General features: G+C 37.6%; 2 protein-coding genes and 1 pseudogene across 2 annotated transcripts; 1 reads left to right on the top strand and 2 right to left on the bottom strand.

The window, feature by feature from the left end:
• The first annotated feature begins 20808 nt into the window (after positions 1-20808).
• Positions 20809-96411, top strand: Dytn (dystrotelin). Its single transcript, XM_047543888.1, has 12 exons — positions 20809-20896; positions 26601-26675; positions 36652-36853; positions 38234-38319; positions 39279-39379; positions 56890-56961; positions 57173-57336; positions 59406-59517; positions 61327-61475; positions 77699-77858; positions 80440-80917; positions 96308-96411. The coding sequence occupies exons 1-12, from the start codon at positions 20809-20811 to the stop codon at positions 96409-96411; spliced, it is 1791 nt and encodes a 596-aa protein (XP_047399844.1).
• LOC124981308 (cyclin-dependent kinase 1-like) lies at positions 51754-52650 on the bottom strand (annotated as a pseudogene).
• A 2886-nt stretch (positions 96412-99297) lies between the features above and the next one.
• On the bottom strand, positions 99298-103835 carry Fam237a (family with sequence similarity 237 member A). Its single transcript, XM_047543252.1, has 2 exons — positions 103424-103835; positions 99298-99431 (listed from the first exon to the last, which is right to left on the bottom strand). Exons 1-2 carry the CDS (start codon positions 103833-103835, stop codon positions 99298-99300), a joined length of 546 nt encoding a protein of 181 aa, XP_047399208.1.
• Between the last annotated feature and the right edge of the window lie 1909 nt (positions 103836-105744).

Here is a 105744-nt window from a genome sequence, read left to right as displayed (position 1 = left end):
TCATGGGGAACAACTATCACTGGCATAGATGGAAATGTGGAAAGACAGAAAAAGCCTGACACCTGGGCCTAACTTCAAAGAGGCTCTGACCCAATCCAGGTTAAATTCTAGAATGTCCATTATATGAATAAGTCTATGGCTTAAGCCCCTATTAGTTGTAGTACTACTGACCATATATGTGTGCATATGTGTGTATGTGTGTGCACGTGCATGTCTGTGTGTGTGTTTATGTGTCTGTGTGTGTATGTGTCTGTGTATTTTATATGGCTATAACACTTAGAGCTAACATCTATACAACTTGGTAGAAAAGCATTTTTTAATTATTTATTTTATGGGGAATTAATAAATATATTTAGAAAATTTTAAAAGTTGACTTCTATTCATCCAGGTTCAAAACCTTCATTAACTCATATTTTTAATATTAACTCATATTTTTAATATTCTCCCCAATTCTTGCCAGTATTTTCTACTGACAACAACCTACTTCACTTCTAGACCAGTAGAACTGAATGAATCAGAATCACCTGTTAAAACAGATGTCTTGAGTTTATGATATCTAGGGTTTGTGATTCAGTAAGATTGGGGGGCCTGGGAATTTGCATTTTTAACATGATACCAAGAGATGATGATGATGTTGATCTGGGGATCATACTTTGGCAACTACTGCCCTAGACTGTGGGCAGTCACCTCCTAAATCAATCACCCCCTAATTCATTTTATCCTTAATTATACCCCAGATACTGTAGTCTGGATTTCACTTTCTGACCACAGAATTCTTCTCCAAACATACCAGTAAATTGTTTGAGGATTTTAATGCCACCTGTACTAGTCCACCCACAGTTTTATAAGCTTCAGATTTGTTTCTTCGTTGCCTTTGTATGTAACATTTGTCCTACTTAGAGAATATGATTTAGATATTACATGTCCTGTAAACGCTCATGTGTGAGACAGTGCATTAAGGTTTAGAGGTGAAATGATTGGGTTATGTCAGCCTTAACTCAATCAGGGAATTGATCCCCTGGTAGGGATTAACTGAATGGTAACTGAAGGCAGGTAGGATGTGGCTGGAAGAGGTGAGTCATCGGGGGCTTATATTTTATCCTTGGGGTTTATATTTTATCCTTGGCAAGTGGAGCATCTGCTTCCTGGCACCATGTTCCCAGCTGCTTTCCTCCACCACACTCTTCCACCGTGATGTTCTGCCTCACCTGAGGCCCTGAGGAATGGAGTCAGCCATCTGTGGACTGAGACCTCTAAATTGTGTGAGCCCCCAAATAAAATTTTCCTCCTCTAAAATTGTTCTTATCAAGTCTTTTGGTCACAGCAGTGTAAAAGCTAACTAAAACAGAATGCCACAAATCTCACTGGAGTCTCTTTAAGTCTGACACTGTGGAGTGGTCTTTTCTCACTTGGTCAAGTCATTACTTCTTTCTTTTTATTTCACGGAAATGAGACATATACAACTCCAAGAGACAAAAGTAGAATAAATAACTTTCCCCTTCCTCTACTCCCTATTATAAGTATGAAACTTCTGTTTGCCCCTTTGCTGGCCTTAAAGTGAGCATCTTTAACTCCAAAATGATCCTGGTTCAGAGATGAATGCTTATTCAGTCTGCAGAGGACAGAGAAAGGTTACCCAAGCTTGCAACTGAGCTTCTGGAAGCAAACAGGTAACCCTCCCAACAGTGAGCAGCTGCTCTGCCCTCAGACTAATTTTCTCTGGGCAGAAATTATGAGCTCATAGAGATCACTAATCATAAATCTTTCACTTCACTGGTACAAAGAAGCATGTTTGTATATAAATGAGCCATAATTAAGGATTTTGCAGAGTGTGCACTGTATCCTCCTTATAGGCTTGCTGCCTATCTCTGGGGAAGAGGCCACAAATCCAAGTGCATCATGCTCAAGAACAACAGATGTAAGCATCACACTCAAACTCAAGTTTCATGTACACACAAAATTACCTCCATGTTTGCAAAATTATATGACAAACTCTCAGTCTTTGCTATGGTTTGAATATGGTTTTTTGTGTTGTAAGATTGGTCCTCAATGTAGCCATGTTAAGAGGTGGTAAGACCTTTAGGAGGTGGAGCCTAGTGGGAGGTCAGTTGCGGGTGCTGCCCCAGAAGGCACTGAGATAGTTCTCATGGGATCCTGTTAGTTTTCTAAAGAGCAAGACTGGCTTCTCCTCCCACTCTGGCTTCCTGTCTCGCCATGTGCTTTCTCCCTCCTGCACTGGGTCACACTGTGATGCCATCTGTCATAATATGATGCATCAAGGAAAGCCCTTGCTAGAGCTGGCACCATGCTATTTGGACTTTCACCCTCCAAAACGATGAGCTAAATAAACCTCTTTTATTTTTTAAATTATTTATTCATTTTTTAATTTTTTTGATTCATTGTACACAAATGGAGTACATCATTTTGTTTCTATGGTTGTACACATTGTAGATTCATACCATTCATGTAATGTACATAGGGTAATGATGTCTGTCTCATTCCACGATTTTTCATACCCCCTCCTTCTAATTTCCTTCTGCATAAAGTTCCTCCATTCTTTTCTCACTCCCACCCATCCCCACCCCCATGATATATCATTCTCCACTTATCAGGGAAAACATTTGACCTTTGGTTTTTTGGGATTGGCTTATTTCACTTAGCATGATATTCTCTGATTCCATCCATTTATTTGCAAATGCCATAATATTATTATTCTTTATGGCTGAATAATATTCCATTGTGTCTATATACCACAGTTTCTTTATCCATTCATCTGTTGAAGGACGTATAGGTTGGTTCCACAATCTAGCTATTGTGAATTGAGCTGCTATAAACATTGATGTGGCTGCGTTACTGTAGTATGCTGATTTTAAGTCCTTTGGGTATAAACCGAGGAGTGGGATAACTTGGTCAAAAGATGGGTCCATTCCAAGTTTTCTGAGGATTCTCCCCACTGCTTTCCAGAGTGGCTGCACCAATTTGCCACTCCAACAGCAATGTAAAAGTGTGCCTTTTCCCCCACATCCACACCAACATCTATTATTGTTTGTGTTCTTGCTAATAGCCATTCTAATTGGAGTAAGATGAAATCTTAGAGTTGTTTTAATTAGCATTTCTCTAATTACTAGAGATGTTGAACACTTTTTCATATATTTATTAATCGCCTATATTTCTTCTTCTGTAAAGTGTCTGTCCAGTTCCTTGACCCATTTATTGATTGGGTTCTTTGTATTTTTCGTGTAATGTTTTGTAAGTTCTTCATAAATTTTGGAGATAAGTACTCTATCTGAAGTGCATGCGGAAAAGATTTTCTCCCACTCTGTAGGCTCCCTTTTCACATTATTGATTGTATCCTTTGCTAAGAAAAAGTTTTTAGTTTGAGTTTATCCCATTTATTGAATCTTGCTTTGATTTCTTGTGCTTTGGGAGTCTTGTTAAGGAAGTCTTATCCTAAGCCAACGTGATGAAGATTCAGGCCTACTTTGTCTTCTATTAGGTGCAGGGTCTCTGGTCTAATTCCTCAGTCCTTGATCTATTTTGAGTTGAGTTTTGTGCAGGGTGAGAGATAGAGGTTTAATTTCATTTTACTGCATATGGATTTCCAGATTTGCCATCACCATTTGTTGATCAGACTATCTTTCCTCCATGGTATGTTTTTAGTCACCTCTCATATGAGGTGACTGCATTTATGTGGGTTCATCTCTGTGTCTTCTATTCTGTATTGATTCACCTGTCTATTTTGGTGCCAATACTATGCTGTTTTTGTTACCATTGCTCTGTAGTGTAGTTTAAGTTCTGGTATTGTGATACCTCCTGCTTCACTTTTTCTGCTCAAGATTGTTTTGGGTATTTGAGGTCTCTATTATTTTTAAAGTACCCATCTTCAAGTATTTTGTTGCACTAATAGAAAATGGACTAGTACGATTGTCATGCTTTCTTGACCTATGTGCAGCATTTGACATGGAGATTAGTAAGTTTTTAAAAACAGCAGAGAATCTGGCCAGAATGAGTACCAGAGACATATGTGATGGGTTTGGAGAAAGAGGCAGATCATGGAAAGTTTTTTTTTTTTTATTAAGCCTGGGTTACTAATTTGGATTTTGAAGTTATTAGTAAGTACCTATGATGAAAAGATTAGAGCTAAGTAAGAGGAGATAAAAGCTTCCACAAGGGATTCCAAGTGAGTGATGGATCAGGGAGGTCCAGATCAGGGAGGCCCAGATCAGGGAGGCCCAGATCAGGGAGGTGACCATGGGAAATAGGAAGATGGGAAGAATTTGAGAAATATTTTGTAGGAAGTATTTATGGGAGTTGAAGACAGAATGAATGTAGTGAGTAGAGGAAATAAATACAAAAGAGAAGTAAAAGATTACCTGGTTTCAGGGTGAACAACTGGGTCAACAGTGGTGCCTTTTCCAGAAATGTGGACAAAGGGAACATGTATGAGGATGGGGTAGAAAATTTTGAGCTTGTCAAATTTAACATCTAAATTGAGGTGCCAAGTTATCAGTGAATGTACAGTTCAGAGAAGTGGCCAAGACTAGAATTATCAATTCATGATTCAGCTGCTTATAGGTGATTAAGAGACTTACACAATATATAACATACATAGGAAGTACGGGGAGGAAGGGAGCCAAAAACATATTCTGGAGATGCTCTAGTCTATAAAGATCTGATTTAGAAGAAGAAGCCAATGAAAGAAACTCAGAAGAAATAGCCTTCAGGTTGGGGGTAAGAGATTTAGCTTAAAGATTGTGCAAATAAACAAATATATCTATGATTTTGGAAGCCAGGATAATCAATATTGGAAAAGGGTAAAACAGACTAGGGAAAGGAAAAGAAGAAATCTTGGTTTTGGATTGTTGGATTGGAATTTAAGGCATCAGAGTTAATTTATAAAAGGGCCTAGGAAACAGTGGTATCTTCATAACAGTGAACACACTTAGTACACAGATTTGGGATGCAAAACACATCCCCCACTTTAAAAAATTGAAGTGGGGAGTGAATAAATCATTGATTCTAGGAAAGGCAAAATATATAAGCCTGGAATATTTTGTTAAGCCAGAAAATAAGAAAATGCTAAAAAGAAAAAAATGATGGGATGTGGCATACCTAAGACCACAAACAACAGCTTGAAAGGATAACACCTTAACCAAATGCACAAAGCTACCATCATGCAGTATTGAGATAACCTGATATCATGTGTCTCCTGATATGAGGCACTGAGAAGGATAAAACATTCTATAGGATGTCTCTACACTCTCTTATATACAAATTGAAAATTATTATGGGGAAAGAACATACAACTCAATTTGAGACACTCCTTACAAAATAATTGACCCATACTATTAAAAAATGTCAGTGTTTTAATAAACAAAGACTAAGATATTGTTCCAAATTATAGGGAACTGAAGAAATACAAAAGCTGAAAGCAATGTGTAATGCTGGTTTGGATCCTGGATCAGGAAAAAAATTGCTTTAAAAAACATTATTTGCAAGATTTGAATAATATCCATTGGAAAATAGTAAGTTAAAATGTTAAATATCCTGATTTTAAAAATTATACTGTGGCTATATAAGGGAATCTACTTGTCTTTCAGAAGCATTTAAGAATAAAGGGCAGAATGTCTGTAACTTACTCTCAAATGGTTAAGAAAAAAAAATCACAACGTGTGCGTGTGAATGTGCATGTGTGTATTTATACAATAACAGTTTGTGAATTTGGATGAAGACTATATGGAACTTCTTTGTAATGTTCCTCCAACTGTTATGTATTTTAAAGTTACCAAACCAAAAGTTTAGTAAGAAAAAGCTAAGACAAAGAAAGAAAAATATACTTTGAATTTAGCAATATAGAGGTCATTGATGATTTTGATACATAATTTAATTTTAATGAAATCATGTCCTCTGACATCTTTCTAACTAAATATTTTATAATATTTATCCAATTATGAGTTAAATTCTTCAATTATATTTTCTAACTGGATTGTTGGTGTATTTTTAATGTTTTTTGTTCCACAAACTTTGAATAATACCATGAAATAAGAAACAGAAGATATAAAAACAACAGAAAACAAAACTATGATTATTTATAAGTTATACACTAGGTAATTCCCCAAAATATATTTGGCATAGTTTAGAATAAATAAGTCTTCCGTAGAACAAAGAAAATAGTGATGATAATAATAATAACACCATTTTGCCAAGGAAGTAAAAGCCTTATACACTGAAAATACAAAGATTTGATGAAAGAAATTAAAAAGACACAAATAAATAGAACAATTTGGTGTTCATGAATTGGAAGAATTAATATTGTTAAAATGTCCATACTACCCAAAGTCATTTACAGATTCAGTATAATCCCAATCAAAATTCTAATAACATTTTTCCCAGAAATAGAAAAAAAAATCCTAAATTTGTATGAAACCACGTAAGACTATGCATATCCAAGGCAATCTTGAACAAGTGAATGAAGCAGAGGTGACTCACTGCCTGACTTTAAAGTAAACTATAGCACTACAGGAATTGAAACAGCCTGTGCTGCCATAAAGTCACACGCACAGACCCATGGAGCAAAAGAGAGAACCCAGAAGGAAATCCCCATACTCAAGGCCAATTGGCTTTTGACCAAGCTGCCAAGAACACACCATAGGGAAAGTACAGTCTCTTGGGTGCTGGGACAACTTGGTAGCCATATACAGAGCAATGAAGTTAGACCCTATTGCTCACCATAGATAAAAACCAACTCGAAATTGATTAGAAATATAAGACCTGAAATTAAAACTACTAGGAGAAAACACAGGGGAAATGTTCCTTGGAATTGGTTTGGGTAACGACTTTGTTAACATGACTTCAAAAGCAAAGACAACAAAAGCAAAAATAGACAAACAGGGTTCTATCAGTCTCAGAGGAAAAGAGTCAACGGAGTGCAGAGACAACCACAGAATGAGAGAAAAATATCTGTAAACCATACATCCGATAAGGAGTTTATTTCTAAAATATGTAGGAGCTCAAATGATTGAATAGTAAGCAAACAACCTGATTTAAAAATGGGCAGATGGACTAGGCATGATGGTACATGCCTATAATTCCAGAGACTGAGGAAACAGGAGGATTGCAAATTCAAGGCCAGCCTGGAAAATCTGGTGAGAACCTGTCTCAAAATAAAAATTTAAAAGGTGTAACTTAGGGATAGAACACTAGAACACTCCTGGGTTAAATCTCCATCTCCAGTAACACACACACACACACACACACACACACACACACACACACACACAAATAGGCAAATGAACTCAACAGACATGTCTTAAAAGATGACATATAAATGGTCAACAAGTTTATGAAAAAAATGCTCAATATCACCAATTATTAGGTAAATGCAAGTTAAAACCACACTCAATTACTATCTCACACCTTCTAGAATGGCTATTAACAAAAAGAAAGCAAAACTTTGTGAAAAGGAACTTTTTCACACTGTGAGCCTGTAAATTTAAAAACAGTATGGAAGTTTCTCAAAGTTTTAAAAATAAACTAGCATATGAGCAGCATTCCACTACTGGGTGTATTTCCAAAGAAAATGAAATCAGTTTCTTGAAGAGATATCTATAGATAGAGATATTATAGCCTTATCCACAATAATCAAGTGTTAATCAATGGATGGATGTAAGAAACAAATATAGTACATGTACACAATATTTGGTCTCAAAAGAAGGAAATCCTGTCATTTGGAATACATGGATGAACATAAAGAATGTTGTATTAACTAAAATAAACCAAGCACAGAAAGAAAAATTCTGCATGATCTCATTTATATGTGGAACTGAAAAAAAATTGAACTTGGTAGCAAAGAGTAGAATGGGTAGTTACCAGGGACTGGGATGGGGGAGTGGTTGGGAAGATATTGATCAAAGTGTACATAATTTTAGCTATTAGGAGGAATAAAATTAAGGAATATATTTATAACTCATTTAAATCATGTGGTGATTATCAGCTGATAGCAATGTGTTGTATTTTTGAACATCACCAAGAGTAGATTTTGTGTTCTCACCACAAAAAATGAGGTTGTGAGATAATACATATGTTAATTAGCTCAACTGAGCCACAATGTGTACATATCTTACATCATGTTGTTCCAAAGTATATGTAATTTTCCAATAAAAATTAACTGATTAATTTTAAAATATAATTCTCACACCAAATTCCTTTACAAATGTCAACTGAAATTATCATTCAATTTCTCTTATTGGACCTATGGATACATTACATTATGCTATCAGTTCTCATCCTTGTTTTTGTTCCAAATCCAACTCAGTTGGTCTTTTAATATATGGTTTCTAGATTCTTTATTTAGGATTTTCTTATGTGTATTATAAATAACACTGGCCCACATTTTTTATGAAAGTATTATGGACCAGAGAGAGATTATGATTGCTTTATTTCAGCATTGTGTCGTGCTGGCTTCATAAAATCAATCTGATAGCCTCAAATGTCTTCCAACAATTTTTATAGTGTAAGAATCTGTGTCTTTTACAGCTAAAAGACTTGACACAGAGAACTATCTGGTCTCAGAGCATTGTATTTTTAATTCATTTATGATATCTTCCTTGGTATTGGTTTTCTATTTTTTTCTTAAGTCAATTTTAGCTATCTAAATTTTCCTCTGAAATTGTTCATCACATATGTAAATATGTACATAAAATTTATTCTGTCATTTGCAAAAGGGGCTACCTACATATTTTTAGATATAATATATCAAGGCTACACTTTCTCTCTCAGAAGTTACAATCTTAACATCTTCACAGTGTAAAGATCCATCAGAAAGTGAACAAAATGCTGGAAACCTCAAACAATAGTACCCATGCACAATAAGGACAGTGACCCAGTTTCTGACTGGTGTGGAATTTGTATGTCTAAACCAGAGCAAGTTGATTGCATAGGAAGATTGAACCCTGTTCCTATCTGCTTCCTGAAGGTGGAGCTGTTTCAGAAGGTAAAGACTCAATTACCAGTGAACAGAAGCCAGGATGATGTCAGGAAAAATGTCAGTTACTTAGGAGGCAAAATTATAATAATATTTTATTTATAATCCTGAGGAGGAGAGGGAAGGTCAAGAGTGGGGATGGGAGGGGAAGTCTTAATGTGACTATATTAGAACTTGAACCAGAGGATGCAACAGTAACAACAAGGTTGGTGCTACCGGGGAGGCCAAAGGGGCAAAGGGAAATTAGAAAAATAAAGACTCACAAACACAGATTTTGAAGATTAAGCTGGGATCAGGTGGAAATCTTCTCTCTGATAGAGCTCCTGATCTGAAGAGTTACGCCAGCAATCTTTATTTATATATGTCTCATTATCAGGTTAAAGACTATGCAACCATTATTCTTTGTATTCAGGAATGTTACAGAAACTAGGACATCTATGAAATTTTTCCACAGTTGCAATCCATAGTTGCAAAGTGCAATGCTAGGAGCTTTGTGTAGCTCTCAAGAAAGTCCATTGTTTAAAAGTTACTATAAAGTGGGCAGGAACCAGAGAAGCAGAGCTAGTGAAACATGTGGTTGTCTAGCATAAGAATTCCTTTATTCCCAGGAGTTATGTGCCTGAGATCAAGATCAGAGCTGATAGGACTCTTGCATAGAGCCTCCTCATGCAGGGCATTGCCACAGCAGCTAAGAATCCTGTGCAGGCGGGCCAAGATGGCGGACTAGAGGGCGGCTGCATTTCACGCTGCTCCAGGACGCAAGATTCAAAAGAGGAGATAGTGAGAGACTTGGGACCAACTCAAAGCTGCCAGGTGAGTCTCTCCTGTTGGGGAGGCGTCCCGGATGGGGTGGTAGCCCCGGAACGCAGGGAATTTGTGAAGTGGAGTTGCTCGGCGAGACGCCCCTCCCCCCGCTGGAGCGGTAAACACGGACAACTGGGATCATCGTAGAGGAGGCGGCTCAGCATAGCGCTTGGACTCGAGCAGCCGCTGGGGCTCCGGGTGGCTGCCTGGGGAGGAGCTGCGTGGTGAGCTGTTTGGACCCAGAGTGACCGCTTCCGAACACCGGGGGGTTGCCCGGAGGAGGAGGAGAGGCCCGGCGGGTCGCTTGGGTCTAGGAGTGACTGCATCAGAGCCATGGGCGGTTGCCAGAGGAGGAGCTGCGTGGTGAGCTGTTTGAACTCAGAGTGGGCGCTCCTGAGCGCCGGGGGACTGCCCGGAGGAAGAGGAGGAGCGCGGCGGGACGCTTGGTCTGGGAGTGACTGCATCAGAACCACAGGCGGTTGCCAGAGGAGGAGCTGCGTGGTGAACTGTTTGAACTCAGAGCGAGCGCTCCTGAGTGCCGGGAGGTTGCCCGGAGGAGGAGGAGGAGCGCGGCGTGTTGCTTGACCTGGGAGTGACTGCATCAGAGCTGCGGGCGGTTGCCAAAGGAGGAGCTGCGTGACGAGCTGTTTGAACTCGGAGCAGCTGCTCCAGAACACTGGTGGCCTGCCTGGAGGAGGAGAGCGGTGGGACGCTTAGCCTGGGAGTGACTGCATCAGAACCACAGGCGGTTGCCAGAGGAGGAGGCGAGTGGTGAGCTGATTGGACTAAAAGCAACCGCTCCTGAACACCGGTGGCCTGCCTGGAGGAGGAGCGTGGTGAGTCACCTGGTCTTGGAGCCACCGTTCCTGAACACCTGGGGGGCTACCCCAAGGAGGAGGAGGAGGAACAGGGCGGGTCACTTGGACTTGGAGTGACTGCCTAGGGCTACGGGTGGTTGGCAGGAGGAGGAGTCCCGAAGTGAGTTGTTTGGATTCCTAGTGACTGCGTGGGAAACCGGGCGGCTGTCCGGAGGAGGAGGTGTGTGGCGGGTCTCTGTGTCTCGGAGCTATTGTACGGGGCTCCAGGTGGTGGCTCAGGGGAGGGGCTGCATAGCCAGGCGATTGGTGCAGAGCAGGGTCCCAGGAGCTAGGTGGCTTCTTGCTGGAAGAGCCGCACAGAGACACGCCTAGGTGCGGAGCGAAGTTTCCAGGGCGGCGGGCAGATTCTCTGGGAGAGGCAGCCTAAGGAGACTCGCCTGCGAAGGGTGAGGCTCCCAGGCCCAGGACGTAGGTCCGGGCCCCTGGGATCGTTGCAGAAGAAGACAGCCCAGCCCAGGTGGTAGTTGTAGATTGAGGGGAACCTCTAGGAGGGCAACTGACTAGCGAGACGTCCCCACCGAGTGACTCTTCCCAGCCGGGGAGGTTTTCCCACAGGGACAGTAAAGCCAGAGACATAGGCACAAACAGGCCTTGCCTCAGCCCACAGTCTACTTCCCCATTGGATGACCATTGGTCAACAAGTGGAGGCACCTCTGCCCACTAGCAGGGAATATACGCCACCTGAGGGTTACCACACCTAGAGAGGCAGCTTCTTCGTGGAGCTCTGCATTATCAACCTCCTCCAAGACTTCAGGCTACTGAAGGATAAGAGGGGATATACTAGCAATCTTCAGGGACATTATAAGTTGATAGAGGAAATCTGCAATATCTTAATGACCCACTGATCCCTGAACAATATGAGAAAACAAGGGAAGAAAATGCCCCAAACAAATCTAGATGTTACATCAATAAAATCCAAAGACAGCATGGCAGAAGAAATGACAGAAAGGGAGTTCAGAATGTACATAATTAAAATGATTAGGGAAGCAAACGATGAGATGAAAGAGCAAATGCAGGCATTGAACGATCGCACCAATCGACAGTTAACAGAGCAAATTCAGGAAGCAAAAGATCATTTCAATAAAGAGTTAGAGATATTGAAAAAAAACCAAACAGAAATCCTTGAAATGAAGGAAACAATAAACCAAATTAAGAACTCCATAGAAAGCATAACCAATAGGATAGAACAGCTGGAAGACAGAACTTCAGATATTGAAGACAAAATATTTAACCTCGAAAACAAAGTTGAACAAACAGAGAAGATGGTGAGAAATCATGAACAGAATCTCCAAGAACTATGGGATATCATGAAAAGGCCAAATTTGAGAATTATTGGGATTGAGGAAGGCTTAGAGAAACAAACCAAAGGAATGAACAATCTATTTGAAGAAATAATATCAGAAAATTTCCCAAATCTGAAGAATGAAATGGAAAATCAAGTCCAAGAGGCTTATAAGACTCCAAATACACAAAATTACAACAGACCCACACCAAGGCACATTATAATGCAAATACCTAACATACAAAATAAAGACAGAAGTTTAAAGGCTGTGAGAGAAAAGAACCAAATTACATTCAGGGGGAAGCCAATACGGATATCAGCAGATTTTTCAATCCAGACCCTAAAAGCTAGAAGGGCCTGGAACAACATTTTTCAAGCTCTGAAAGAAAATGGATGCCAACCAAGAATCTTATACCCAGCAAAACTTACCTTCAAATTTGACGATGAAATAAAATCATTCCATGATAAACAAAAGCTAAAAGAATTTACAAAAAGAAAGCCAGCATTACAGAACATTCTCAGCAAAATATTTCATGAGGAAGAGATAAAAAAACAAAGAAGCAAATCAGCAAAGGGAGGAATTATCCTAAAGGAACTGTCAAATAAAGGAGGAACCAAGATGTGTCAAAAATTTTAAATATGAACCAAATGACCGGGAATACAAATCATATCTCAATAATAACCCTGAATGTTAATGGCCTGAATTCATCAATCAAAAGACATAGACTGGCAGATTGGATTAAAAAGAAAGATCCAACAATATGTTGCCTGCAAGAGACTCACCTCATAGAAAGAGATACCCATAGACTAAAGGTGAAAGGATGGGGAAAAACATACCATGCACATGGACCCAGCAAAAAAGCTGGAGTATCCATCCTCATTTCAGATAATGTGGACTTCAAGCCAATGTTAGTCAGAAGGGATAAAGAAGGACATTTCATACTGCTTAAGGGAAGCATAAATCAGCAAGATATAACAATCGTAAACATCTATGCCCCAAACAGTGGCTCATCCATGTATGTTAAACAAATCCTTCTCAATTTTAGAAACCAAATAGACCATAACACAATAATACTAGGTGATTTTAACACGCCTCTCTCACCACTGGACAGATCTTCCAAACAAAAATTGAACAAAGAAACCATAGATCTCAATAACACAATCAATAATTTAGACTTAACAGACATTTACAGAATATACCATCCAACCAAGAGCGAATACACTTTCTTCTCAGCAGCACATGGATCCTTCTCTAAAATAGACCATATATTATGCCACAAAGCTAATGTCAGCAAATACAAGAAGATAGAGACACTACCTTGTATTCTATCAGATCATAATGGATTGAAATTAAAAATAAATGGAAGAGTAAAAAAACAGAAACTACTCCAACACCTAGAGATTAAACAATATGCTACTATATGATGAATGGATAACAGAAGATATTAGGAAGGAAATTAAAAAATTCTTAGAGGTAAACGAGAACAAAGAAACATCATATCAAAATCTCTGGGACACTATGAAAGCCGTACTTAGAGGAAGATTTATTTCATGGAGCGCATTTAATAAAAGAAGTAAAACTCAACAAATAAACGACCTAACACTACAGTTCAAAGCCCTAGAAAAAGAAGAACAGACCAACACCAAAAGTAGTAGAAGACAGGAAATAGTTAAACTGAGAGCTGAAATCAACGAAATTGAAACGAAAGAAACAATACAAAAAATTGACAAAATAAATAGTTGGTTCTTTGAAAAAATAAACAAAATTGATAAACCTTTAGCCACACTAACAAAGAGAAGACGAGAGAAAACCCAAATCACTAAAATTCGGAATGAACAAAAAAATATCACAACAGACACGACTGAAATACAAAACATAATTAGAAGCTATTTTGAAAATCTATACTCCAACAAAATAGAAAATTTCGAAGACATCAACAGGTTTCTAGAGACATATGAATTGCCTAAACTGAATGAGGAGGACATACACAATTTAAATAGACCAACTTCAAGTAATGAAATAGAAGAAGTCATCAAAAGCCTTCCAACAAAGAAAAGTCCAGGACCAGATGGGTTCTCAGCCGAGTTCTACAAAACTTTTAAAGAAGAGCTCATTCCAATACTTCTCAAAGTATTCAAGAAAATAGAAGAGGAGGGAACTCTCCCAAACTCATTCTATGAAGCCAATATTACCCTGATTCCTAAACCAGACAGAGACACATCGAGGAAAGAAAATTTCAGACCAATATCCTTAATGAACATCGATGCAAAAATTCTAAACAAAATTTTAGCAAATCGCATACAAAAACATATTAAAAAGATAGTGCACCATGATCAAGTGGGTTTCATCCCAGGGATGCAAGGTTGGTTCAACATCAGAAAATCAATAAATGTCATTCACCATATCAATAGACTTAAAGTCAAGAATCACATGATTATTTCGATAGATGCAGAAAAAGCATTTGATAAAATACAGCACCCCTTCATGCTCAAAACACTAGAAAAAATAGGGATAGTGGGAACATTCCTTAACATTGTAAAGGCCATCTACGCTAAACCCATGGCTAATATCATTCTAAATGGTGAAAAACTGAAAGCATTCCCTCTAAAAACTGGAACAAGGCAGGGATGCCCTCTTTCACCACTTCTATTCAATATCGTCCTTGAAACTCTAGCCAGAGCAATTAGACAGACCAAAGAAATTAAAGGGATACGAATAGGAAAAGAAGAACTCAAACTATCCCTATTTGCTGATGATATGATGGTATACTTAAAGGAACCAGAAAATTCCACCAGAAAACTTTTAGATCTCATAAATGAATTCAGTAAAGTAGCAGGATATAAGATCAATGCACATAAATCTAAGGCATTTTTATACATAAGTGATGAATCTTCAGAAAGAGAAATTAGGAAAACTACCCCATTCACAATAGCTTCGAAAAAAATAAAGTATTTGGGAATCAATCTCACAAAAGAGGTGAAAGACCTCTACAATGAGAACTACAGAACACTAAAGAAAGAAATTCAAGAAAGCCTTAGAAGATGGAAAGATCTCCCATGTTCTTGGATAGGAAGAATTAATATTGTCAAAATGGCCATACTACCAAAAGTGCTATACAGATTCAATGCAATTCCAATTAAAATCCCAATGATGTACCTTACAGAAATAGAGCAAGCAATTATGAAATTCATCTGGAAGAATAAAAAACCCAGAATAGCTAAAGCAATCCTTGGCAGAAAGAGTGAAGCAGGGGGTATCGCAATACCAGATCTTCAACTCTACTACAAAGCAATAGTAACAAAAACGGCATGGTATTGGTACCAAAATAGAAAGGTGGATCAATGGTACAGAATAGAGGACACCGACACAAACCCAAATAAATACAATTTTCTCATACTAGACAAAGGGGCCAAAAATATGCAATGGAGAAAAGATAGCCTCTTCAACAAATGGTGCTGGGAGAATTGGAAATCCATATGCAACAGAATGAAACTAAACCCATATCTCTCACCATGCACCAAACTAAACTCAAAATGGATTAAGGATCTCGGAATCAGACCAGAGACCTTGCATCTTATAGAAGAAAAAGTAGGTCCAGAGCTTTAACATGTCGGCTTAGGACCAGACTTCCTCAACAGGACTCCCATAGCACAAGAAATAAAAGCAAGAATTAATAACTGGGATAGATTCAAACTAAAAAGCTTTCTCTCAGCAAAGGAAACTATCAGCAATGCAAAGAAAGAGCCTACAGAGTGGGAGAAAATCTTTGCCAATCATACATCAGATAGAGCGCTAATCTCCAGAATCTATAAAGAACTCAAAAAACTCTACACCAAGAATGTAAATAATCCAATTGACAAATGGGCTAAGGAAATGAATAGACACTTCACAGAAGAAGATATACAAGCAATCAACAAACATATGGAAAAATGTTCAACATCTCTAGTAATAAGAGAAATGCAAATCAAAACCACCCTAAGATTCCATCTCACCCCAATTAGAATGGCAATTATCAAGAATACAAGCAACAACAGGTGTTGGCGAGGATGTGGGGAGAAAGGTACACTCTTACATTGCTGGTGGGGCTGCAAATTAGTGCAGCCACTCTGGAAAGCAGTGTGGAGATTCCTTAGAAAACTTGGAATGGAACCACCATTTGACCCAGCTATCCCACTCCTTGGCCTATACCCAAAGGACTTAAAATCAGCATATTACAGAGATACAGCCACATCAATGTTCATAGCTGCTCAGTTCACAATAGCCAGATTGTGGAACCAACCTAGATGTCCTTCAATTGATGAATGGATAAAGAAACTGTGGTATATATATACAATGGAATATTACTCAGCCATAAAGAACGATAAAATTATGGCATTTGCAGGCAAATAGATGAAACTGGAGAATATCATGCTAAGTGAGATAAGCCAATCTCAAAAAACCAAAGGAAGAATGATATCGCTAATAAGTGGATGATGACACATAATGGGGGGTGGGAAGGGTTAGTGTTGGGGTTGCAGTTGGGTTTAGGGAGGGGGGCAGGAATGGAGGAAGGAAGGACTGTATAGATGGAGGGGAAGGGTGGGAGGGGAGGGGGGGAAGGGAAAAAATGGCAGAATGAATCAAACAACATTACCCTATGTAGATTTATGATTACACAAATGGTATGCCTTTACGCCATGTACAGACAGAGAAACAACATGTATCCCATTTGTTTACAATTTTATAATAAAAAAAAAAAAAAGAATCCTGTGCCCTTCCACAGAAACATTCCCAGGCATCAGGCATGCCATAGCCATGAGGTCATCAGAGACCCCCAACCTCAATCACTGCTCTCCCATCCTCTGCACACAAGCTTCCAGTTAACAGAAGTAACTGAAACTCAAAGTCTTGAGATCTTTTCTCTAAATCTATCTAAAATCCAGCTGAGCTAAAAACTCAGGGCTATCAATTGTCTATTTGCCTAAATTTCAGTGTATCCTAGTTCATTCACTACTTAAATGCTTAGAACAGTTGTCTATTTAATTATGCTATTTTGATTGGAACTTTAGACAACTTTTTTTTTTTTTTTTTTTTTTTTTTTTTTTTTACGAGATTCTACCCCTGAGCTATATCCCCAACCCCCTAGTACAAGATTCTTGGTTCACAGAATCAGTCATTTGAGCTCTGCTCAAATCTGCCAAATCCAATCATGGCAGCATTCAGAAAAATCTTTCAAACCTCAGATCTATGATATGTCTTGATGCAGGTACAATGTAATCCAAAACTTCTTAACGTTACTTCAACTTTGAGTCTGCACCATTCAACCAGATGTAGATTTTGTGGGAGATAGATTTGCTCTTGTCCTAGATTTTTGTCTTATCTGTTCACAGGAGATCAGTATGATTTACATAAATGATCAGTTGTTTTTCCCCTCCACTTGATCCCATTCCTGCCCCATTACTTATCAGTATTCATTTTTTAAAATGTCCCAAGTTTCTGTTTTTAACAGGACAACAGTGTAATGCTAATATTTTTCAAAAAGAAAAGTTAAAGTTGTTCTTCTACTTTGTACTCATTCTTCAAGCTGATTTTCATTATGGTACATTCTAGATTTGTGTCCATTTTGATTCGTTTTAAGTGTATCAGTTGGGACCTGACACTGGTTTTTCAGGTATTGTGCATAGAGTACAATACTTCTACTGGGGATTCAAACAATTTTGAAAGATACATCAAAATTGATTCCCTATCTCCTCAGCAGCCTGAAAATGTTAATGGTAAAGTTCTGCTATGTTAAGTTCATGTGATACTGCTTTTCAAAAACTCTAAGAGAGTTAGAAAATGTTGATTTTTAAATGTGAACTGTTTGAAAAATAAGACTTTTTGGGTTACACTCAAAACTTAAAAGGAAATATGCATTCAATCACAAATATAATTGTCCTTTTGAGGGACTGTGGTTGTGGCTCAGTGGTAGAGCACTTGCCTGGCATGTGCGAGGCACTGGGTTCGATTCTCAGCGTCACATATAAATAAAAAAGTAAAATAAAGATCCACTATATTTAAAAAATTATCTTTTTGAAGACTTGTCTATTTAGTACCTTTTATAACTGTGTAAACATACCTCTGTATTTATGAAAGAATTAATAAAGTTAGATTCCATTTGTTTGTAACCCTTCTCTGGGTTTGTTTGTAAGGTGGCTGTTACCTGAAATATAGATATGGTAACCCCCACTCTCAACAGCACCCAGAACATGTTTTACTTTCCTCCCCTACACACAAAATAAAACAGAGAAGGCCCTTGGAAACAGAGATGTACAGGTGACCTTGAATTATTCAAGCTCTCTATTACTAATGAATGCACTTGAGAGAGCCTTTAGAAATGCTGCAACCTCAAATATCACTATTTGGCATGTGACAGTGGGGCAGTCAGAACAAGAAATCAACTCCGTGTGGGAAGACCACATCTGAATCTGCTATGGCTCAGCTTTTCCCTCTTCCAGAACTGCTGAGTCATTTATGCAGAAAGTTTGTCTGAAATGCTTCCCCAGGGAAACTAAGAAAGGTAAGGACCTGGCAGAGCCATCTCCAGCTGTACTGACTGGACTGGAGGTGGACCTTTCTATATCACCTGGGGACCTCAGGGAGTAACCATGGGCCATTCCTACTCCAAGGAGAGAGCTGGCCTGATTTCCTTTGCTGCAATTTTTCAAAACAAATTATACTTAAATATATCTAAAAACTGCCTGTATTTTGGCAAGTCCCGCATAACCACTATTGCCATCATATATTTTTTTTAAAAAACTAATGTAATCAGTTTTTGCTTTAATTTTTCTCTATGTAAATAATATTTATATGCCCAAATGATTTGTTCATTCATTCTTTGATTTATTGGAGAGAAAATAGTGTTTAAATTTAATTATTTTGTAACTTTTAAAACCGATTTTCAAATGCCCATGTTAACAAGTTGTCATTTTCTTAGAACTGCCTGAGGCTTTTTTTGTAGAATAACTCATTGTTCAAAGAATATAGTTTGAACAATGTTACAACATGAAACTACTAACAAGGAAGCTAACTGACTGTTAAAATATTGACTGAATTCTATGTAGAAATGCATAAATGTATATATATGGATAGATGTGCAATAAATAGTATTGGTTAGAAATTTTATATATAAATTAGCATAATGTGACTTGAAATGTAAATAACTGAGAGTTTCAAATTTTATCCTTAAAATTTAAGCAAATTTACACTATCTTGAAATGAGAATACAGTCTATTTTCTAAATGGTAATGCTTCAAAAGTTCTAGTATTGACATTATTAGTCTCAGGAGCTGTTTTTAGTTTTCTGAAAAGTGTGGCAAATATAAGGAGCCTCTACCTCACGTTCCTCCTTTTCATCCCCCACAAGAGATTTCCCAGTCCCTCTTCATGCCTGTGCTCCCTGTTCCATGGGTAAAATGATTCCTTTTGTTGGCTTTTTGTTCTTCCCTGCCCATTCCTCCATTTAAAAACCTTTTGCATAAAATATCGGTTCATTTCCAGTTACAAGGACCCTCTTGCCATCTGTTATCCGGGAAATTCATGAAATGGACACTGATAAACTAGGTGAGTATTATTGTCAAGTTTCTGAACATAGTTTATAAATTAAAAACTTAGGGATAGATGTATCTTCAGACCTCTGATAGTAGAAGAGTAGGCATATGGCAAATTCCTGGCTAATAAAGAAGTTATTAGGTAAGTAAAGTGAGTTTCTCTCTCTTCTAAATAGAAATTCATAATATATTGGAGAGTATTTGGTCTGTTGTGTCTGAAGCACCAACACTAATTTGACAAAAGATTTCATATACACATAATTTTATTTTAAATTGCTATTTGAATACACAAAAGTATCTTATTTTATTTATCTTCATAGTATGCTATTTAAATGACATCACTTTAGATAGTTTTATGGGAAGAGTAAGTTCACGGTACAACGTGGGTGCAAAGTTGGGGCAAAGGTCCCTCAGCTGTCACTATCTGAATATTTGATAAATGAGAAACTAATTCCACTTTCTCCCTACATCTCTGTATTGCAAGTTAAGCCCATGACTAGTCTGTGCCATTTTTATTGCTAAAACTATTTGCAACCATATTCTCCTAGCTAATATAGATTGTTCACCTTAGTTGTTTGTTATCAAATTCTGTATAATCTCAATATATTTATTGAAAACATTATGAATGATTCAAAGTATTTTTGGGTTTCCCAAATTTGAACCCTCATATCAATTAGTTCGACACAAGCAGCAGGCAATCCATTCAAAGCTCAATTTTTCTCTTTCTAAAACAATGTTTCTCAAATCATCTGGAGGGGTTGTTAAAAAGCTGTAGACCTCCTATAAAGTTTGATTCAGTAGGACCAGGAAGGTTCATTTCTAACAAATGCTGCTTGCCTGGGACCACACTTGGAGGGTCACTGGCCTAAACTATTTCTGGATACTCAGATTAGATGATGGACAGTGGAGGGAGATCTTACTCCATTCATCTGTGAGAAATGAACATAATGATCTAGCTAAGCAAGTGAGGACTGTTGGAAGCAAAGATGTTACCCCAATTGCTTCCATGAAGCACACATGTAGTTGATGTTACGTCTTCAAGCATCTAAAACTACTTTGTTCCTAGCTCAGGGACTGATATATCCAGCAATTTCTTCCTTTCTTGACTTTTCTCACATTGTCAGGAAAAAAAAAGGGGGGGGAGCTTAAAAATGAAACCTAGAGGAAGCCGGGCTGCCAGCAGCTCACTTGGGATACACATTCATTTTCCACGTCGCACTGTGTCACAGCTTGCCATGCTATGCTGCATAACTTCATCAGATGACACTGCAAAGCATCACTTGACAGGAGTGATGGGCCAGATGGCAGGCAGCTACGGAGCTGCTCCTCCACCAAAAGCTGCCTCTGGGAACCTGCAGAAACCCTGGTTTGCTGATTCCTGTGTCCACTTAGTGCATCTGAGAGAAACCGGGGCACAAAACTGGCCAATTTCCAGAGGAGCAAATAATGCTGGGCCTCACATCTTGTCAATTATTTCCACACTCTTATGCACATTTATAGAGAGGTTTCTGACCTCTCCCATTTGCTAACATTAGATTCTTCTCTGAAAACTAAGCATTTTTAAAACAAGGAGATACTGAATAGCAAAAGATGTACAGTGAACTGTGGGTTCTTTGATAGGTTCACACTTGGGGGAAAAAAAAGAGCAGAAATGGAGGGTCCTTGAACAGGATCTGTTGTTTAACAGGAATATGTGTGCACAGCCTACATTCACCTTATGTAGCTGTCTTTGACTCATGATGTCAATTGCTGAATCATTGCACAGTTAGCTTTGCCTTATTATCCACAGAGGATTTGTCCCAGGATCCCCTACAGATATGCAAATCTGCAGATGTTCAATGCCCCTATGTAAAGTGTTCATGATATTTGCATGTATTCTTCTGTATACTGAAAATCATCTCTAGGGCTCTCGGAATACATAATAAAATATAACTGCTACGTAAATAGTTGTCGAATAGTTGTTTAAGGACCAATGACAAGGAAAAAAATCTAAGTTCAGTACAGATGTAATTTTTTTCTGATATTTTTGATCCTCAACTGATTGAATGCATGGATATAGAAACTCGGGATACAGAGAGCTGACAGTCAGTTCAGGGAGTAGCCTGTGGTATGCTGAATCTCCTTAAAGTAGAGTCTGGCCTGATTCAGCACTATGACACCGCCCCACCTTCAGTGGTTTGGTATAGTGTGTGGAGCTCAATATCCATATGTGTAACAGTGAGAACTTACTCCCACACTTACTTGATTTTTCAAACCAAATCAAGTCATTACATTTCACTATGAACTTTAGACCAAGTTTGGGAAGGAACCCAAGAATGGACACAGAAGACCTTGCCACCCCTAGTCTCTGGTCTCCCTAATCATGTAATGCTGTCATTCCTTCCACTAGAATACCTATGATAAGAGCAGCCCTAGAAACATCCCCTGATCCCCCAATCCCAATTTCTATCCAGCCTCTCTCCCAACTCCAGGAAAACTACAAATCAATTCTTTGATGGGACTGTCTCTCCTTTCATACTTATGCCTGAGTCAAGTAGATTTCAAGAATGAATCCTTAAATTCAAAACAACCGTTAGATCTCCCCAAGGAGAAAAAAGAGCTTAGACCTTGAAACACAGAGAAGTGGATATGGAAACATTATCTCTTCAATCTTTAAATTCTCCCATTGCTGAATTAATAAGAAAAAATTCATATGGCCGTAACCATGAATGATCTTGTCACATATGTTTGAATCAATGAAATCCACTGAGCAGTCCTCATTTCACTTTTGCTTTGGGCCTACTTAGCAAAGGCTAAAGGACAGCTGTGTTTCTAATCACAAAACTTCCCCAACACACCAGCCACTTACTCCCAGTTGCCTGAGTTTTATGGCAGTCAACTGATGGTTAAATTTGAAAGTAGTCCTGGCTCCTTCTCCCTGACCCATGCATGCATTCTAGCATCTCTCCTGCCTTTGAAAACCTATTTTCATTTTATATGGTGTTTAATTATGACTCTCTTATCATCTCTTCAGATTAAAGATCTTGAAAAATTTGCCAATTATAGGCTTTCTCTTCATCTTACATTCATTGCTCAATCCACTGCAATTTGATGTTCCCCGCCCCCACACCGACTCCACCAAAGCTGCTCTTGCAAAGATTTCCAAAGATCAAGTAAATCATTAAAAACAGAGGCCACTTTTCAGCTCACAATTGAGGTTCTTGTAGCTTGCAGGTAGTGAAGCTTTGGCTTATCTCTACTTTCTGAAACTTATCTTCCTTGGCATTTCATCTGTTGCTCTCCTCGTTTCTTTGTCTTTCCTTTCTCAGTCCTCTTAGGTTTCTCTTTCCTCCTCTGCTACTTAGATGATTATGTTCCTCAGGGTGTCGTTACTTAGCCCAATTTTCTCTTAACTAAATATGTTCTACCTAGACAATCTGATTAAAGGACATGGTATTGCCCACATCCAACATCAACGACTCCTAAATCTCTAGCTTAGCCCAACTTGCAGCCCTGACCCCAGCTGCAGAAGCAAAAACTGAAGGCCTCTTCAGAACCTTGAACAGCTTCCCCTCCCAATATTCTCAAAAACTGAGCTGTCCGTAGGTAGCCACTGGCCACGTGCGGCTTATTGAGCAATCAAAATGTAGCTAGTCTGAATTGAGATGGGCTACAAATATAAAAGAGACATAGAATTTCAAGGGCTTAATAATTCATTTAACAATTTCATCATTTTAATTAATTCATTAATAATTTTATATAGATTACATGTCAACTAATACATTTTACAACTCTTTTAAAATTAGGGGAGGAAAACCCCAAGAATTCTAGGTGTCAGCACTGATATGTCATTACTCCAAAGCAAGCAAATAAAATGTAGAGCATCAGAATCATCACTACCCTCTCCACTCTGTTGCAAGCGAGGCCAGGACTCCTTGACAGACCCTGGCCAAATAGCCCTCTCCTATCAGTGGTTGGATTTGGCACAGAGTAATGGATTGAATTTTATCTGCTATTCCTACTTGGGAATTCCAATCTATTCACACACAAACTCACAGAGTAGAAAGATTGGAAAGGAAAACAATGATATCAGGTTTTGCAGAAGATTTAACTGTCTTTGTAGATAATCCCTAAGGATCATTTGCAAGTTAACTCCAAGACAACTGTACTGAAATCAAGAAATTCCCTTTATACTAATAGTTTACAAACTTCAGTTTACATGGGATTTAGTTTACATCATGTCCTCAAGGGCCTGTTAAAGCAATGTGCTTGGTCTCACCTCTACAGGACAGGTTTGACACTTGCTGGAGTCTTGTTGAGAATTTGCATTTCTAACAAGTTCCCAGGCTAATAATACTGATGCTGTTTGCCCAGAAATACACTTTTAGGACCAGTGCTGTATGCCAACAATAATCAAATAGAACAGGTAATTTTAAGTCCCTGAAAGCTAAACAATCAATGTGTAAGACCTTTTAAAGCTTTCCTGAATAACATTAAAAATATGATCAAATGATGAATTCTACTTTATAGTTTTTAATTTTGCTAGATATGAAGACTGATTATTTCAGTCTTAGACAACAAAAAAAGCACACCTCTGTTATGAGACAACAAAAAGCTCTGTTGTGAGACTTTACATATCTCTTAAACTAAATAAAAATCAAATTTTGGAAGATTGAAGATATAAGCTGTGGGAAAGTAAGGGAAACCATTTAGTAAGTATATTACCTTCATTCTCTTATTTAAATCATACATTTGAGGAATGTATTATATTCCCTATTTATCTGATAAAGAAACTGGAGATCAAAAAGTAAATTAATTTCCCCCAAAAGAAAAGGAAGCAATAGAATAGGTGAGCTGGCTTCAGAGCTCTCTCCTCTTCTTCACATGGTGAAATGAAAAAATATATTATCAGTGATGGAAAGTGCTCATAACTACTAGCCATCACTGCAGTGATGGTGATATGAACTTGAAATAAGATCCACTAATAATTCTTTTTTTATTATAAAAAATAACATGCTTTTTATAGACCACCTGGATAATAGCAAACAGTAGAAAATAACTAAAAACACTAATAATTCAAGAATTCAGAGATGCCAACTGTTAACTAAAGTTAAAGTCTTCACAGGTGAGAATTTTTATCTGTTTCATTAACCACTATATTTCAAGGACCTAAACTCAAGCCATAGAAGAGCTCAATAAATACTTGCTAAATACCTGAGTATGTAGACAGTTTTTGGTCATTTTTACTTTTGCATAAAAAATGTGTGTACATATAAGATTGGAATATAGTGACAAAGTTGAGTTTATATTCTACATACTTCTTTATTATTATTAGAGCATTATAGTTATACATAGTGGTTGGGTTCATTTTGGCAAAATCACACATTTAAGGAATTTGATTTCAATTCCCATTCCTCCAACTTCCTCCTCTCTTCTCACCCCCATTCTCATTCCTCTACTCCATTTGTCTTCCTTTTATTCCTTTATTTATTTGTTCTTGATTCGTCCTTTCTATATATATATAGGTAAAAATCCCCTTTTGGAACCCTTTTATATGCATAGAACATGATACTGTTAGTTTCATTTCATATTTCCTTCCTTTCCCATCCTTCTTCCCCCCTTCTCATTCTCTACCTTCCACCCCACTGATCTCCCCTGTATATTTATGGTATCTGACCACCCCCATCTCCTTCTTTCTCTTATTTTACTTTACCTTCCACATATGAGAGAAAACATTTGACCCTTGATTTTCTAAGTCTGGCTTATTTCACTTAGCATTTAGTTCTCCATTTCCATCCATTTACCAGCAAATGCTATTCTATCATTCTTCTTTCTAAGTACATCTCCATTGTGTATGTATACCATGTTTTCTTGATCCTTTCATCTATTGACAGGCATCTGGCTTGGTTACATAATTTGACTATTGTGAATTGTGCTGCTGTAAACATTAAAGTAAACATTAAACTGTAAACATTAAATTAGTATGCTAATTTTAGTTCTGTTGGTTCAATACCAAGGAGTGGTATAGCTTGGTCTTATGGTGGTTCCCTTCCTAGTGTTTTGAGGAATCTCATACTGCTTCCCTCAGTGGTTGCACTATTTTGCATTCCTATCAACAATATATCAGTGTACCTTTTTCCCTACATTCTAATCAGTATTTATTATTATTTTGTTCTTCATAATTGCCATTCAGAGTGGAGCAAGATGAAATCTTAGTGTAGTTTTGATTTGCATTTTCCTGAATGCTAGAGATGTTGAACATTTTTTATATATTTGTTGGCCATTTGTGTTTATTCTTGAGAAATGTCTGCTTAGTTCTTTTCCCCATTTATTGATTGAGTTATTTGGTTTTATGGCCTTGAGTTTTTTGAGTTCTTTATATATTCTAGATATTAATCCCCTATCAGAGGAACAACTGGTAAAGATGTTTTCCCATTCTGTAGGCTCTCTCTTCACACTCTTGTTTCCTTTGCTGTGTAGAAGCTGTTTAATTCGATGACATCCACTTACTGATTCTTCACTTTATTTCTTGAACTTTAGGGATCTTGTCGAAAAAGTTCGTATCTGTACTAATATAATGGAGTGTTGCTTCTATGTTTTCTTTTAGGAGTTGCAAAATTTCTGGGCTGATTTCTAAGTCCTTGATCCATTTTGGTTTGACTTTTGAGCAGGATGAGAGACAGGGATCTAATTTCATTCTTCTACATATGGCTATTGAGTTTTCCCAGCAACATTTGTTAAAAAGGTTGTTTTCTCCAACATATATTTTTGGTCCCTTTGACAAGTATCAGATGGCTATAAGTACAGTTTTTCTGTCTTGTTTCACAAGGCCTTTCCCTTCTTATACAAAAAGTGAGCCAACTCCCCACTTTTTGGTGGACTCTTCTTTTTGTGGATTTGCAGAGTACTCTTTAGGGTCACTTGTAGCCATAGAAAACTATGAGTCCATTATTATTTGTTTCCAGGTAGAAAAGAGAGCTCTTTGTTTTAATTTTTTCACCTGCAAAATAAAGTATGCTTACATGAACTCTAGCATTCCCTTCTGGGACATGGTATTTATACAGTAACATTCCTTTATCCATGAAATTTCATGCTTTCTTTACAGATACTCTTAATAATATTGAGAATTCCATGTATAGAACAGTCTTCAAATTACAATCAGTTCAAACTTTGTGCCAGTGTAAGTACAAGCTCTTTTGTAACACTTGGAATAATCTGATCCTGATGATGTGTGATATAATGATAAGTGGAGAATGATATATAATGGGGGTAGGGTGTGGGGAGTGAGAGAAAAATGGGGGAACTTTAGATTATGTAGAAGGAAATGAGAGGGAAGGGGGTATGAAAAATGGTGGAATGAGACAGACATCATGACCCCGTGTACATGTATGATTACACGAATGGAATGAATCTACATTGTGTATAACCATAGAAATGAAATGATGTACCCCATTTGTGTACAATGAATCAAAATGCAGTCTGTAAAAAATTAAAAGCTAAATTAAAATAATTTTTTAAAAATTCATAGAGAAAGTAGAACTTACCCAATGAAAGTAACTGCTGATCTCTTGAAGGGCTGGACCTGTGCATTAGCCCATTTGCAACACAGAAGATGACGGGGCAAGGGGAGAACATTGTGTGCATTCAACCCACATATAGCTTCACTAGCAATAGAAAAGAATTGTGGATTAGGAGTTTAGTTTTGTTTTTTTTAATTTTTCCTATGTGGTTTCTGAAAACATTTTTGGTGTCAACACGATATCAACACAAAATCAAATTACAAAAAATTAATTTAGAATCTGTACTTACATGTTTAAATATAAAAATTTAAAATTACTTCTATCAGATAATTGCATTTTTAAGTTTTGTGTTTTATCTATATCTGAACATGCAAAACCAAAGGTTCAAATGCATGATCAATAGGCCATAGATTTTAAGATTTTCTAGAGAATTCCCTGAGAACTCTTTGAGTTACATTTATAACTGATTAAATGTTATGATTTTCTTTTCTTATACCATTATCTAGGTAAAATATCTTAAAAATATTTATTCTGTAAAATTTTTCCAAAATGAAATAAATTGGGTCCTAGCTATGTAAAACAACAGGCATTTAGTATATGGAATATGATTAGTTTCCCACATTTTTCATTGCATTACAATAATCACTTTATGAAAAATTATTTTGACACTTATGTCAGACTTAAAAGAAGTTGTATTATATAGATGACACTTCTATTGAAGGTTATAATTTTTCTACACTTTCCATCTAGCTAATAAGTTATATAGAGGGGCCAAGATGGCGGACTAGGGGGCGGCTGCATTTCACGTTGCTCCAGGACGCAAGATTCAAAAGAGGAGATAGTGAGAGACTTGGGACCAACTCAAAGCCGCCGGGTGAGTCTCTCCTGTTGGGGAGGCGTCCCGGATGGGGCGGTAGCCCCGGAACGCAGGGAATTTGTGAAGTGGAGTTGCTCGGCGAGACGCCCCTCCCCCTGCTGGAACGGTAAACACGGACAACTGGGATCATCGTAGAGGAGGCGGCTCAGCACAGCAACCACTCGGACTCGGAGCAACCACTGGGGCTCCGGGCGGCTGCCTGAGGAAGAGCTGCGTGGCAAGCTGTTTAGACCCAGAACGACCGCTTCTGAACACTGGGGGGTTGCCCGGAGGAAGAGGAGAAGCCCGGCGGGTCGCTTGGTCTAGGAGTGACTGCATCAGAACCACAGGCGGTTGCCAGAGGAGGAGCTCAGTGGTGAGCTGTTTGAACTCAGAGCCAGTGCTCCTGAACACCGGGGGATTGCCCGGAAGAAGAGGAGGAGCGCGGCGGGACGCTTGGTCTAGGAGTGACTGCATCAGAGCCACAGGCAGTTGCCAGAGGAGGAGCTGCGTGGTGAGCTGTTTGAACTCAGAGCGAGCGCTCCTGAACATTAGTGGCCTACCTGGAGGAGGAGAGCGGTGGGATGCTTGGTCTAGGAGTGACTGCATCAGAGCCACAGGTGGTTGCCAGAGGAGGAGGCGAGTGGTGAGTTGATTGGACTAAAAGCGATCGCTTCTGAACACCGGTGGCCTGCCTGGAGGAGGAGCGTGGTGGGTCACTTGGTCTCGGAGCCACCGCTCCTGAACACCCGGGGGGCTACCCCAAGGAGGAGGAGGAGGAACAGGGCGGGTCACTTGGACTTGGAGTGACTGCCTAGGGCTACGGGTGGTTGGCGGGAGGAGGAGACCCGAAGTGAGTTGTTTGGACTCCTAGTGACTGCATCGGAAACCGGGCAGCTGTCCAGAGGAGGAGGTGTGTGGCGGGTCTCTGGGTCTGGGAGCTATTGTACGGGGCTCCAGGTGGTGGCTCAGAGGAGGGACTGCATAGCCAGGCGATTGGTGCAGAGCAGGGTCCCAGGAGCTAGGTGGCTTCTTGCTGGAAGAGCCGCACAGAGACACGCCTAGGGGCGGAGCGAAGTTTCCAGGACTGCGGGCAGATTCTCTGGGAGAGGCAGCCTAAGGAGACTCGCCTGCAAAGGGTGAGGCTCCCAGGCCCAGGACGTAGGTCCGGGCCCCTGGGATCGTTGCAGAGGAAGACAGCCCATCCCAGGCGGTAGTTGTAGATTGAGGGGAACCTCTAGGAGGGCAACTGACCAGCGAGACATCCCCACTGAGTGAGTCTTCCCGGCCGGGGGAGGTTTTCCCACAGGGACGGTAAAACCAGAGACACAGGCACAAACAGGCCTTGCCTCAGCCCGCAGTCTAGTTCCCCATTGGATGACCATTGGTCAACAAGTGGAGGCACCTCTGCCCACTAGCAGGGAATATACGCCACCTGAGGGTCACCACCCCTAGAGAGGCAGCTTCTTCGTGGAGCTCTGCATTATCAACCTCCTCCAAGACTTCAGGCTACTGAAGGATAAGAGGGGATATACTAGCAATCTTCAGGGACATTATAAGTTGATAGAGGAAATCTGCAATATCTTAATGACCCACTGATCCCTGAACAATATGAGAAAACAAGGGAAGAAAATGCCCCAAACAAATCTAGATGTTACATCAATAAAATCCAAAGACAGCATGGCAGAAGAAATGACAGAAAGGGAGTTCAGAATGTACATAATTAAAATGATTAGGGAAGCAAACGATGAGATGAAAGAGCAAATGCAGGCATTGAACGATCGCACCAATCGACAGTTAACAGAGCAAATTCAGGAAGCAAAAGATCATTTCAATAAAGAGTTAGAGATATTGAAAAAAAACCAAACAGAAATCCTTGAAATGAAGGAAACAATAAACCAAATTAAGAACTCCATAGAAAGCATAACCAATAGGATAGAACAGCTGGAAGACAGAACTTCAGATATTGAAGACAAAATATTTAACCTCGAAAACAAAGTTGAACAAACAGAGAAGATGGTGAGAAATCATGAACAGAATCTCCAAGAACTATGGGATATCATGAAAAGGCCAAATTTGAGAATTATTGGGATTGAGGAAGGCTTAGAGAAACAAACCAAAGGAATGAACAATCTATTTGAAGAAATAATATCAGAAAATTTCCCAAATCTGAAGAATGAAATGGAAAATCAAGTCCAAGAGGCTTATAGGACTCCAAATACACAAAATTACAACAGACCCACACCAAGGCACATTATAATGAAAATACCTAACATACAAAATAAAGACAGAATTTTAAAGGCTGTGAGAGAAAAGAACCAAATTACATTCAGGGGGAAGCCAATACGGATATCAGCAGATTTTTCAATCCAGACCCTAAAAGCTAGAAGGGCCTGGAACAACATTTTTCAAGCTCTGAAAGAAAATGGATGCCAACCAAGAATCTTATACCCAGCAAAACTTACCTTCAAATTTGACGATGAAATAAGATCATTCCGTGATAAACAAAAGCTAAAAGAATTTACAAAAAGAAAGCCAGCATTACAGAACATTCTCAGCAAAATATTTCATGAGGAAGAGATAAAAAACAAAGAAGCAAATCAGCAAAGGGAGGAATTATCCTAAAGGAACTGTCAAATAAAGGAGGAACCAAGATGTGTCAAAAATTTTAAATATGAACCAAATGACCGGGAATACAAATCATATCTCAATAATAACCCTGAATGTTAATGACCTGAATTCATCAATCAAAAGACATAGACTGGCAGATTGGATTAAAAAGAAAGATCCAACAATATGTTGCCTGCAAGAGACTCACCTCATAGAAAGAGATACCCATAGACTAAAGGTGAAAGGATGGGGAAAAACATACCATGCACATGGACCCAGCAAAAAAGCTGGAGTATCCATCCTCATTTCAGATAATGTGGACTTCAAGCCAATGTTAGTTAGAAGGGATAAAGAAGGACATTTCATACTGCTTAAGGGAAGCATAAATCAGCAAGATATAACAATCATAAACATCTATGCCCCAAACAGTGGCTCATCCATGTATGTTAAACAAATCCTTCTCAATTTTAGAAACCAAATAGACCATAACACAATAATACTAGGTGATTTTAACATGCCTCTTTCACCACTGGACAGATCTTCCAAACAAAAATTGAACAAAGAAACCATAGATCTCAATAACACAATCAATAATTTAGACTTAACAGACATTTACAGAATATACCATCCAACCAAGAGCGAATACACTTTCTTCTCAGCAGCACATGGATCCTTCTCTAAAATAGACCATATATTATGCCACAAAGCTAATGTCAGCAAATACAAGAAGATAGAGACACTACCTTGTATTCTATCAGATCATAATGGATTGAAATTAAAAATAAATGGAAGAGTAAAAAAACAGAAACTACTCCAACACCTGGAGATTAAACAATATGCTACTATATGATGAATGGATAACAGAAGATATTAGGAAGGAAATTAAAAAATTCTTAGAGGTAAACGAGAACAAAGAAACATCATATCAAAATCTCTGGGACACTATGAAAGCAGTACTTAGAGGAAGATTTATTTCATGGAGCGCATTTAATAAAAGAAGTAACACTCAACAAATAAACGACCTAACACTACAGCTCAAAGCCCTAGAAAAAGAAGAACAGACCAACACCAAAAGTAGTAGAAGACAGGAAATAGTTAAACTGAGAGCTGAAATCAACGAAATTGAAACGAAAGAAACAATACAAAAAATTGACAAAATAAATAGTTGGTTCTTTGAAAAAATAAACAAAATTGATAAACCTTTAGCCACACTAACAAAGAGAAGACGAGAGAAAACCCAAATCACTAAAATTCGGAATGAACAAAAAAATATCACAACAGACACGACTGAAATACAAAACATAATTAGAAGCTATTTTGAAAATCTATACTCCAACAAAATAGAAAATTTCGAAGACATCAACAGGTTTCTAGAGACATATGAATTGCCTAAACTGAACCAGGAGGACATACACAATTTAAATAGACCAATTTCAAGTAATGAAATAGAAGAAGTCATCAATAGCCTACCAACAAAGAAAAGTCCAGGACCAGATGGGTTCTCAGCCAAGTTCTACAAAACTTTTAAAGAAGAGCTCATTCCAATACTTCTCAAAGTATTCCAGAAAATAGAAGAGGAGGGAACTCTCCCAAACTCATTCTATGAAGCCAATATTACCCTGATTCCTAAACCAGACAGAGACTCATCGAGGAAAGAAAATTTCAGACCAATATCCTTAATGAACATTGACACAAAAATTCTCAACAAAATTTTAGCAAATCACATACAAAAACATATTAAAAAGATAGTGCACCATGATCAAGTGGGTTTCATCCCAGGGATGCAAGGTTGGTTCAACATCAGAAAATCAATAAATGTCATTCACCATATCAATAGACTTAAAGTCAAGAATCACATGATTATTTCGATAGATGCAGAAAAAGCATTTGATAAAATACAGCACCCCTTCATGCTCAAAACACTAGAAAAAATAGGGATAGTGGGAACATTCCTTAACATTGTAAAGGCCATCTATGCTAAACCCATGGCTAATATCATTCTAAATGGTGAAAAACTGAAAGCATTCCCTCTAAAAACTGGAACAAGGCAGGGATGCCCTCTTTCACCACTTCTATTCAATATCGTCCTTGAAACTCTAGCCAGAGCAATTAGACAGACCAAAGAAATTAAAGGGATACGAATAGGAAAAGAAGAACTCAAACTATCCCTATTTGCTGATGATATGATGGTATACTTAGAGGAACCAGGAAATTCCACCAGAAAACTTTTAGATCTCATAAGTGAATTCAGTAAAGTAGCGGGATATAAGATCAATGCACATAAATCTAAGGCATTTTTATATATAAGCGATGAATCTTCAGAAAGAGAAATTAGGAAAACTACCCCATTCACAATAGCTTCGAAAAAAATAAAGTATTTGGGAATCAATCTCACAAAAGAGGTGAAAGACCTCTACAATGAGAACTACAGAACACTAAAGAAAGAAATTCAAGAAAGCCTTAGAAGATGGAAAGATCTCCCATGTTCTTGGATAGGAAGAATTAATATTGTCAAAATGGCCATACTACCAAAAGTGCTATACAGATTCAATGCAATTCCAATTAAAATCCCAATGATGTACCTTACAGAAATAGAGCAAGCAATTATGAAATTCATCTGGAAGAATAAAAAACCCAGAATAGCTAAAGCAATCCTTGGCAGAAAGAGTGAAGCAGGGGGTATCGCAATACCAGATCTTCAACTCTACTACAAAGCAATAGTAACAAAAACGGCATGGTATTGGTACCAAAATAGAAAGGTGGATCAATGGTACAGAATAGAGGACACGGACACAAACCCAAATAAATACAATTTTCTCATACTAGACAAAGGGGCCAAAAATATGCAATGGAGAAAAGATAGCCTCTTCAACAAATGGTGCTGGGAGAATTGGAAATCCATATGCAACAGAATGAAACTAAACCCATATCTCTCACCATGCACCAAACTAAACTCAAAATGGATTAAGGATCTCGGAATCAGACCAGAGACCTTGCATCTTATAGAAGAAAAAGTAGGTCCAGAGCTTCAACATGTCGGCTTAGGACCAGACTTCCTCAACAGGACTCCCATAGCACAAGAAATAAAAGCAAGAATTAATAACTGGGATAGATTCAAACTAAAAAGCTTTCTCTCAGCAAAGGAAACTATCAGCAATGCGAAGAAAGAGCCTACAGAGTGGGAGAAAATCTTTGCCAATCATACTTCAGATAGAGCGCTAATCTCCAGAATCTATAAAGAACTCAAAAAACTCTACACCAAGAATGTAAATAATCCAATTGACAAATGGGCTAAAGAAATGAACAGAAACTTCACAGAAGAAGATCTACAAGCAATCAACAAACATATGGAAAAATGTTCAACATCTCTAGTAATAAGAGAAATGCAAATCAAAACCACCCTAAGATTCCATCTCACCCCAATTAGAATGGCAATTATCAAGAATACAAGCAACAACAGGTGTTGGCGAGGATGTGGGGAGAAAGGTACACTCTTACATTGCTGGTGGGGCTGCAAATTAGTGCAGCCACTCTGGAAAGCAGTGTGGAGATTCCTTAGAAAACTTGGAATGGAAACACCATTTGACCCAGCTATCCCACTCCTTGGCCTATACCCAAAGGACTTAAAATCAGCATATTACAGAGAAACAGCCACATCAATGTTCATAGCTGCTCAGTTCACAATAGCCAGATTGTGGAACCAACCTAGATGTCCTTCAATTGATGAATGGATAAAGAAACTGTGGTATATATATACAATGGAATATTACTCAGCCATAAAGAATGATAAAATTATGGCATTTGCAGGCAAATGGATGAAACTGGAGAATATCATGCTAAGTGAGATAAGCCAATCTCAAAAAACCAAAGGAAGAATGATATTGCTAATAAGTGGATGATGACACATAATGGGGGGTGGGAAGGGTTAGTGTTGGGGTTAGAGTTGGGTTTAGGGAGGGGGGCAGGAATGGAGGAAGGAAGGACTGTATAGATGGAGGGGAGGGGTGGGAGGGGTGGGGGGGAAGGGAAAAAATGGCAGAATGAATCAAACAAAATTACCCTATATAAATTTATGTTTACACAAATGGTATGCCTTTACGCCATGTACAGACAGAGAAACAACATGTATCCCTTTTGTTTACAATAAAAAAAAATAAGTTATATAGACCAATGGTTTTCAAATTATGCTTCATGAAGCATACATGATGTGAGGTAGGGTACAACAGGGTTAGCAAGGTGGGCAGGAGAGGTGCAGGCAGGGTGGGCATACTTAACAGCCATGCCCTCAACAAGAACACCCTGTTCATCTCTCTTTTCCATAATGTGCTTCTGTTTCCAGAGAAGGGATTTGGGGCTTTGCAAAAAAAATTTTTTTGATCATTGTTTTGTACATGCTCTTTTGAAACTATTATTTATTATAGGAATAAACAAAAGGCATAATGTGCTTATTAAAAATTTATCCCCAATTATGCCATTTTCCTGGAGATTTTCTCCCATTAAAGAAAAAGAAAGTTAGTAGTGAAAGTTCACATTAAGTCTCCATCATTAGTACCCAGAAATAGAGAGTGTAAATGAAGGATGTACTTTTTTAAACTTTTTTTTGTTATTCCTGGCTTCAGAAACAGTGAATGTAGATAATACTCATGAGAAATATTAGCAATACATAAAATCAGTGGTTGAAAAAATTCGACCTAGAAATGATTTTCAAACAAACATTTGAAAACAAAATGACCCAAACCTGAGATAAAACACGAACTCCAAGTAGCAGGATCTGGAGACTATCGCTGTGTAAATCTCATGGTGAGATTAATGGACAGTACCATTATCTGGTTTGCTGTAGTACAGAACTCTCAGCAAAAGACAAAACACCCCATGTTGAGGATCCCAGGTCCAGGTGATAGGGTTTGTGATTGAATAATGATGGAAGAGTTTACAGCCTCTGCCACCTGCAGTCAGGTTTTTATTTAAGTCACATTTTGGAAACATGTTCCTTAACTCTCCCTTAAAAAGCAGTATCAGAAATCGAATAAGAATTTTTATTATACTTGCTAGATTTCTTATCTGTGAGAATGATTTACGAAGTAGAGAGAAACATGGAGTTTTATCCTTTCACAGGCTGGAGTGTTTTAAATACCAACCATTCTTGATGCTCTTGACATCCCCATTCCTTGGATGGCACAGGGGGTGTTTATCAATTTTGCCTGTCATCCTCTGTCTGCAAGAAAATAAGAGTAACTTCTATTTCATTCTTCTTTCTTTTCATTGCTTTGTAAAATTTTCAGAAGATGGTGTGTGTGTGTGTGTGTGTGTGTATGAGAAATCATTATTTTTTGTAAGCAGTTCTAGTTTTATTAAGTGCCTTCTCTAGATACTAATATTGATGGAACCAAGATCAAAAAGGTGATTTTGCTGAGGCAAGTGTGGAACCTAAAGAATCTGATAATTCAACAACTGCTTTTACAAAGATCACTGTTTTGTTTTGTTTTGTTACTATGGCAATTGCATCTTAACCCAAGATAGTCCTTCTGAAGCTAGGTTACTGACAGGAAAAGCTCTATTTGAAAAAGAAAGGTAAGCTTTTCCAGTCCACCGAAAGCAAATTATGAAAATATTTTCTGTTGGGTGCAGTGGTGCACGCCTGTAATCCCAACAACCTAGGAGGCTGAGACAGCAGGATCACAAATTCTAGGCCCATCTCATGACAGCCTGTCTCAAAATAAAATTTAAAAAAGGGCTGGGGATGCAGCCCAGTGGTAGAGACCCGTGGGTTCAATCCCCAGTGCCGCACACACAAAAACACACACACTTTCCCCAACTTATCACTATAGCATCTTAAAACTTCCTTGGAAGGCTTATTTCTCAAATTTTTTACTTCTCCTTTTAACTTTGTTCTATAAAATGGCATCCTAGAAAATATCCTGGCAATAATGTTTTAACTATGCTTCACCAACAGATGCACTTTTCCAAAAATCACTTTGACTGTCAGAATAGAAATGCCCGAATTACACACAAAACATGTTCGAATAGTGGTCATATTTAATTCCTTTAAGGAAAATAGCAGCCAAAAAAAAAAAAAAAGTCTTGCTTAAACACTAGAAGACATTTGCTTTATATGAAGTCATTTGTTATCATCAGAAAAGAAGGTTCAGTTCTTCATTTGATTCCTACAGTAGACTTGATCGACAGCTCCCTGATTGAGCAGGTTTTTCTACATGGAAGTTTCTGGGAAGCCAGGGAGAGCTCCCTTTCTGTCCATCAGCTTCTTCAGGCACTTCAAGAGCTGTTTCAGAGAACTAAGGAAGGAAAATCAGGACAGGTGAATCCCAGAGCTTCTGAACTCATTCTGAGCCTTCTCCAGACGATGTATGACAGGTGAGGATGTGAATGTCACACCAAGACTTCAAGAGCAATGTTTAGTTGCCACTAGTCATTGACCATTGGGTGTTCTGTGATGTTTGCTTGAGGTTTGGTATAAAATGAGTCTTATTTATTGGTCTGTTTTCCACAAATTTATTACTCATTTAGGAAGAGAACAGAGAAGGAAATGCTTATCCTGGTCACTAGTATAAATGATCCATGGATAACAAGGAGGGAAAAAAATCCACACTACTCTTCAGAGATATGCATACTTTTTGCAAGGGGTATTATACATCTTTATATATAAAGAGTTACATTTTGCTCTTGACTCCCTCAAAGTATGTTTCCATGCTCATTACTTTGTAATTCGTTAGTAGTTAAGTTGTTGAATTGAATGCAGTTGAATAACAAGTACATGAATGACTAACCTATAGACCAATTTAGACCATGTCCAAGAGTTATTACCTGTGCTTTGCTAATCTGTGTGTTAGTGTGTGTGTGTGTGTGTGTGTGTGTGTGTGTGTGTGTTATGTTTTGCTGAGTTGTAGCTTTTGCATTCTTCTGTCCCTCCTAGGTTGATTTACTTATGTAATATTGATTCCATAGACCTCTTCCTTTAGAATGAACATTTTTAAAAAATCAGTGAATACAAAACATTTAGAAAGTACAGAAAAAGACTATAGAGAAGAACTATTACCCAGAAGCTGACCTCACAGAGGCAAGCACAGTTTGAACTACTGGACAAATTCAAATTTTTTTTTATAAGTTTAGCCTCCTTAAACATCAAATTCCGTAGTATCATTTCAACTACTATGCTTGTTTATAACAGTTGTCCTGCCTTTGATAAATTGTTTTGCAGATAAATTTAGCCAGTGGGTTAAAGATGATTAGGCTCTAAGCTAGGGTCAGTGAACTGGTGAATTTTATTGTTTTGTTTTTGTTCTTTTTGTTTTTTGGCGGGGGATTGTTTTTTTGGTTGGTTGGTTGGTTGGTTGGTTGGTTGGGTTTTGTTTTGTTTTATTTTTTTCTTTTTTTTGCATTTTTGCTCCTTTGGGTCCTCGTCTGGTTTCCATGCAGCTGCATCTGAGGAAGTAAGACCACCTGCTCCATGAGGACAAGATATAACCCATCATCCTCAGTCCACAGAACAGTGCTCAGCACAGAGGCATCCAATAAATATTTGTTGATTGAATGAATGAATGAATGAATGCTGAAACATTTTCAATCAATGCTCTGTTCTGTCAAATTCTAGATATAGGAAAAGAGGCCATAAAAACTAGAACTTATACCACCATGTAAGAAATGTCCACTAATGGTTATATTTTTTTAATAAACCACTTCACCTCTATTAACCCTGCCCTTCCCATTCTTGTCTCTGTGATATGTTCCATGCAGCACAGGAACAGGTTTCCTCAAGATTCTGCCTGTGGCTGCTGCCCTAATTGCTCTCTCCGGGGACAGCCCTCTTACAAAATATAGAGGTAACCTATAGGAGTTTTGTGTATTCTTAACCCCCACCACCCATCCCCAGTGCATTATCTTCTCCACCCACTCGTATATCCCTGTCACAAAGACTCTTTCTTCAGCATGTTCTCAGCATGACTGGCTTGTTTTGATTTAAGAAAAATATTTAAGAGTAGGAGAAATTGGGACTCTTTTTTAATGATCAATGCTTTCTAATTACGCATTGCTTCTTTGCCTTTCACGTTTGGTTGTTTAGGGATTATTCAGACACCACTAACTATTGTTCTTTAAAGACTGGGATCATCTTCACATCACCATTTACCAACCTCATGATCTCCTCATAGAAAAGCTGAACTACCAAGGACTCGAAATGTGAATGGATTTTCACTAGTATGCCAATGATCTAGACTGGAGGCCCTCAAAAGAGCAAGCAAATTGTCAAGAATATAACTCCACCTTCCTTTCTCACCACACTCACAGAAAATCTTAGTTTAGAGCACACACTGTTCAAGAATACAAGTATTCAACTTTGTTTTAGTCAGCTTTTTCGACCCTGTGACTGAAAGACCTGACCAGAACAATTTTCGAGGAGGAAAAAATTATTTGAGGGCTCACGGTTTCGGAGGTCTCAGTCCCTAGGCAGATGGCTCCATTCCTCAGGGCTGAAGATCATGGCGAAGAGTGTGGCAGAAGGAAGTGGCTCACATCACTGTCAGGAAGCAGAGGGAAAGTTCACTCCCCAAATACAAATATGTGCCCCAAAGTATGCCCCCAATTCCCAACTCCTCCGGCCACACCCTAGCACTTCAGTTACTACTCAGTTAACCCTATCAGGAGATTAATTCACTGATTGGGTTGAGACTCTCACAACCCAATCATTTCTCCTCTGAACCGTCTTGCATTGTCTCACAATGGGGGACACCTCACATCCAAAGGGTAACAACTTAAAGATTTTTTCCCCTGATTACCTGTCCAGCTCTTTTTCAGCTATATGCAGAAAATAACAAGGGAAATTATGATTCTGGGGCACGCATGACTCGAAAGACTTTGAGAAACCTACTAAAAGATCTACAGCAGGTAAGCCCCTAATACTTAATTCTAACTTTGTTTCAGTTATATTAGCCACATGTATTATCAAAGAATCTGGTTTTTATTGTGTCAATTCTATATTTGCTTTCCATGCAATCTTGTCCCTGTAAAGCCTGTGCTATTATTTGAGTACAAGCCCCATTAACTTGAATCTGATCTATTGCATTTGCATGCTAACTGGTTTCTCCAACTGAAGCCTCCCCGTCTCTATCTCTTCCTCTGAACTGAACCATGGCCTTTCCAAAATGTAAATGTCACCTGGTTTAGTCAGTTTTCCATTACAATAACAAGATACTTGAGATAACCAACTTAAAAAAAGAAAAGTTTTATTTTGACACACCGTTTCAGAGTTTCAGTCCACGGTCAGTTGGCCCCTTGTGTTTTGGCCGTGGCAATGGCAGGCTCTGTGTTAGAGGATTCTCTTCATGATATGGTGGTCAGGAAGCACAGAGAGAGAAAGAGACCAGGGTCCCACAACTCCCTTCAATGGTATACCCGCAGAGACTTAAAACCTCCCACTGGGTCCCACCTCTTTAAGCTTCCATCACCTCCAATAGCACCAAGCTGGGATCTAAGCCTTTAACACGTGGGCCTTTGAAGAACACACAAAAAAAACCAAACTATAACACACTCCCTAGAATTCCTTACTGGCCACTCATGTCTATTTGATAAAGCCTAGACTGCTTAGCATCACAAGCAAAGCTTTTGTGATTTCAGCCAATCCTCCTCTTTTTAAAAATAGGTGAAATCATGATTCCTATACAAATATAAAGGAAAAATGTCAAAAAATCTACTTTATTTATTAATTAAAATAAGGCACCTTTAGCCAGGAGTGGTGGTGCACACCTATAATCCCAGCAGCTCAGGAGGCTGGGCAGTAGGATCACAAGTTCAAAGCCAGCCTCAGCAACAGCAAGGCGCTAAGCAACTCAGTGAGACCATATCTCTAAATAAAATGCAAAATAGCATTGGGGATGTGGCTCAGTGGTTGAGTGTCCCTAAGTTCAATCTCTGGTATGCCCCCCAAAAATAAGGCACCTTTAAAATGTCACAACTAGCTGAAGGTGGAGGGGAGCAAAGCAAAGAACAAACTGCAAGATTAGGAATATTAAAATGAATTTGCAGATGGATAGGACACTGATTTGGGGCAGGGGATTGTCCCTCAACCAGGACAGAATTTATTTACAGGTCCATAGACGAGAATTGGCATTAGTTTTCTACAAGTTAACTCCAGTCTCCACAGTGTTGTTAAACTCCAAGTCAGAGTGACACATTATCTCTGTAGGTTCAAATAAGTCCCTAAGCACCTTGAAGAGGTAACTGGTGGCCTCTTTTGCATATTCCAAAGCGTTTGGTTTTCTTTACACCTCTTCTACCCTTTTAACTCCTTATTGTCCCTGACACATGCACCTTCTCCAAGCTTGACATCTACACTTCCATCCCCTCTAGCTCCATCGCCTGTCCTACTAGTTAACAAACTGCTCATCTTTCAGATGATCAAATAGTAGTCACCTCCTCACTCAGAGTTTAACTCCCTGTGCGTGACTTTATTACAGCAGTTGGCAAATTTTACAGGATTCTTTCCCACTAGACTCGAGTGCCTTGTTTCTTGAGGATAAGAATTATATGTTCTTCACGCCAACATCCCCAGTGCCTCCAACAGGGCTTGATTGCCAAAAGGTCTTCCACAAATGCTTAATGAAGGCGTAGATAAAATATAACACTGAATACCCAAGTTAAGATTCCCATAATTACCAGTGTTTTAAGAAAGTGCAAATTTGATATTGTTTTTATCCTTATCAGGAAGAGATTTAAATTGCTTAAAGCAAATAGGTTGTTTTCTATGTTAAACTGATGTGAAATAGAATAACCAAGCAAGAACCTGGTTTACAAACATATTAAGCAAACTCCAGATTGTCTTGTGTGTAAGTGATTGTTGTCCCACGTGCTTTCACTTGTTTAAAGGATTTCGGATTCTGTAAAATCCCATACTTTGTGTTCTGTCTTGTGAAACCACAGTACCTCTTTGTCATTTTTCTCAATGGTCTGAACCAGATATTCTCAAGATCATTCAAATAGTAATCAGCTCCAGACTCCATAAAATCCTTATGATCATGATGGAGATGGGGTGGGATAGGAAGGAATATTATCAAAAGCACAGGAGATACGGTTTGGAAAGACAGGAGGTATGGTTTGGAGAAAACTACCATCTTTGCTTTGATTTTTTAAAATTTTTATTGGGGTTTTTGGAACTACTGAGGATGGCAAGCACTCTACCACTGAACTACATCCCCTGCCCTTCTATTTTATTTTGGGGCAGGGTCTCACTAAGTTGCCCAGGCTGGCCTTGAATTTGTGATCCTCCTACCTCAGCCTCCCGAGTAACTGGAATTACAGGTGTGTGTCACCACGCCTGACTTTTGACCAACATCTACCCATGCTTCCTCCCCACTAACCATGCCAGCCTCTGGTAAATGCCACTCTGCCCTCTACTTCTATGAGATCAACTTCCGTGGGCCCCACATACAAGTGAGATCATGCAGTATTTGTCTTCTGTGCCTGACTTATTTCACTTAACAAAATGCACAGCAGCTTCATCCTGTTGCAAACAACAGGATTTCCTTCCTTTTAAAGGCTAAATGGTACTCCATTGTGTATGTATACCACACATTCCTTATCCACTCATCCTTAACTTCTTCCATATCTTGGCTATTGTGAATAAGGCCATAGTAAACTCAGGAGTGCAGATATCTCCTCAACAGATTGGTTTAATTTCTTTTGAATATATGCTCCATGTGGGATTGCTGGATCATATGGCAGTTCTATTTTTAATATTGCAAGAAACATCTATGCAGTTTCCATAGTGGTTATACTGGTTTACATTCCCAACAGTGTGCAAAAGCTTCCCTTTTCTCTACATCCTCACCAACACTTAATAACTTTCCCTATTTCCATAAAAGTCATTTTAACAAGTGTGAGATGATATCCCTTTGTGGTTTTAATTTGCATTTTCCTGATGATTTAGTGATAGTGAACACTTTTATAGACCTGTCAATCATTTGTATATCATCTTTTTAAAAATGTCTATTCTTGTCTTTTGTCCACTTTTTAATCAGATTGTTTCCTTGCTTTTGAGTTGTTTGAGTTCCTTATATATTTTGCATATTAGCCACTTATCAGATATGTAACGTGCAAATATTTTCTCCCATTCTGTAGGTGTCTTCCCACTCTGCTGATTGTTTCCTTTTCTGTGCAGCTTTTTAGTTTCATGTAATCCCATTTGTGTCTTTTTGCTTTTGTTACCTGTGCTTTCAAGGTCAAATCCAAAATATCATTACCCAGTCCAAGGTCAAGGAGCTTTCTCTCTGTTTTCTTTTTGGAATCTTAGTTTAAGGTCCTACATTTAAGTTTTAATCCTTTAATCCATCTTGAATTGATTTTTGTATGGTGAGAAATAAGGATTTTTTTAAAATTTATTTTTATTGTAAACAAATGGTATGCATCTTGTTTCTCTGTACATGAAGCAGAGGCATACCATTTGTGTAATCATACATTTACATAAGGTAATAGTTTTTGACTCATTCTGTTATTTTCCCCTCCCCCACCCCTCCCGCCATTCTTTTCCCTCTATTCCTCCATTCTTGCCCCCCTCTTAACCCCAATTATGTGTCATCATCCACTTATCAGCGAGATCATTCATCCTTTGGTTTTTTGAGATTGGCCTATCTCACTTAGTATGATATTCTCCAATTTCATCCATTTGCCTTCAAATGACATAATTTTATTATTCTTTATGATTGAGTAATATTCCATTGTATATATATACCACAGTTTCTTTATCCATTCATCAATTGAGGGGTATCTAGTTTGGTTTCACAATCTGACTATTGTGAATTGAGCAGCTATGAACATTGATGTGGCTATATCTCTGTAGTATTCTGATTTTAAGTCCTTTGGGTATAGGCCGAGGAGTGGGATAGCTGGGTCAAATGGTGGTTCCATTCCAAGCTTTCTAAGGAATCTCCATACTGTTTTCCAGAGTGGCTGCACTAATTTGCAACCCCACCAGCAATGTATGAGTGTACCTTTCTCCCCACATCCTCGCCAACACCTGTTGTTGCTTGTATTCTTTTTTTTTTTTTTTTTCAGGATTAGAGAGCATTTTTATTTTTTCGGTATTGAGATTTGAACCTGGAGCACAGAACTCCATCCCCTGCTCCCAGCTGTTCTCATTTTTATTTTGAAACAGGATCTCACTAAGTTGCTGAGGCTGGCCTTGAATTTGCAATCCTCCAGCCTTAGTCTCTCAAGGTGCTGGGATTATTTTTTTTTTATTATTGTATACAAATGGGATACATGTTGTTTCTCTATTTGTACATAGAGTCAAGGCATACCATTTGTGTAATCATACGCTTACATACAGCAATGATGTTTGATTATTTTTTTTCCCTTCCCCCCCACCCCTCCCACCCCTCTTTTCCCTCTATACAGTCCTTCTTTCCTTCATTCTTACCGCTCTCCTTATCCCTAACCCTAAACCTAACCCTAAACCTAATGCTAACCCCTCCCACCCCCCATTATATGTCCTCATCCGCTTATCAGCGAGATCATTCGTCCTTTAGTATTTTGAGATTGGCTTATCTCACTTAGCATGATATTCTCCAATTTCATCCATTTGCCTACAAATGCCATAATTTTATCATTCTTCATTGTGGAGTAATATTCCATTGTATATATATGCCACAGTTTCTTTATCCATTCATCAACTGAAGGGCATCTAGGTTGGTTCCACAATCTGGCTATGGTGAATTGAGCAGCAATGAACATTGATGTGGCTGTATCTCTGTAGTATGCTGATTTTAAGTCGTTTGGGTATAGGCCAAGGAGTGGGAGAGCTGGGTCAAATGGTGTTTCCATTCCAAGCTTTCTGAGGAATCTCCACACTGCTTTCCAGAGTGGCTGTACTAATTTGCAACCCCACCAGCAATGTATGAGTGTTCCTTTTTCACCACATCCTCGCCAACACCTATTGTTGCTTGTATTCTTGATAATCGCCATTCTAATTGGGGTGAGATGAAATCTTAGGGTAGTTTTGATTTGCATTTCCCTTATTACTAGGGATGTTGAACATTTTTTCATATATCTGTTGATTGCTTGTAGATCTTCTTCTGTGAAGTGTCTGTTCATTTCCTTAGCCCATTTGTTGGTCCAATTATTTGTATTCTTGGTGTAGAGTTTTTTGAGTTCTTTATAGATTCTGGAAATTAGTGCTCTATCTGAAGTATGAGTGGCAAAGATTTTCTTCCACTCTGTAGGCTCTCTCTTCACATTGCTGATAGTTTACTTTGCTGAGAGAAAGCTTTTTAGTTTGAATCTATCCCAGTTATTGATTCTTGATTTTATTTCTTGTGCTATGGGAGTCCTGTTAAGGAAGTCTGGTCCTAAGTCGACATGCTGAAGACTTGGACTTACTTTTTCTTCTATAAGATGAAGGGTCTCTGGTCTGATTCCAAGGTCCCTGATCCATTTTGAGTTGATTTTTGTGTAGGGTGAGAGATAGGGGTTTAGTTTCATTCTGTTGCATATGGATTTCCAGTTTTCCCAGCACCATTTGTTGAAGAGGCTATCTTTTCTCCATTGCATATTTTTGGCATCTTTGTCCAGTATGAAAAAATTGTATTTATTTGGGTTTGTGTCCATGTCCTCTATTCTGTACCATTGATCTACCTGTCTATTTTGGTATCAATGCCATGCCATTTTTGTTACTATTGCTTTGTAGTAGAGTTGAAGTTCTGGTATTGCGATACCCCCTGCTTCACTCTTCCTGCTAAGGATTGCTTTAGCTATTCTGGGTTTCTTATTCTTCCAGATGAATTTCATGATTGCTTTCTCAATTTCTGTGAAGTACATCATTGGGATTTTAACTGGAATTGCATTGAATCTGTATAGCACTTTTGGTAGTATGGCCATTTTGAAAATATTAATTCTTCCTATCCAAGAACATGGGAGATCATTCCATCTTCTAAGGCTTTCTTTAATTTCTTTCTTTAGTGTTCTATAGTTCTCATTGTAGAGGTCTTTCATTTCTTTTGTTAGATTGATTCCCAAGTATTTTATTTTTTTCAATGCTATTGTGAATGGGGTAGTTTTCCTAACTTCTCTTTCTGAGGATTTGTTACTTATGAATAAAAATGCATTAGATTTATGAGCATTGATCTTATATCCTGCTACTTGACTGAATTCACTTATGAGTTCTAAAAGTTTTCTGGTGGAATTTCCCAGTTCCTCTAAATATATAATCATGTCATCAGCAAATAGGGATAGTCTGAGTTCTTCTTTTCCTATTCGTATCACATTAATTTCCTTGGTCTGTCTAATTGCTCTGGCTAGAGTTTCAAGAACAATGTTGAATAGAAGTGGTGAAAGAGGGCATCCCTGCCTTGTTCCAGTTTTTAGGGGGAATGCTTTCAGTTTTTCACCATTTAGAATGATATTGGCCATGGGCTTAGCATAGATGGCCTTTACAATGTTAAGGAATGTTCCCACTATTCCTATTTTTTCTAGTGTTTTGAGCATGAAGGGGTGCTATATTTTATCAAATGCCTTTTCTACATCTATCGAAATAATCATATGATTCTTGACTTTAAGTCTGTTGATATGGTGAATGACATTTATTGATTTCCTGATGTTGAACCAACCTTGCATCCCTGGGATGAAACCCACTTGATCGTGGTGCACTATCTTTTTAATATATTTTTGTATGTGATTTGCTAAGATTTTGTTTAGAATTTTTGCATCAATGTTCATTAAGGATATTGGCCTGAATTTTTCTTTCCTTGATGTGTCTCTGTCTGGTTTAGGTATCAGGGTGATATTGGCTTCATAGAATGAGTTTGGAAGAGTTCCCTCCTCTTCTATTTCATGTAATACTTTGAGAAGTATTGGAATCAGCTCTTCTTTAAAGGTTTTGTAGAACTCGCCTGAGAACCCATCTGGTCCTGGACTTTTCTTTGTTGGTAGGCTTTTGATGACTTCTTCTATTTCATTACTTGAAATTGATCTATTTAAGTTGTGTATGTCCTCCTGGTTCAGTTTAGGTAATTCATATGTCTCTAGAATCCTGATGATGTCTTCAAGACTTTCTATTTTGTTGGAGTATAGATTTTCAAAATAGCTTCTAATTATGTTTTCTTTTTCACTTGTGTCTGTTGTGATATTTCCTTATTCATTCTGGATTTTAGTAATTTGAGTTTTCTGCCTCTTTCTCTTTGTTAGTGTGGCTAAGGGTTTATCAATTTTGTTTATTTTTTCAAAGAACCAACTATTTATTTTGTCAATTTTTCCTATTGTTTCTTTTATTTCAATTTCATTGATTTCAGCTCTGATTTTAACTATTTCCTGTCTTCTACTACTTTTGGTGTTGCTCTGTTCTTCTTTTACTACAGCTTTGAGCTATAGTGTTAGGTTGTTTATTTGTTGATTTTTTCTTCTTTTATTGAACGTGCTCCATGAAATAAATCTTCCTCTAAGTACGGCTTTCATAGCATCCCAGAGATTTTGATATGATGTATCTTTGTTCTTGTTTACCTCTAAGAATTTATTTATTTCCCTCCTGATGTCTTCTGTTATCCATTCAACATATAATAGCATATTATTTAATCTCCAGGTGTTGGAGTAGTTTCCATTTTTTATTCTGTCATTTATTTCTAATTTCAATCCATTATGATCTGATAGAATACAAGGTAGTATCTCTATCTTCTTATATTTGCTAACATTAGCTTTGTGGCATAGAATATGGTCTATTTGAGGAAGGATCCATGTGCTGCTGAGAAGAAAGTGTATTCGCTCTTGGTTGGATGGTATATTCTATATATGTCCGTTAAGTCTAAATTATTGATTGTGTTATTGAGATCTATGGTTTCTTTGTTCAATTTTTGTTTGGAGAATCTGTCCAGTGGTGAGAGAGGTATGTTACCATCACTTAGTATTATTGTGTTGTGGTCTATTTGATTTCTGGAATTGAGAAGGATTTGTTTGACGTACATGGATGAGCCACTGTTTGGGGCATAGATGTTTATGATTGTTATATCTTGCTGATTTATGCTTCCCTTAAGTAGTATGAAATGTCCTTCTTTGTCCCTTCTGACTAACTTTGGCTTGAAGTCCACATTATCTGATATGAGGATGGATACTCTGGCTTTTTTGCTGAGTCCATGTGCATGGTATGTTTTTTCCCGTCATTTCACCTTTAGCCTGTGGGTATCTCTTTCTATGAGGTGAGTCTCTTGCAGGCAACATATTGTTGGATCTTTCTTTTTAATCCAATCTGCCAGTCTATGTCTTTTGATTGATGAGTTCAGGCCATTAACATTCAGGGTTTTATTGAGATATGATTTGTATTCCCAGTCATTTGACTCATTTTTGTTTTTTGACACAACTTGGTTTCTCCTTTATTTGGTTGTTCCTTTAGGGTAGTTCTTCCCTTTTCTGATTTACATCATTGTACGTCATCTCTTCCTCATGGAATATTTTGCTGAGAATATTCTGTAGTGCTGGCTTTCTTTTTGTAAATTCTTTTAGCTTTTGTTTATCATGGAAAGATTTTATTTCGTTGTCAAATCTGAGGGTAAGTTTTGTTGGGTATAAGATTCTTGGTTGGCATTCGTTTTCTTTCAGGGCTTGGCAAATGTTGTTCCAGGCCCTTCTAGCTTTTAGGGTCTGGGTTGAAAAATCTGCTGATATCCATATTGGTTTCCCCCTGAATGTAATTTGGTTCTTTTCTCTCACAGCCTTTAAAATTATGTCTTTATTTTGTATGTTAGGTATTTTCATTATAATGTACCTTGGTGTGGGTCTATTGTAATTTTGTATATTTGGAGTCCTATAAGCCTCTTGTACTTGATTTTCCATTTCATTCTTCTGATTTGGGAAATTTTCTGATATTATTTCATTGAATAGATTGTTCATTTCTTTGGTTTGTTTCTCTAAGCCTTCTTCAATCCCAATAATTCTTAAATTTGGCCTTTTCATGATATCCCATAATTCTTGTAGATTCTGTTCATGATTTCTTACCATCTTCTCGTTTGGTCAACTTTGTTTTCAAGATTAAATATTTTGTCTTCAATATCTGAGGTTCTGTCTTCCAGCTGTTCTATCCTATTGGTTATGCTTTCTATGGAGTTCTTAATTTGGTTTATTGTTTCCTTCATTTCAAGGATTTCTGTTTGGTTTTTTTTTTTTTTTTTCAGTATCTCTAACTCTTTATTGAAATGATCTTTTGTTTCCCATATTTGCTCTTTTAACTGTTGAGTGGTGCGATCATTCAAAGCCTCCCTTTGCTCTTTCATCTCAACCTTTGCTTCTCTGATTATTTTAATTATGTACATTCTGAACTCCCTTTCTGACATTTCTTCTGCCATGCTGTCATTGGATTTTATTGATGTAGCATCTAGGTTTGTTTGGGACATTTTCTTCCCTTGTTTTCTCATATTGGTCAGGTGTCTACCCCTCTAGTAGTGAAACTCTATTGACTTATAGTGTCCCTGTAGATATCCAATAACTCACCTCCTAGCCTTCAGTAGCCTGAAGTCTTGGAGGAACTTGATAATGCAGTGATACACAAGGTATCACCTCTAGGAGTGGTGGCCTTCAGGTGGGGTATATTTCCTGCTGGGAAGAGGCACCTCCACTTGTTGGCCGATGGTTAGTCAAAAGGGGGGCTCAACTGTGGGCTGGGGCATGGCTGGTCTGGGCCTGTGTCTCTGGTTCAACCACCCCGGTGGGCCTGTGTCTCTGGTAAGTCTTTCCTTACCACCTGGCAGGAAAGACTCACCCCGTGGTGACGTCTCACTGGGCAACTCTCCTCTGAGAAGTTCCCTTCAGTCCAGAACTACCACCTGAACTGGGCAGCCCTCCCCTGCGACGTTCCCAGGGGTCTGGACCTACCTCCTGGGCCAGGGAACCTCATCCTGGGATTGAGACTCTTGATGGGCAGCCCTCCTCTGTGATGTTCCCTGGGGCCCAGAACTACCACCTCGTCTGGGATCCTAGCCCTCTCTCTCTGAGCGGCCCTCCTGTATGACATTCCCTGGGAACTGGACCTACTGCCCAAGCCTGTGACCCTCGCTCTGCACCGAAGCCTTTCACTGGGCAGTCCCAGTTGTCTGGATTCACGGCTCCAGCAGGGGAGTCTCACTGGGCAACTCTACTCCACAAAGTTCCCTGCATTCCAGGACTAGTGACCCGTCCAGAGAGTCCCACCCAGTGGGAGAGACTCACCCAACTGCTCTGAGTTGGTCCCGAGTCTCTCAATACCTCCTCTTCTTGAATCCTAAGTCCTGTCAAAAGGCCTCCAGTCTCCTGTAGGTGTCTCAGGAAGGGAGCCACCCTTCTAATGATGGTGGCCACGCTCTCAGGAATGATTCAGAATGCCTGCACCAGCCTCCAAAGAAGCTGGGGATCCCGGTGATGGTGTGCTGAGTCAGCACAGAGGCAAGTGCAGTGGCCCTCAGCAGTAGGAGGGCAGGCGGGCAGGCTCAGCGATGGCATCCAACCTCGGCTTGGGGAACAGGCGGGCCGGCTAACTCCATCCAATGGTGTCCAACCTCGGCTTGGAACAAGAAATAAGGATTTAATTTCATTCTTTGACATGTCAACATTCAGTTTTTCCAATACCATTTGTTGAAGAGAACTTCCTTTCTCCATTTTGCGTTCTTGACAGTTGTCAAAAGTAAGTTGACTCTAAATGCATGAATTTATTTATTGACCCTCTATTTTGTTCCATTGGTTTCTGTGTCTGTTTTTCTGCCAGCAAAATTCCGTTTGGGTTAGTATAGGTATGTAGTACATATTTCAGGTGGTATAATGCCTCCTGCTTTGTTGTTTTTACTTAAGATTACTTTGGCTATATGTGCTCTGTGTGTGTGTACATGTGTGTATGTTCTCTATTTCTGTGAAGAATGCTTTTTGGCATTTTAATTGGGACTACATGAAGTATACAGATCTTCTTTGGTAGTATGGACATTTTAGCAATATTAATTTCTTTCAATCCATGAACACTGGATATCTTTCCATTTATTTGTTTCTTCAGTCTCTTTCATCAATGTTTCATAGTTTTCAGCACATAACTCTCTTATATGTTGTTTGTTTCTTTTCTTCTGTGGCTTCCAGGACCCATTCTTTATCTTTTGTTTTTGATGATTTCACTACAATGTAGTCATCCCTCACTATCCACAGGGAATTGATTTAAGTACCCACCACAGACACCAAAATCCATGGATGCTCAAGTCCCTAATATAGAATGGAATGGTATTTTCATACAATCTACACATCTCCTTCTGCATACTTTAAATCCTCTCTATAATACATATTATACCTAATAAATTGAAAAAATTACCATTCAGATAGTTGTTATACTGTATTACTTAAAGAAAAATGGCAAGAAAAAGTCTTTAATGTTCAGTACAGATGTAATATTTTTTCAAATATTTTTGCTCCATGGTGGCTGAATCCATGGATGTGCAGATATGGAAGACTGTATGTCATGGGGTAATCTATTTTGTATGGCATCTTATTGGAGAACTTTGATCTTTCTATACTTGGGTATTTATATCTTTTTTCAGGTTTGGAAAGTTTTCTGTTATTATTTATTTCTTTAAAGAAGCTTTCTATCCTTTTGTCTCTCTCTCTCTGTCCCTCTTAAATGTCCATGACTTGTGCTTTTGCTCTTTTGTCCCTTTCTTCATTCCTTTTCCTTCTTTTCTTTTTTTCTCCTCTGACAGTACATTTTCAAACAACCTGTTTGAGTTCCCACATTCTTTCTTCTGCCTGACCAGTTCTGTCATTCATGCTATTATATTTTCTTTCTTTCTTTTTTGTTTTCATAGTACTTTTCTGCTCCAAGATTTCTGATTGACTTTTGTATTATTTAACTTTATGTTAAATTTCTCTGACAAATTTTTTGTTACTTCATTTTTTTTTTCTGAGCTGTCTTAAAACAATTTTCTGTATTCTCTCTCAAGTAATTTTCATATATCTCCATGTCTTCAGAGTCAATCATTGGCATCTTAATTTATCTGTTTGATGGTGTTATATGTACTTGGTTACTCTTTTATTTTTTATATCTTATAGTTTTATTATAGTAACAAATAGTTGTTACAGTGAGATCTATGTATATACAGAATTATTACATTTAAATTTATACAGAAAAATATTTACAACTTTAAGTTATACTTTTGAAAGTAGAAGATGAAGTACAGTTCAAGTTTTATAACACTGAGAAGAAAACTACATAAGACAAAAATAGAGTCAACAGTACATCTATCTATCCTCCACGTAACATATGGACACTTTTTGTCAAAAAGCTACATCTTTTTAATCTGATTGTCCAAATCACTAAAATATGGATGGTTCAGTGCCATTTTGCCAGAAATTTGTTTGGTGGGATCATAGACTAACATTTTTAAGAGCAAATCCAAGTGATTTTCATCCAAGTTTTTTACATGGGATGCCAGGTTTCCTGGTTTCCACTTGGGAAATGTATTCTTATAATCCTGTAAAGATTCCACTTCTGACCACACTTCATGGTTGGAAGTGGCCAAAGCTCTGAAAATCCAGTAGTGTTGATCAATTTTTGAATCTCCACAAAAAGAGTGGTTTCTTAGTTGCCAACTCTGCAAACATGGTGCCTATATTCCAATGTCAACTGGCGTGGAGTAACAAACTGATCCCAGCAATACTGCTAGAGATCTATACCAGAATGTTACTGCCTCCTGCATATATACCCTGATAGGTATTCCAAAAGCTCTGACAAGGCCAAAATCAACTAGTTTAATTGTTCCTTTATTATCAATCAATAGACTTGTGGTTTTAAGTCTCTGTGAAGAACTCTTCTAGAGTCACAAAACACAACCCCCTGAAGGATTTGGTACAAATAACTCTAAACAATTGAAGAATTCATGAACTGACCAGGAGGGATAGAATCCAAGAATTTCTAGAGATCCATGGAAAGGAATTCGAAGAAGAGATACAACCTGGAATCCTGCATAAGCACATCTTGAAGACTGACTGACTATATGCAAATGACAAAATTCTTTTCATAGAGAAATTTCCCAAATTGCAGTACTAGGAACCCCTTCCTCCTCACTTTCTAGTCTGATTTTCTTCATGGCTCCCACTTGACCTGTAGTTCTGTGTATACCCTTATATCCAACTCCACTAGTGCCTTCCCCAGTTTTCTCTATTTTGGTATAGTCTTCCATTGTCATTCAATAGGTGACTGGATGGATCCTGCATATTGCCCCATGGTGGCAGCAGTGGCAGCTACCATGTCTGTGACTCCACACTCAACTTCCAAGTGCCCTGTACTTGGTTACTCTTGATCCTTGTGGTCGTGTTTTGATCCCTGCATATTGAAGGAGTAGATGGTTATTTCACTCTTTTCAGTATACCTTTGTCTGTGAATGTTGTTCAACCATAAATCTTTCTAGAAATTCTAGGCTACTTATTTGTTGTGGCCCCTATGCCCATGCCTACTGTAGCCATTGCAGTGCTAGGGGTTGCTCTGAGCCCAGGCCCACTGCAACCAGTTCCACACCACACTGGAATCCAAGACCCCAACTGCCAAGGCCTACCTGTCACTGGAATATTCAAAGCCTGAGGGCACTATAGTTGGTCAGCAGTGATATAGGCTAGAACTTGAGTCCATCTCACAGGGAGTGTATTAGCCAGGGTTCTCTAGAGAAACATAATCAACAGGAAGTATGATTATAAAAGGGGAATTTATTAGATTGGCTTACACAACCAGAAGCTGGATAGTCCACAATGGCCATCTGCAGGCTAGAGAGCTGGAGGAACCAGTAGCTGTGCAGTTCGAGAGGCTGCTTTTGGAACTGCCTGATGAATCACTGGCAGAGTCCCCTTTGGAAGAGTGAAGGAGCAAGAGTCAGATCCTCAGGCAATTGCAAGAGCAATCAAGAATCCATTCAAGAAAAATCAAGCTTGCATCTGATGCTGCTTCCTTGTTCTTCTAACTTTTATTCCATTCAAGCCACCATCCTATTGGATGGTGCTGCCCACGCTTAGGAAGAGTATCCACTTCAGTTCGCTATCCCACATGCCAATCATTCCTAGACACACCTTCACTGACACACCCAGAAGCCTTTTAATCTTTGGCATCTCTTAGTTTACAATTCAAGTTAACCATTACAGGGAATATTGGCTCCCATTCACACCAAGATAGGTCTAAAAGCTCAGTCCACACATATCAGCTGAGTCAGGGACCACAGGATATGCCTAGATCTGGGTTTTACTGGATTGGTGTCCATTGCAAATTACTACACTTACTTCCTCTTTCTCCCCAGTGAATGGTACCTCTCTCAGCACTACTGGGAGAGGGCTAACAGGTAATATAGAACTATCTTTCATATTCTTTTCAATAGGTCTTTTATTATTATTATACTATAACCAGGTACTATAACCTCTCATTTGCTTTCCTTAGCTCTTGGGAAAAAAATGATGCATGGATAGTTAATCAAATTGATGTTTTTATAGGGGGAAAATCATTGAATAGTCCTATTTCACCATCGTGCTCCACTTTCCTCTTCCTTCCCCCAAAATGTTCAGATTTCTTAAATAATATGATTTTTTAAAAATTTTATATGGTTAAAATATTAGGTACAGATCTTTCAAGGTTTTATGGTGGTTGTAACATCAAACAGATCCCACTACCAGTTTTCTGCCCTCTGAGGCATGTGTCAGGGAGCCACCATAGGAAATGCTCTTCCCCCACAACCCCACATCTCAGAACTCAAGCAGATGGAGAGCCATGGAGGACAGGGTAATCTCTTAATCCATTTATGCAATCAGACTGGTAAGACTAACTTGTTTAGAAAGTGAGTGTGATGAAAGGAGATGGGCTAGGGGGCATTTTCCTTCTCCTCTGGATATACTTGTGTCTTCCTCCTGACTACTGCCAATGTCTCCAGACTAGCACCAGGTCCAGTGGGGCCAAAAAATTTGTCCTATTCCAAATATAACAGTTATGGTTTGAGTAGTAGGTGTCCCCCAAAAGCTCATGTGTAGAAAACACAGGAAAGTTTGGAGGTGAAATAACTGGGTTTTGAGTCTTAACCTAATCAGTGCATTATTCCTCCGATAGAAATTAACGGGATGGTAACTGTAGGCAGGTAGGTTGTGGTTGGAAGTGGGTCCCTGGGGGTGTGCTTTGTGGGTACCATTTTGTTCTTGTTGAGCAAAGAGCTCTCTCTGTCTCTCTGCTTCCTGGTGCCACGTCTCCAGTCACTTTCCTCCACCACCCTCTTCCGCCATGAAGTTCTGCCTTGCCTCAGGCCCCACAGGATGGAGCCACCTGTCTTATGGACCAAAACCTCTGAAACTGTGAACACCAAATAAACTTTTCCTCCTTAAAATTGTCCTTGTCAGATCTTATGGTCACAGTGGCAAAAAAGCTGACTAAAACAGTAATTCAGGTCAAAGATTTGTAGAAATGGCAGCTCCTGCAACAGTCCTTCCTGCCTCCCCATCACACCCCCACCCCAAGCATTAGGATGCTCCTGAGGAAGCTGTTAGGAAGGGGGAGATTTGCATAGCAAATTATCATTCCATCGACTTGCATTATGGACTCAAAGATGGATTTCCATAGAAAATTCCAGACCCTGCTATGTGATTCAAATCCTCCCCTAAGATCCCAATTATCCTTTCAAGTACCATTCTATTTGTGCCAGCATGTCATCTAGCTACATTAAATTCTTCCGTAGAACACCTGCAAGAAATTAGTCAAATGAGCAATTAATACACAAAATCTTTGTGCACACACTTAAAGGCAAAAACGTAAGTTGAAACCCACCACAGAAGTGAATTTTCTTTTCACTAGTCTTAAGATCATGGAACTGGCAAGTAGATCTCATGTTATCCACCTCTCTTATTTTGTAAATGAAAAGAAACTCTTTGTCAGAGCTCAAGGACACCACAGGGTGAATGGTGAATCAGCAACACTGTCTAAAAGTGGTCCAGTTAGTTTATCAGTACTCAGAAGCCAAAAAATGAGTAATGAGTTGTTTTTTCAGACAAGGCCAAATAACATAGGGTGTAGTTACTTACATTTGACTGGTGACAGGGTTATTATCAATTTAAAGTACAAGCCATCTTGTCACTATTACGCAAATGTTTGTTGACTTCTGCCTGGCTAATTGTCAGCAAAGACGTTCTAAGTGCCACTTTCCTGATTAGAAGAATGTTTATTCCAGTTGATGGACTCAGCTGGGGGCCATTTGAGATTACTTCTGAGCTTGCAGGCAATGCCTGCCACAGCCCACACTGTAGAAGACATCAGATGAGAAACTAGGACCAAATGGGAATAAGTGGAGGGGATAGGTACACAAATCTGTGCATATAGATAGTCACAGAGGTTCTTAGTCCCTTAAACTCCTTGTAGGGAAGGTGGTTATAATATGGACACCACGGAACATGGAGTCTTTGGAATATCTGTGAAGTCTGATGTTACAAAGCTTTTTGAAAACTCCTCAACAAAGAGTAAAGACTTCTGGAGTGAGATCCCAATTCTGCAGCTAAATTGCTTTTTTTGTTTTTGTTTTTGTTTTTTAAAACTTTTTTTTTAGATGTTGATGGACTTTTATTTTATTCATTTATTTCTATGTGGCGCTGAGAATCGAACCCAGTGCCTCACATGTGCTAGGCAAGTGCTCTACCACTAAGCCACAACCCAGCCCCTGTTTTTGTTTTTGGTACCGGGGATTAAACCCAGGGGCACTCAACCACTGAGCCACAGTCCCAGTCATTTTTATTTATTTATTTTTTAATTTTGACACAGGGTCTCGCTAAATTGCGTAGGGCCTCGCTAAGCTGCTGAAACGGGTCTTGAACTTGCTACCCTTCCTGTCCACCTGCCAAGCCACTGGGATTATAGATATGTGCCACTGTGCCCAGTTAACTTGCTTTTTTGAGCTTAAACAAAATGTCAAATCTTAATCATCCCTTTATTTAATTATTTTTAAAACTATTTAATTGACAAAGAAAAATAAACTGGGTGTGTAGTTCCAGCTACTCAGTGGCTGAAATGGGAGGATGGCTTGAGTTCAAGACCAGCCAGGTAACACAGTGAGACCCTGTCCTTAATTAAAAAAAAAAAAAAAAAAAAGCAACCACCAAACCACCATACTCCTCTTTGGGATCATATGAAGTAGAACAGAATCCATCCCTTTATCACCCCAATTGCTAGACTCTTTCTTCTTTCATTTTCCCCCCTCCTCTTCTTCTTACTAGTTCATTCATTGTTTCAACTCAGACATTGCACAAAACCCACAAATTTATTTGGTTTGCTTGGATTGAGACAGTTCATCCAGTCTCAGACACCCCACACTTGTGAGTTGGTGACTGTGATACCATCATTCAGGCATGCTGATTCAGGTGACACAGATGTCTGCATTTTCTCACAGCTGACATGAGGTTGCCTCTTACAGATCCCGACCATTGTAGGGGAGAGTCACACTCTGTGTCCTGTGGAAAGTGCTGTCCGCAGCTGTTTCAAAGGGGTGAGTACCACAGTAAGGTCAGAGTTGGGCAGATAGGCTCAAAGAATTTGCTGACCCATTTCAATTAGACTTCACAGGGCCCCCAGACAACCCTGTTCGAGAGGTACATCTGCCTCTAGGATTTTGTATGATATACTTGTTTGGCAGAACTAACAGAAATGGAGCCAGAAAAGAATACAAAGTCATACCCATGAATATTATTGTTTCTCAGGTGTTGAGCCAAGGAATCAAGGAGGAGAAATTCTTATCTTGGATTCAGTCTGAGCCTCTCATCCTCCTGTGGCTCCCCATCTGCCACCGCTTGTCAGCCACTGAAATGGTCACTCACCCTGTTCGGTGCAGTGTCTGCAGGACCTTCCCAATCGTTGGACTGAGGTACAGTCATCATTGGTATTTCATGGATGGTCATTCTCCAAATGGGTCCAGAGTCAGAGCTGCTTCTCTCCAGATGCTTTCTGAGGTCATCCTTGCATATCTGGAACTTAGTTGACCCTTCCCGGTCGCTAATTCCCTGTCTGAAGCATCCTGGTTCAAAATAAATTCATCTCCTAATATTCAATGGAATATTAAATTTTTCCACTGACTCACTTTGATCAGTCAATACTCTATTCCCCTAAAAAGGAAAAAAAAAAAAAAAACTGTCTTTTGTTCCAAAAAAAATTTGAATACTTAATAGTTTTTATTTGTTAAGTGTTAAGCAAATGCTCAGCTGAGAAGTTCACATGGATCATTTCATTTAAAGCATGTGACATGCCTTACAGAATGGTATTTGTATCTCTGGTTTGCAGCAAAGTTTAACAACTTGCTTAAGTTCTCATGTTAGCAAGAGACAGAGGCTGGCAATCCGGACCCAGAGTCCCTGCTTTGCATCCATGGTGCTATGCTGCCTCCCTGTGCAGAGAACACGATATGGAGCCAGAAGGGACAGTCTGCATTTGTGAGAGCAATTCAGGGCAGACCTTCCCTCCCCCTAGTGACAAAAGCTGATATGAAAGCTAAGTGTTGGGGTGAGAGATGGAGAGCTTTCCACACCTTCCAAGATGACAGTCAAAATCCCATCTGAAAGAAAGGGGGGATGTAGGCCTCCCATAAATTAAATAAAGGAAGTAAAATTAGAGATACTCGGACAGGTTTGGGAGGCAGAGAAGGAAACTACCAAGTTTAGACCAAGGATGGGTGGCCCCACTACTCATAGTGAGTGGACAGGGGTATGGAGACATGGTAGGACTGGAGCTCTGGGACACCCACATAGTTTTAAAACAAGTCACAGCAGGGGAGTCCAACAGGGGAGGGCCAAGAGGACTTAGGGCTTGACTTTCACTCACCTTGTTCCTGTATTTCCTGACCTTAACTAACCTAGATCTTAAACATGTTCCCTACAGTTATTAAATAAGTCTTTGCTATCTGCTAAAAACATGGACGTTATGTTTTCATTTTGCTTAGGAAATGAATTGCATTTGCAGGTAATTTGAAGGACACAGTGAATCTTCTCTCATCTTTGCAAATAACTGATCTTGTAACTTGAAAGTCATGTTTTATATAATAATGTAACTGCTACATGTCCTCTACTAGGCCAGATAGAGAATTAACTTTGCAATAATAAAAAAACACAACTTTTACATTGAATTTTTTTAAAAAATCATGGTATATAACATAAATCACATATTGTTATTTCTATTTTACAGATGGCACAAATTGAGAGTTCAAGTGATTTTCTCAGGTCACCCCCCAAAATAGCAAAACAGAAGTCAAGAATTCCCATACTTTAACTTTTAGACTATGTCCTCACCTGTTAAGAATGAGATTAAGCTTTCTCCTATAAATGCTTCTGTCGAGCTATCTTTCCTCCTAGATATGCAAGGCAAAATGAAATAAAGGCTGGTGAATCAAATGATGTCTGGAGCTTCTTTTAGCTCTAACCTTCTGAGCCTATTAAAAATTGTTTGGATCTATTACAATCCTAACCTTAAACTTGCGTTATTGGCTCTCAGAAAATTCAAGCAATAGCTTTGGGTTTAGAGAAATTAATAAAGTCATCTGAGGGTAGCAGCATTCACAGACTAAAGGTAGAAGGATGAGCACAATGACTTGGCCTTCTACAAGCCAGGGCTTGTCCCTAACCTGTGTAGACCTAAGGGGTTATTTTAAGGGTTATAGCTCGTGGTACCCTGCATACGAAAGGCATTTGGCACTTTTGCACAGTGGGAAGGGTAACTCAAACCTTTATACCATAGTTTGCTGGATAGAACCACGTTAATATAATGCTTTTAAAATATTATCAAAATATTTATTTGATTAAATAAACACATCAGAGTCATGTAATATCTCTTATATTCACTGGAGAGTTCAGACATCTCCTGTAAGCTTTCATTCTCCACCTGAATATTATTTCTTTGTTCTTGTACTGGTAATGATATAAACTGCGTTTTCGTTTTAACTGGCAGATACCGTTGTCTGAAGTGTCTCAACTTTGACATCTGCCAGGTGTGTTTTTTATCTGGTCTTCACAGCAAGTCCCACCAGAAGTCGCATCCTGTAATTGAACACTGTGTTCAGGTAACTTCTAATGCAAAATACTAAAGTATTCATTGATTAAGTCCTGATGAACTATAGCCTTTAAAACCCATGCAGTGGTGCATGTCTGTGATCCCAGTGACTACAATGGCTGAGACAGGAGCATCGCTAGTTCAAGGTCAGCCTCAGCAACTTAGGAATCCCTAACAACCACCCCCCAAAAAAATTCTTCCAGTAAAATCGCAGATTCTGCTTCTGCCATACATTATAATATTTAAGACTAAGAAAGTGGCCCTCTCAACCTTAAATACCTCTCAATATAAATATGCTTTCTTTATATTGCAGGGTTTTTTTTTTTTCCAGTACTGGGGATTAAACTCAGTGATACTCTGCCACCGAGCTACATCCCATTCCTTTCCATTTTTTTATTTTGAGACAGGGACTCACTAAGTTGCTGAGGCTAGCCTTGAATTTGTGATCCTCCTGCCTTAGCCTTTCAAGTCACTGGTATTACAGGAATGTGCTACCATGCCTGGTTACATCACAGATTTTAATAAAAGCTCTTGGGGACAAGAAAAAGCTGAACAGAGTCCAATCTGACCATTTATCCCATCCAGCCTACTAGAAATGTCTGTGAAATTTACAGGGGGAAGGTTTTGGAAATTGGCAAGGATGAAAAAGAAAAAAGCTTTCATTCAGTAACAGTGATACAACAAAAATTCTAGTTGCTATTATACTTTTGCAGAAGCTCTATTTTTGGCACGTCTTTTCCAGAGGCCTAAAATTCAAGTATTTTTTAAGGAAAAAAATGAGATGATTATCTCGGATTTTACTGAAAGAGTTGTATTTGAGATTTTGTTTTGTCTTAAAACAATCAATTATTAGTACCCAGTGAATTTAGTTCTAAGAAGACAGAGAAATAGAACAGTGGGTTTTAAGCAAAAAGCATTCTAACTTTCCCCAGAAAGAACATTTTCTTTTCATCATTAATTTCCCATGTATCAATTTCTTCCTGCAGATGGCGCCACCGCCCCCACCATACCACAATAGCGAAGAACGTTTGATTGACTTTGCTGAGGATAGGTTTCCCTTATTCTCTCTTTAACGTGAAAAGTCAACAAAAGTCAAGTGCCTTCATCTTGCCAAATGATTCCTGCGAGGCCTTGCCTTGCTAAACTCTACTCCCTCAGATGTACAGGTCCAGTGTCTCTGATCTATGGGTCCATTCCTGAAGCCTAGGGCTGGACGATACTACAGTGACACCGTGTGGTCACTTTGTTATTACACTTCAAGTTTCAAGCGCGGAAGACCGTTTAATGCACCCTCTCATTCCTTCTTTGTTTCTTTTTGGTAGAAGTTCTTAAGGTGAGCTGTAGGGATAGACTTCAGATGGTTCACGAATCCACTAAAATTGTCCACAGATTAAATCCATGAGCATTTTTCTGATCAATTCATGAGTCATCATCCGGTTCTCAAAGGAATCCACAACTCCAGATATTAGCAACCATAGACTCACTCCTCCATTCCTTATTTTAGTTTTGCATTTCCAAATTACTCCATTCCTCTAAGAGGAGTTGTTGAGAGAGGTGTGGATAATCTATTTGGAGTCTTATGCTATGTGCCCATTTATACAGAGAAAACATAAGGAAATTTGAGGAGTAAGGAAATAAGATGATTTTCCCAAGGGTATGAAAGTAAAAGAAATACTTAAGACCCTTAAGTATCCCACTACTGCAAAAACTTTCATCACAGCCAGTCCACCAAAACAAAACAAAAACAAAACAAAAAAAAGGAAAGAAGACCGTGTTTAGACTGATCTGATGCCCTTTTTAATGTTGGCCATTTCAGCAGATGTCAGCAACAGAGAATACAAAACTCCTCCTCAGGATGCTCAGAAATCATCGGCTCCAAGAGTGCTGTGGGAGAAAAGAAGCTATGAGGTGGTGGTGGCAACAGGATCACGCGAATCAAAAGGACATGGCTGATCACGCACAGGCCACGTGAGTGTCCATGAGTGACAGGCCACAGAATGGCAGCCCGGAGGACCTGGGTATTGGTTGCACAGCCAGCCTGGGGTCTTGAGGAAGCTTTTCTAATACTGAAGATTCTAAAGAAGGCAGGTGGTAGAGGGGAGAGAGGAATTAAAATACCCTTTCCCCCTGAGAAATGGCCTTTAGTTTTAGAGTAGAACCAAGAGGCTGCAATGCCTTTTAATGGCCATATAATTTAAGGCATCAGAAAGACACATAGGATCTTGGACCATTTGAATGACTTTGTTTTAGATTCCTAGCTTTTATTGGTTTGTTTTTGAAAGCCTAATTTGGAGTTGATGCTTTCTTTAAAAAAAAAAAAAAAAAGGAAAGAAGACCTTTAAGTATCCCACTACCCACAGATAAATGCTATTCACATTTTAGTGTTACCAACAAAACAGGGATTATTCTATGAATACAATTTTCATTCTCATTTTCACCTACCTCAAATGGAGAGCACATCCCATGCCATTAGTTTCCAGAACACTATTTGCATAGCTTTACTCTCGTTCATGTAAGGAGATACCATAATTTATAAGTAATTGCTTACCATTGAACCTTTTGATTATTTCTAAATCCTGCCCTCCAGTAATTCTGTAGTGGACATCCCTGTTCACGCAACTTTCTGCACATTTTTATTATATTATTAAGAGAAACTCACCGATCTCCCCAATCTACTTCTAGTGTCACAGGCCGGGTGAGCCTTTTCCAGCCTTGATCAGAATCTGTCTTTCCTCTACACAAGCTTTCTGATGCTTTCCCTTCATCCAAGAAAGCAAAGTTCTCCCAGTGGCCTTTTGCCTGGCTCTAGCAGCCCCATTCCGCACCAGCTTTGAGCCTTGTCCTCCCTTGCTGGGAGGCACTCCAGCCACATGCCTCTCCTGCCGTTCCTTGAACATGCCAGGCAGGCTGCCACCCAGGCATCAGTACCCCAAGACCACCTCCTGCATGGCTTGGCTCCACACCTCTAAAACTCCACCAAAAGTCTTTGCTCAAATATCATCTCATCTTCAATGCCTTTTCTGGATGACCTTTGGTCATTTCAGCCCCTGTCCCCGCCCTGTCACTGGGCGTCCATGCTCCCTTGCTTTACTCTTCAGAGCACTTCCCTGAGTGACATACTGTGTATTTTACTAATTTTATTTATTTATTTATTGCTATGTCCCCCACTCTAATGTAAACTCTTTGAGGGAGGAATCTTTGATCATTTTCAGTTGTATTTGCCAAAACCTATAACAATGTCTGAATATGATAAATACTCAGTAATGCTTATTGAATGAAGGAGTGAATGATAAAATGGATAGATGCATAATGGAGGGTTGGTGGATGGATAGCTGAGGTGGGTCACGGGCCCCTTTAGAATGGACCATGAAAGGGAGTTGGACAGAGTGAGGGAACATAATGTGGGAAAGAAGTGAAGTCTGATGGAGCCCAGAACAGAGACAAAGAAGGCTTGTCCTCAGCCAGCTATCTGTGTGGGCTTAGCCAAGTCACTTTATTTCTCTGTGACCCATTTACTTCACTTAATAACGGAAACAACCTGACATTCATATTTTGAGAATAGTATTTGTGAGGCTAAGATAAAGAAAGGGAATTGCAAGGGATAGGCAACTCTAAAGGTTATTTAAATTTCAATGTGTTCCTCCTCTGTCTTCCCCAAGTACAATAGGGCCATTCTCCCAAATTAATATTATGTAATAGTTTTCAGGTTAGCCTGGATATTGATGAGTTCAGAAGTTCTGCTCAGTGGCTGATCTAGGGAAAGTGAATGTGGAATATTACTATGTCACAATGTGATAATAGGCAAAACACATCTTTGACGGCTATCAAATTGGTGCTTTATCAGTGACCATCTTCTAAGAGATCAATGGTTATTGCTGAGTGATGACATTGAACTTATTTCATGATTCAGCGGTTTGCATGGTAAAAACTTCCTTTCTCTTGATGTGGATTTACTTACTTTACATACAATTGTTCATACGGAGAAAAGAATACTTTTATTTACAAAAACATAATTGAAAGCTAGGTGCCAAATATCACCACCGTTATTAAATATTTAGGGAAGTTCTTGCAAATGCAATACAGAAGAAAATTGAAAAGAACAGACAAAATTACTTCCATTTGCAGTTAATATGATTGTGAATTCCCAAGAAGCCCCAAGAAACCTCTAGCAAAAACTACTAGAATTAATAGGCTTTGAGTGATGGTGGAATATAAAATAGATATGCACAAAATTCATTGCTCTTCATTATACTAGCAATAACCAGCTGGATATTTTATAAAACTCCCACTTGTAATAACTGTAAAAATTATTTTTAAAAGAAACTAGGGGAAAAGTTTAACAAAAAGAAATTGCTCATATAAAAAAATTATACTACTTTGTTGAGTACAGAAAACAAGACCAGAAAAAAAGGAGAAACATACCAAATACCTAAAAGAGAATACATTAGCATAAGAATGCTCATGCTCCAAAAATTAATATAGTCAATCCTCATTATTCATATATTTAGTATTTATAATTTTACTTATTTGCAAAAATTTATTAGTAACCCAAAATTAATATTCAAGGTGCTATTACAGTATTTATAGACATGTCCAGAAAGGCCAAAAACTTGAATTGCCTAACATACATTTTCACAGAGGTTGAACTAGGGTTGTACTCCTTTCTTGCTTCAGCTCTTACACTGTATTGTAGTTTGGATCTGGAATGTTCCCCCAAAAGACTCATGTGTCAAAAGCATGGTCTCCAATGCAGAAAGTTTCGGAAGTGGGGCTTTCAGGCAATCATTGGATCATGGGTGCTCTAACCTCATCATCCAGTGGATTCACCCACTGATAGCTGATGGCCTACTGGGATGTCGAACCTAGTTGGAGGAAGTAGTTCACTGGGGGCATATCCTGGAAGGGTTTGTATCCTCCCCAGTCCTTCCCCTCCCCTCTGCTTCTCAGTTGCCAAGCCCTTCCACCATGTTTCTGCCTTGGAGCTAGCTGACCCTGGACTGAACTTCTGAAATCATGAGCCAAAAAAAAAACTTTCTTCCTCTAAGTTGTTCTTGTCGGGTATTTTGGTCATAGCAACAAAAAGCTGACTAACATGTGCCATAAACAGGTGTCTTTACATAGTCTATTTGGGGCTATGTTTTTCACATTTTTGTACTTTTTGTAGATGATTTGAGTGTTGCAAAGGGCCCCCAAGTGTGGTGCTGAAGTGCTTGTTCAGTGTTCCTAAGCACGAGAAGGCTATGCTACGCCTAAATGAGAACATATTGTTATATGAGCTTCATTTAGGCGTGAGATACAGGGTTATCAACCGTGAATTCAATGCCAGTGAATGAACAATATATATTTTAAAAGATGTCTATAAACAAAAACCCACATAAACCAAGGTTATGTATTGATTGATGGATGAAAATGTGCCCAAAGGCTTCCAGGAAAATAACCCTGTATCTGCCCTAGGAACAATGATTCAGCATTTGTTAATCCAGTGTTCAAGGTGACTTTATAAAACATAACTATTGTGAATAATAACAATTGACATATTTCAATTAAATACATTTCCAAATAAAATCACAAACCATTTTATGTAAAGGAATTTTGAAAACATGATAGAAGAATAAATGTACAAGAATAGTCAAACTTATAAAATTGAAGAATAGTGAGAAAGATTGTTCTTTAATAGATATTCAAACTTGCTATGGAACTTCTATGACCAAATGATGCAGTATAAAAAAAGAATGGAAGTGTATATTTGGGTAGAGGACATAAAATCTAATAATAGATGTGTCATATATGGAAACCCAATGTGATAAAGGTGCTTTTTCAATACAATAGAGAACACATAATTCTGAAATACATCTGATAATTCATAATCCATCTGAAAGAAAAACAACTGACATTTAGTTTGCCTCATATGATAAATTCCAAATTTAGTAATATTTAAATAATTTTTTTAAATATTAGAAAAATAGGAAACCTGTGACTAGAGAACAGCTTCCTAGGAAAGACAGAAAAATAGAAATCATGAAGGACTAGACAGGCAGCATGTATGACAAGCATAGAAACTTAAATATTTTCCTGCAGTAAAAATGTCCTAAATGAAATGGAAAGATGAGCCTTAGACATGGAAAATTTTTTTCAATAATAAGACAAGTTATGTTACTCAGAAGTTAAGTTATGCAAATTGTTAAGAAAATCTCAAGAAGAAAATGAGGAAGAAAAGGAGGACAAAGGGGAGGAGCAAAACACACCAATTATGTAAGTGGGCAATTACAGAAGAGGAATTTCCAGATGGCCATTAAACACCCATGAAGATCTTCAGCCCCACTAGTGGTTAGGAATGTGACAATCAGGGGAACAGTGAGATACCATCACATATCAGGATGGCAAAGATTCAATGGCAGCCTCTTTTGCTGGTGAAGATAGAAAAAAATAGACACCCTCGAAATTTGGTAGAAGTATACGTTGCTATCGACTTTTCAGAAAATAATCTGAAAAGTATTCATTTACTTACTCAATAAAATTTTACTTATTCTTTAAATAGTCAATAAATATCCAACACTGTTCTGGGCACTTTGGGATATATTTGTGAACAAAGATCTTCACTTTCATGGTGTGTGCATCTTAGTGAAGGATTGAGACAAAGCAAAATAGGTAGGTAAGGGAAGGATACAGTGCATTAGAAATTTTAAGTGCTAAAGTAAAAGGGGAAAAATTAAACAAGAGAGATGGAGACTTGAAGGGAGAGTTGGTGGCAAATTTCAATAGGGTGGTCACAGAGGGCTTTGGTGAGAGGTGACATTTGAGGGACACCTTGAAGCAGGCAGAGGAGTGAGTCACGGAGATGTCTGAGGAAAGCATGCTGCGAGTTGGGACAGCAGGGGCAAAGTGGGAGCCTGCCTGGCAGGTCCAGAGAACAGTGAGGAGGTGGTGTGACCGGATGCAAGGAAGTTCAAGGGTAATAAGAAAAGAGGGAAGGAGCTGGGCAGATATTAAAGGGCCTGGCAGGTCAGTGTAAGGGCTTGAACTTTTCCTTCAAGGAAACTTTGACGGGTTTTGAGTAGAGAATCTAACTTAAGTTTTTAAACTGCCAATCTGGTTGTTCTGTTGAGGATAGACTCAGGAGTTAGAAGCAAAGCTATATAAATATTTTCCTAATTTTTCTCATCCTGTTTCTATTTGGAATCATTGCCTTAAAATTTTGATGACTTTATTTTAGCTTTGCCTTCTTTCAGATAGGCAGTGAGTTAGGCACTCTTTTTCCTACTGAATTAAAATTCCACCTTTGTCACATATTAGGTTCCCTTATTGTTTTAGTCAGCTTTTTCACTGCTGTGACAAAAAGACCAGAAAAGAACAATTGTAGAGCAGGAAAAGTTTATTTGAAGGCTCACAGTTTCAGAGGTCTCAGTCCATAGACAGCAAGTTCCATTCCTCAGGGCTTGAGTCCCAGGTGAGCTGAAAATCATGGCAGAAGAATGTGGCAGAGGGAATTGGCTCTCATGATGAACAGGAAGCAGAGAGATTCCGTTTGCCAGATATAATATATACCCCAAAGACACACCCCCAAGAACCCACCCCCTCTAGCCACACCCTACCCTCCTTCACTTACCACTCAGTTAATCCCTTTCAGGGGATTAATCCACTGATTGGGTTAAGGTTCTCATAACTCAGTCATTTCTCCTCTAACCCTTCTTGCATTATCTCACAGATGAGCTTTTGGGGGACACCTCACATCCAAACCATAATACTTATGTACTTGGATCAATCAATCAGGTCTATGCATCTATCCTTGTATTTATAGTAAACAATATGGTCATGGTGGTTCTGGAGAATCAGAAGGATAAGTGTGCAACCACCTGAGGAGGAGGCACAGGTGCATCATGTTTGTGGAGAGAAATGGGTTCAGTTCTCAGCCCAGGAAGACTGAGGTAGCTCTTAGACACTCACGTGGAGGTCAGGACTAAGCAGTTAGCTATCCATGTCTAGAATTTGGGGAAAATGTGTGTGCTGGAGCTACAGTTTGAGAGCTGTTGGCATGTATGTGGGTTTTAGAACCACAACATTATATGAGATCATCTAAGAGAAAAAAGAGGATGATCAGGGACTGAACCCGCTGACACTCCATGTTACAAAGTTGGAGAGAGGAAGAAGAACCCACAAGGAAGACCGAGGAAGAGCAATGAATGGAGTGGGAGGAGAAGCCAGGATGAAGGAATGTTGGAAGATGAGCAAAGTGCTCGCAGAAGAGGGCAGCATAGTCCCAGGTGGAAATCTACTGCTAAATCAAGTAAGAACGGATGTTTGGACTGAACAATGAGGAGCTCATCAATGACCTCAAAAGGAGTGTTGTAGGACAGTGGTAGCCAAAAAAGTCAGACCGATGGCCGTGAATGAGAGAATGGGAACTGGAGAATTGAAGACAGCAAGTAAGAAAATTCCAGGACTCCTTACTCTAGAGAGAGAAAAAAATGAATAAATAAATACACAAATAGTGCAGCTAGAAGATGACTAAGGTTAATATGTACAATCAGAGAAGTGAGAATTTACACTCCATTTATATATGACATATCAAAATGTATAAATGCATTTTACTGTCATGAACAACTAATTAGAACAATTTTAAAAATTAAAAATAAATAAATAAAAGCTAATTTGATCTTTAAAAAAATTTATTTTTTGTGCTGGGGGAAATAATAGCACGTTTGCGTATTTAAAGAAATGAGGGCTGGAGATGTTGTTACTCAGTGGTAGAGTGCTTGCCTAGCATGCATGAGGGCCTGGGTTCAATCTCCAGCACTGTAATAAAATAAAATTAAATTAAATGAGTGAACAAGGAGGAAAAATAATGAAGTTCTGTTAAGAGAGGTGAATTATCTCCAGTGGAGCTGAATGTAGTGGCACATGCCTGAAATCCCAGCTACTTAGGAGGCTGTGGCAGGAGGATCACAAATTCAAGGCCAGCCTGGGCAGTTTAGTGAGACTATGCCTCAAAGAGAGAGAGGGAATTTTCTCGGGTAGGGAATAGAGTGTTACAAAGAAGTTACAGGTTACCCTGTGTTTCTACCGCAAATGCCTGTCTCTTAAAGACATAACTAAGTGTACCACAGAATAATTGCTTCTTGCCCTATATTCTCATCAGATCTTGTTGAAATTATCATAGCATGTCAAAAGTAATTGAATATTTATCTGTTCATCAGAAGGGAACTCTCTGTAAGCAAAGAGTTCTCTGCTTTTTTGTTGTTTCCTTTCTTTTTTAAAAACCTACAATAACTCAAGATGGTAAGATGCTTTAAAAATAATTTTTGAATAAAGGAAGAAAACTAAGTAGAATTGTATAAAGTTGAGTATGCCTGACCTTCAACGGGCCTATTCTGTGTTCTTTCAGATATGACATGATAAACATAAACCTGTACTTAGAACCCATAGTATCCGACCTGGACAAGATGACCTATGAGATTTTCTGCCATCGTCCCTGGATTTCTTTGCATTCGCACATCTAGATTGTCATGGAGAAGGGAGAATGTGATTTCCATTCCTATTATTGGTTAATTGGCTCTCTGTTGACTAAATTGTCTGGAAAAGAGCACAGAGAAAACAGTTGGGCTACTTTATTGTTATTGGGGGTACTGGCTTCAACATCTGATTTAATATTTTAAAAAGGTTTTCTTCAACGTCATATCTGATCATTAAAAGTTGCTACAACTTCCTGTATGTTACTTTCTAACATACTCTCTGTTCCGTACGATAGCTGTAAAGTACCAGCGTATGTAAGGCCAACTGGACAACCAGAAGCAGCCTCCAGACGTGTGCGTCAGAGAGTCTCTCAGCCTCAAGGAGCAGATGTTGACAGCCCACATCACCAGGTGACCCCACAGCAAGGGGAATCGTCAATAATGCACAATTGGTCTGGACCATTTCATAGGAGTGTATTGAGGGTTGGTGAATCCATTCCATAGTTTAGGGAATATTTTCAAGATGTTAATGTGATCATTGAAAAATCTAGGAACATGTATTTTAAATAGCATTTTATCTCCAATCATAAAGGGCTACATATTTATTTTAGAAAATTTGGAAAAGTCAGAAAAGAAAAAAATGAACAATATAAACAACCCATGAATAATCACCACTCATACTTCAATATACTTCCTTCCCTGTGATATTTTTAAATTAGTTTAGATCATACTACAAAATTTATTGACCAAGTAGTCTATATTGTGAGCATTTTCCATTGTCATTAAAATTCTTCAAAAACATCTTAATGGTATTTAAGTGGACATAACATTTTTCATTTAAGTCTTCCTCTGTTGTTAGGTTATTTCCAATTTTGGCTGTAATTTAAAATTTGCTATTAAAATCTTTACACACTATTCTTTGTGTACAGTTCCCTGTTTATTTCCTTGGAATACATTTCTGAAGTTTAATCACCAGAAAGAAAGAAAAATGGAAACATTTTTAAGGCTCTTCGTGTCTATTGCAAAATTGCCTTTTTGAAAGCAATATCAAATCACATTCCCAATGGATACAGGCAGCTAGCTCACTTGATACTGGCTAATATTGGTTATTACTATGTTTTGAATTTTGTTCATTTTATGAGCAGAATATATTTGCCTTACTTTGTATTTCTCTGATTGAGTGGAATGAGACTTTTCCCCAAATAGTTTAGAAAGCAATTGTGTTTTCTTTTCTTTCAGTGCCCTCTTGCCCATTTTTACTGATGCATCAATTTGATTTATCAATATATTTAAACTTTTTGCATTTTAAGTTTCACTGAGGCAAATCATTCTTCCTAGTTATTTCCTTTTAGACTTATTCATAATGTGACTTGCTATATGGGTGTTTTCAATTTTTATGAAAATGCTATCAATCTTTTCCTTTGTAATTTCTTAGTTTTATGCTTGGAAAAATTTTCCCACTAAGAAACCAAAGGACTCCTTAGCAGTATTTTATTTTAACATGTTTCATCTTGACATTTAACTTTTAAATCTATCTAGGCTTTGTTTTAATATATGATAAGAGACAAAGATAGTTTCCTACTCCTGCTTTTTACTTAAATAAATTCTTTCCTTTTTAATTTCTGTATCATGCTTTCTTTAATATATACTAAAATTTTCACCATTTCATGATGTGTTTTACTGCTTTCTATTCAGCTCAATTGCTTTTCATTTTATTTGAATTATTATAACTTTATGATATCTATTAGCATATTACAGACAAGTCTTCCCTTTTTATTTTATTTTTAACCCAGTTTATCGAGATATGATTGACACATAAACAGCTACTTATAGTTAATGTATACAGCATGACGAGTGGGGGATAAGCATACACCCATGAAACCATCACCACCACCACCATACTTGCCATAAAAATATCCATTGCCTCTCAAAGTTTTCTCTTTTTCCAATTATTATTATTGTTATTATTTGGGTGTACATATGTGTGTGTTTGTGTTAAGCATACTTAACATAAGATCTATCCTCTGAGAAGGTTGTAAGTATTCAACAGAGTATTGTTGACTATAGCTGCTAGACCATATACTAGATTTCCAGGACTCATTATTCTTGCTTAAGTAACACTATATATCCTTTGACCATTATCTCCCTTTTTTTCTCTCTCTTTCCACATTTTTAATTCATGCATTATAATTATACATAATGATGAGATTTGTTGTTGCATATTCATACATGCACACAGTATAATTTGGCCAAGATTACTCCCCAGCACTTCCCCGCTCCCTTCCCTTCTCCCACTCCTTGACCCCTTTCCTCTACAGATCTCCCTTTGATTTTCATGAGAATCCCCTGCCCCACCCCACCCCTACACTTTCTTTTCCTTTTTCCTCTCTAGCTTCCACATATGAGAGAAAACATATGACCCCTGTCCCTTCTGAGTTTGACTTCTGAATGGATCTCAAGATCCATTCATTTTCCTGCAAATGACAAAATTTCATTTTTTTTAATGGCTGGATAAAACTCCACTGTGTGTGTGTGCGCATGTGTGTGTGTGTTCATGTGTGTGTGTGTGTGCATGTTTGTGTGTGCATGTGTGTGTATCCATTCATTTGCTGGCAGGCCCCTAGACTGGTTCCAAAGTTTGGCTCTTATGAATTGCATCACCTCCCTCTTATTTTTATTTTTTATATTAACTATTGTAAAATAATATTTCTTCTAGAGCAATTTTGAAAGCATTGTAATCTTTACAGTGTGATCTTATAGGTCTTCATAGGATGATCTTCTGAATACTTTTCAATCACCAAAGATAAATTAGTACCCATCTTGCAGCTGTACTAGGTAGAAGTCAATAAAGTGGAGAGTAAGGCCTGTGGCCACCAGTGGCAAGTGGCCTGTGCAGCTACCTCTATGTAATGTCCTGTCAGTCCCTGTGCACTTCAATCATCAGCTCATGGAGTCCAAATCACTCAAAAATACCCTTGTAGGATATGGAGCACGTTTGCTGGAGGGTTCAGCATTGAGCCCGGCACACGAGTGAGGACAAAGAGCTGCTCTACTTCCTGCTCTGAATACAGAGGAGGACAAGCCTTGCCGCAGTGCAGATTGGTCCGCATGTTAACCAGTGTTTGTTCTGTGGGAAACTGCAAAGAGGTTTTGCTGTTTCCATTTCTTTTACACTCTCTTCTTTTTCATTTTTTAAAATTGCTATATCCCATCTTATGTCTCTAGTACTTTACTTTTATTAAAAAGACATTTTAATTATACGAATAAGACATGAATCCGCTTGCCTTAGAAGAAGTCAAAATAGTATACATAAGCCTAAAAAATCCTTTTCGTCTACAAATCCTAATCCAGGTCCAGTCCTCAATTCCCCAGAGGCAATCTGTTTGGGGTGTACATTTGCATGTCTTTTCTTCTGCATTTTCAAATGTGTGCGAGTGTGTGTGTGTGTGTGTGTGTGTGTGTGTGTGTATGCACGTGCACACATGCATGAACAGGTATGCACTTACCCACAGAGGAAAATGAGCAATATCTATTGAGCTGAAACCCTAGAAACCTTGAATGTGTACACAAGAAAACATATTCAGTTTTACTCACAGAATCTTTGCTTTTAATTTTTTGAAAAACTGGAAACAGCCCAATATCTTTTAATGGAGAATGACTCAGTAATCATGGTATCTATTCTATTGATATTCCATAATAGGTCCACATGTACAAACCTGAAATGCTTCCCAATTACACAAACATATGTGCCACATGATAATATTGATGTAATTTAAAAAGTCACAGGATGTTTCATCTTAATAATATAAAGCTCACTGATTCAAAGTCTATGCTAAGCATGTGGAAGCTGTTTGAGTATTTAAATGGAGAGGTGGATAGGCAGAGGTCACTCAGAGGGGCCACAAAGGGCACATACCAATCAGGAAGTGTGACTTTAAGTCTGTGTATAGCTCAGTGTTTTCTGCCCTTTCATTTCCTCTTCATGGAACAGTGCTCCTACGGTGGTCAAATCACCATGTATCACTTGCAGGGAGAAGAGGGGACTGTGGAGTATTATAGCCACAGCTGCTGATAAACGTAAAGTAATGAGATCCAATCTCTCATCCAGACATGTGAGAGCCAGGGGCTGGAACACTGTGCCCCAGGAGCCTGGCCCAGGCTTGGTCAGGTCAGGACAAGTCCCTGGGTGGCAGTTCAGAGAACAGTGTGATGTGAGAGAGGTTTGATGGGAAAATCCAGAGAGCCCAGCCAACCATTATTAATTCAACAGACTTGTGAATTCAAAGAGAAGCAACAACTCTGAAGTACACATCCAAGTAGGAAGCAATGGAAAATAGGAAGATTTAAGTAGAAGGTAGAAAGAAGTGAGAGATTTCTTAATCCAAGGGAAAGAAAGTGGACCCAATTGCTTTTTGTAGATGCCTTTGGGGTAGGAGATGTTCAGGATGGCAACTTAACTTGGGCAAAGAACTACTATAACTTATTCTTCAAACCTAAAATTTTTCTCTGTTTTAATTTCTTTTGCATCAATTAAACTGTGCAACTCTACTTTCTGCATCATTGTTTATGGATATAAGTGAAAAACATCAGCTGCCTTTTAAAATAGACTATGGTTTTATTAAAAACATCATTATCATATTCTTACAATGGATTTTTAAATATGTGATCAAATTCCAACTGAAACTCATTTTCCCTATTTCTTGCCTTCTCTAGACCTTAGTCAGCATTAAGAATGAACTGTGGAGGATTCGTGAATCCATTAATGCTCTCCACAGGGAAAGAAGGTAGGAACTGCATGTGCGTGCACACACACTGGCAGCAGAAATAAATCAGGAGCCTTTCCTTTAGCTTTGGAGAAGTTTTCTATAAGGATCTTACCTTTGCTCTTTTCTTTTTAATTTGGAAGGAATTCGGTAAGTGTGAATCCTGACTCCAGCTTGAAGGTAAAAGTGTAATTGACATTGCTTGAGTAGTTATGCATAATAAAAATCATCTGGGCAGTACATTTTAACTCTGGATTACCCAAGTTTCCTCCTGAAAGATGGCTAAGCACATTCAGTGAGGTATTGATTCTTGCAAACATTTTGTTTATGTGTTGCCCATTTCTAAAGAAATCAGTACGATTTCTCCAACAGCCTCTAACTTCCTCCAGGGTTTATTATGTTGATGTGTCTCAAGGAGCAAATCATTCCTGGAGCTTGTCACTAGTTGTCCTTCCTGTAGAATACAGAATTCCTGGCTCCTCGTGCAGTGCACATTCAATAAATTAATGACACTCTCTGTGTATATATGACAAGATATGCTTCATAATCTAAATGTATGAAAGATAGGAAATAGTTTTAAAATTCTGTGATTTGCTAATGTAAATGAGCTTAATAAACACTTTCAAAGTAATTTAAGTATTAAAAATAATTTTGTTCTGCTTCATTGAATGAGAAAAATATGAAAAATAAAAATTTTAAAAATTATCAAAAAGCAATTTTGAAACTTTAAATGTATAAGTAAAAAAGGAATCTTTGAAATTTAGTTCTTTAAAACTTAATTCTTAATTATTTAAACCTAGTTCTTTTAAACTAATTTATTCCCTTTCATACAATCCATGTCAACTACGTAGACCATGAATATCCTAATAAAGTATTTAACACTACAAAGTTTACCAAAGCATGGGGCTGATTAACAAATGAAATACAAAATGAAGGTTCCATCTTTTTTCTTGTCGACACCATCATTTTTGTTACTGATTTAGATAAAATCGGGTAGGGGTCATACCTCTCAAATGTGTGTATGACATGGTACTAAAAGGCACAGAGAGTAAGCTGGATAACAGCTTGGGATGAATAAGATTTAACAGGCTGGAACAGTGGAACAATTAATAAAGACCAAATGTTAAGGGATTAAAGAGAAATCCTCCAGTTGTGGGTTCACAAGAAATAGTGTAAAAAAGATTAGAGATATATAGTTGACTGCAAGTTCAGTAACAGCCAGCATTAGGTCACTGGTTGTCTAAAAAACAACCCGGTCTCAGACTACATTAACAGGCAGAGCATCACTCAATTGTTGGTTACTGATTCGCTAGTATATACTGTGCTAGGGACTTGTCAAGGGAAGTCATCTTACTACTCTGTCACGATTAGCTTGCTGTGGGAACATCTGGGATTCTTTTGAAGGCCTAGTAGGTGGGAGATTTAGCTGTTCAGCTCCAAAAAGCAGAAACACATATAAAGATCTAAGGCAGATTTCAGGTCATTTGATTGGGATTATTTCAGATAATCAGAACTATTTGTTAATAATAATATTTAACTGGAAAGTAATGGACTCCCAGCTGCTGCAAATATTTGAATCAGATGAATTGTGTTTACCAGAAACACTCCAAGAAAATCTCTCCTTAAATTAAAAAGAAAATAAAAGCAGAGTAAGGAAGAACTGCATTTCTGATAGGGCTCTGCCTACTTTCCCATGGATTTCAGGGAATGCAACACATATCTCCTAGCATGGTGCATTTGCCAGAGAGCAGGCAGGGCTCTCAGTGTGGACAACATGGGAGAAAGACAGGCTGTTGTTGTTAGAGATCAAAACAAGCACAACACCTTAGGTACAGAGAGCACTGTCTACAGAGGCCTCCTGAGATGGTTTCTCTGTTGTCAGTTATATAAACCCTGAGCTGACGCCTTCCTGAAAACCCCATCCTATGTACAAACTCAACACTCCAGTTACAGTCAGGGATTTTAGAGTAGGACTCTTGTCTCGCCTAAGTGACTGTCTGGAAGGGTAAGGGCTATTTTTCAGAGACATCTGCTGGGAGTAGGAGCCCAAAACATACCAAGGCCTCTCCAAGCATCATGGAGACTAGGAAATTGAAAGGTTCTAACTTGAGAAATGGTGCATTTCACACCAGATAGCCAATTTCTCCCAAATTCTACACATTTGCCAGTGGCACTGATTAAAGAATAAGACTACATGCAGATAATTTTAATTATATAACTACTACGGGACAGGAACTATTTTAGCTCAGACCCTGGGGACATGGTAGTCAACATAATATGAAAAACATTGCCAGAATCAAGAGACAAAAATCATTTAAAGAGGTAATTGAGTAATATATATCCAAAATAATAAGTAAAACAAGTAGTATGTCATAGAGCATGCTCTCCAGAAACTTGAAGGGTAGAGGCTCTACTAAAATCTGAGGATTTTTCAAGCTCTGAAAGCAATTCGACATGGAGATAAAGAAGGGAAGGAGATGCGCAGGGCAGAGGTGAGGCTGGGGTTGGGGTTTGTGATTTCCACTGGACGTCACAGAAGGTCTCATTGAAAATAGAGCATGTCTGCTAAGATTTGAAGTGGGTGAAGGAGAGAAGCAGGTAGGAACCCAGAGAGGAAAAGGGGGTCCAGGCAAAGGGATCAGAAAGCTCAATCTCAGAAGGAGAAGATGCCCTGGTGTGTTCAAGATAGCCAGGAGCCCTGTGTGCTGAAGGGCAGTGAGTGAGCAGGGAAAAGCAGATAGAGGAAAGAGGGAAGGAGGGGCTTGACCATATTGTGGAACTTGCTCACCTTTGTAAAATGACTTCAGTTTACTCTAAACAAAAGGGGAGTCGTCGAAAGATTTTTTGTTTCTTTTTCATACCAGGGATTGAACCCAGAGGCACTTAACCACTGAACCACATCCTCAGGCCTTTTTATTTTTTTATTTTGAGACAGCATCTGCTAAGTTGCTTAGGGTTTCACTAAGTCACTGGGACTGACCTCTAAGATGCAATCCTCCTGCCTCAGCCTCCTGAATCCCTGGGATTACAGGTCAGTGCCACCATGTCCCGCTTATCAAAGGGATTTGATGTCAGAGAAGTTACATGATCTGCCTTTGTTTAAAAGAATAACCCTGACTGCTTGGTTCATTCTTTAAAAGAAAAAAATTTTGTAGTTGTATATGGACAGAATGCCTTTATTTATTTTGTTTATTTTTGTGTGATGCAAAGGATCAAACCCAGTGCCTCACACGTGCTACGCAAGTGTTCTGCCCCTGAGCTACGGCCCCAGCTCCTTGATTCATTCTTAAACCAATGAACAGTTAGAGAGGAAGAGAAGCCAAAACAGAGCCACAACTCATGGACCGGATAACTGGTCATTCCCTGTAGGTTAGTCAGATTTTAGAGCCATGTTCGGCATACTGTCTTTCTGAATGGAGTGTTTCTAGACAAAACAAAAATGAATAAAGTAAATATTCATATTTAAGCAGCTGGTGAAGGTATGCTGTCAAAAGTAATCCAAGCCAGGCGTGGTGGTGCATGCCTATAATACCAACAACTCAGAAAACTGAGGCAGGAAGATCACAAGTTCAAAACCAGCCTCAACAATTTGGAGAGGTCTTAAGCAACGTAGTGAGACCCTGTCTTAACATAAAAATTTTAAAAGGGCTGGGAATGTAGCTCAGTGGTAAAGTGGTCCTGGGTTCAATTCACAGTACCAAAAAAAAAAAAAAAAAGTAACCTGAGACATGACAGGTGAATTTTCCAAGATACTCCAATGCCAGTGAGGCTCTCGGTGGAATTGCTACATCATGGACACAGAGGGCAGCTCTGCACAGTGCACAAGGCACACAGCAGGGTAGTCCAGGGAAGGCAGCAGTCAAGGCACTGGCTGGTCCGCAGGAGGACCTGGAGTGCGTACATGGCTCCAGTTCTGGTAGGATGCTGGCCTTGCCTTTCCAGACCATTCAAACCTTCCCAACTGCTCTTCCCATTGCAGAGTCCTTAAACAGCAGTTCAGCCAATACAAAGAAAAACTGCAAGCACTGCACACCTCCCAGCAAGAAAAAAGCAGCAGATTCGAAACAAAGATTCATGAACTGACAACCCAACAGGAGAGTCTATGGACCAGGCTACAGCAGATGGAGCAGGACCTACAGGTAGAGAACGTGGGAGATGCTGGCCACCTGACCACCTGGAAGTCTAACTGAGTTCCTCCCACCAAGGAAGGGCTGCAACTCGCAGCTTCACACCACACTTTGCTCAGCCTCTTCTCTTGCTGTCTTCTCCCCATCCCCTAACCTCCTCCCACTTCCATCCTCCATTCTGTATCCTTCCCCATCTCGAAGGCAGCTGCATTGAAAGAGGGTAGGATCAGTGCCATGTGTAAACAATAGAGCTGGGCAAGGCAGTTCTTTACAGCATTGGTTCTTTTTATATTTTGTATTTGTTCTTTTTAGTTAGACATGACAGTAGAATGTATTTTGACATATTATACATCCATAGAGTATAACATCCCATTTTTGTGGTTATACATGATGTGGAGTTACACTGGTTGTATATTCATATATGAACATAGGCAAGATATGTCTGATTCATTCTACTGCCTTTCCAATTCCTATCCTCCCTCCCTTCCCTTCATTCTCCTTTGTCTAATCCAGTAAACTTATATTCTTTCCCCCCTTCTTGTGTGTTAGCATCCATATATCAGAAAGAACATTCAGCCTTTGATTCTTTGGGATTGGCTTATTTCACTTAGCATGATAGTCCCCAGTTCCATCGGTTTACCAGCAAATGCTATTATTTCATTCTCCTTTATGGCTGAGTAATATTCCACTGTGTATATGTACCACATTTTCTTTGTCCATTTATCTGTTGAAAGGCACTTAGGTTTGTTCCTTGATTTAGATGTTGTGAATTAAGCTGCTATAAACATGATGTGGCTGTGTCACAATGATATACTGATTTTAAGTCCTTTGGGTATAAACTGAGGAGTGGGAAACCTGGGTGGTGGCTTAAATCTTTTGGTTTCAGGATCCCTCAAACATCCTTAAAATTCTTTGAGGACGACAAGAAGCTTTTGTTTCTGTGGGTTATATCTGTTGCTATTTACCATAATCAAATTTAAAACATACCAGTGGTATTAAAATACAATCATTAACTAATTAAAATATAAAAATAATAAACTCATTATGTATACAACATTTTTAAACAGTAACTAAATTTTTTACAGTCTGGCAGAGTGGCATTATTTCATAATTTTCACAAATTTCTTCAACCTCTTAATGGAAGATAACTGAACCATCAGAACTGCTTTAGCAGTCTATCTGTTGCAACAAGTTTTTGTTGAATCCTATGAGGAAATCTGGTCTCATAGATAATTAGAGTTGAGTATTTTCATAGCCTTTCCCAAAATTGGGGATACTTTTCTTTATTACTACACCAAAACACAATAAACAATAGTTTCTTAAAGCACAGAGCAATATGGAATCTGAAATCATTTCTATCTCATACTCTGTTTCATTACAACCCAGTGTTCTAGTATGTTCTTTGAATAGTCTACCCCTGCATGATTTTATTAACAAACCACATTGGTCGTTTGAAAAATATTGACTCACTGGGCTAAGTTGAACTTCCTAAGCTCACCCATTTTATTATACAAAATAAAAAAAAATTCACACTCATTAATGTCACTGTTAACTTCATAAGAAAATTATTTAAGAATTGGAAAGCTATCAAGCTCACAGTGGGATGTGCAAGTTTTTCTAACTTCTGCTTGAAAGTTACCACTATAATTGGTTACAAATATGGTTCACTGCTCACCTTGCACTTACATTCTCACTTTGTTCCTTTATGAAAAAATATTTGCAGATACCCAAATCTGAGTAGCCATAGTTTATCTATCAGTCATTCTTTGGCCCAAGAGGTAACACTGGTTATTTTGCATGATGCATATGAAGTGTTTTTTGTACACTTCTCATTTTACCACACACAATGTTAAAAAGGAAAGAGCTATCATTATTAAAATTAAGAACTTTTGCTATTCCATCGAAGATCTTCTTACATGGAACTGCTATTTGTTTGATTGATTGATTTTTTGTTATTTCAATCAGGTAGTGTATGATGGTGAGAGAGCCCCTGCTGGCTCTGTGTGGTAATGCTGTCTGACTTCTGCTCAGTCACTGACAGCTTTACTTATTGTTGATTTTGTACCATCAGTGCAAACTTCAAATAACATTGAAGAATCATTAAGAACAAAATTTTACCCCTGAGAACCCTAGGACACATGTACCAACCACAGTTTGAGAACTGCACTTAAAATAGAGCGTGTTCCTGAATTGTTTCCCTCTGGCTTACTATGAAGCCCCTCACACCACACCTACTAGACGAGTCATGATGAACACGTTTCGTTGTGATAATTTTTATATGTCAATTCAATATATGCTTATGTTTTCAGAAATTCTTTATGATGATTTTAGAACCCGAGATTTTTAGAACCTAGATTTTTTTTTCCAAATCTCTTCTGATAATTACCTGTGATATTTTACAATCTGAGATTTTCCAAATCTTGAAGAGAGTTATGGATTGATATTGAATTAGTAGTATAAAGTATAATTAAAAATATATTTAGAGAGGAAAAAAATGTTACACTAGCATCTCCTGATTATTAAACTTTAATACTTTGGAGAAAAGAGTAAAACAAATTTTAATTCTTCATAAATAAGATTTTTCTCTACACAGGCAATGTCGCAGCCACTGCTTCCTGTATCTACCCTTCAAAATATGATGTCCAGGGTTGACCATTTTTCAGCTGGTAAGTCTCCAAAAGAAGATATTTCCCAAATCAAGAATGTCACTGAGAATGGTCCAGAATGGGAACCTCTTCCTAACCCTGCCATAGTTGATGCAAGTCAAGCAAATGCAGAGAATGCTCTACCCAGTGCTGAATCACCAGAGACCCTTTTGCAAAGTACCAGGCTGCAAAGCTATGCACAAAAAATACCCAAGGAAATCCTTAGCTCCCTACCAAGCCGTCAAGAAGGATTGCTACAGGAAACCCCCCAAATTCCTCCTCCTGAAATAAGCAGACCTGCTCTGGCACCTGCAGAAAGGAAAGAGATAATTAACATCAAAGAGAGAAATGACCAACTAGAGGAAGAGGAAATCCAAGAACTATTGTCAAAACTCATGGATGCCTTCAACCTAGAAAAGCCATCAGGTAAAGTTTTCCCCATCAATAGAGAAAGTAATGGCCAGAGATTAAAAGACTTGATTATATAGTATTAGACCAATAGGTGTAGTTTTTCTAGTGTGTAAAAGTGTTCTGAATCTTTTGGACATCAGTAGTATCTATGATCTTGATTCCTATTGTTGACTAATTCGTAGGGTTACTGTGAACATCAAAGGGGATAAATCATGCAAAATTTTAGAACAGCACCTGGCACATAGTAAGCACTAATAAATTCTTATTATTTTCTTATTGCAATTATTAATATCAGAAGCCTTAAATCATATATAACTAGGAAGCCTGATATCACAATTTTAAAGTGGGAATAATAATGCTGTCTTTCTAAAGGAGAATTAAGTTTTCTATATTAGAAATAGCATGATCATTATAATCTTCTTCATAAGCTGGGACCCATTGCTGAATTCTGAAAGCCTTTTAAGAAACCCTTTTCATACTTATTTCTTCTGCTTTGGAGTAACATTATACATATCCTCCACCATACAAAGGAGGCCTTCTCAAAATATTTCTGAGTTGGGGATTGAGGTATGGCTTAGTGGTAGAGCTTCTGCTTCGCATGTGTGAGACTCTGGGTTCAATCCCAGTACCACACACCAGAGTTTCTGAGTTGGTTTGTTAGTTTTTCAGAGTTGCTATAACAGAGTACCACAAACTAGTAGGTGACTTAAACAAAAAAAGAAAAAGGAAAGAAAGAAGGAAGGAAGGAAGGAAGGAAGAAAGAAAGAAAGAAGGAAGGAAGGAAGGAAGGAAGGCAGGAAGGAAGGAGGGAAGGAAGGAAGGAAGGAAGGAAGGAAGGAAGGAAGGAAGGAAGGAAGGAAGGAAGGAAGGAATTTTCTCACAGTCCTGGAATCTAGAAGTTCATGATCAAGATATCAGCAGCACTGTTCTTTCCCAAGGCCTCTCTCCCTGGTTTGTTGACCAACATCTTCCACCTATGTCCTTATGTGGTCTCCCCTCAGTGTGTGTTTATGACCAAATTTCCCCTTCTTATGAAGATAGTTGTCATATTGAGTGAGGAACCATCCTCATAACCTCGTTTTAACTTAATTAACTCCTTAAATACCCTATTTCAAATACGGTCACATACTGAGGTATTGGGGTTGACTTCAATATAAATTTAGGGATGAGGGGACACAATTCAGCTCATGAAATTGGAGAACTATACATTAGGCACATGATAATGTCAGTTTTATACAGTGCTTTGTAAAGTCAAGTCAATAAGCTAATTGGTGATTCTCAAAAGCTCTACAGTAAATGGAGTTGGAGGTATAATCTTAGTATTAGAGGAAATGAGTTCACAGAAATGTCAGAGCATGCTCAGTCTACCTGAGGCAAAGACAGGATGGGAACTCCTTGTGCCTGGTTCTTAAGCCAACACAAAATTCCACCTACGATATTTCCATCTAAATGTCCTCCGGGTCATGATGAGCATTCAAAGCAAAGTCAATATCCACTTGACCTTTTTTTTGGAAATTTTCACATAAAAATCAAACTTGCAGAAGAGGATTTTAGTATTTGGCATCTTTTTGGGTTTTTATTTGTTTCTCCAAATGAGCTGATGAAAGTCGTTGATTACTAAAACATGGTATGGGGTCAGCTCTCACAAATGTAGTTATTAAAATGTACATTTCAGATTCCTAGTACTAGGTGTACTACTTCTTTTTGGAAGATAATACCTCAACATGAATAAATATTTCTAAATTCATATGTCATAAAAATGTATAAACAGGCAATTAGTATTATCCAATCTTGTAGAAAATATTTAAAACTCTCAAAAAATTCACCTTTTCCACTTACAATCTCAATAGAATGTTTTTATAGGAAGTGTGTGTTATTAAATAAACATGCTTATGATATTAGCAGAGAGATTCTTGTCTTTTTGTTACTATAGCATTAACTACTTTGTGATGACTTGACAAATACTAACTTTTAAGATTTAAATTTATTTCTTTTATATTACTTGTATTTCTTTGAGACCTCTAAACATACAGAATAAGGAACCATGTTAATCTTCATGGCTATTGTTTTGCACTATCTGTCACTCATCATTCAAATATTTCTACTTAAGTTTGGATCCTTATTCATTCTGGTATTGAATATGATCCTGTTTTCAATCCACTTAGCCATTGGCAGTATCTATCATAAAATTATAGTCCTTATGTGCTACATAATCATACATACTTACCAAAATCACATCAAACTTAATCTAAGAAGTGTGATGAAATGTGGAAAATGAAATGAGCTAAGTTGAGGTATTGGCTACCTTTATTTACTATTTTTATCATGGATACATTAGATAACAGCAGTAAGTTTTTGATTTCTTTACTGTTTGATTTTTTAATTAGAAAATTATTAGGCAAATTAGAAATAACTACTATTTGTAACATTCTTAGATTGACTCAAAGTATCAATATATTCACCCAGTGTAGTGATTATCCCAATAGTTGACTGCCCTTTTGGATTATAACTTTAATAAGAAGTTACTGTATCTTGGATATTAAGATGAACTTCATGATACCTGAAGGCTTAATAGGATTAAATGTAAACCTGATGATTATTTGGGGGCAATTATTGACATTAATTGAATAGAGTCATTCTGCATTAATATCTAAGATAAAAGGACTTTAAGAGATGGTAAGAGCATAATGGAAAAGAAAAAGTGTGTAAGGAGGTCCCTGAACCTCTTTAAATTCTGAATGTTGGATTGAAAATCAATAGGAAATAATTTGGTTAAAATTTACAATAAGAAAGTCGATTTGGGAGCTGGGATTGTGGCTCAGTGATGGAGCTCTTGCCTAGAATGTGTGAGGCACTGGGTTCAATTCTCAGCACCACATAAAATAAAGAAATAAATAAAATAAAGTTATCAAAATATAAATAGATTTGAAATACTGTTTAACACTCTTTGCTTCTGTGGTGAAAGAAAAGAACCTAATTCTCTGCCTTTACTGTCTCCTTAAATTATTTTCTTTACATCTGAGAGTGAAATTTCCTGTGTATGTCTGCTAAATTATTTTCTCAGGTTCTCTCTCATCCCTTTTTGCAATACGTTTGTCACTGTATGTTTCAGAAGTGAGGAGGGAAGACAGGGGAGGAGGGTGGCAGAATCAGGAGAGCATAACTTAAGAACAAAGCAGGTGGATCAAGCCAGCATGAAAACCCCACCTCCAGGCTCAGTGCAAAGCATGCAGGTTAACGACCCTTAACCTCATCTTCTCACTCAGGAGGGAGATCACTGGACTATGCACCCATCATTCTAACACTTCTGGGGGCCATCCAAGGGACCAGATTTTTCATTGCCTATCTCAGAAAACTGATAGTACCTGCCATACACTAGAGGCCTGAGAGTTGCTAAGAACAGAGGTGGCAGTTGAGACTAAAATGAAGGTTTGAGAAGCTACCAAAATTTCTGGCCAAACTGATTGCCGAGGATCTTCTTCTGTATGAGAAGACATGAAGAGTGTGTATTAAAGTCCCTGAAAACTAGAAGTGGTTAATTTTCCTACTGTATACACATGAACACAAAGAGTAAAGAAGGAAAAGGTAAGCACAGGAACATGGTGCAGACAAAGGAATAAGGCCATGCTCTGGAAAAAGACCCTTATGAAACAGAGATATATGAATTACTTGACAGATAATTCAGAATAACTGTTATAAAGATGTTTATGAGCTGAAGAGAAGATTGCATGAAAAAAATAAGAATTTCAACGGAGTTAAAAAAAAAAAGTTTTAAAAAGACCAAATAGAAATCTTGTCACTGAAAAAATACAAAAACGTCAATGAAAATTTCAGTAGAAGGTTAAACAGCAAACTAGAAGCAAGCAGAAGAAAGAATCAGCAAACTGAGTATTTTAAATCATCTATTCAGAGGAGAAAAATAGGGGATGGGGAAGAGTTAAGAAATCTGAAGGGACATAGAGGATACATTCAACCAACCAATATATTATGAAAGTTCCAGTTGCAGAAGAAAGAGAAAATGGATCAGAAAATTTCCTCAGAGAAGTAATGGTCAACTACTTCTGGTAGAAAACGGAACAGAAAGGAAGTGAGCCCAGGACATTCAGAAGCTGTGGGGCCTGTAGGACCCAAAGGGAATCCTTCTCCTCTATAGATTTTTCCAGGCTTTTTACAGACCTTTTGTAATTTTGAATGTAGAACACAAGGACCTATTACAAGTCTACTTTTTTGCTATATCTGCTAATAAAAACAGTTTAATTGCCTGAAAAAAAAAAAAAAGAAGAAGTAATGGTCTAAAACTTATAAAATGGAGGGAGGAAAATGGAGATACAGATCAAGGAAGCTACTAATCTCAAATTAGATGAACTCAAAGAAATCCACACCAAGAGGAATAATCATATTGTCAGAAGTTGAACACAAAAGAATTTTGAAAATGTCAAGTGATTTGCAACAAAGGAACCCTCAGGAGACCATAAACAAAATTTTCAGGAGAAACCTTACAGGCCAGAAATAAATGGGAACGTATATTCAAAAATGCTAAAAGAAAAAAAATCTGCCAACCAATAATATTATACCCTAAAAGTCATTGGTATGATGAAGACAAAAATACCAAGATACTGAAACAGTGATGTATAAATCACTTTCAATTCCAATGCAAAAGTATTAAAAATAATTATAACTATAAAATGTTTATGACATACAATATTAAAAGGTGGAAATTTTGTTGTCAGTAACATAAAATGCAGTGCAAGGATTAAAAGTAAAGAGTTTTTCTATTTGATTGAAGTTGTCATCAGCTAAAAAAGACTTTTGCAACTACTAGGTGTTTGGTATACAACACTTGGTAAGCACATACAACAAAAGCCAAAGAAAATATACACAATCAAATAATCAAACTGTAACAATGCAAAAAAATTAAAAAGAAAGGAAGATGGTAACAAAATGGCCAAGTGATACTTTCCCTCCAATAATTACTTTAAATATAAGTGAATTAAAGTCCCCAGTCAAAAAATATAGAGTTGTTGAATGAATTTAAAAAACAAACATATAAAAACAGAGACCCAACTCTATAATGTCTATAAATAAGGACACACAGGCTGAAAGTAAAGGGATAGGAAAAGATATACCATGTAAATAGAACCATAATAACATCAAGAGTGGCTACCCTCATAGGATTCAAAATAGACCTTAGTCCAAAATTGGTACAAGAGACAAAAAAGACACATAATGATAAAAGACTCAATTCCTAAGGAATACATAATAATTCAAGTAACATACATGCTCAATATCAGAGAACCTATACAACCAATACAGAGAGCAATCCTTGGCAGAACTCAAGAAGGAAATACACAGTAATTCAATAATTTTAAGACATTTCAATACTCTTATTTCAATAATGGATAGAACACTCAGACAGAAAATCAATAAGAATACAGTGAACTTGAACAACACTATAAACCAAATGGACCTAAGAGACTTGCAGAATATTTCACCCAACAGCAAGGTAATATATGTTCTTCTCAAGTACACATGGAACATTATCTAGAATAGGTCACCTGTTTTGTCAGAAAACAAGTCTTAACAAACTTAAGAAGACTGAAGTCAGATCCAATACCTTCTCCAACCACAATATAATGAAAGTAGAAATCAATAATGGAAGAAAAGAAAAATAAAAAAATAACAACACATTCTTGAATGACCAAAAAGCAGAGTAGAAAACGATTTCAAGATAAATGAAAACAAAAAAACAGCAACTAAAGCTTGTAGGATGCAGAAAATACAATCCTAAAAAGTAAACTTTTTAAACTGTTTGTTTTATTAAGTTATACATGACAGCAGAATGCACTTTGATTCATTGTACCTAAATGGAGTACGACTTTTCATTTCTCTGGTTGTACACAATGTAGAGTCACACTATTCATATAATCATATATGTACATAGGGTAATGATGTCTGTCTCATTCCATCATCTTTCCTATCCCCTGCCCTCTCTCCTTCCCTCATTTTCCTCTACACAATCCAAAGTTCCTCCATTCTTCCCTTAATCCACCCCCATTATGTATCAGCATCCACTTATCAAAGAAAACATTTGGCCTTTGGTTTTGGGGGATTGGATAATCTCGCTTAGCATGATATGCTCCAACGCCATCCATTTACCTGAAAATGCCATAATTTTATTCTTCTTTATGACTGAGTAATAGTCCATTGTGTATATGTACCACAGTTTCTTTATCCATTCATCTATTGAAGGGCATCTAGAATGGTTCCACATTCTAGCTATTGTGAATTGAGCTACTACAAACATTGATGTGTCTGCATCACTGTAATATGCTGATTTTAAGTCCTTTGGGTATAGGCCAAGGAGTGGAATAGCTGGGGGGTCAAAAGGTGGGATTCATCACTTATGAATAGAAATGCATTAGATTTATGAGCATTGACTTTATATCCTGCTACTTTGCTGAATTCATTTATTAGTTCTAGAAGTTTTCTGATGGAATTTTTTGGATCCTCTAACTATAGAATCATGTCATCAGCAAATAGTAATAGTTTGAGTTCTTCTTTTCCAATTCATATCCCTTTAATTTCTTTTGTCTAATTGCTCTGACTAGAGTTTCAAGGACTATGCTAAATAGAAATGGTGAAAGAGAACATCTCTTTCCTGTTTCAATTTTTAGAGAGAATGCTTTCAATTTTTCTCCATTTAGAAGGATGTTGACCTTGAGCTTAGCATAGATAGCCTTTACAATGTTGAGTATGTTCCTACTATCCCTATTTTTTCTAGTGTTTCAAACATGAAAGTGTACTATATTTGATCAAATGCTTTCTCTGTATCTATTGAAATGATCATATGATTCTTAACTTTAAATCTATTGATGTGATGAATTACATTTCTTGACTTCCAGGTATTGAACCAACCTTGAAACCCTGGGATGAACCCCACTTGATCATGGTGCACTATCTTTTTAATATATCTTTTGTATGCAGTTTGCCAGAATTTTGTTAAGAATTTTTGCATCTATGTTCATCAGGGATATTGATCTGAAGTTTTCTTTCTTTGATGTGTCTTTGTCTGGTTTTGGTATCAGGTGATACTAACTTCATAGAATGAGTTTAGAAGGGTTCCGTCCTTTTGTGTTTCATGGAATACTTTGAGGAATATTGGTATTAGTTCTTCTTTGAAGGTCTTAAAGAACTCGGCTAAGAATTCATCTGGTCCCGGGCTTTTCTTGGTTAGTAGGGTTTTGATGGCATCTTCTATTTCATTACTTGAAATTGATCTGTTTAAATTGTATATGTCCTCCTGGTTCAGTTTGGGTAGATCATATGTCTCTCAAAATTTGTCAATGTATTTGAGATTTTCTATTTTGTTGAAGTATAGATTTTCAAAGTAACTTCTAATTATGTTTTTTATTTCAATGGTGTCTGTCATGGTATTTCCTTTTATATCACAAATTTCAGCAATTTGAGTTTTCTCTCTCTTTCTCTTCATTAGTGTGACTAGGGCTTATTTTGTTTATTTTTTCAAAGAACCAACTTTTTTGCCAGTTTTTTCAATTGTCTCTTTTGTTTCAATTTCATTGATTTTTATCTCTGATTTTAATTGTTTCCTATCTTTTTCTATTTTGGGTGTTGATCCGTTTTTCTTTTTCTCGAACTTTGAGATGTAATGCTAGGTCATTTATTTGTCAACTTTTTACTTTTTTATTGAATGAGCTCTATGCAATGAACTTTCCTCTTAGTACTGCTTTCAAAGTGTCCCAGAGATTTGATATGCTGTATTGGTGTTCTCATTTAACTCTAAGAATATTTTTATCTCTCCCTGATGTCTTCTGCTATCTATACATCATTCAGTAACGTATTATTTAGTCTCCAAATGTTAGCTTCTATTTTTTATTTTATCATTAATTTCTAATTTCATTCCATTATGATCTGATAGAATGCAGGGTAGTATCTCTATTTTTTTGTTTTTGCTAAGAGTTACTTTGTGGCATAGCATATTGTCTATTTTAGAGAAGGATTCATGTGCTGCTAAGAAAAAAGTGTATCTGTTCGTTAATGGATGAAATATTTTAGGTGTGTCTGTTAAGTCTAAATTATTGATTGTATTATTGAGTTCTATGGTTTCTTTGTTCAGTTTTTGTTCAGAAGTTCTATCCAGTGGTGAGAAAGTTGTGTTAAAGTCATCCAGTATTATTGTGTTGTGGCCTATTTGATTCCTGAAATTGAGAAGGGTTTGTTTGACATACATAGATGCTCCATTGTTTGGGGCATACTTAACAATTGTTGTGTCGTATTGATTTATGATTCCCTTAAGCAGTATGAAATGTCCTTCTTTATCCCTTTTAACTTTGGCTTGAAGCCCACTTTATCTGATATGAGGATGGAAATCCCTGCTTTTTTACTGAGTCCGTGTGCATGATATCTTTTTTCCCATCCTTTCACCTTCAGTCTGTAGGTGTCTTTTCCTATGAGATGAGTCTCTTGAAGGCAACAACATATTGTCGGGTCTTTTTTTAAAATCCAATCTGCTAGGTCTTTTGATTGGTGACTTCAGGCCATTAACATTAGGGGTTATTATTGAGATATGAGTTGTATTCCCAGTCATTTTGGCTTATTTTTGGCTTTTAACTTGACTTGGTTTCTCCTTTGACTGGATTTTCCTTTAGTGTAGTCCCTCCCTTTGTTGACTTTCATTGTTGTTTTTCATTCCTCCTCATGGAATATTTTGCTGAGAATATTCTGTAGGGCTTTCTATTTGTAAATTCTCATAAAAGGAATCTTATAGTAACAAATGCCTATCTTTAAAAAAGAGAAAGAGCTGCTCGGGGTGCTGTTCAGGGGTAGAACACTTGCCTACCATGTGTGGGGCCCTGAGTTCCATCCCCAGTACTGAAGATTCAGAGGAAGGAAGTGGAGGAGATTAGGAGGAAGAGGTTGTGAAGAAAGAATATGCTCGAGGCAGAGGAAGAAGAAGCGTAAGGATCACAAATAAGAAACTGAATGTTACTCCTCAAGTAAATGGAAAAGGAGGAAGGGGAGTTAAGCCCAAAGTTAGCCAAAGGAAGGCAATAATGATTAGAACAAAAATGAATGAAATTTAGAAAACAATAGCAAAAAACAAAACTAAGAGTTGATTTTTTTAGATAAAAAATGTGACAAAACTTTAGCTAGATTAACTAAAAAGAAGAAATTCAAATTAATAAAATCAGAAGTGAATGAGGAGTTATAGAACTCCTCATAACACAGAAATAAACACAAAATAACAAAGAAATAAAAAGGATCATGAAATTACTATGAACAATGACCAAAAAAATTGGATAATCAAAAAGAAATAGATAATTCTTAGAAACATACAACCTATCAAGACTTAATCATAATGAACAGAAAATTCGAACTACTAAGAAAGAAAAGCCCAGGAACAGATGACTTTACTAGTAAATTCTAGCAACCGTTATAGAAGAATTAATGTTTATCCTTCTTAAAGTCCAAAAAATTGAGGGACACAGACTACTTCAAAAATAATTTCATGCGATCAGTATTATCCTGTTGCCAAAACAAATAAAAACACTGCAAGAAAACTGCACACTAATTTCTCTGGTAATCATATATGAAAAATACTCAACAAAATACTAGAAAATTGAATTCGACAACATATTAACAGGGTCATACACCATGAGCCAGTGGTATTTTTTCTTGAGATTCAAGGATGTTTTCATTTATGCAAACCAATAAATATGATACAATTCATGAACAGAATGAAGGATATCAATCACATGATTGGTTTCAAAGGTATAGAAGAAAGCATTTGAAAAATCTGACACACTATCATGATAAAAATTCTCAACAAACTAGGTAGAGGGAGAAATTATTTCACTGTAATATAGTCTATATATGAAAAGTCCATAACTAACATCAGGCTGAAGGTGAAAACATTTCCTTTAAGATCAAGCACAAAGTAAAGATGCCCATTCTCACCATTTCTATTAGACATAGTGCTGGAAGTCATAGCCAGAGCAATTTGGCAAGAGAAAAAAAAACTGAAAAGCTATCCAAATCAGTTTCATCTGTTTGCAGATGTCACAATCTTATACGTATGAGGGCCTAGCTAAGGACAGGGAGGTGCATTATTCCTTTTCCTTTCTTCCTTGTCTGGAATCATCACTCTGAATTATTATTTTAAATAAATAGGAATTAAAGCTTCATATTTAGCAAATTGTGGGGAAATAAACAGCAGTGCTTTAGCAAACTCAGGAGAGAGAAGTTAAATACTGTATCTTTATCTAATATGTTTGCAGGCAATCTCAAATAATGACTGGGAGTCCTAGAAGTGTTTATTGGAATCTACATTTTTATATATATATATATGCACACACACACATATATATGAAAAATAGAAGTAGTTATTTGATGAGAATAGGAAGAGTTCTAGCAGAAAATATATCTAGTTGGTTTATCATTAAATCACTCATTTATTTATTCATTTAACAAATATTCATCAAGAATTTACTCTGTGCCAAGCTCTATGCTTGATGCTGGGCATTCATGGCATAGGTACGTATTTTTTAAAAATTTTTATTTGTCCTAATTAATTACACTTGATAGTAGAATGCATTTTGTCACATCATATATAAATGGAGTATGACTTCTCATTCTTCTGGTTGTACATGATGTAGAATCACTCTGGCCATGTAATCACATGTGTACTACCATAATAATGTCCAATTCATTCTACTATCCTTCCTATCCCCATACCCACTCCTTCATTCCCCTCTGCCTAATCCAAAGTACCTCTATTTTTCCCTAGCCCACACCCCATTGTGAATTAGCACCTGCATATCAGAGAAAACTTTCAGCCTGTGATTCTTTGGAATTGACTTATTTTGCTTAGCATGATATTCTCCAGCTCCATTCATTTACCAGCAGATGCCATAATTTCATTCTTCTTTAAGGCTGAATAATACTCCATTGTGTGTAACACCACATTTTCATTATCCATTCATCTGTTGAAGGGCATCTATGTTTGTTACATAGTTTGGCTTTTATAAATTGAGCTACTATAAACATTGATGTTGTTGTATCACTGTAGTATGCTGATTTTAAGACCTTTGGGTGTAAACTGAGGAGTGGAATATAGCTGGGTCAAATGGTGATTCCATTCAAATTTTCTGAGGAATCTCCATAACACTTTCCAAAATGGTTGTACCAATTTGCAGTCCCAGCAGCAATGTATGAGTGTATCTGTTTCCCCACATCCTCATCAACATTTATTGTTGCTTGTATTCTTGATAAATGCCATTCTGACTAGAGTGAGATGAAATCTTAGAGTAGTTTTGATTTGCATTTCTCTAATTGCTAGAGAGCCTGAACCTTTTTACATGTATTTGTTGATCAGTTGTATTTCTTCTTCTGTGAAGTTTCTACACAGTTCCTTACCCATTTATTGATTAGGTTATTTGGGGTTTTTTTTGTTTGTTTGTTTTTTGTTTTTTTTTTGGTGTTGAGTTTTTGAGTTCTTTATATATCCTGGAGATTAAAGCTCTGATATGCATGTGGTAAAGATTTTCTCCCATTCTATAGGCTCTCTTTTAACATTATTGATTGTTTCCTTTGCTGATAAGAAGCTTTTTAGTTTGAGTCCATTCCATTTATTGATTCTTAATTTTACTTCTGGTGTTTTAGGAGTAATAGCTAAACTATGGAACCAACCTGGGTGTCCTACCACAGATGAATGAATAATGAAAATGTGGTATATACACACAATGGAATATTACTCAGACTTAAAGAAGAGTGAAATTATGGCATTTGCTGGCAAATGGATGGAGTTGGAGAATATTATGCTAAGCCAAAATAAGCCAATCCCAAAAAAACCAAAGGCCAAGTGTTTTCTCTAATATGTGGATGCTAATTAACAAAAAGTGATGTGGCTAGGGAAGAATAGAGTTGCTTTAGATTAGGTGCAGGGGAGTAAATGGGGGGGAGGGAGTGTGGGGATAGGAAGGATAGTAGAGTTAATCAGATATTATTACCCTATGTACATATATGACTACATGACTAATGTGATTCTACATCATGTACAACCAGAAGACTGAGAAATTATACTCCATTCATGTATGGTGTGTCAAAGTGCATTCTACCATTATGTATACCTAATTAGAACAAATATAAAAATATATTAATTAAGCAAATCATTGTTCATTAACTATCTACTCTGTGCTAAGACATCCTCCTTGAGATCTAGATTGTACATGTTGAGTGCCTCTTTGACATATCTATTTGGATATTTCTTAGGCAATTCACACCAAATGTGTTAAAAACAGAATTCCTAATTTGCTGACCTCCATGTCAGTCTTTATGGTGTTCCTTGTTGTAATAAAACATTACCTCTACCCAGACCAACACCATCACCCTTTCAATAGGCATTTTTCTGGTCTGTTATCCCAATTGCCCTTCTCCAAGCTACTCTCCACATAGTGCCAGGATGTCTTAATACAAACCTACTTATTGATTCTTGATTTTAATTCTTGTGCATTAGGAGTCTGGTTACAGATGTTAGTTCTAAGCTGGCATGGTGAAGATTTGGGGCCTACTTTTTGTCCTATTAGGCATGGAGTCTCCATTCTGGTGCCTAAGTCTTTGATCCACTTGAGTTTTGTGCAGGGTGAGATATAGGGGTTTAATTTCATTTTGTTAAATATGGATTTCCAGTTTTCCCAGCACTATTTGTTGAAGAGGTTATCTTTTCTGCAATGAATTTTTTTGGTGCCTTGTCTAGTATGAGATAACTGTATTTATATGGGTTTCTCTGTGTCTTCTATTCTGTACCATTGGTCTACATGTCAGTGCTGTTGCCAATACCAGGACATTTTTGTTTCTATGACTCCATAATATAGTTAAAGGTCTGGTATTGTGATGTCTCCTGCTTCACTTTTCTTGCCTAGTATTGCTTTGGTTATTCTGAGTCTCTTATTTTTCCAAATGAATTTCATGATTGATTTTTCTATTTCTATGAGGAATGTCACTGGGATTTTAATAGGAATTGCATTAAATTTATATAATTTTTTTGGTAGTATGACCTTTTTGACAAAATTAATTCTGCCTACCCAAGGAAACAATCAATAACACGAAGAGAGAGCTTACAGAATGGGAGAAAATCTTTACCACATGCACCTAAGATGGAGCTTTAATCTCCAGGATATAAAAAGAACTCAAAAAACTCAACACCAGGAAAAAAAAATAACCCAATCAATAAATGGGTAAGAAACTATGTAGAAACTTCACAGAAGAAGAAATACAACTGATCAACAAATGTGTGAAAAAAGGTTCAACATCTCTAGCAATTAGAGAAATGCAAATCAAAACTACTCTAAGATTTCATCTCACTCTAGTCAGAATGGCAATTATCAAGAATACAAGCAACAATAAATGTTGATGAGGATGTGGGGAAACAGGTACACTCATACATTGCTGCTGGGACTGCAAATTGGTGCAACCATTTTGGAAAGTGTTATGGAGATTCCTCAGAAAATTTGAATGGAACCACCATTTGACCCAGCTATATTCCACTCCTCAGTTTACACCCAAAGGTCTTAAAATCAGCATACTACAGTGATGCAGCCACATAAATGCTTATAGCAGATCAACTCACAATAGCTAATTAATGATTATTGTAAGGCAGACATGGGTACTGATATTTTACAGGCCATGCAACTATATTTCAGTTGCCCAGGAGAGTGCCTGTAGATTACATATCTTAATACTTTCTAATGCCTACATCCCTCACTCTGATAGCCTTCTCTCACATCTCTAATATATTCAGGGACTAGATCAATTTTTAAATTATATTTAAATTAATTGTTAGTTTAATTTATATTGTGATTTCCTCTGGACTGTCAATTTCACATCTATCTAACATCTAACATCTAACATCTCCTGAGGCATTCACCTATATGGTATATTCACCTATATTCAGTCTTTATACATATTGAGTCCCAAGAGTATGCCAAGTGACATTTTATGTGCTAGGTTTGTATATTTGACTTTTTTTTTTTTGATAATACTACAAAGGACAGGAGCTTAAAAAAAAAAAAGCAACAAGAAAAGCTCTCATGCATGAAAAGGGGAAAAGGACTATTACTTCCTTATTTCTTTACTGCTGTGTTTAAAATTTTTATCACTGTGGACTGAGAAGCAATGTCTCAAAATAAGTTTGCCTCTGAACAAGGTTTTTCAGTCAGGCAATGAAATATGATGTATTCAAGGTCCTTGTAGCTCTGGAGCAGTGTTAGAGGATAAATGAGGAAGAATGGCATAAACTCTCTCCTGAATGTTCACCAGAAAATAGCACAGATGGAACTACAATATAGTCCATGAACCTGAAAAGTATGTGACTAACAAAATAAGCCTTTCTGTGTCTTCAATTCCTGTGATCTTATTTTAGTTACACACACACACACAAACAAAAATACAATATTATGGTTTTGGTAACTTTATATGCCCAAATGCATAATTTTCTAAAAATTAACTCATCGTCATGTCCTCTACTTCTCCCACCTGTTTCCTAGAGGTTTAATAAGTTTTTCTTCTCATGTTTTTGTCTGCATATGTGTATGTCCTTACTTTTTCAACATAAGTTAGGTTACACTATACTTTTGCTTTTTTTCCCACTTGCTTAGTGATATTGAGCAACGTCATTTTTTAAATTCTGTGTAGCATCTCATGGTATAAAGGTACCATAATTTATTTAGTGGTGTAATCAAGTTACTTTCAGCTTTTTGTTATCACAAAGGCTTTGTTGAATATCCTTCTATTTGTTTGTGCTTATGTGTAAGTAGTATTGATTTCTAAAAGAAGAACTCTTAGGTTACAGATTATGCACATTAAAGTGTTGGTTGATAACTGCCAAATTGGAGATCTTTCTATAGCACAATTCCTTTTATGGCTGATCACAGGGGAGCACCCAGACCTTTAATAGGTTATCTATAGAGCAGTGATTCTTAGACCAGTTGCATCAGTATCACCTTGAAATTTATTGTAGATACAGATCCTCTGACTTGTCCCAGATAGCCTGAGTCACATCTCTGGGAGTGGGGTACAGCAATCTCTTCTAACACCCTCCAGCTGGTTTTGATGTACAGAGTTTGCAAGACACTGCTCAGGAGTGGACTTGCTGGCACCTCAGATTTTTGCCATGGGAAAATGCATCTTAAGAACCTACAACCTCCTTGGATTAGAAGGGCATGGTTAATACAGCCATCTAATTTGCCTTCTAGCTTAGAGAAAGGGCGCTGTTCACAGGAACTGAGGAAAGATGGGTTCCATTTCTTCTATGTACAAAACTTCATCCTGATCGGATTGAGAACCTACAAGTGGATTTCTCTGAAAGACTCTCCTGTTTCTTGATTTCAGGGCCACAGTCTTCAGTGAACACGGACCTGTATGGAAGAGCTGAGCGGATGTGCAAGGCTTTCTCTGCCCTTGTGGATCAAATCACTTTGCCCAACTTAAAATGAAAAGGAGAACAGGCTCAACAGCACTGAATGTGATGACAAAATACCTTTTCAAAATTTGAAAATTTTAAATTTTGAATTTAAGAAAATTGTCTTCTATCTCTCTCTCTCTCAATAATTGGCGTAAACTACAAAGAAGAGAAATTCTATTTTGAATTTTCCCTTGCATGGATCTTGAGGTGAAGGGTAAAGGAAAAGAAAATGAATCCAGGCATGTGCAGTTTCTATCACAGGGCCATTCTTTCTTTAGATATTTTGGTAGAAATATTCAAATGTGTGATCTACATCAATGAACATAAATATGTCATAAATATGTCAAGTATCATTTAAATTATGAATTGATGACCTAATTTTCTATCTAGATGCTCCTCCTGAGGAACAGGTTTGACAAAGAACTACACACACACACACACATACACACACACACACACTATTGCATGTAAGAAAAGTGAAATCTGAATAAATTCCCTAGATTGCACCAACATCAGCTTCCTTGTTGTGATACTGTCCCATAGTTATGCATGAGGTTCCCACTGGGAGAAACTGGATGAATATACAGATGTCTCTATTATTTCTTACAATTGTATATAAATCAACAAGTATCTCAAAAAATTTATGTGAATGTTTATAAAACACTCCATTCGATGAGTTTCACCAAAGCACCTATGTGTGTCTTTCTCTCTGTGTTGAATTAGATTATAGATGCTTAACTCAATGTCCAAAGTAGGAGTTAACAATTTCTTTTACTAACACAACACTTAGCGTTAAGCACTTTATATGTACTAACTTATTTAATCCTCACAACAGACCTAGAAAGTTGGTATCATTTTATTTTTTAAAAACTGGATCACAAAGACATTTAGTAACTTATCCAAAATCATTTGGTTGGTACTTGAAGTTGATATTTGAACCCAGCTTCTAAGCCTATAGTCCAATCACCGCTAATTGCTCTCAATACATATTATTATGATTCCATTCAAAATTTGTAGTCCATATTACACTCAGAGAGATTATAGATATACATATATGTGTGTGCATGTATGTATGTGTGTGTATATATACATGTATATGTATGGGTTGTGTGCTCTATCATTCCTAGTACTATTTACAGGGTAAAATAATGTCCAGTTGAATAAGATTAAGACTAATTTATCCCTGTTCAATGAAATCCTCATATTTTTACATTTGTTTCTAAGCCTATCATACATCTTTGTTTTGGTGTTGTCATTTAGCATATTCAGTCTCCTTTCTTCATCCCATAGTGCTCCTTATATGTGAGATAAATATGTCATAAAATATGGTTCAGCCAACCACAGCCTGTGGGCCAAATCCTGCCCACTTCCTGCTTTGAACAGGTTGTGAGCTAAGAGTGGGTATTACATTTTTTAAGTGGTTGAAAAGGACACCTGGAAAGTATATGGATTCAAATGTTGGTGTCCATAAACCAAGTTCTATTGAAAAATGACCATGCTCTGTTATCATGTATTGTTAGCTTCTTTTATTCTACCAAGGCAGACTTGATTAGTTGCAATTGATACAGGAAGGCCCAACCCTTACCCTTTACAGAAAATATTGCCTACTGCTGTTGGCATTCACCAAGAGTGGTATCTAATCACTGGTTTCAAATAGGTAATGAGTTTATCAGAAGGTTTTAAAGAGCATGATGAAAGGCATTAGAGAAAAGACTATGAAAACCCAGTGATGAACCTATGTAGAAACAGTAGCCCAGTCAGACAAACCCTGAGGCTGGGCCTCCTCCCTCAAGTCTCCCCAGCCTTCCTTCCCCTGTTGTTAGGACTTAGCTAATCCTCAGATGAAATTTTGTCTTCTGATAATAACCCATTAGATAAGATATCTAGCTTGAGGAGGGCCCCAAAGCGTCAGTGAAACATTTATTGAGATTTTATTTGGACCTGAAAATAATATGGGTTTGAAGGTATCAAGAGAATAGCTAACCTATCTGAAATTCAAACTGGCTCTCCATCATTGGTTAAAAGAGAAAGGTTGAAAACATGGAAATAGGGATAAAAATAGCCTTGTGTCTGGAGCAAAAGTCGATTTGCTAATTGAACTTTACTGCTATGAATCTCATTCAGGCCTGGTCATTTTGCAAGGAGAAAACATTTATATATTTTTCTCTTATAATGCTGTTCACTTTAATTTTGTTTTGCTTTTCAGTGCAAACTATAGCCACGTATGGAGTTTTAATATTTAAACAAACAGCACATATGTAATTGGGAGATAATTTATACTTATGCTATTTTATGAGTTTGGACATCATTAGTGGAAACATTAAACATTGAGATAAAGAGACTCCAAAACATTACCTAGGGTCCAGAGTGTTTATTAATTTTATTTCCTCTAGAAGAATGCTTTATTCTCCAGGGGTTTTTTGTTCGTTTGTTTGTTTTATTTTATTTTATTTGTTGCTTCATTCAGTATTCAAAAATATTTTCTCAAACAAAGATTAGTATCACAGATTGTTAGTATCTAGCAACTAACATATATAGTTCCTTTTATGCCAGTGCACAAGCAATTCAGTGGTTAATGGCTTGGAATTCATGCAATGTATTCAAGCTAAATATATGGTGACCCAGTCCATTAATAGTGTCAAACATCCCCAAATTATCAAATGAATACAGAGAGGAGTCTTCCAATCCCCAAGTTATCTTTGGAGGTTAACTCTCAGATGTTCTGGTAGTAGTCACTGTTTGAAGGAACATGCTAGCAGCCTAAAAGAATGAAGTTTTAAGTATTCTTAGAGAATGTTCAAATTAATTTTTATCTCTGGATATTTCCAATATTTAAAATAAGTAAATGGCCAACATTTAAGAAAAAATATGTAAGCACTTTTTAATTCCAAGGTGTGAGTTAGCTCTGAGGTTATTTTTATTTTCTCTTTATTTCCAGGTTTACTTTTCCAGTGAATCTAGATCCACTCCTGCGCACATACATGCTTATCCAATCTTCGATCAATTCTTTCTTCTTTAGGAAAGGGGCTCTTAGGAGATGAGAATATGCACCTGAAAGCAGAGAAAAGAAACTGAAGGTCACTAAATGATTTTCAGTTTAATTAAATATCAATAAGTTGCTTTTTAAAAAGAAAAATACGTATTTCTGCAACTCTACTATCAAAATTCCATATAAATTTCAGGGATATATATAATAAATTTATATTTATGAAAAGCTTTATGCCTTATGCAGTTTAGTTATATTATCTGAATTATGTAAATAATAAAAAACATTTTGTTATTTACATAATTACTAAGCATTATTTTTCTGATTAAAAAGTTAAAATAGTCTTTACAATTTTTTAATAAAAATATAAAGAAAACATTTTAAAACACCCATAGTGTAATCTTTCTGATGGAACCCTAGTTTTATACATATACTTTATACCACAATTTACTTAATGATCACCCTATTGTGGGGGTTTAGATTATCTCCAGGTTTCCTGTTGCTATAAATCACAATGCAGTGAGGAACCTTGCATTGCACCTCTGGATGTTCGTTAGGGTAAATTTCTAGATGAAGAATTGCTGAATATGTTGCTTAGGAAATTTCTTGGAGTGAGCAAAGTAGAAAGTCCAGCACTTGTGAATCCATCTACGTTCCCAAAGTGTTGTTTTCTCTTGTGTTTAGTGTTCAAAAAAGTAAACACTGAACATTTGTCAGCTATTTCAGCACCAACTGCAAACATCATAGTTGAAAAATCTATTTTTCATTCAAAAATTTTCATTTTCTCATCACAAGAAAAACAAAGAATCATGATTTTTCTAGAACATTCAGACTGCCAGACCCAGGAAGGTAAATTTTTCTGTCCTTATTAGTGGCAGAGCAAGGTTTGTTGAAGGAAGAGGTCATCATTTTTGACACAAACAAGGTTACACTTCAAAATCTCTTCATTTGAATGGAAGCCTTTACTACTGTGTGAGTCAACTCTGTAGTTGACTCTTCAGAAATGATCAGTGCACTCTTGGCCTAAATGAATCAACCTCTCCTTCTCCCTCTCCCTCTTTCTCACCCTCCCCTTAGCCCTCTCTCTCCTTTCCTCCCTCTCAGAATTTAGTGCTTAAGCCTAGTACGTCTTCTTTATATCCCCTTTAGATGCTCCAACATTCAGCAATTAGTCAACATCTTTATAGACCACATAACAATAATCTTTAGGGTCTTTTCTCATAATGCCATCTCCAGCCCTTTGAATTTCTGGAATTCTCATTTCTGAGCTTCCTCTGTTTCTGCTTCTTATTGTAAATAGCCACAGTGTCCAGATCATCATGAAACTCAGTCAACTGTCCTTTGGGTAAAGCTCTTCTAGACTTTTTCCAGAATTACATAAGTTTCTTTCAAACATTTATCATTTACAGGATCACAGAACACCAGAACAAAGAACCTGAAGATATTTCATAGATTTTCTAATTGATGAAGAAACAAAGTACTAAATACATAAATTAATTTGCCCAAGGTTACCTAGGTATTTGGTGTCTTTTGTTTTCATATTTGTTGATGCAATATTAACAAATATGATTTAGTCACATACAAATGGCGAGTTATATGTTTTTAGCAAAGCATGATTCATACTAAGATTTTATATTTGATTTAAACTATTTATTTAAAATCATCAAAATAGCAAAAATCTTTTGTATATTATGTAGACATTTATTTTAGTCTTCTTAGCTTCTGCCCTGATGATACGATTTCCCTGAGAAATACAGGGACAAATACCTCTTCACCCTCACCTTCATCCAAACCTGGTAGCATATTATCCCCCCAAGACAAAAGAAAAAATTATTGTAGGTACATCCAGAGCCCAGTTGAGCCACTAGAGATTTAATCAAGCCTCTTGAAAGGAAATCTCAATGTTCCTGTAACTATTTAACTTTTGGACATGTATCTCCTTGACCTGAGACCCTCTTTGACTGTGATTCTACCAACCAAATGAAATGTCTTGTTTCCTGATCTGCAAACAATTGTTTGTACCAAATTTAAAATAACTTCAATAAAGTAAAATGCTCACTCCACTATTAGGCTACTTGCAAAGCAACACTTCCTAAAGTTTGAGACCAGCTGACTCAACAGCAACTTTGTAGTGAGATAAAGTAAGTAATTTCTAAGGCTGAAGATGGAGAATTGTGTGTGTGAGTGCATGTGTGTGTGTGTGTGTGTATAAACATGTATATATACATATAATTATTCTCATATTCAGTAAATACAAATGTTATCTTATTCTGTAGAGATTTCTTTGTGCTATTCAAGGTAGGTACAAGATACAAAAACATTAGTGGCAATTATTTGAGCACAAAGGCTAAGTGATAAGAATGGAAGAAAAATTCCTACAGGTCACCAATCACTATACAGAAGAGAATATGTGGTCCTTACTAATGCTGACACCTGAGCAGCCTCTGTTCAAAATGTTCTTAAAATAGTGGCAACCAGTGTTTAAAACATTCAATCTGTATTTCTACTTTAGTAGCAAAACTGCTGAGAGAGTATAGTCTCTGAAAAGTGAAATTAGTTTAATGTATAATTACATTTATCAAAATAATAAATGTCTATAAATAATAGCAGTGGGTTGTATGGTTTTGTATGGCAACAAATCATGAAGATTTTTAGTTACTGAAGTTAAAACAAACTTGGATGGAGTTGGAGAATATCATGGATGGAGTTGAAGAATATCATGCTAAGTGAGATAAGCCAATCCTAAAAAACCAAAGGTTGAATGTTTTCTCTGATAAGTGGATGCTGATACATAATGGGATGGGAGGGTAAGGGAAGAATGGAGGAGTGCTGGATTATGTAGAGGGAAATGAGGGGAGGGAAGGGGGGAAGGAAAGATAGTGGAATGAGATAAATATCATTACCCTGTGTACATGTATGTTTACATGAATGGTGTGAGTCTACAGCATGTACAACCATAAAAATGAAAAGCTGTACCCCATTTGTATAATGAATCAAAATGCATTCTGTAAAAATAAAACTTTAAAAAACCTCAATCTATAAAAGCTCTACAATATCTTAGGAAAAGGTAGACCTAGAACCAGTGCTATTAATCACTATTTTAATATAACAATTGTAGGAATATATGTCATATATTATAAGAACATATGACAATTCTTTACAAATGTAAAGATTAGTTATACCCCAGTTTTTCACTGGTGTGTAAATAATTCTAAAAGAATCACTACACCTAAACTACACTTGTTGCAAGGCTTGGAAGCTTATTGACTGAACAACACCAAAAAAATGAACAACAGCAACAAAAAAAAATAGGATTCAGGCATCACTCTGCGCACTTATTGACAGGAGCTCACTCACCCTCATTCCAATTTTATAAAGGATATTATTTCTATACCTCTAAAGAAGACAATATTTGAATGCAATATTTACTTCACTGAAAATTTTTAAACTTTTGGGAAGTTCCTAAAAGTTAATTACTTGATAGCAGTTAATTACTTATTTGAAATTCATTCGAAAAGCAAGGACGGAATCTGCATGCCAGTTGATTTTTTTGCTATTAATTTAATCAACTAAGTACCTTTCAAAGAGCCCCTCCACTAATATGAAAGCAATGTTTTAGTTTGTTTTTCAAGTTTAAAGGGGCAAGAATTCATGTGCTGCAAATATTTATTCCCCAGGTTTATATTCAAGTTTTCCCAATTCCACAGCAAGTAAACCTCAAGTTATTACTGCCAATGTTTCAGCTAATGATAAAATAGTGTTGATCTTGGGGCATACATTTATACCTTTGCACTGAATTTGGAGAATCATGCTTACTTGTCTTTCTTACTCTTTCTCCTTGATATTCATGTGAGCTATGAGAGTAATGACAATATGATAATATAAATAGTTACTATTAAATGCAAAAGGAAGTGCTATCTATCTTTCTATCACTTCTGTGTTCTTGAAAGGAATATATGTGGCATTTGTCCCTTTAAACCACTTTCCCCTTCCTGGCATTCAGCACATTCATACTTGATTGACCCTTTCAAAAGATATCGGAGCTGGGACTAACCACCTTGTTTATCCCCTGTGTGCTGTGACTGTGCTGCTGAGATTTTCTCTTCCTTTACAGACAACTGCCTCCTTCCTAAGCCATGGTTCCTGGAGAGGACACAGTCCACATAGATGTCCCAGAAGAGTTGGGCCAGATCCCAAAACAGTGCTCCATGCTTCAAGTTCTCAGATGTCTTCAGGTAGATCATAAAATCCCAGAAGCCCGACACAGTGTTGGAAATGGGAGGCTTTCGCATTTCCAGGAGGAGCACTGAGGAGGATTCCCAGCACTGAGGATCAGCTTGGTTAAGAGCCAGTAGGTCTGTCTGGCTATGACAGAAGAAAGGAGACACACAGCACATTCCCACAATGAGCAGGGAGCAGGTGAAGCTCAAGGGATGACGGATCCCTCTTCTGATCCCAGGATCAACCATGGTCCTGAAACTGCACAGGATGAAAATACATCAGTTCCTGTTCTGCTCAGAAGAGAAAATAAGTGTGCCCTTAAGAAACTTAGATCCAAAAAAGGAAACACACCATTGTCACATAATAGGAAAAGTCTTATCCTACTTCCCATATCACACATGTCATTCTATGTAAAATGACTCATTGCTAGGCCAGATAGTATAAAATTGAGATATTTAGGCTAAAATATATTCCTAATATGTGTTCTCTTGTTAGCTTAATAAGTGAACTGTTTTTCCCTGGTACAGAAGAGTACAGTTTAAAAAATATTATATAAATTTTTAAAAATCTTGCTGCATGGCTTTAATTAATTATCTTAATCCTAGTCATCTAAGATTTGTATGGAAGTAAAAATTTAAATATATTTTTATCCTTGTATACTTTCCTATTCACACTGGCTTTTTTTTTTAAAAAAAGACATTCAAATTATAAAATATAATAAAAATAAATCAAGATAGGTGCTAAAAGTATGGATAAATATATTTGGAAACTGAAGGATATGTATATGTATATTCAACCCATTAGAATAGAATCAAAGGACATTTTACAAACACCTAAAATGTTCTCAATTTGGATATAAATTTAATAAAAATATTTTTAATTTCTCTATTTTTGTTGTAAATATCAAGGATTTTAAAGAAAATTCTTTGCCTCTCATTCAACTTTTCTGTCTCTCAATGCCTGTTACAATAAAATTGGGGCAGCTACATATCACCTTGAATTTGTTCTTATGTTACCACTTCAAACAAGTGCAATGAGAAATTATGCTCTTAAAATAAATTTTCCTTTTCCCCAACAAAATAGTTTATCTGAATCCTCACAGTCTGTGCACAATGTAATCACGCTTAAACAACTTCAACATAAAGAAGAAAAAGGAAGCACACAAAGCTCCCTTCTAATTTTGTATTATATTCCCAAAGCTTTTAGATGTAAATATCACGAAGGTAAGCAAGGTACACCTCATGGGAATAATTATCGGAATATTTTCATATCAAAATATTCATTTTATACCATAAAATGGAATATTTCTCTTCATCACAGCAACAGAACATAATGAAATACTGTTAAATATTTCAGAAACTCCGAATATGCACATTCCTATTTGGAAGGAGTATACTGAGATACAAGACACTTCAAATTTTTCTCTTTATTTCTATATAATTTATATATTAACTCTACTCGAAAAAAAAAATATATATATATTGTGTTCTTTTCTGAACTAATATAGCAAAGTCAGGATCTCCAGAGGTTATTTTTCTTCAAAGGCTGAATCTAAGCCTAAGCCATTAGTGCCAAGTTTTTAAGACGAAGGGCGGGACGCTGTCCAGGGTGCTGAAGTTGGCGTTGTCCAGAACTCCCCGTCGGCTCAGGTCACAATGCTCATTTGGACTCTTTTAGAGTCCCTTCTTTAGAAAGGATTTCCGAGCCTGGAGAGGTGTCTCTCCAAGTTCGTTAACGGCGGGGGTCCTTGGTGCGCCCTGATCTGAGCCCCACGCTGCTCCTGGCGCGTCTTAGCCCCGCACCTGGTCTCGCGGCCTCGCCCCGCCTGGACGGAACTGCCAAGGACCCCGCTCTGACTTTGGCCCCGCTCATCTCCTTACTCTGCAGCTCTTCTCCCAGGTCGCAGAAGAGCGCCCCTCCGCACTCACCTGTTCTGCCCTCTCGGTGTTCCCTCGAATGCGCAGAGAGGGTTCCCTCGAGTGCGCGCAGAGGAAATGCTGGGGCTGCTCCCTGAGCGAGTGACTGTCCCCAGCTTCCGCGTCCTGACTGCTACCGTGCCTCTTCTTAAGCAGTGGGAGTGTTCGGCGCCTCTTCAAGTCTACGTCAAAGCGCCTGGAAACTGCCGCCACCTCTCGCCTCCAAGTCCTTCTCCCGCAC

Source organism: Sciurus carolinensis, chromosome 3, assembly GCF_902686445.1.
Source record: "Sciurus carolinensis chromosome 3, mSciCar1.2, whole genome shotgun sequence".
Taxonomy (NCBI): Eukaryota; Metazoa; Chordata; class Mammalia; order Rodentia; family Sciuridae; genus Sciurus; species Sciurus carolinensis.
This window is presented reverse-complemented; position numbering and strand designations above follow the sequence as displayed.

What these genes read in the sequence shown, in the direction of transcription:
- Dytn (XM_047543888.1), top strand. Translation starts at nt 20,809, where the DNA reads ATGGGCCAGATGGCAGGCAGCTACGGAGCTGCTCCTCCACCAAAAGCT. An exon ending in TTCCCAATCGTTGGACTGAG is followed by an intron (nt 57,337 to 59,405) that starts GTACAGTCATCA and finishes TTTAACTGGCAG; the next exon opens with ATACCGTTGTCTGAAGTGTC. An exon ending in GCTGATCACGCACAGGCCAC is followed by an intron (nt 61,476 to 77,698) that starts GTGAGTGTCCAT and finishes TTCCCATTGCAG; the next exon opens with AGTCCTTAAACAGCAGTTCA.
- Fam237a (XM_047543252.1), bottom strand. Translation starts at nt 103,835, where the DNA reads ATGGTTGATCCTGGGATCAGAAGAGGGATCCGTCATCCCTTGAGCTTC. An exon ending in GCACACAGGGGATAAACAAG is followed by an intron (nt 99,432 to 103,423) that starts GTGGTTAGTCCC and finishes CTCTGCTTTCAG; the next exon opens with GTGCATATTCTCATCTCCTA.